Source organism: Eschrichtius robustus, chromosome 16 (assembly GCF_028021215.1).
Source record: "Eschrichtius robustus isolate mEscRob2 chromosome 16, mEscRob2.pri, whole genome shotgun sequence".
In the NCBI taxonomy this organism is placed as follows: Eukaryota; Metazoa; Chordata; class Mammalia; order Artiodactyla; family Eschrichtiidae; genus Eschrichtius; species Eschrichtius robustus.
Genome location: NC_090839.1, coordinates 11,062,359 through 11,176,676, shown reverse-complemented (window position 1 = coordinate 11,176,676; position 114,318 = coordinate 11,062,359). Strand labels below are relative to the sequence as shown.

Genomic DNA, 114,318 nt, shown 5'->3' with positions numbered 1-114,318 from the left:
GAAAAAGGTTTCTATAAATGATTTCGTTCTCTTCTCCTTAACGTTGAACTTAATAGGGCTAAGTCACTGGATCTCGTTAACAAGTTGGGTTGTTTGCTGGTTTATTTTCATTTTGGAAACTCCTCTCCATAGTGACCCACTCTCCCTCCCCCTGAAAAAAAATCCCACGAGGAATTCTGATCAGAGGCTGGGGCCGTGGGGCACACCCCCTGGAGACTGTCGTGTTTCTAGAAGGCTCCTAGAGGGCAGCAAGTCTTGCAACCTGACTCTTAGCCGACTTTTCACCTGTAGGATTGTCTCGGGGAAGGGGGAAAAGGACACAGGCAGGCTTTCTGCCTCCAAACAAAATGATGTATTTCATCAAGGAAGAAAGACTTTAAAATCCATCACCGACATTCACCTGACCCTGTAAAAGGCAAACTAGAAGACTCTGGAATCCAACAATTTGGATTTGAGTACCAGTTCTGCCACTGATCTGTGTGACCCCGGGAAAGTTACTTAACTTTTCTGTTCCTCAGTTTCCTCATCTGTAAAATAAAGGTGATAACAGTACCTAAATCCATATATGTTTGTGAAGATGAATTAGGGTTTGCCAGGGACTGAGGGGTTTCTGGGACTCTCAGGGTTAAAACTGGGAAAGCCCTGGGCCAACCGGGATGAGCTGGTCACCTGAGATGAGAAGAGAAGAGATGTGTACACACTTTAACACACCTGCACATTTCAACGCTCCGCGGTCTCAGCTGTCGTTATCGGTGGCCATCTCCGGCACCCATCTTATTCTGCGTCAAGTGTCGCCATGGTCCTCTTCTCCCCGTTATCCACCTGCAGGGGCCTCCAATGTGCCTTCTCCTGACACTGCATTCCCCAAAGTCTCCAACAAATGTTTCTACATTCCCAGGACCAGCATCGAGAGAATTTATGATGTGTCAGGTAGGCAGCTTTTCAACAAATCCTGTGGTCTTTTCCCTCTCTTCACCTTCCTCTATCAACGTTCAGGCAACACCTAACTTAAAGGTGAAAAGGAGGAAAATGCCACATGATGATGGAGGCAGAGACTGGGGTGACGGGCCTGCAAGCCCAGGAATGCCAGTGATCTCTGGCCACCACCAGAAGCCAGGAGAGGGGCCTGGAACAGATTTCCCCTCAGAGCCTCAGGAAGGAGCCCACTGTGCTGACATCTTGATTTTGGACTTCTAGCCTCCAGAACTGGGAGAGAACAAATTTCTGCTGTTTTAAGCCGCCCAGTTTGTGGTTCTTTGTTACAGTAGCCCTAGAAAACTACCACAGTTCCCTTACACAACCCAAGTCCAGACCTTCAAGTCCTGTGTCCTGACAAATGTTAAGGGCCTCTTCACCGGTCTTCCTGCCTGCAAACTCTTTCCTGAAATCCATCTGAAAATACCAGTTCCCGGTTCCCAGGTCAGAAACCTGCAGCGCCACCTGAGTGCCTGTTTCAATACTTCCCAAACTTACTGGAGGGGATGAATCCCCATAGTTAAAATTACTGGTTCCCTGGGCCCCACTTCAGGCCTCCAGAAATGGGATCACAGAAGGGGGCCTTGGAATCTGCATTTTTAATAATCACCCAAGAGAATGTTATCCTCATTCTCCCCCTCCTAGATCTAGATTCAGATGCCACGGAACTTAGAATGACTTCTAATGATTCAGAGATGGCTTTTCAATGAACCTGAAAGAAAATCCAAAGTCATCATGGTCTGGAAGACCCTGCACAACCCACCCTGCCCCCCTTTCACCCTCAGTCTCGTTTAGAGCCATTCTTCTCCTTCACTCCTCCAGCTCCAGCCATGGCTTCCGTTTAACTCCTCAAACACATCAAGCTTTTCCCTGCCTGGATCCTTCTAGCACATGCTCTTCCCTCTCGCCCCAGCCAGCACCTTATAATACTTCACTAGCCCCTCCTCAGAGCTTTTCCCACAACCCATCCTAAGCAGAATGTGCGAGCGTGAGCGCACACGCAAACACACGTACACGCTCCACTTATCCTCAGTCACTGCACTTTTTTTGATCACTTGCCAGCAGTTAAAAATCAGGAAGTTTCACATAAAAATGTCCAGCCTCTCTTAAAGAACCACGAGACCTGACACTATGAAGTCCACCGTCATACAGACCCACGGGCTGGGCTGGGCTGGGTGAGCTCTTGACTTTGCGGGAGCTCTCCCCTCTGCAGGCCCTGCCTGGCATCTGCACCCATCGCAGCTACCTGCCTGGGCGGTAAAGCAATCCCTTTTGTGTCCCCCACCCCAAAATTGGGTTTACTTGCTTATCATCCGTCTCCCTCGTGCAAAGAGATGGGCTTATTCCCCAGTTCGGCCCCCGCATCCAGCCGGTGCCTGGCTCGTAGCTGGGCCTCAAGAAAGATGTGCTGAATGAATCAATAACTGATGGCTGGATGGCCCGCCCCCTCCCTAAGTCCCACACGCTACACCGCTCATTTTGCCATTTAATGACACCCTTCCCTGCAAGACTCATTAAATTCGCTGCCCCAGTGCCTACGTCTTCCGGAGATCTTATGAAAACACAAATCTGTTTCTTTCATTGCCCAGTTTTAAAGATTTTAGGAGTATCCCAGCACCAGCTGGAGAAAGCAGAAACTCCCCACTGTGGCCTTTGAGGCCCATCTCATCGCTTCCCACCTCCTCCTCCAGCCCCCGTGGCCAGAGAGGGCCGCCACCTAGCACACACCCACGCCCCACGCAAGGGCGCAGGGAACACACCGCCTTCTCTCCCCCGGCCTCCACACCTCTGCTGCAAGGCTCCCTCTCCCTGGAACGCCTCCTCCCCCGCCCTATTCCCCCCACCACCCTGTGCCTCTAGCAAACTCCTACTCATTCTTCTGCCCTGGCTCTAACCAAAGTCACTTCACCCGTGAAACACTCCAGACTACCCCCCCAGGCCTGACTTAGTCATCCTCTCTTCTCCGCTCCCACCTCCTCTTTCCTTAGCCCTGAGTAATGGTTCAAAATAGCAGCTGGTGTCTTCTGAGTACTCGCTGTGTGCCAGGCACGGAGTGAGCTTTATCTCCTTTAATCATCACACCCAGGCTGAGCCTTGGCCTGGAAGGCGTCCCATGACCCTCAGCTCCCCCCGCCTCCACCAGCCAGAGAAACACAAGGATCACTTTTTCATCTCCAGTGTCCCTGAGAGGCCACCCCTGTCACCCTATTTGAAATTTTCCTTTTCCTTCTACACCTCCCCCCACCCCCAAGCTCCCTAGGCCTCCGCATCCCCCTTCCCGGCTTTATTTTTCTCCACAGCTCTTATCACTAACACGCTATATTTTGTAATTAATTAACTTGTGTATTCTGTCTCTCTCCTCCCCTGGAATGTCAGCTCCAGGAGGCCAGGGATTGTGTCATGTCTTTGCTACTACTGTATCTTTAACCATCTAGAATAGTATCTGGCACAAAATAGACACTCAATAAATATTTACTAATTCAAAACAGGTAGATATTCTCACTATCTTCATTTCACTCCTGAGGAAGGTGGTCTTCAGAGAGATGAAGACGTGTGCCCACAGTTCCACAGCTGGTTAGTGATGGAGCCAGATGTGAGCTCTAGGCTGGTCAACTCCGGCAAACCTCCCCCCTCACCTACTCCGCACATCACTTCCAGAAGACATCTCTCCAAGGGTCTGACTTCTCAGCTAGACGCTGGATTCTTAGAGGCAAGAACTTGATCATATTCATAGTATTGTCTCTGCCTGATCCTTAGTAGGCATTCAAGGATGCTTGCTGAGCAAATGTCTATGTGAAGTTCTAGATGGTAGAAATCAAACCTTCATTCTTTTTTTTTTTTTTGAATTACTCTTTAACTCCATGCCAAGGACCATATTGTATACACAGTTGAGGCTTAATAAATACTTATTACATTAATGAATTCTATTATGGCAGTAGGTAATAAAAATAATTAGACAGCAATTATGACAATAATAGGTAACATTTAAGGAGTCCTTACTCTGTGCTGGGTCCTATCCTAAGTGCTTTGTACATGAATGAAGACACATAATGCTCCTATTATCCTGATTTTACAGGCGAGGAAACCGAGGCTCAGAGAGCTTAAGAACTTGCCCAAGGTCACACAGGTAGGAAATGCCAGAGGCAGGAGTGAAGGTAGGCATCTGGGAATCACGTTCTTAAGGACTCCTCTAGGCTGCCTCTCGGCCTCTCTAAGAGGTGGCCACTAAAAGGTCACCCCGTGAGAAAACAAGAAGAATGGTTTATTACACATTTCTGTTTTATTTCAAAGAATTTCTTGAAATTCTACCAAAGGCTTTGGTAGGCAATACTATGTGCTAAATAATAACTGCCAATGTTCTCACCGAACCTGATGGTTTGCAGAGCAGTTTCATGTATAGTTTCTCATCTGAGGAGAGAATCTGAGGCTCTGAGTAGTTAAACGAACAGGGTCAAGGTCACCCAGCCAGCAAGGGGCAGAGCAAGGGCTCAAATTAACAGCTATCACTTAAAAAAAGTTAAGCTCTCAGGGCCTCCAAGTATAAAGCTCTTCCATGCTCCTTAAAAGCAAATAAGATAGTTCATGGGGAAGGCACTTAGCACAGTTCCCAGCACCAGGGTGGACCCTCATAAATGTTAGTTATCACCATCTTCATCAACACGTCCTAGGAAGTGGAATATTTTAGCTGATGACTGCTGCCTGCCTATTGACCCTGATGGAAAGGTTACGCTTTTCATTCTAGTTCATCCCTGGTATGAACTAATTGAAATAATGATCAATCTCCGTTATCCCCGGGGTACACAGAATGTTAAGAGCTGGAAGGGATTGTGAAGATGATCTCATCCGTCTGCATTTACAGATGGAGAAATTGAGTCCCAGAGAGAGAAGAGGTCAGAAAGCAAGCTCCTCAAGGGCAGGGCTCATGCACGGTGCCTGGCACATGCTGTCTCCCATGAAGATGGGTTTTTAAGTAAAATGGCATTTAGTTTCTTACAGGCTACAGGAGATAATTCATTCGTTTCCCGAGCTGTGAGTGTTATAAGCTATTAACCAGAAAACGGATCATGTGACTTAATTCCAACTCTGCAAAGGGCTTAAAATGCTTTGGTGAGTAGTCTGAGATTCATAAGTGTACACTTCACCTCTCTCTCAAAGAATTATTAACCAGCTCCATCAAAACTGGCACTTGAGCGATCAAGGAGAAAAAGAGCTGGCAAGAGAAACTTCTTGAAAGAATTCTCACCACCATTATACGTGACTTCTTGCCACCTCTTTTTTTCCCCCCTAAGAGGAGGAAGGAAAGAAATAAGTATTGTTATGCAAGATGTAAATCAGTAAAATGAATTGTGGAAAATTACAAGCTCTTTCCACCTCACAAGGTAAATTTCAAACAGACACAAGAGTTGTGTTAGGTTGTAGAAGAACTAAAGACAGAAAGTATTGGGAAGAGGGATAAAGCAGAAATGGAACCCTCACTAGCTTCTTTCAGTGGGTGGAGATGGGCTGGGGGGGGAGATATGACAGTGTGTGGGTGTGATAATCATTCCCAACTAATGATTTTGTGACCCTGTAATTTATAGAATCTGTGTCATCCACTCACTTTGCTTATCTCCCTAACTCACTGAGTATTAATTCTCCCAGGCCTGGGACTAGCTTTTCATCCCCCACGTAGGACTTGATCAGCTTTAGCTTGAGGATTTGGGGGTGGGGAGGGAGGATGGAGAGAAATGAGATTAGGGTTCAGTCTTCAAACCAAAGAAACAACAATATAAACCCTTCTCTGTTTCTGCTGTTTCCCTGGGCTTCATACTTCTTGAGAAAGGCTGAATTTCAGGCCCTGCGAACAAACGTGTGCCCGGAACAGCCGTCTCGGAATGAAAGGGCTCCCCTCCTCCACACCACCTTTATCAAATTCTGAGTATTTTCCACATTCCTTCCTTACACAGCCCAGGCGCACTTGTGACGCAGGCCTCAGAGCACATTCCACTTAGGAGATCCAGAAAGCTCGGGCCCAGGCCTACCCTTCTAGAAAGGAAAGTCCAAGAGGGATGCCACACCCCGGGGGAGGACAGAGAGGATGTGACGACACCTCCAGGAATGCAGGGCCCACGCAGGTGTGTTGGCACCCATTAACTTCCTTTTTAAAAAGGGGCTTGATAAATCAGTACCGATAACAGTAATAAAGCTCCACCACCCAGCAATAGCTCCCACAGAACTAGGGCCCATCATGTGTCCCTGGCAGCTGGGGGTTGGGAGGTGACAGCTGAGAACAGAGATCCCAGTGGTCCCTGGGAGTCCCTGAGACCTTTTCAGGTGAGTCTCAAAGCCCAAACTATTTTCACAATACTAAGATGTCACTTGCTCTTCTCACCTTCCTTGTCAGACAGGTATACAATGGAATTTCCCAGAAGGGACGGGACATGTGATGATATCATCACCCTGATGACTATTGGAATGTGTGCTTGTGTATTATTGTGTTTTAAACATTTCTCAATTTCAATTTTGATACAATGAAATATATGTTGAAAGACATATCACACATAAACACAATACCTGGAGGCACTCCATAATTTTTAAGAGTATTAAGGGGTCTTGAGACCAAACTGCCATGCCGCCCCATCACAGCACCACACTTCATTTCCAGTTTAGCTTGAGTCACATAGTAGGTGCTTTTGAACAGGGGGTAGAGAAGGCAGTTTTATTATTACTCAGCTTGAGATGGGATCCTTTCCATCTGGACTTCCACCCAAAATGGCCAGAAAAACTTTAAATTCCCCCACGAATATTTGGTTGACTGAACCCCTCAGGGGGAAAGATGGGTTTCTCGCCTTTGAACCCAGGTGGGGTAAAGTTAGTATGGAGAAATCACCCTGCTCAGCTCCAGCACCCAGCAGAGACGTATCTGAGCAGCTGCTAGGAGTCAGGTAGGTGACTGCTCCACAGTGAGCAAAGCGGACGGGTCCCTGCCTTTTCAGAGCCGTCATTCTCGGGCAGGAGCAGATTACTCCCAAAACACATGGGGAAACCGGAACTTGACACAAGTGCTGGGAAGGAGGGGTGCAAAGTGTGAGGAGGGATTGGAGGCATGAGATAAGGGGAGGAAGCCTCGGGGGGACTCAGGTGGAATGCAGCACCCTAACCAGATCTTCTTGGCCATTTCAGGTTAGAAACCCCCCCCCGCCCCCCCGCCCCCCCGCCGGCCCAGGTCCAGCTCACAGGAGGGTTCCACAGCTCTTTGATGAGCCGCAGTGCCATGAAGAGCCCCCTGCAGGTGGGGGGGAGCGTTGGGGGTCTCCTCCTCACCTCCCCAGCATGGCCAGTGCTGAAAAGGGCCCCTGGGAGAAGAAACCCAGCTCTGGGGCGTTTCGAGAGGAGTCAAGTCTTTTGTTATCAGGGACATAGCTCGGTCATTCCACTGGGGGGAGGGGGACAAAGACAATCTGGAGGCTGTCATTGGTGGACACAACGAATAGCCCAGAAACGGCTGGAGGGAGAGGAAGACTTCAGAGGTTAAAAATAAATTAAACAGAAAAGAAAAAAAGAAAGCCCTGGAGGGCCGGTCTAGAAGTACTCGGGGAAGCCGGACCTTCGAGGAGCCATCCCGAGCGTCTGCCCACTTTCCCTCCCTCCCAGCGGCCACTAGACCCCATGGGACTTGACGGGCTGCAGAAAGAGTCTCTACCAACAAAACTAAGCCAGTAGAGCCCTGAGATTCTTCCCCAGTGACTGTTGCAGAGGCGGGAAAACTTGAATTTTGTAATCAGAGTTGCAGCCAGACCCCTAAACGACGCAAATGGGTGGTGGAGGGGCATAGTTGCACGCTGCAGCATCCCAAAGTGGAAGGGAGATAAGGGGTGGCAGAAACCTAGCAGCCCCACCCTGCCTCCGCACCAGCCGGGCCTCGCCTCCCATTCCCCGGCGGCGCGCGAGCCGGGTCCGGGGCAACCAGGCGCGCGCCTGCGCGTGCGCAAAAGGCCCAGCCGCCCTCGTCTCCAGGTGCGCTCGCGCTTCCGGCCGGCCTCCCCGGGGCGGAAACTCCAGGGCCTGCGCATGCGCTTTCCAGCTCTCCTGCTAGGTCGGGAGAGGAGGTCCACGGCTTCAGGTGATCCCGCCCCTCCCTCGCAGCGCGGGACCAATTGTACGGCGGCGGGCGGGACTTTCGAGGAGGCGGCCCGCCCACGCGCTGCGCGAGGCGTGTATCGATTGGTTGGCGCTGGGGGCGCAGGTGCGCGCTTCCCATTGGGTGTGGGCGGAGCGCGAGCCGCCGAGGCGTCTACGGAGGCTGCAGGTGAGCGCGCGCACGTGCCGCGGCTCCCTCCCGGCTGGGGTGCGCGCGCGCGGGCTCGCGGGGGAAGCGGCTGAGAGCTAGGCTGCGGCGCCTGTCCCCTGTGCTCCGCCCCCTCCTCCTCCTTCGCCGTCGCGGCCGTCGCCGAGGCCCGGAGGGAGGGAGCCGCGTTCCCGCCCACCGCGCCGCCAGTCTCACCCTCGGTCCCACCGCGTGAGGAGCCAGCCAAGCGGAGCTCTGCGCGGAGACCCGAGCCGCGGTCGCCCCTCTGCAGGTGCCTGTGAGGAGGCGCCTGGGCCGCAGCCGAGTCCCGAGCCCGCCGGCCGCACACTCGCTCCCCGCGCTCCAAGAGGCGGCCCGGCTGGAGGAGGCCGTTGCGGGCCAGGCCTCAGGATGAACCGCAGCCACCGGCACGGAGCGGGCAGCGGCTGCCTGGGCACCATGGAGGTGAAGAGCAAGGTGCGCGGGGCCCGGGCTGGGCGGAGCGGCCGGCTAGATGGGGACCGGCAGCCAGGGCCTTGAGGGGGGGTGCTCCCGGGGGAGGCCAGGGGCTGGCCGGGGACGGCCTGAGGAGCTGCCCGCTGTCTGGGACCGTGGTGGGCGCGGTGGTGGGATTTGGAGGCAGGAGATGGTGGATAATACGCTTGCTGTGAAGAGGACGAGCGTGGCGGGTTGTGTCTGCTCCTGCCCCAGGTAGGGAGGAGACCAGCTGAGCGCTTAATCTACCTCTTTAAAAATCATTCCTGTTCAAGGATGAGGGTAAGGGCCGAGGTATAGCCGAGAAGGATGGGAGGCGTATTGAGCGCAGCGTGGTACGAAAGGTTTGGAGGAATTCTACCTCCTGGCCTCTGAGTAAAGAGTATTTGGAACACCCGTGGTCACAAAATGTTACCCCTTTCTGTGGCTTAAGGGCGCATCAAGTGGTGAAGGAGAGAGCCCAGGGAACTCAAGAGCCCTTGTAAAGTTAGCTTTGCTTCCTGCTTAAGAGATTTTTCTAGCACTAACTTTGGTATGCATTTAATCTATATTTTAACACTATCGCCTTCCGTTTGAGTAGCACTTCACAGTTTGAGTCTGGGTGCTCTCTTCATTCCATCCTGCTACCTTTTCACATCAAGTGTTTTCACTCTTGACCAATGGTATGCCAATCTGCTGATAATTACGTCGGTATCCGCTGAATTCCTGAATTGCAGGGCTCCCTGAGCGGGACGGTGTATAGGGATTAGTGAGGGAAGCTTTCCAACGGGGGTTTTGAGATGGAATTTGAAGATGATCGGCGGCCACGGGAACATTTTCAGCAAGCATTTCATGAATCGAAGAGCCAAAGGGGACTTAGATAATCTAGTCTGATTCTCTGAGAAGACGGGGGCTCAGAAAGCTTATGACTTCGACAAGCTGTGCTTTTTATGACAAAACCTTAAAACCCTTTTACAAAATAAGTTTTAGGCTTTATAGAATAGAAAAGAGAGGACACGGGCTGGGCCCTGAGAACATTGAAAATAAGAGTTGGGAAGATCAAAACACATGAAAGAATAGGAGAAAAGTAAAAGCATATCAACTTTAAAAATAATGAAACATCATTGAATGTAAGACTACGGGGTGGGGTAGGGGGGAGAATGCAAAATCCAGGAGTGATTTTCAGTGAAGTAGAGTAGGGAAGGCTCCCTGAAGCCTGTGGGTAGAATGGTTTTTATTATCTGGAGTTGATAAGCAAAGTTCTCTAAGTTGCTGTAACTGAGATGATCACATCAAGAGTATCTGCATTCATTTTTCACATTATTTTAAAATGTTGTTTTCGACTTGTGTATCAGGATAGGCGCTAGTTAAGAAACCCTTCTGCTTAATAAGAATAGAAATGTAGTTATAGCAGTTTCACGAATATGCTGTCTCCTGTGTCCTCCGTGGAACTGCCATAGCAAATTGAAGTGACACGCTTGAACTAAGGGTTAAGATAACTCGAAATATATAGAGCTTTTCCTCTAGCAGTATAGTGGTGGTAGTGGTTCCGTGCCCAGTGGTTGAACCTTCTCATGGCATTTCTGTTATAAATCTAGTTTGGGTTTGTGGGAGTTGAGGTTAAGAAAAGAAAGACATTTATGATGTTGCATAGTCTTAAAATTCAGTTTGTGGTCCTAATCTTGGTAGCAAGTATTTAATTTTTTTATCATAGGAAAAAATGAGTAGGGATTCTAGGTGTTCTGATAAATACAGTCAAATGGTAATCTATCTCTCAGACTAGGAAACCTCGAGCCCTTGGGGACTGGAATTTCAGGCTTTCTGCCCTTCTCTTCTGTCAACTGGTTTGTGAATCTTTCCCATACTACCCATTATATATTTGACCTGCCATACTGGACTTCTGGTGAACCGTGTCTCTTAAATAGAATCAAGGCATTCTGAGAACCTGCATCTCATAAAGTGTGGTCCCACTACTGTTCTAGCTGCTGATAAATAGGCACAGTAGAGGTGCTGTTTCTAGTGTGTCAGTGACACCTTATGTTTTAAATATATATTTATTTTTAATGGATTAGATAAAACACTTCGCATCTCTACCATTTAAAAAATATTTGGACAGATGTGTGAAACAATACTTCCTTTTTCACTGCTTTGGTGATATCACAGCTTTTTACAAAGCTGGTCGCTAAGAGGTTGTAACCACAACTTGGTGATGTACAGATCCACGTTTCAGGATTTCTTTTTCTTCTGCATAGAAAACAGTGTCAACGTCATATCTTTGCTCATGGAAGGGGAAAATGGTACAAATAAAGTAATGGATAATGCAAATATAACTATAGTTAAATTGTGATACCAGTTACCATGTGACTTTTCTTTGGTAACTGATTTACCTTCCTGTTTCTCCATAGTTGGAAAAGCTCTTAATAATCAAGGTCATGTCCTTTAATAACCTTAGGTTATTAAACATTTGGAATAGTCTTTGAGCTGTACATTTCCTAGTTATTATTCATGGGCAAACAATATTAAAATTAAGTTTTCATTTCTACAGTGTACCAAAAGATGCTGGGAGACAGGTGTCCATACACATTCTGGGTGACCAAGGCAAACTAGACCAGGCTAAAAAAAGTTATAATAGTTGTTGATTGGGTCTTAATGTTATCTCTATTTTAGTATTTTTCTTCATGTAGTAAAAAGTTCTCTTAATCCTATTGTTTTGCTGCAAGAAGCATAACAATTTCTCTTTTTTTTTTTTCCTGCTAACATTGCAAAAGGGCACATCTACTTGTGAAGCCATACAATTTTCCATTGTTTTTATCATAACATTTAAGCAAGAGAAAAAAATGTTGAGCAAAGAATTTTTATCCACAAGCTTTAGCAAAAACATTGCAGCCCTAAAATATTCAATTATTAGATGTTACTCCCATTCACCAGGGGAAGTAAAACCCTGAGATGAAGCAGAAAGCACTAGGATGTTGTGATACCAGAATAAAGAAAATGGAGAAGAAACTATGACTTTTTATAACATCATAAGACTAACTCTGATATGAAGGGTGTTCCCCAGTTATTATTTACTTTGAAACGTGAAGGTGTGACTACACTTTTTGAGCGCTTTAGGTATGAGTCACCTTATTTTCTTGACAGATGTTAGTGTTTATGTTTCAGGAATGTGTTTTGGAAACTTTTAATTTGTTAGAGGTAAGAAGTGGTTTTAGTAATTTTTTAATTTAAAACTAGTGAGTAGTGTGGGTATAAGCAAGGCAGATGAACTTCTCCGAGATAGCAAAAGCAGTGAGTTCAGAGAGACCATGGGATCCTTAGGGAAGTGAATTGACACATTTGTAACCTGCTCAAATTATTCTGATAGAGACTTTCTCTGCAAGATGCTTAAGGCTGTCTTAGTGGTACATTAGTGTTTCTTGCCAATAATAGATATTTAGAGGAAAAACGAGTTCAGTGGTCAAACACATTTGGCAAACATTTGTTTAAAAACTTTTTTTTTTTTTTTTTAAATCAACCACAGGACTTAACTGAGCCTTTACTATCTGGTCTCCACAGTGATTCCTAAGAGTGTAATTATAGTTATGTAACATTTCCCAAACTTGTGTGACTGGGGCACTTTTTGCGGAAGGCTGATGAATCTTTCTTACGTTTCCACATTTGAGGAAATGCCATGCTAGTCCCATGGTTAAGTCATGGATCCTGTTTATTATGGACTAGATGAAGCCAGTCCTTCGTGTTGAATAAGAACCACTTAAATAATTTGGCATTTGGAAGGCAGTGGTGTGAATCTAGAGTAGGGAAGCAGACCTGAGAACGAGAATTGTGGAGATAAATATTGGGCATGATGGAAGTGTCGTCCTCCCTGTTTGTGCGATCCCTTAATGCCTTTCAGATAGCTATTCTCTTTCCCCACTAATTGCTGAGCTCTGGTGCAGGCCTGAGCCTTTCATTCTATGGGGCCTAGCACTGTGCCAAGCATGTAAACACTTTTGCTTTAGTTGGAGAGTTGTAGGACATATATTTAATGTATTGGTAAAGCTGCGTGTTTTTTTTTAAGATTAACATAGGGAAGACACTTCTTATCTCTAGACCTGTTTCTTGTATGATATACCTCCATTTGTATCGTACCTTAGTGCCAAGAAGCTCAAAGTCCTTTTTGTATATGTTGCTGTTAATTCTTGCCACTTCCTGTGAAATTGTAATTCCTTTTATGGGGGAGGAAACTTAGATGCTTTTTGCTACCAGTCAAAATAAAGACTTAGGAACATCTTTGTTACCCCATGGCCTGAGTGAGGAGCAGATACTGCTGTCAGGATCTGGGCTCCAGACAGGGTTTGTTTGAGCTGAGTCACTCTGCAGGACAGTCCCCAGTGAGGCCTGGGTACCCCAGGGATTAAGTTGAGCCTGCATCTCTTGAAGGGAATGCCCTTCAGAGATGCAGCAGTGAGCAGACACATTCCTGTGCCTTCCTTATGTTGTTTTATCTCCTGATAATGAGGTTTCTGACAATATACTGTGTTATTGGAACTGTCTTCTTCGTTAAGGGAAAAAATACTGTGCCTGTGAATTTTTCTGTCATGCATTTTAAGATTGGATCCTGTTACCTTTTTTAAAATTAATATGTTTATTTATAGTTTGGAGCTGAATTTCGTCGGTTTTCACTGGAAAGATCAAAACCTGGAAAGTTTGAAGAGTTTTATGGATTATTGCAACATGTTCATAAGATACCCAATGTTGACGTTTTAGTAGGCTATGCAGACATTCACGGAGATTTACTACCTATAAATAACGATGATAATTATCACAAAGCTGTTTCAACGGCCAACCCACTGCTTAGGATTTTTATACAAAAAAAGGGTAAGTAACAATGTTTAGAAAAATTGTTTTAGAATTAGAAGTTGTTTATTTTCCTCATTGATAGGATACACAGAATTCACTAGAAATTTAATGAATAGACATTTTGTGTGAATCTTCTTACCATATTAAACTAACAAGTGAGTTAAGACATCTGTGATATTATTGGTTTAATTGACATCTTTACACTTCACTAAGTATACTTTGGAAAGATTGCGGGGTTTTTTTTAAATTTATTTTTATTTTATTTTTGGCTGCGCTGGGTCTTCATTGTTGCATGCAGGCTTTCTCTAGTTGCGGCGAGCGGGGGCTACTCTTCATTGTGGTGCACGGGCTTCTCATTGCGGTGGCTTCTCTTGTTGTGGAGCACGGGCTCTAGGGGCGCAGGCCTCAGTAGTTACAGCACGCGGGCTCAGTAGTTGTGGCTTGCGGGCTCTAGAGTGCAGGCTCAGTAGTTGTGGCGCACAGGCTTAGTTGCTCCTCGGCGTGCGGGATCTTCCCAGACCAGGGATCGAACCCGTGTCCCCTGCATTGGCAGGCGGATTCTTAACCACTGCACCACCAGGAAAGTCCAAAAGATTGTGGTTTTAATTACTTTATAACCTCTTAGATTTTTTAAAAATGGAAATTAGGAATTTATTGAATCTTCACTTTGTTGAATGGAATTTTGTCCATTCAGAAAGATGTGGTAGAAAGAGTATGACTTTGGAGTCAGGGAAACATTCTACTTTTTTGGTAGCAACTAACTTTGAAATACTGTATGCACCACTTAATAGGTACCTGAAGGAAAGCTGTTTATTCTTCCTGGGTCGCAGTGTCTTCATCTATAGAATGAACATACTATCTCATAGGATTACTAGGAAGTTTAAATGAGCTCAATGCAGTGCTCTGGCATGTAGTATGCCTCCGGTGAATATTTTCTTTCCTTTTAAGGCATTTTTCACAGAAATAAAACTAGTGAATTATCTGGAAAATCAGAGAGCAAGTCATTATTTTGGAAGAATGTAAACATTGATATTGGTCTTGCAAAAGAACATTTTAAAATAACCACTCTATATGGCACGAATTGAAATGTATTTTGAGCCCTAAAACTTTTAACTTTGTGGCCTCCTCCGTGTGCGTGTTTATCTGTGTCTGCCTGTAGATGGGCATGATGTGTGCCATTTATTCCTTTGTCTTTGGTAAATGAAGAGGTTTGGAAAGGCAACATGAGAGCCACAAGCCCAGTACTGGTGGGATAATCAAAGCCTTACTGTGTTTGTAAACCAACCCAGAAAGCAGTTTGAGAAGGTGGGTAGAAATTACCCTTGAAGGTGAAACTTTATTTCCAATCAGTTGATAAGCATTGGACCACTCCTAGGGCTTTGAAATTCCACTGATTGTGTATCTTTGCTTCTGGGTTTGGAGGAACTAAAGTCCGCCAACAAAATAAACCTCCAAGGGTAGGGTAACATATCTGTATCACTTGACTATTTACGAGATACTTTACAAACACACAAATTCATTTTCCCAAAGACCCCTAAGATGGATTTCCTAGGTATGTGACAGGGGTGTGGTACAATTAGAGCGTTACTTCAGGAAGACTCATTTGGCTGTTCAGGATGAATTGGAGTATGCAGCAGTCTTACAGGAGAGAGCAAGGAGCAGGGGGGTGAGAGATGCTGAGAAGCTGCCCCGGCAGGAGACCAGGTGAGGAAGATAAAGGGGAGGATCTGAGAGTCACTGCGCTCCCCCCTGGATGGCAGAGGGTTGAAGAGGAGTCCAGAGGAAAACAGCTTTCTGGATTTGAGCCCGATGGTGCCATAAAACAGGTACAGTCTGGAAGAGAGATTGACTTGGAAAGAAAATTGGTTTGGTTATAGGCCAAAAAAGCTTATCTGGCTGGCGAGTTTCAACCTTGTCCCGTAGGAAATCAGAAATGATGGGCTGGAGCTCAGGGTGGAAATCTAGAGGCTGATCAAAGAGCTGAAAGTCTGCAGAAAAGTGATAGTTGAAATTCTGGGGAGTGGACATTAGGGCTAGCTGAGATGAAGAGCAGGGATGGTTCTTAGAAAGCTATGTATAGAATGTTGGAGAAGGAAGAGGAGAAGACAAAACATTGGAGTGGAACTTGTCATTTTAAGCAGAATAATTTAAATCATTATTGTTGAATAGAAGGCCTGTCTTGTTAGCAGTTGTAATTTTCATTACAAATTTGCTGTTTGGAACGTGTATTTAAATATAGAATGACTATTTTTAAACTACTGCCATCTGACAAAACTTGTTGGATTATCCCCTTCCTTAGAAAGATTGTAGGTGTTGGATTATACTACCACATGTTTTTGTTACTGGAATTGTAACAATTACGTGATCACAGGATTAATCCTAACGTCTTTTAAGGGTGGTTATCTTCTGCTGTTTCCTTTTCAAATATGTTTAGATGTAAACAAAAGTTTTCTATGCTGTAGAGGTAAATAACCAATACAATTCATAGCCCTTAGAATTTGATTTAGAAATAGGCAGTGTGTTCAACAGAAAATTTTTGTTTTTAAAAATGTAACTTTGGGACATCCCTGGTGGTCCGGCAGTTAAGACTCCACGCTTCCACTGCAGGGGGGCGCAGGTTCAATCCCTGGTCGGGGAACTAAGATCCCGCATGCCACCCGGTGCGGCCAAAAAAAAAAAAAGTAACTGTAATACAAATATGACTTAAGCAAAACATGAAAAGTCAGTCAGTCGATTCATTCCTGCTGAAAACCCTCCAGTGGTTTCCGTGGCATCCAGAATAAAATCCGTCCTGATTTGTGCCCCACAGCGTCTCCTTCCTCCATTCTCCCACTCCCACCTCGCAGCAACCACACTGGCTTTCTTTCTGTCCCTAGGACTCAGCGGGCTTGTTGCCGTCTCTGTGCTTCTGCACTTGCTGTTCCTTCTGTAAGGAACGCTTTTCCTGCAGCTGGTCCCATGGCTGCCTCCTCAGTTCTCAGCTCAGATGACTTTCTCAGAGGGGCCTCTTCTGACCACCCTAGCTAGAGCCCCCCAACCTCCACCTTTACCAGATTACCCTCTGATTATTTAGGTAGAGTTAACATGTTTGTTGTCTGTCTTACAGAGTTACACAGTGCCCTGTAGTTCGTGATGATACTTTTTTTCCTTTTAAACAAAGCTCAGCAGATGCTTAAGCTGATTTTACTTAAACTTTAATGAACATTAAATTCAGGAAACTAATGTAAAACATGGCATTAAGTACAGTTACATTTTCTTGCTTAATTACAACACATTTTCTGTTTTACTGGCCTGTTGCTTCCAATTTAGGAACCAATAGGGCAGCAGTTGCACTTGATGTGGCACCAAGCGATATTTTTAAAAGACAGATATGAAAACGATTTTAAATTTTAAAACCATGTGACCTTTTAAAATCTGATACCCTCTACCAAATAAAGCTTCTTTGAAGTGAAAGCTCACAGTTGAAGGCATAAACCACTTCATAGCTTGAACTCGGGGGTAGCGTCGTTGCATATCTTGAAAAGTTTTATGTTTTACAATAATTTATTGTTAGAGGAAAAAACCCAGACTCTATTTCCAGGGCTGTTATTGTGGAAGCAAAAACAAAACAAAAAACCTGATACTTTAAAAGTTACTTTCGCAGAGGATCCTAGGGCTTTTGCCAGCTCCCTCCCCCTGTCAGAGTTTAGAATTTCCTCACTTATTTGAGGGAAAAAGAGAGTTTTTCTTCTCTTGTTGTTCAGGTGGTTATTGTATGGTAAACAATCTCAGAAAATATTTAAAGGTTGCCCCTTTAGAAAAAGTACTCAGGTCATTCCTGTAGGTTTGGAATGCAGCCAGGGAAATGTGTATTTTTTAAAAGCCCGTTGTGATGATCAGCCAAGTCTGAGGCCCATTGACCTGCACGGACTTCTCGCCGGATCTGATCAGAATACCTACACCACAGCTTCTTGCTGTGTCACAGTCTGTTTCTGTGTGCCATCAGACAGACGCATTTGCATCATGGGTTTATTCGAAGGAGTATGTTGGAAACACCAGAAGGGCCTTGCTTTAAGCCTCATCTGCCTTAGGACATGGCCTTGTGGCCCAGACACCTGGAACTGGGCAGCCACTTAAACTGTCTCTTAGAACTTTACTGTGCATTGGATGTTATTTGGGAGATGTATTTTAAGGTTATATTTTAGTGAGTCAGGGTTTAATTTAGAAATGGTTTAAGGAGTATACATTTTAATAGTAAATTGTAAAAAATAGTTTAACAGAAGGTACGGCCCCAGAAATAAAAAAATTAAATCAAATAAAAAGAAGAAATTGTGGAGTAACAGCTCAGAATGTGATTCCAGTTGCTTATGACAGAAACCTGGTTGTCGCCTTTGACACATACCTTTTTTTCAGTCACCAAGCCTATTAAAAATGTGTTCTAATTATTTTTCAAACTTATTTCCCCATTTCCTGACACACCTTTTTATTCAGTCACCTGGCCTATTAAAAATGTGTTCTAATTATTTTTCAAACTTATTTCCCCATTCCACTGCCTCTGCTTCAGGCCAGGTACCATCCTAAATTACCCGCAGTAACCTCCTGTCTTCCCCCGCAGGTCCCTTCTCCAGCTTGCAACCAGAGTGAGCTTTGTAGAAAAGCCAAAATCCTTGGTTTTCTTCCCTTTGCCCTCAGGCTGAAGCCCGTAATCCTCCCCGCTTCCCCGGAGGCCCGGTCTGTCTGCAGGGCCCTGGCTGCGTAGACTGGGCTCCTCCTCTTCTCTCCCCTCCCACCCTGCCTTCTCACTGTCTCCTCCCACGACCCCATCCTGCCCGGCTCTGTATTTGTTGTATCTGCACCTGGAAGTTCTTCCCTCCCTTCTACCTGATTACCTACTGGTTTGTTTTCCAGTCTCAGTATAAACCGCATTCCCCAGAGAAGCCTTGCCTTACCCTGCAGACCCGGCCGAGTTCCCACTGACAAACTTCACAGCTCTTGGCACCTTTGTAATAATATAATGGTTTCAGGTTCTTTGTTAATTGCCGTCGCTTTTAGTCTGTAAACACCATGAAAGCAAGCACCTTAGCTGTTTTGTGCAGTGGATCTGCAGCACATAGCACGATGTCTAGCCACATAGTAGCAGGTGCTTCTTAAGTATCTGGCAATTGATTTTTCTTACATTAGGAAGTGAAGGGATCTGCAGGCTTTGAATATTGCTTTAAGTGATGTTTAATCCTTTTAAAGTTGCCACATCTATTTCATTTAACCATTTTGGATTAGAACAAGTGTTGGCAAACTCAGGCTTGCTGGCTGTTTTTATAAATAAAGTTTTCATGGAACACAGCCATGATCACTCCTTTCTGTATTGCCTGTGGCTGCTTTTGCAACAGAGACCGTATGACCTGCAATACCTAAAATATTTACTGTACTACAACGCTACAGAAAAAGGTTGTCCACCCCTTGATTAGAACAGTTTCAAAAATTATTTCATTTTTCCCTGTCTTCCTACTGAACTTGAAATGGGTCATAATCTTGAACTTTCTTGATGACTCTACCATGAACTGTTAGAGTTTTGTTACTGTACACGGATGCTGCTGGGATTTATATAACGCTTTGTTTTGTTTGTTTGTTTTCAGGTTTGCTTTTTCTTCACTGTAGGCTTTTATTTTTTGTATCTGTGCCTGCCACTCACTAGTGGACCCTTACCCCTGACTGTGACTTAAGACTCTGAACTGAGGAATGAGATAACCAGGGTTTTTTGGAATTAATGTTTAAAAAGTAAGAGGCTCCGAGGGAGGCCCTTCAGGGCTCCCTTCCTCTATGAGTAAAGCACAGGGGCTTTTTGTGTGTAAGGAAGTGAGACATCCAGTTTGGCTGTTTGGTGGCATTCCACGGGTAGATCCTTGTCTGTTTCGGTGAGCTGAGATTGTCAGGCTCGGGATAGGTGAGGTTTCACTGAGCCTATATCACATACTGTTGCATAAGCCTGGGTTTATACAAGTGAAAGGTTGCCATGAGCCAGGATTCCAACGTTCCGTCTCTTTCTGAGTTTTGTACTTTGACAGACATGCTCAGGTGGAACGTCAGCCCTGTTCCCTGTAGATGTTCACCTTTACACTTTAAACTGACACCCTGCACCCTGGCTTTCTGCCAAAATATTTCTTTTCCCAGTGGCTGGAAACTGATTAGCTAGATGGGAGAACAAAGGTGCCTTTGTACTGGGGCATATTGCTTTTGAGAATTTAGCAGAGAGCATTCAAACAGAGTCTGGATGCGATGCCAAATTATGCAGATTTGGGGGGTTTTTTGGTCAGGTTTCCCATGAATAGGTATGTAGGCAGCTTAGTTTTGTTCTCCTTTTGTATGGTCTGGAATTTCCCATATAAAAATTGTGTGGGCTTTCTTAATTGATTGTAAAATGAAATATACAATTTTGAATAAACACATTCAGTAGAAGATCATTGTTGATAGATTTTTGGCTACATTTTGCCCAAAAGATTCTTTTGTCAGTCGATTTATTTCCCAAGCCAAATTATAAATAAATTTCTGTCTTTGTAAGAACACAGTGTAAGTACTTTCTCCATAAATGAAGCAAAATTATCCCCAGGGGGGGAAATGCCCCAAAATCAGGTACCACTAGGCTTTTTTTTTTTTTTCGGTTGTGCTGGGTCTTACTTGTGGCAGGTGGGCTCCTTAGTTGTGACATTCATGTGGGATCTAGTTCCCTGACCAGGAATCAAACCCGGGCCCCCTGCGCCAGAGTCCTAACCACTGCGCCACCAGGGGAGTCCCCAGGTACCCCTAGTCTTGTACATTTATCTGAAACTAGCTTTTGAAGAGTGTTCAAGCAGCACTGAGAAAAGAATACTGAGGTTCTCCAGGCTCTGACACACAGTGGACGTTTAACATTCACTGTGTGAATTGAACATGTACGGTATTGGCCTTAGTAAGAAAACCTGGGGCCATCTGTACCTTATTTTGTACCCTTAATTTCCTGGTCTGTAAAGTAAAGGCAATAATACTTACCGATAGGGGGGCCGAGAGTCGGGTGACAAGAGACTACAAATGGAAGCCCTGTGCAGACACAGTCTAGTGATGTTACTGGTCTGTAGCAGTGATTGAGACTAGGACTTTAAACTAGTTCTTGGGATGGTGGGGGCACTTTTGTCTTCTTTATTCTTACTAAATATTTTTTTCATCCTTGGAGATTGTGACTTTTTAGTTTATCCCCATTCCAGTTATTTTTGAAATCTGATTTCACCTTTTATGCCTGCTGTTAATTCCGTTTCCTCATCCTCTGATGAGATGTGTTGTTTGTAGACTGTTTACCTCCAGCTGTGGGATTTACGAAGATCTAGTTTTAGTGCCCTGTTTTCCCTAGTTTACATCAGAGATTATAAATTGCTGGCTTGAAGAATAAATTCAACCACCAGACGTTATTTGCTCAAACAGGTTTTTGTTGTTATTTAATTAGGTGTCGGCATTTTAAAATGGGAAGTTTTTGGTTTTTTTTTTTAACCTAAAAAAACAAGACTCTCTGACAAGTTGGACTGTCCACACAAATTCCTACAGTCCGTGAAGAAAAGCTGCCTGGAGCGAGAAAAGCCATGCCATTAAATGGGGCAGGAACTCTCAGCTTTGCCAGAATCCTCACCCCTCCCTCCCTGTTGTCTCTGTCTTATACCTCAGCCTCTTTCGAAAGTGGGAAAATGAAAGGTTAAGAACTCCTCCAGAAAACTGAGGGAGAGTGTATTTGCAGAAGACCAAAATTCCTGTGTTTGATATGTATTCATTTAATTACATTATCATTTTATGTGTATTATCCATTTCGTTTAATGACAGGCAGACCTCAGATATATTGTGGGTTCAATAAAGCAAATATCGCGATAAAGCAAGTCACATGAATTCTTGCACAAATTAAGCGTGTAATAGCATTATGTCTAAAAAAATACATAACTCAATTTTAAAATACTTTTTTGCTAAAAAAAATGTTAACCATCACCTGAACCTTCAGCAAGTCATAATCTTTTTGCAGTAGTGATGTCAAAGATCACTGATCAAAGCGCATCGTAACGAGTATAATAATTTAAAAGTTTGAAATATTGCAAGAATTAACAAAATGTGACCCAGAGACACGAAGTGAGCAAATGCCGTTGGAAAAATGGCATCGGTAGACTTGCTTGGTGCGGGCTTGCCACAAACCTTCAATTTGTAAAAAAACACAATTATCTGCGAAGCGCAGTAAAAAGAAGTCTGCCTGTACACTGTCTGCCCGGACTCTATCTAATACAGGTATTTGAGCTTCAAAAGTGTCCAATTTTGTGTCATTGAGTCAAATATGATAAGCATGCAAGCTGGAGGTGTTTAAACAAACATAGGGAAAATACAATGTAAATAACTTGTTTTAAATGGTGTTTAAGAATGTGTGTGCGAGGCTTATCAGAATTTCATCTGCCATATTTAATGTTGTTTAAGTCATTGAGCTTTATCAAATTTAACTTCAACTTTTGGTAACTTTATGGTGAATACTCTAGAGGGCCACCTATTGGGCTTTTCTAGTATAGCATGTCTTACTACTACACTACATTTTCAGCTGATCGGAACAGGCTGATCTGTAACGAGTTTGTTTATGTACCAAATATATTTGAGTTATCCTTTCTGTACAGATTCCACTATAGATAAATGGGCGTTTATACAGCATTTCTATAATTATTTTATTTTATTTTTAAACAGAAGAAGCAGACTACAGTGCCTTTGGTACAGACACACTAATAAAGAAGAAGAATGTTTTAACCAATGTGTTGCGTCCTGACAACCATAGAAAAAAGCCACACATAGTCATTAGTATGCCCCAGGACTTCAGACCTGTGTCTTCTATTATAGACGTGGATATTCTCCCAGAAACACATCGTAGGGTCCGTCTTTACAAATATGGCACTGAGAAACCCCTAGGATTCTACATCCGGGACGGCTCCAGTGTCCGGGTGACACCCCATGGCTTAGAGAAGGTCCCAGGGATCTTTATATCCAGACTTGTGCCAGGAGGTCTGGCTCAAAGCACAGGACTATTAGCCGTTAATGATGAAGTTTTAGAAGTTAATGGCATAGAAGTTTCTGGGAAGAGTCTAGATCAAGTAACTGACATGATGATTGCAAACAGCCGCAACCTCATCATCACAGTGAGACCAGCAAACCAGAGGAATAACGTCATTAGGAACAGTCGGACTTCCGGCAGCTCTGGCCACTCTACTGACAACAGCCTTCCTGGCTATCCACAGCAGATCGAACCGAGCTTTGAGCCAGAGGATGAAGACAGCGATGAAGATGACATTATTATTGAAGACAATGGTGTGCCACAGCAGATCCCTAAGGCTGTTCGTAACACCGAGAGCCTGGAATCATTAACACAAATAGAACTCAGTTTTGAATCTGGACAGAACGGTTTTATTCCTTCTAATGAAGTGAGCTTAGCACCCTTAGCAAGTGGCACAAATACAGAATTTGAAACGCATGCTCCAGATCAAAAACTCTTAGAAGAAGATGGAACAATCATAACACTATGAAACCATCGCGTTTGAATGTTTTTTGAGTGAGGACGCCATGGAGACTTGTAAATTTGGCTAGTTTAAAGCATATATACCTCTGAACCAGTGATCTGGGTTAGGCATGAAAAAAATATATTGCAAGTTTAAAATGTTATTAAAATAGTAGTTTGATAATTAATATAAACTTCGGTGGGTCAGAGGTGAATTTAAGTCTAAAACGAAGGGGCCTTTGCTAATGAAATGATGTGCTTTTGCTATTTTGTCTGTAGAGAACTGGATGTTAGAGCACATTCCCAGAACTACACATGAGGACTAGATCATTTCTGTTTGAAGTGGTTGCATATTTAACCTGCTGTGCAGAGCCTGGTTAATTTTTCCTTTAACTATGTATTTTCTAATTCTAACGTGAAGAAGTCTGAGTCTATCTTTCGGTACTTTGGGACCTTGGCTCCTATATTCCCCATGTTGTATTTTGATTTTTTAATATTGTTCCTCTGTTGCTAATTGTAGCGAGTAATTTTTTCAAATGCTTTTTTTTTTTTTTCCCTAATTTCTAAGAAATCAAATCAATGGACTGTTTTTAGGGGTTGCTTCCTAAGTTATAAAGCACTGAAGCTATGTTCCTGAATTAAGAAACTCTAACAGTTGTTCAGGTCCGTGTTTGCCCATCTTGTAGCTTTCATATTTACAAACTCATTGCATTTGGGCATCACTTACATTGTGAAAGGCAGTTCCATGGACTCTGGTGATATGGGAGACTCTCCTGTAACCTCTTCTTGTCCTCATTCCACATCTCATTAGAAATCATTCCTTTTGTTGTTTGTGTATATATTTTGTTTGTCTGCCTTTTTACTCTTTTAATGTATCTGAGTAGTGTGAATTATTTTCGTTAAAAAAAAAATGCACCCAAACTAAGAGATTTTTACACACAGGACAACCTTGTGCACTTTTTATATGAAAATTTTGGGTTTTCCTTAATGGGATTTCTAGGAACACTGCCTACACTTTATGAAAAGTATGTCGTATTCACCTTTGACAGGTAGAGTGTACCTCGATTAATTTTATGAGGCTATTTATTACTTTCCGATGCATCCACTTAGCAAGGTAAGAGTAAGGCTGCTAACTTTTGTTCCTTGCCTGGTTTCATTGTATGGAGGTGCACAGGCACTACAGTAGCTTGTATATAGAGACTAAGAATAGTATGAACTACATGAGTTCCCTGTGACTTATGGATATTTCTCTCAGAGTTATTTATTGATTAATTTTATGCTAGGGCTAGAATGGTTACCTTATAACAATTGTGTGCTATTAAAACAATGAAGAATCAAATGACTCCGTTTTGAAGGATATTTTCTCTATATGGTAAAAGTATATGAAGTAAAGTTGATTAAATGAAGCTCGCTTGACTCAGAATACTTCAATGTATTTTGTTCACATTTTACCACTAAACATATAATCACTAAACTGTTAACTGCACAACATTATGTATAATACAGTGTACTTTTTGTTGAATTCATTGAAGTTCTTCCAGTTATATAACCACTGTTTTTTAATGGCATTCCAGGTTTAACATTCTGTTGAGTTCTATAAATTTGACTCTTGAATGGCAAAATGTTAATAAGTAGAAGGTTGCATTTCATTTATATTATAAGCGGTGCAGGGCTTCAACATTTTAAGTAAAAATACTTTCACGTACTACCTCTCTCTCTCTCTCTCTCTTTTTTTTAACAAAGTTTTAACATCAGAACTTTTCTCTTAGGGGAAGAAATACTTCAGGGCTTGACTTTTTGTACAACTTTTAACTGTAAAATACAGATTTGTCTTGTATGTATTCATGAAAATGGAAATCAAAGCTGCTAGTGCTTTTTAATTATCCCGCTAAGGGTATATGTCAACGGTCTTTTCAACTGGATCTCTCATTTAAATTATTGGTGAAAGAATTGATTACTAGACGTATTGTAAAACCAATAGATCTTGGTTATACAATAAAATGTCGATTCATTGGTAGTCTGAATTATTTAAGTGTACCTTATTAACAAAAATATCAGTGGATTCAGCATAAAATTTTATAGTACTAAATGTCAAGCTAACTGTGAATTTTGTTCTGTATCTTAAGTAAATTTATGATAATGTTCTCAAGAGCTATCAACAAAATATATGTACTTTTGTGAACTATGGACTTTCTAATTAAATTTTACATGCAACATGATTTTTACATGAATGCTACTTTGTTTAAACTATCAAATGTCAGTATTTTACTACAATTTTATTATAAAATGTACATTATCACTAAATGAGCTTTGATTTTAAAAATCAAATTAGCTTTAGTTGTATATTATTTTTTACAAATAAAGATAGACTTGTATAAAGGCTACTTTCTTGTCTGCAAATATATGAAAAGTCACCCAACAAATGTTTACCAAGCACCCATTACAGAAAATGGGTAGGGAGAAAATTGCTAAGTTATAACAAGATCCTGGCTTCCTTAATTTTTAAAAGATCAACACCAGGAATTCCTGGCGGTCCGGTGGTTAGGACTCCACGCTTGCACTGCCGAGGGCCCGGGTTAGAGTTAGGGTTAGGGTTAGGGCATTTAAAACGTAGTTAAATTCTGATAATGTAAGAGGTTAGGCATGATATCCATCTAGAATTATCACTTACATTGTTTAAGATTATTTGAAATAAGACAAAAGTTGTTTGTAAAGTGACAGTTTCTCTTCTGAATTCAAATTCACTTAGTTATACTTTTTATTATCACCCCCAGGTACAGGTATTGCCTATATGGATTGAATTCACTTCATACTGAACACTGTAAAAGGCCTGAGATAAAACAGACCCTCTTCCTGAGCCAAGTCTAATCCCAAATGAGTCACCCGGTCATTGGCTAAGTCGATCTCTGCATTAACTCCTCTGCCATCCAGCATGCAGGATAATAACCAATTCCTTCCGCCAGTTTAAAAACTAATAGAAAGTCCTCTGAGTAAAAATTCAACACCGTGTACATAGAACCCTTCACATCATCCATTGGTGCGGACTGTGTTGCACTCAGTACCTGATGCACTTGGTTTCAGGGTCCATGAAACAGTGGTATGGAACTAAAAGATCCTTTTCATCCCCAGGTACGACCCCAGTGCTCTTTGAATCCTAAATCCCTGCTGCTTCCAAGTTTCCAGTCTGGGTAAAAAATTACATTTGAGGAAAAAAATCATCAAAGTCATAGAAATGTATAAGGAAAAGCTAGCCCTGTTCTGGTCGTTTGCCTTAAGGTGCTTGAATTAATGGTTAGCAGCAACTGGTTGTTTGCTCTGATTTTCCCATCTTTTAGACTAATGAAAGGTTTAATTGTGGGTGACGAAGCTTTAAGAGTTGTGTGTGTGTCAGTGACCTTGGCAGCTCAGCAGATTGCGGAGCACCTTACTTAGAAGACGTAGAAAGTCTTGACCTTGTTATTTGTGACATGACAGCATATCACTTGCTGATGGTGACTGTTACCTGTAAGGTAAAGCATACATAAGTTGTCTCTCTAGCTATATTACATGCTACTTAAGTGCTGTAATTGGGTGGGTGTCTGACTAGCTATTACAAGGTAAATAGAAAGGAAATTAGTCCGTTAGATTTAATTGAAAAGCCCTTAGTGTGTAGTAGTCTACCAAGTTCTTCCCTAAAAACAAGATTTACATAATATATTTTTAAAAGCTAATGTGTTTGTCCAGTTACTTTACAAAATTTGATGTGTATTTTATAAATTAATATTAAATAGAGTTCGTATTTTATTTGCAAGCTGTATTTAGGTGTTTTGCCATTTTAAAAAGCTTTCTTAGTTCTCCGTGTAATAGAAAATCTTTTTTTCTAGTTCATTATAGTTATCTAGTTCATTATAATCCCAAGGGATGGATAACAAAGTTATTTAATATAGTATTAGTAAAGATAACTTTAAAATTTTTTTCAATTATACACATAATACATAAATTAATTATTATTATTATTTTTTAAAAAGGCTAAAATTCTTTTTTGTCCACAAAGCATACTTATTCATACAGTACTTGGTTATAAAAAGAAATTAAAGTGGCTGAAAATGAGTGACTATATAATTATGCCAGGACGGCAGGCACAAACTAAGGTGTTTTAGGTAAATTGTGAGTCACTATCTTAAAGATACTGTAGTATAATGGCTTTCAAACATTGTTTAAAAACTGCACGCCACAGTAAGAAATGCATTGAATGTTGTGATCCAGTACACAGCTGTGTGTATGCATGTGTATGTATGGGTATAATACACACCTATATATAATTGAAAGTTTCACAAAGCGAAACCATTACATGAAAAATGCTGATTTTCTGTTCCATTTTTTAAATGTTTATTGGGCCATCCCCAAACAATTTCAGGATGCACTATTTGAAAAACACTTGTGAAGCACTTTGTTTTCCACTTGAGAAATTTGCCATGGAAAATACTAGTATATTTTTTTTCCTAAGGGGGGAAAAAAGCACTGCATTGCTTTCTTTTTTATTTTGAAATAATTTCAAACTTAGAAAAGAGCTGCATGAAAAGTACAGTTTATACCCTTCACCCCGATCATACCCACATTTGCTTTCTCTCTCCATTTTTCCTGAAACATCTGAGAATTGGTTGCATAGATCACAGCCCCTTAAGCCCCTAAAGACAGGCATATATTTTCCTGAGAACAAGGACATTCTCTCATACATTCCTGTATACGGCCACAGTTCAGTTATCAAATTCAAAAAATTTACCATTGATACAGTAATATTTATTACACAAAAGCCATACTAGAATCTCACCAGTTGCCCCCATAGTGTCCTCTACAGAAAAATCGTCCCTCCATCCAGGGTCTAATCCAGAATCATGCATCGCATTCAGGTGTCATGTCTCTGGTCTCCTTTAATCTGGAACAGTTCCTCAGCTTTCCTTTGTCTTGCATAATATTGACATTTTTAAAAAGTAAAGACACGTTGTTTTGTAGACTGTCCCTCAGTGTGGGTTTGTCTGTTTCCTCATAATTAGATTCAAGTTACGCATTTTTGGCAAGAATACTACAGATATGATGTTATATCCTCATTGTACCGTGTCAGGAGGCACACCATGTCATTTTATTTCAATATTGTTCATGTTAAAACGCTTTTCAGTGAGGGGAAAACGGTTCTTGTATTCTTATGTGTTGTCCATTATTCTAATTATTCTCAAGCTGATAAACATGAATAGGGACTTAGGAAGTGTATCTGTTTTCAGATCCATCCGTTCTATGTCTTAATTCTTTTCTGATTGGAGAAACAATAGAAGATGGTGAAATGGCATGAATATTCTTGAGTGTCATTTGCTTAAGTACTTTTTGTGGACCCAGTGATTATTTTTTCTGGCACTGACCTGAGTGGAAGAAAACCACCCCAATGAAACTTAAATCCTGCGGTCATGTTCTCTAGAGCGCTAACTGAAGGCTTCTGCCTTTGGATTCTTTGGATTATGAATATATCCAACTCGAATTGCTTCACTAAAAAGAGATTTATTGGCTCACGTAGCTGAAGTCAGGGCTAGCAGTTCAGCACAGATATCCTCTAACAGTGCGGCTGGTAGAACTTAATACAATGAGGGGAGTGGCCTGTTTGCTCATTTGCTCAGTCCAAACGGGAGTCACTAGGCCACACATGGATACTGCATGTTTGAGATGTGACTTGTGCAACTGAGAAGCTGAATTCTTAACTCTATGTAGTTTTAATTAATGAATTTAAATTTAAATAGCCACACGGAGCGAGTGGCTGGCTGTATTTTACAACACAGGCTAGAATCTCTGTTTCTTGCTTTGCTTTCCTGTTTGCTTTTTTCTCAGGCAAATTACCCCTTTGTGGTGACAAAAATGGCCTGCAGCAACTCTAGTGTACCTTCTGTCATTAACTACCCACCCGGAAGCGAGCCTCCGCTCCCCACTAATCACAGCCAAAGCCTCAGAGCCCACTCTCTTTGGCTCTGTCTGGGTCCTGAGCCCACATCTGGGCTGGGTTGGTGAGGGGTGGTTCCTCAAAGAAGATTCAGGGAATCAGGGTGCTGTCACCTCACAAAAGAAGGACCCTGTGAAAAGGAAGTGAACACAGTGGCATCAGTTGCAGCTTTTTTTAAGAGTGTTTGGGTGTACATTTCTCATAAAGGAGAGAGTTAAAAGCATAAGGTAAATGGGGACCGAGAGCAGTCCTCTGTCAAAGGAAAATGGTAAAAGTGGAAATGAAATTTGGGGTCTAATGGCCTGTTCTGAATTTGACGGAAAAGTTCAAATCTCATAATAATGGCAAGGTTTGCTTTTGTGTTTTCAGATATTATTGTTTTATTTTGATTGTATTTACCCTAACTAAATCTGATACAAATGTAATATATAAAGAGTACATAGAAACTTTAATCTGAAATGGCAGAAAGTTCAAAATTCATTACTTTTGAAATACAGAAACGAGAGAATCATGGTCTTAGAGTAATGGGTAAATGTGATGCCCAAGGGGTTGGAATGGGGTAGGGTGGGTGGGACTGGTAAGCCAGAGTCTCCCCTTACACACACACCCCACTGCATTGTTGCCACTTGGGTATGTATGGGCCCAGCGTTGCCAGCTCTTCGAAATTTTAAGAAGATACCAGAAATCCAGAATCTCCCATGAAACATCCTGATTTTTAAAACAACTCGTGAGACAGACCAAACAGACCGGCCAGCCCCAGCTGGCCTGCAGGCTACCAGTTTGCCAGCGCTGTCTCAGAAGCTCAGAACCATGGACCATCAAAGGCTCTCATTCCTTTACTGTGAAACCATCTCCTCATAGGTCACCGCGAGGATTGAGGACAGTGCCTGAGGATTAATAGGCGCTCTGAATGTCAGTTGTTCTGTCCACCTCTCAGGGAGATGGCTTAGGTCCAGAGGGATTCAGCGACCAGCGCAAAGCAGTCCTCCAACTGTGTGACTCCACAATGTGGTCCCCAGACAGCAGCTTTGGCATCACTTGTATGGAGGTTAGAGATGCAGATGCTCAGGCCCCACCTCAGTTCTGCTGAATAGACTCTGCTGGTGGGGCCCAGAGATCTGCATTTTAACAAGCTGAGAAGTTATTACAGTCTGAGAAGTTCTTAGATCCATCTGTATCTCTCCTTCACTCTTAGCAGAACTGCTTTAATGAGCATGGCTTATAAGTTCTTCTAAAATTCATAAAGATGTACGGAAAGCCTTCCTCTACTCATCTGGCATACACTGTACTGTTAACTTGGCAAAAGTAAGCTTCAGTCTCCAGCCCCCTGTGCAAGGGACTCCACTTCCTTAAATTAGTATAATCTAACTTTCCAGAATTGCAAGGTTGATTGAACACAGTAATTCCCCACACAAATCCTTAGAGGTGTGCAGAAAACAAGCCTCTGAAAACTCCAGGTTGGATTTTTGTTCTGGGCTATCCACCAAAAGAGAAGACAAAAAAAGGCTAGAATTTGACTAATAGTACAACTCACAGATTATATCAGTACAGCATTCCTTTTCCATCCCATCTCCCAGCAGGGCCTGAAGCAACAAGGAAATAGCTTTCATGGCATTGTTCCACTAAGACCTGGAACAGGTTCCACTCAAATGAAACAGGGCACTGTTCTTATAGAACATAAGAGTTCTGTTCCCAGGCTTTCTGTCCTGCCAGCGCGTGCTAGCTTTAAATCTACAGTAGGGTAGTCAGTGGCAAATCAGGTTTTCCCCAACATTCCCAGAGGCCTTCAGCTGCTGTCTCAGGTATGTACCCAGGGTGACTCCAGCAAAAATCTGTATGCTTAGTGACTCAGAAACTAAATCATTAACTTGGTAAATACCTGCCAAGCATGGGTAAAGGGAGCTTGAAGGAGAGAGCTTTAGAATGTGGGCCTCCAACAATGCCATGATGATGACAGCATGGGAACAGCAGTCCTGGTCAGTGTTGCTTCCCGGGTGGATCAGTGACTAACCCCAGAATCATCTGGAATCAGAATCCCCAATCAGCCACTCTCAGGAGCAACAATCCACACCAGGTAACTTAACAAGAAGGTAGATTTCATTTGTTTGAATCTCTGTCTGGTAAAGTAGAAAAATGTGGAAAAGGATTCTTGGTTTAAAAACACACATAAAGCAACTATACCCCAATAAAATAAATAAATAAATAAATAAATAAATAAATAAATAAATAAAATTAATAGACATTAAAAAAAGTAAAAACACATACAGACAACTTTTAACTAGTTGATGTTTAAATTGGGTATGTGCATTTACACACACACACACACACACACACACACACAAATCTGGTCTACCGGAATGTGGAATTAACATTAATGTAATGCAAGATAAAAAGGGACTTCCCTGGCGGCCCAGTGGTTAAGACTCTGTGCTTCCACTGCAGGGGGCACAGGTTCAATCCGTGGTCGGGGAGCTAAGATCCCACATACCACCCGGTGCAGCCCCACCCCCCCCCCCAAAAAAAAGGATAACAACGTAATGTACGCTTCTGGCACACACATATACAAAATGCCAGACGATACTTGAAAAATGATTCCAAACAAATCTCAACCCAAAATGGCCATCGTAATAATTTTTCATTCCCCTGTGGAAGGCAACAGTAAAACCTTTGCAATAAAGTCTTCGCAATTCAGTTGCAGGCCATGAGGGTTTTTCTAGCGAGCTGGCGTCCATGTCCTCCCTCCACCACCACGGGGCCTTGGCTGGTGCTCACAGGGCCCGTGCCCAGTGGGACTGGCATGGGCCTCCATCAGCCAAGCAGACAGCGGAGAGGGAGGAAATCAACAGTGAAGGGAGAGAGCCAGGAGAGGAGGCAGAGTGGCTGGGAATCTGGCCAAATGGCAAAGGGCTGAATGGGCTACATCAACTCCTGACAGCTCCTCAAATATCCTCGCTGTCCTTTCCCGCTCACTGCACGGATACCAGGGGAACACAAAACCCCTTTGCCTGGACGTCGCCAAGAATTCATAAACGTTCATTTTTAAAACAGCATGTTAAGCAGAGCGAAATGTTCATGATTTTGAGGGATGTGACAAACTGGATGCAGAAGGTGAGATCACCTTGACATCCCTTAATCAAGTCGTGAAGTTCAAGTTCAGACTGCCGATTGCTTATTTTGATCTTGGTTAGAGTTTTTCCTCTTTTGCAGGGTTTGTGCTTGAATGTTGATGGCTTCTAGGATGGAGGAAAGATGACAAGACTGATAATGCTTACGATCTGAGTATTTTCTTTGTCTTTCCTCTTTTAGCCTTGCGAAGACAAATAATGGTTAAGGACGGATAAAATATTTAACAGTGGCCATGCATAATTTATTCCTGAGTTGTTGCTCATTTCCAGCCCAATAGTTTGCTCTCAATTAGGACTTCTCAGAACCATGATGTCTCCTTGGCAAACTGACATTATGCTTATTTTTACTCTGTTCTTCCTAGGGCTAATTGTTTTTATAATTTGTTGTTGTTGTTGTTGAAGTACTAATTCCTAGATGTTCTCTTCATCAAAAACAAAAGTCAAAATTCGAGGCAAGGTTTTTTTTTAATATTCATTTCTGGTCCTTACAGTTAACTCAGAGCTTCAGAGACATAACCTGGGAAAGAGAAAAATATATTTGCATATATAACTGTCTCTTACGAAAACTAGACTGGCTAAGGAAGCTGTGTGTCCAGTGAAGTAATATATGATTTCAGAAGAAATTTTAGGAAAAAAAGTATATGAAAGAAAAGAGCCACCCCCCCTAAAAAAGCACTATTCAGAGATAACCACTCTTAAGTTTTTCAGTACATATGCACAACGATATATATTACCTAATATGGATTTTGACAGAAACAGGATCTTACGTACATATAAATTATTCTGTAATTTGCTTTCTTCAGAGGGCAATATATTGTGAATGTCTTTGCTCTGTCAATACAGCTCTACATCTTTTATAATGGCTTCATTGTATTTCACTGTATAGATGAACCCTCATTTTATAAAACCAATTCCCTTTCGTTTGCTATTTCCATTTTTTTTTTCACAATTATAACAGTGCTGTGGTGAGCAGCTTTGTAAATACATATTTTTATCCTTTGTTGAGTTAATTCCTTAGGATAAATTCCTAGAAATCATTAGGTCAACGCATGTGTTTTTTTTGTTTTTGTTTTTGTTTTTTTTGAGAAGGAGGGGGCATTGGTTCATGAATATATCCAGTTTCCTTCCGGAAAGGTTGTGCTAATTTACTTCCTCACCAGGGGTATGTGTGAGTCGTTTTCCCCTCCAAAACACCAGATTTATTATTTGTATGCTTTTCCTACTTAATAAGGGAAAAAAGCATCTCTTTATTTTGCTTTGCATATCTTTGATTATTAGTTTGAAGGGCTTTTAAAAAACTGTTTATTAGTATTTCTTCTTTTATTAGCTTCTCCGTTTGGGTCCTTTGCATAACATTTTAAAAATTGAGGTATCAGTCTTTTCTTAATATAGAAGTGCTTTATAGATTAAGGAAGTCAATCTTTTGGTCATCATTTTTTCCTAATTAGTCATTTGCTCCTTACTGTGTGTATCATTGGCTTTTGTATTTATTCTGTAGGAATTTCTTTTTGTCCATGGGAAAATTCTTTATTCTTTTCTCTAGTAGTTTCCCTCTCAAATTATATAAATGCTTACCCAGCTTTTATCCTAAGTTCCATACTTCTATGATTTTTTTTTACATTTAAGTATTTAATGCATCTAATAACTCTTTGGCCATCTAATCTTTGGCTAAACTAAGAGAGCTGAGATTTTTTTTTGTTTAAATTCTCCATTAATTGTTCTATCGTAATGTATTGAATAAGACACTACTTTCTCATTGAATTGTAATTCCACCTTTATCATTTGCTAGTTTCTTACATGTTCTTGGGTTTGTTTTGGCCAAATCACGATTTGTTAATCTATTTGTCTGCTTTGGAAGACAAATAGATTAACAGCATTTCATGCTGTTTTGATTACTGAAGCTTTAAAATACATTTTAGTATCTGTAGAGCAAACCCTCTTATTCCTCCCCAATTGTTTATTTTTTACAAATTTAGTTATCCGAATGGTAAATAAATTCACATGGTTCAAACAACCAAAAATTTTTTTAAAGTACATAGTGAAAACACTTTCACCTTTTTTGGTCCCCAGTTCACCCAACTGTCATTCCCTTTCCTCGGGTACCAATTGTGCTCTGTTTCTTGCTTATCTCTCCATAGATTTTTTTAATGTAAATCAGACAGTATGAAAATATACTATGTCCCCTCTTATTATTATATAAAAACAGCATATTCTACCCTTTACTTTTCTCATTTAATATATCTTTAGTAATTCTTTCCTTATCACTAGGTAAAATTCTTCCCCATTCATTTTATTTCCATTCCTTTTTCTAAATACAAGCTTTTAGTTTTGGAATTGTTTTAGATTTACAGGAAAGTCACACAGATAGTACAGCATCACCCAGGTTCCTCTGATGCTAACATCTTACATAACCATGGTACCTTTGTCAAAACTAGAAATTAACATTGGTACATGTCTTTGCCTTCTCCGGCTGCATAACAAAACACCACAAACTGGGTGGTTTAAGCAACAGAAAGTTATTTTCTCAAAGTTTTGGAGGCTGGAAGTCCAAGACCAAGGTGCTGCTGCTGTTTCCCTGTGTCCTCACATGGCCTCTCCTTTGTGCAAGAGAGAGAGGGAGGGAAAGAGAGCTCTCTGGCATCTCTTCTTTTTTTTTTTTTTTTTTAATTTTTTTAATTAATTAATTAATTTATTTATTTATTTTTGGCTGCATTGGGTCTTCATTGCTGCGCGCGGGCTTTCTCTAGTTGCAGCGAGCGGGTGCTACTCTTTGTTGCGGGGCGCGGGCTTCTCATTGCAGTGGCTTCTCTTGTTGTGGAGCACGGGCTCTAGGCGCGTTGGCTTCAGTAGTTGTGGCACGTGGGCTCAGTAGTTGTGGCTCACGGGCTCTAGAGCGCAGGCTCAGTAGTTGTGGTGCACGGGCTCAGTTGCTCCGCGGCATGTGGGATCTTCCCGGACCAGGGCTCGAACCCGTGTCCCCTGCATTGGCAGGCGGATTCTTAACCACTGCGCCACCAGGGAAGCCCTGGCATCTCTTCTTATAAGGACACTAAAGGCACGAATCTTATAGGATCAGGGCCACACCCTTATGGCCTTATTTAACCCCAGTTATTTCCTTAGAGACCCCATCTCCAAATACAGCCACACTAGGGGTTAGAGCTTCAACATATGAATTTGGGAAGGGGGAAAAAACAACTATTCAGTCTATAACAGTACATTACTATTGACTGAACTTTAGACTTTATTTGGATTTCACCAGTTTTCCGCTAATGTCTTCTTTCTGTTCCAGGATCTAGTCCAGGATACCACGTTGCATTTAATCCCCGTTCACTTTTGCAGCTCCATAACGTGCAACCAATTTAATATATTAAACAATCCCTTATTGCTGGACCTTTAGTTTGTATCAATTCTTTTGCCACAGCAGCTATGTGGTAATTAATAATTGTATTCATAAGTCATTTTGCACATGACGCAATATAGTTGTAAGGTAAATACCTAGAAGAAGAATTACTGAGCAAAATGCATATGCATTTGTAATTTCAATAGAGTCTGCTGGTTTCTGTGTCAATTTGTATAATCCAGCCAACAAAGAGTGGGATTGCCCATAACCTTGCCAAACCTGTGAATTTTCACCACTCTGATGGTTGAAGAATGTATCTTATAATAAGGGAGGTCAAACATCTTTTCATTGATGATAATCTACGTGAATTAGCTTTTCTTTCAGTTATCTTTGCATATACTTTGCTCATTTGGTGTTTTCCTTATCATTTTCCAGAAGTCCTTTATAGATGAAGGTTACACCTTGACTATGTATTGGCAAATATTTTTTTCCCCTCTTGTCATATTGTTTTTCCTAACAATCAACTTTATCGAGGTATAATTTATTCCAATACAATGTACTTTGAATGGACAGTTCAATGAATTTTGACAAATAGAATACCTCCATATAACTACCACCACAATCAAGATATCAAACATTTCTTATATTATTTTGGAATATGCTTAGAGTAGTATTTGCCATGCAGAAACTTTTCATCTTTCTATAGTTGAAATTTTCTTTTATGGCTTCTGAATTTTGTGTCAAAATAAGAGATGCTTTCACACTCTGAGGTTAAGTAATTATTCATTTTTTACTTCTAATATATTTGTGTCCATCAACTCAGGAATAAATAAACAAACTGTGGTACATCCATATAATGGAATATTTGGGGGCCACAAAAAGGAGTAAAGGCCTGATGTGTGCCACCACATGGATGGACCTTGAAGACTTCATGCTAAGTGAAAGAACTCAGACGCAAAAGGTCACACAACATATGATTGCATTTATATGAAATGTCCAGAATAGATAAATCCATAAAAACAGAAATTAGATTAGTGGTTGCCTGGGCCGGAAGTAGGTGGGAGGTTTGGGGAGCAATGGCTAAGGAGTGTAGGGTTTCTTTCTTTCTTTCTTTTTTTTTTTTTTAGGGTTTCTTTTTTGGGTGATAAAAATGTTCTAAAATGGACTGTGGTGATGGCTGCACCACTCTGTGTATGTACTTTAGTCTATACCATTGACTGTATACTTTCAATAGGGGGACTGTATGGTATGTGAATTATAGCTCAATAGAGCTGTTAAAAAATGATACACAAACCCCATTCATTCAAAATATATCAACTGTGCCACGTGGACTTTGTGGCAGTTGGGGAGTCACAGCAGCGAACAAGAGGGTGTAGTTCCTGACCTCATGGAGCTAACATCTAGTGGACCTGCTGTCACGCTGTATCCTTGGAAAGAAGATACTTGAAAAAAAAAATTTCTGAGACCATCAGAAATTCTTCTGACTTCTAATTCACATTTCTTGAAGAATAGCGGTTTCAAGTGACTGGACAGACCAGCTGAATCAGAATCTGCATTTTACCAAAATCCCCAGGTGATGCGTCATTCACCTGGTACATTCAAGTTTAGGAACCAGTGATCTAGAGGGGAATTTTCAACCAAAGCAGAAACCCTGTCTATACTGTCCCTGTCTAGGAGGAGACGGCCCGACTCTGCTTGAATTGCCCCCGCGGTGGAGCCTTACCCCTCGGAGACCCCATCTGTTTATTCACATACAACTCACCTTCAGAAACTTTCCCCTTCACTTTAAGGTGAAGTCCGCTTCCCTTTAGTAATACCTTTGTACTTGTTTTATTTTGTTGTGTTAACAAATCCCCCCAAACTCAGAGGCTTAAAACGACACACGTTTGTTATCTCAGTTTCTGTGGGTCAGGAGTCTCAGTACAGTTACCCAGGTCCATGGCTCAGGGTCTCACAAGGCTATAGTGAAGGTGCCGCTGGGGCTGTCTGAGGCTCGAGTCCACGTCCAATGTCAAGCACATTCAGGTCGATTTTAGTTCCTGCGTTTGTAGGTCTGAGGCCCTGGGCTCCTGGAGGCACCAGCTGTTCCCTGCTCCGCGGCCCCCAGAGGGGTGCAAAACAGCGTGGCTGCTCGCTTTCCTCCAGGCCAGCAGGGGGCGCGCCTCCCTGACTCCTTCCAGCTCTGACCTCTAAAGCCCCTTTAAGGGCTTGTCTGATTAGGTCGCACTCACCCAAGATAATCTCCCTTTTGATTAACTCCAAGTCAACTAATCAGTAACTTCATCATGGGAATGATAACCCATCATATCCTCTGGCTCCCCCCATACTTGGGGATTATGTGATGTACGCCAGTGGTCTGGAATCTTAGAATTCCACACAACTCCAGGGGGCGCCGTGCACGCCGTTTTCTATGTGAGTGGTGTTCTGCACAGCTAGGCAGGTGGGGTTTCTCTGTTTTCTCGTGTCCCTGGTTCAGTTGTCGTTCTTCTCTCAGCAGCCCCATAGAATTCATTGACCCCTTCCTTGCCATCTTCCTTTAGATAATCCAAGCTTTCTCCTGGCAAAACAGCTCCTGCTCCTTCAAACTGTCATCACATGTCATAAGGTCACATGAACATCACATGAACATAAAGTCAGTCATAAACTGACTTTATGTTCAGTTTGTCTCAACAGACATTTATCAAATGCATTCTTGGTGACCAAAACCTTGCCACCATCAGCTATATTATCTATCTGGCCATCTTCTTTGTCCTCCCTTGAAAACACTCTAGTTTGTCAATATTCCATTTATAATGTAGGATTTATTGAGCACTTACTCTATGCCAGCCAGTGTTTAAAGAAGTTTATGTAGATTGTCTCATTGAATCTTTTCAGCAACGCTGTGAAGTTGTATCATGCCATTTTACTGATGAGGAAACTCAGGCACAGAGAAGTTAAGTAACTCTGCCAAGGTCACACAGCTTTTAGGTGGATGGAACCCAGACAGTTTGACTCTAGAGCCTGTGCTGTTAGTCACTGTGCATTGTTCCCTCCCAGAGGTACACTCTGTACCCAGCAGGAGCCCTCCGGGGGCCAGAAGACAGTCCACTTCTAGCTCTTTGTACTGCATTCTGTATTTTTTAGTTAATGCATCCTCATCCTCATTTGCTTTTTAGCAGTTGTGTTATGTCAATATCTTAAACTCAAAATCAATTTAAAAATTCTCTGTGGTTGTCACATGAACTGCTGAAGACGAGGTTTCCCACATCCTCAATAATCCTCAAAAAAGTAAATACTTTTTTCTTTTTTTTCTGCTATATTTCATTGTGTTTGCTTATGGCCATTGTTACAACCAGGGGCCCCTCTCAGCTTATTGTCTGCTGCTGATATGCCTGCAGGTTTCGTATAGAGCAGGATCTCTTTTATGGAACACCTACTGTGTACACAATGCCGTACCCTGTACTCCAAGGACACTTAAGGGCCTTTGAATCCTAGTGAATAGAGATACAGGTTCCTGAAGCAAGAAACAAATATATTCCAATATCCCAAATAGTCTAATGAATACTGTTTTACCCGGGCACTTAACTATTTTCTAACATCTTCTGACGTATTCTGATCCATCTCAGTGTGGTATAAATGAAAGAGCCATGGGCTTGCAACCCAACTCCACATAGTTACATACGTGGGCCTGGGCCACAGTTTCCTGAGCCTCGGTTTCCCCAGCTGCGAAACAGTAAATCAAGTCCATAATTCCTTTTTTTGAAATTTTGAAATCCAGGAAACCAAAAACCATTTGCTCTTTTCCCCATCGGGCCAGCAGAAATGCATTGACCAGCAAAACCTGAGCCGGACTGGCATGAGATTTATTTAAGGCCCTTAATGAGCTCATGTAAGGTGACTATTCACACATTCTACTGAGAAATACGAAGTCTGATAACAGGGTGCTGCCCCACTTGTCCTGGAGTTGTCACCTCGGGTGTCCTATGTGCTCCGTATTAGCATTCTAAACCCAGGAGTTCTGATTCTGAAACATGTCTGGCCCCAAGGGTTTTGCGTTAGGGGTGGTGGGCCTGTAACGCCCAGGACTGCCTGAGCCTGCAGGAGAATTTACAGAAGGCGCTAAGCTCCCGCCTGGGTCACCGAAGCCGGGCCACTTCACACCTTGCTGGGCAGGGTCTTTTCCCTCCAGCGTCTGTTTAAACGGAGGCAGAACAAACAGCCTGGGACCCACATTTCAGTAGCTGGAGGGGGAAAGAAATGCCTCTTTCCTCTAAACCCAGGATTCTCCCCTCACTTCCCAGGACCGGGGCAGCTCTAGCTGGAAAGCCAAACGTCGACACATAGGGAGCACTTTGAGTCTTGACGCTTGGCCTCTTGCCTCCAAAGCTACGAGCCCCTTTGTGCAACTCTGTTGTGGAAAGAAAAGGCACTGAGAAAAACGGATCAAACGCCTGAGGAGAATCAGAAGCTTTTCTTTTCCAGGGAACGAATGGGATGTGCTGTCTCCTATTACCATAGAGAGATCATTTCAAAACTGTGATAGGAAAATGCTTTTAAAACCTGGGTTTTCACCATGCTTCTATTTAGAGGGGTGGTGTTCTAAATCATTTTGCTGGTGGCGAAACAGAGACACTAAGCAGGAAAGTGACTCCAAATTTTAGATGAATGTGTTTATTGAGGACTGACTTCCAGGTGCAAGGGCAGCCACTGGACTCCTCCAGCAATCCCCCCAAAACGCCCGAGACGTGTGTTCTGTCCTCCAGGAACTTCCTGTCTGATGGTGGCCTTACTTACAACTTAGCGGAAGGTGGAAGGTATCAGAAGGTAAGCTTAAAGGGCTCATCTCTTTGGGGGTCAGAAAAAGGGCCGTGGAAGAGAGACCTTGAAGGCTGGGTGGAGGGCAGGGAGGGCAGGGGGCCCAGGGGCAGACGGAAACGCTGGACGTCGATGGGGAGCCCGGCAGACTTGGGGCATATTCAGGGGACCCCGGAAGCAACACCCAGACACTTTCACGGACCAAGAGGTCAGAGAGAGACTGGGGCCGGGGTGGGGGTGGGGGTGGGGGGAGACTGCAAATGGGGGCAGCTCCTTAATTGCCGCAGTGCAGGCCCACGGTTTCCTGAGCTTCCCTTTCTTTTCGAGAGAAGCCACAGTTGAATGTCTGCGTGAACTGTAAAAGGTACCACATTGAAAGATGCAGGTATTTAAGCACGATGTTGTGCAAATCTAACACACCTACAGATGCCTTCGTTTGGGCCGCGCTGTAACAAAACACCGTAGCCTGCGTGGCTTATGAACAGCGGACATTTATTTCTCACAGATCGGGAGGTTGTAAGCCCAAGATCAGGGTGCCAGCAGGGTCAGGTTCTGGTGAAGGGCTGCTTCTGGATCGCAGGCGGCTGACTTCTCCGCGTGTCCTCACACGGTGGCAAGGGCAGGGGAGTTCTCTTGGGGTCTCTTAAATTTTTAAAAATTTTTCTTTTATATGTATATATATTTTTATATTTATATTTTTCTTGTATATAAATATATGTGTATATATGTATTTTTTTTTTCTGCAGAGCTCCTTTGTCTTCGAGTTAACCTTTGTGAAGGTGATGGGGAAACAGATCTTCCTGTGGTCTAGACACCCCAGCCTGGTCTTCTTGGGTCACCTCTGTAAGAGCACTAATTCCATTCACAAGGCCCCACCTTCGGAGACCATCACCTTGGGGTTAGGATTTCAATGTATGAACTTGGGGGAACACAAACATTTGGTCTGTAGCGGCAGGCTGTGTGGCAGGGCCAGGACTCAGGTGAGGCAGGCGAGATGCCCAGGGCACACAACGAAAGGAGACCCTCACTCCCTGGGGCCAATCCTGACCGGGAGACCCCCTTAACAGTTTGTACTCCAAGTGTCTCCCTTAACCTCCTCCTGGCCCTGGCTCTGCTCTGTGGGCTCCCATTTGCATCTTAGGGTTCAAAGAGAAAAGCAGTAGACAGATTGGCAAGGGAGGCTTGGCGGGTGGAGGTGTTTGAACTTCACTTGGTGAGTACCGGGGAATTAAGAGCAGGAAGAGAGGTGGCTACATGGTGCGTTGGGGGGGGCAGTGAAAAGGATGGGCTGGCAGAGGGGCAGGGCCGCCGCCAGCTTTCCCAGTGCCAGGCTTCCCAGCAACAGGCAGTGTAGCGTGAGTAGCAGGTAAGGACCTGGGTTCTTCCCTTGGCTGATTATAATCCCTGGCAAGTGACTTAACCTCTCCGTGTCTCAGTTTCCTCATCTCTAAAAGGGGCATTAGCAGAGCCTCCCTGCCTCACAGGGTGCGGAGGAGATTCGAGGCGGGCGTCTCTGAGAAGAGTTTTGAACAGAGCCTGGCCCTTAGTAAGCTTTCAGGACACGTTCCCAGTGAGACCAACGGGCCTTAGAAACGGCCCGCGGAGTTAAGCAGATTCGGAGCTGCACAGATCAGAATCACCTGGGGGATCCTTTCAACCTCCCCAACCGAGGCCACGCCCCCGACCAATTAAATCCCAATCACCGGGGAGTGGTCTCGGCGTCAGTATTTTCTGGAAGTTTCCAAGGCGCAGCCGAGCTTGGGAACGATGCTCATCCAGGAGCTTGTGTGCCTGAGGCCTGAGCTGGCAGAGGTGACCTTGAAAAGACACAGACAGACAAACATTTTGTAGCTGGAGGTGAAGCCAGATGGGACGGGGGGTGCGGGGGTGGAAGGCTGTGTAGCCTCGGGGCCCAGCCGGGGGCCACTGCTGCTCCCGGGGGGTCTTCGGGGCCAGGCGGCCACGGGCGCCCGGACCTCCGGCTGCGAGGGAGCCGGCTGCCTGGCCCCGCGGAGGACTCCCGAGCAGGAGGCCGCAGCAGCCGCTCTGAGCCCGTCTTGGGCGCCAGAGGGAGCTCGTGGGGACGCGCCACGGCTCCATCCCCACAGCTGGTTCAAACTGGTTTGGGCAGGGTGCGGCCCAGGCGGGCTGCATTCCAGGCCTCGGGCTTGCCGCCTGCCCCAGGGTCACCCCCAAGCGCCTGTGAGAGGCCGGGGAGGTTGTTTAAAAATTCATCTTCTTTGTTTAAAATCATTAATTCGGCCTCCCACGGGGGGCCCTGGCTACAGCCAGCCGGACTAACCGGAGAGGGGCTCTTCTCAGCCTGCGGTGTGCTGCGTGCACCACAGTCAACGGCACAGCTTTAAACGCTGCTCCCGCCCAGCTCCCCTTCGCCCCAAAGACTCCGATTCCGAAAGGTGGGGTGGCCTTCCGGGCATCTGTGTTCTAAGCAAAATGTTTCTAAGGCATCATTACATTTAGAAAAAAAGACTAGAAACAAAATGACTCTTGGCTAGCCAGGGTGGCCCAGGGCATGAATCGCGGAGAGGCTGGTGAAGAGCGAAGATCTCTTTCCCAGACACCCCATCTCCAGGGAAAGGGGGTCGGCGTAAGCAGCACTTTTAGCTAATATCCCAGGGATTTTTTTGTTTTTGTTTTTTTTCACAATGAGTCATACTGGGCATTTTAAAAGTTTAAATACTATAACAAACATCAACAGAAGAAATAAAACGTTACAAATATAATTGAAACCCCTCCCGTATCCCTCCCCAGTTTCCTCTTCCCCACCCCAAAGTAACCAGTTTCCTGAATGCGGTGTACATCACTCCCGTGCACGGCTTTACACTTTTGCTCCATATGTCTGTATCCATAAACAATATATAGTGCGGTTTCGCATGTGTTAAAACCTTTATGTTAATGGCAGCGTGCCCTACAGAGCCTTCACGATTTGCCTTTTTTTCTTTTCTTTTTTCTTAGCATTATGTTTCTGAGATTCGTCCATCAGGGGACGTTTGCTGTGCTCAGGGCTGTGGCTAATCTGACGCCGGTTCTGGGCTTTTCCGAGGGAGGGCCCCAGTCAGCCGGTAAGGGTGAGGGTCGGAGCTGGCTTTCTGGGTGTGTGTGTGATACGGAAGGGCTCTGAGCATCAGACGCCTCAGGATAGTAATGAATGGCCAAGTGCGGGTTCAGTGGGTTCCTATTAAATCCTTTTCCTTAGCACCTGAGGCCCAAGTCTTTGCCAAGAATTTTCCAGAAAATTACTCTGGCCTGAAGGCCTGAATGTTTGGGCGGCGATGTCGAGAAATTAGCAGTGGGAAGCTGTGGAAGTGGGAACTGTGTGTACAGTGATGGATTACCCGAAAGACGGATCAAGCATGTGCTCACGCCCCCTACCTAAGGTTGCCAGATAAAATATAAATTAAGATTTAACAGGACGAGGGTGAGGGGAGTCCTGTATATTTATTTGCAGCCCTAAGCGGAGCCCGATTTTTAAAACGAATTTAACATTTTAAAAGACATCATAGGAAAAATTAGACCGCTAGACTTCCCTATACCTCGTTACCTTTTTTAGAACTCTCCTCACTAGCATTGCTTTGGACCCCACCCTCTTCAGCCTCTAAGGGATCTAGACTAGCCTCCTAGGGGTGCGGGTGTGTGTCCAATTTAGTGCGCTGAAGAATTCCCTGGGGAGCTTATTTTAAAAGCTGCGGCTGGGAGGAAGAGGATCGCTACATCCGACTTCCCTAATTTTTAGGACTGTCCGCCTGGCGCAAACAAGATGCTGTCCTAGGAGAGGCCTTGTGGGCGGGGTGATGGCGGGGAGGGGGTGGTCTTTAAATGAAAGGATCCTCTAAGATAGCTGTTCTCTATCCTGAATGCACGCTGGAACCACCCGGGGAGCTTTACAAACTAGTGATGCCCAAGCCCCACCCCCAGGGATTCCGGCTGAATCGGCCTGGGGTGAGGCCTGGCTTCCGGGCTTTTAGAAACTCCCCGGGGCATTCTAAAGTGCTGTGGGAGCTGGGAACCGCTCCTCCACCGGATTCCAATGAAAAGGGGTGGTCTATACCGATGGTTCTCAAACTCGGCTCTATGTTAGAATCACCTGGCGAACATATAAAGTACTGATGCCCAGGTTCCAACCCTAAAGGTTGTGTGTGGCCGTCGGACTTCGGAAGTTTTGAAGGAGCCCCGGGTGATTGCAATCTGAAAGCGCGTTTGAGAATCTCTGGTTTACCAGGTGGTGCGGGGGCCGGGCGTAGTGAGCATCGCGCGCCACTGGGTGGCGCTGCCCGCTCGGCCCGGCGTTCCGGGAGGCGTGGGCCGCGGCCACTGGGTGCGCACCTGCCCCTCCTCCGCCAGGCGGGCCACGGGGCAAGCAGCCGGTTGGGGGCGGGGCTCCGAGGCCAGGACGCGGCGTCGGGTTCCCTGGCAGCCTCCGCCAACTGGACTCTGCCGCGCTCCTCATGCTGCTCGTGGACGCCGATCGGCCGGAGCCCGTGCGCAGCGGGGCGCGCGAGCTCGCGCTCTTCCTGACCCCCGAGCCCGGGGCCGAGGTAGGGGACGGGGTTGGAAGTGGGGGAGGCGGGTCTTGGGGTTGGGGGATCCAGGGCTCGCCCTCCCCCGGGGAGGAGTGGACGAATGGGGACCCCTTGCGCGCTGGACCCGGACCCTCTCGGCTTCCCCGCAGCATTCTCTCGTACCTGGCGCTGGGGCTTCGGACCCGCGCTGGGGGTCCGAGGGGCCCCTCCTTTGCGGAGCGGTGGCTGTCTGGCGTCGCGCAGAGATGCGCGTCAGGTCGCGCCCGCCCCCTCCTCCAGCCCCGGTTCTCGAGGGCCCAGACTCGCTTCCCATCCCTACCTGAGACCCCCCTCCAGCATCCTCCGGAATGCCAGACTGAGGCGCGCTCGGAGCTGCTGCCCTTTGCCAGCCTGGGCCCCGGGCGAGGCTGACCCCCGGTCCTGCCCCTGCCCGGGAGCTCGGCCTGCTCTGCTCCGAGCCGATGCTACATGCCGGGCGGAGGCGGGCAGGCTGCGTCTGTGCGAGGATGCTCCCGGCCTCGGTACGCTTCTGTTGCTAGGAGGGAAAATACCTCATCTCTGGCTGTACTTTCTATTTTAAAAGCACAGAATAAAAAGTAGATCTAAAACTAGCCACTTTATCTTCCAGCTGAAGCCAGTATGTTGACAGTGCCGTGAAAGTTATTTACCGAAGTTCACCAGGAGTTATGTAGGGCCAGAAAGTCAATCCATTCTCTTTTTAAATCTCAGAAGCGGTAGAGAAGTATGTAAAATAAAGGGTAAGCACCCTCTCCTTTTTCTCTCTCACCTCAACTCTAGTTCCCAGAGATAACCATCTTTCACAGTTTGGTGTACATCATTCCAAACATATTAAAAATGCATTTACAAATGTAGGTATGCATATATACTAATCATTATACATAATTAGTTTTTACCCAAAAAACCCACGTGATACTAGAATAATGTTCTGTAACTTGCTTTTCTTTATTCAAAATAGCATGGACAAATGGAGAGTGACTTAATGGTAAGGTATAGGGCTTCTTTTCAGAGTGATGAAATAGTTCTGGAATTATGCTGATGGTTGCAAAACTTTGTGAATTCACTGAAAACCACAGAATCGTACACTTTAAAAGAGTAAATTTTATGGTATGTGAGTTATATCTCAATTTAAAAAAATAGTATGGACATATTTCCATGTCAGAATGTATCTATAAGAGCTGTCCAATAGAAATATAATTTGAGCCAAAGATGTGAGCCGTCCATGTAATTTTCTTTTTATTTTTTTGGCCACGCCACGTGGCATCTGGGGTCTTAGTTCCCCGACCAGGGATTGAACCCATGCCCCCTGCATTGGGAGCTCGGAGTCTTAACCACTGGACCGCCAGAGAAGTCCCCCATCCATGTAATTTTAAATATTCTAGGAGCCATATAAAAAAGGAAAAGGAAACAGATGAAATTAGTTTCAATATATTTAATTTTTTCCAGTTTTATTGAGATTTAACTGACATTAAACACTATAAGATTTAGATCTGCAAGTTTCAATGTATTTAAAATAAGTGTCTCCAAAATATCCTTTCAACATGTCATCAACGTAAAAAAATTTAAGGAGATTTTTACATTCTTTTCTTTGAAGTAAGTTTTCTTTTTTTTTTATAGTGATTCCTTCTTTTTTATATATATAAATTTATTTTTGGCTGCATTGGGTCTTTGTTGCTGCGTGCGGGCTTTCTCTAGTTACGGCGAGCGGGGGCTACTCTTCGCTGCCGTGCGTGCGTAGGCTTCTCATTGCGGTGGCTTCTCCTGTTGCGGAGCATGGGCTCTAGGCACAGGGGCTTCAGTCGTTGTGGCATACAGGCTCAGTAGTTGTGGCTTGTGGGCTCTAGAGCGCAGGCTCAGTAGTTGTGGCGCACGGGCTGAGCTGTTCCGCAGCATGTGGGATCTTCCTGGACCAGGGCTCGAACCCGTGTCCCCTGTACTGGCAGGCGGATTCTTAACCACTGTGCCACCAGGGAAGTCCTGAAGTAAGTTTTCAAAATCAGGCTTGGACGATTGAACTTATAGCACATCTCAGTTTGGACCAGCCACGTTTTAAGCACTTAATGGTCATAAGACGCTGGCGGCTTCTGCGTCAGAGAGTGTAGGTCTTCATCATTCCTTGGCTTCTTCGTGTCCCACCATTACAGAATAATTCCTCCTATTTTCTGAGCACATACTATGTGCCAGCAGCGTGCTGCACTCTGTCCATGGATTATGTCATTGCATCCTGGCCGTGACCCAGTGGCTAGGATGTTATGTCAACTTCATAACTGAAAACTGGGGCCCTCACCGAATAAGCAACATCCTATGAATGTCCTGTAATTTCTGAACCACACCCCCAGGGATGGGCATTTAGGTTGGGTACCTGCTTAAGGGTTTAAGTAACCTAAGCGTCTTTCGTGTTCTTTCTCCCCCTTGCTCTCAGCAGCAAGATGTCACTGTGTCCAGCGGCTCAACCCAACCTCATCTTGTCTCGATTAGGGACAGCCTTCAGGAGAAGCTGCATGTATTAACTTCATTTGCTCACTCAGGGCTCTCTTTAACTCAGACGCAGGCTCGCTCATGCTCATTTGTAATGGCCGTAATGAAGAGCCGAACTCCCTGTAGCTCCACGCGGCAATAAAGCCACTTAGAGCTCTTGCTGAAGTTTATTTACCCAAAGAAGCAAAAACTGCCAGAGTGGAGTCACTTGCAGCCTCTACTTAAAGCTTAATTCATTAGCAGTTCCTCGCGCTGAAGCTGTTTGCAGATGGGCAAATGAACTGGAAAGGGAAAGTCTGGTTTGGGAACAGGTCTGGGCAGCCAGTGCCTCCTGTACCAGCCCCTGTCCTAGGGCCACTTTGGGCTTTTAAATGGAGCAGTAGGAGTCTCATAGAGAGCCAGCTCCAGTCCTAGGGGTGTCCTGGGGTTCTTAGGGAAGTGGGCCTTCGTCGTTCAACACCTTGAACCCCTGCTGCGTGCGGGGAGTGAAACAGACAAGGGCTCCCACTCTCATGGCCCGACTGTCAGACAGTAAACACGTAACATACAAAACCTCTAAATTGTGATGAATGCTGTGGAGAACGTGGGCATGGGTGATGTGATAGAGGGTGTCTTTGTGTCTGGGAGACATGGGGTGGGGAAGGCCTCTCCAAGAAAGCTTGAGACCCGAGTGGTAACCCCTCAGGAATGGGCAGGGAAGAGGGAGCACAGAGGTCCAGGAGGGCAATTAGCAGAGGGACCCCACTTTGTCTGGGAGTGTTCAGGGAGGGCTTCACTGAGGCAGCATCCTTTTAGGCTGAGCTCTGAAGCATGAATAGAAGTTGACCAGGCTGAGAGGTAGGAGGAAAACATCCCAGGCAGAGGAAATAACTGGCAAAGATCCTGGGGTGGGATGAAGCAGGGTGATCACCAGGATAGAAGAGCAAGCAGCAGGGAGAAGGGGGAGCTGTGGGAGGTGGGGCTAGTGAGGGGGCAGAAACATGTTGGGACTTTGCACTGTCTCCCCGGATCGAGGAGCTGCTGCAGGGCGGCATATTGAGATGAGTCAGCAGGTGAGCATTTTACTATTTCTGGTGCCTTTGGGTTTTTCTGTCCAACCAGCTTTTTGTGTTTTACTTTCTCTCTTTTTCTGGTTTGAACTTCCTCTTTTGGGGGAAGTTTCAGGCAGGATCTCCGGAAGCTGCTTCAAGATGGCAGGGAGAGAGAGAGAGAGAGAGAGAGAGAGAGATGTTTGCCTCTTGGGTGCCCTGTGATTTAGGAGGGAGGGGAGCTCAGGGCCCTCCCGAATGGCTGAGTCCTGATACCCACCCAAGGGTGAATTCCTGACCAGACTCTGAGAATTCCATTTGGTTCCTGTGCTGGAACGCAGGACAGATTTGGCCCACAGATGGGGTTAATGGCCTACATGGAAGGAAATAAAGGAAGCCAGCACTTTCTCACACCTACGGACTTTGCTTGAGTGGGCAGAGGATGATGGGGGAAAGCGCCTGTTAACCACACGTGGATTAGATCAGGGGTTGCAAACTGGTGGCCCAGAGGCTGAATCCAGCACTCTGATGTGATGGGTTCAATTCACATAGGGGTTTTTTTTGTTTTTTTGTTTTTTTAATTAATTTATTTATTTATTTATTTATTTATTTATGGCTGTGTTGGGTCTTCGTTTCTGTGCGAGGGCTTTCTCCAGTTGCGGCAAGTGGGGGCCACTCTTCATCGCGGTGCGCGGGCCTCTCACCATCGCGGCCTCTCTTGTTGCGGAGCTCAGGCTCCAGACGCGCAGGCTCAGTAATTGTGGCTCACGGGCCCAGTTGCTCCGCAGCATGTGGGATCTTCCCAGACCAGGGCTCGAACCCATGTCCCCTGCATTGGCAGGCAGATTCCCAACCACTGCGCCACCAGGGAAGCCCCACATAGGGGTTTTAAATGGAGAATTTTCATGAAGAAAATCTGAGTTTCTTGTTTATTTAAAATAATGGACAGTCTGGTAATCCTAGGTCCCTATTTCCTAGTGTCGTTTCCTGTTTGCCACAGTCCCCACTCCTCCTCATTGTCTCCCTCATACCGAAGTTGGTATCAGTTACCATTTACCCTTGTGCTTGAACCTTTGAATTTTCTGTAGTCATGATAAGAGGAAAGGGAACTATTTCTCCAAACCATGTGTCTGGACTGAAATAGGAAAACATGAATTAGCCAAAAATGCCCTTGAGTTTCAAGAAAAAAATGTAGAAGAGACTGTTTCTTTGTGGAAGCAAAGAATATTTTATTGTGTCCAACCTGCAAACACCCTGTGCCTATGGGAACCCTGGCGTGTGTCTTATTCTTGTGACCTACTGATCCCCTTTCGGCATTCAAATTCAGATGTTCAGATTAGAAGTCTGTGGGTGGGTGCCAGGGCACAGTCTACTCTGTCTCGAGATGTAGTTCTGTATTAATTTATTCCTCAGATCTTTATAGAAGACCTGCTGTGTGCCAGGCACTGTGCCGGGTACCGGGGAGAGGCCAGTGAGACGGATGGCGATGCCTGCCCTCAAGGAGTGGCACCGCGGTTAGGTGGATGATCCCACTAGGAGTCACCCAACAGAGTAACTAACGGTAATAAATGCCACGAGGGCGACACCTGAGGGGCTGTGATAGGGACCCACAGGAAGATTGGAAGGAACCGCCAGGCAAAGATCTGGCATCATGTGTGTCGCTGGAGACAGGGAAAAATGAGGCCTCCGGAGGTGCCTGAGTGGGTGGACCTCAGTGATAAAGGGGAGAGGGGGCAGGGCCAGACCAGGGCCTGGGGTCAAGGGGAGGAGTCTGGATTCGATTCTGGGGTGTCATGGATAGAAGCTGTGAGCAGGGCCAAGCTGGGTGTGAGCAGGGGAAAGACGGGATCAGATCTGTGGACTTAGGGCTGCAGTGCCGGAACACGTCGGAGGGGCTGGCGTGGCAGCAGGGGGACCGCAGATGTGGATGTCCCGGTGGACGTACACCGAGCTGGCCCGGCTCCCTGAATCAGAACCTTCGGGGGTGTGAGAGCCAAGGCCAAGGTGGGTGCTTAGAGAGGGGCAGCACTTCTCAGAAGAAAGTTCCTATATTTCTCCCCGCAGAACTGCCCAGCAGTGGAAGGACCTGTCCCTGGCTCTGAACAATCTCTTATCACAGGACAGCTGGGCTTTGGGGCGGGGGGTCACCTCGGAACCTTGGCTAAAAGTTCCCAGTCTGGCTGACTCTCAGCACGAACCGAGAAGCTTTGAAACAGGTTCCCAAAGACGGGAAGTGACCCTGGCGCCCACCAGCCCAGGCTGGTCGTGTAGCGATGTTCCTGCACAGCGGACAGTTCGCGGCTGCATTGAGTCCGCTCCGAACGTGCCATTCCGGCACCGGGGAGAAAAGCAAGATGCACAGAGGTGTGTGCGGTGCAAAGAAAAGCTTTAAAGGCAAAAAACACCTATTTCACGCATCTATAAATAGGAGATTCGGTTAAATCGATCGCTGGGGTGGGGTGGGGTAGGTGGGGCGTAGCCAAGGTGAGAGCACTGGTGCAGGGCATGGTCCCCAAGCTTTGCCAAACGTCTGCATCATCTGAGATCAGCAACAAAAAATGCTGATGCCCGGCTCCCACCCCCAGATACTCTGATTTCGTTGGTGTGGGCGCCATGTGGGCGTTGGAACGCTGGAGTGGCCAAGACTGATTAGTCTGTTGGACAATCACCATGACTGCTAACTGTTGGGGGCACCCCAGGCCTGGGGATCTGGACTTGTAAGCGCCCCTCCGGAGATTTTGATGGCCAGCCTGGTGGGGGACTCACAGCTTCCGTCAGTGCTAGCGGGGCTGGCCCCTTGCCCAGGAATGCCTGCTTCCAGCCGCCCCAGGAGGACAGAAAACCCGTCGGTCCTGCCTGCTGCTGTGTCTACCGCACCAGCTACTGATGCCTCACGTATCAGTTGAAGAAGCATCCTTTACAGGTGTGTGCCTCCCCCCAACCACCTTGCTCCTGGTCAGGCTGAGTGGTGGGAGGACCAGCTCTGGAGCCACACGGCCTGGGTTCAGATCTCGGCTTTGCGCTCCTGCTTCTCTCTGCCTTTTCTTCTCCAGTTGTGGGGTTGGATTAGATGATCCACGGGCAACACTTGGCTCAGGGTCAGGCCCATAGTAATCGATCTGGTGCATTAGCTACAATTATTCACTTATTCATTCTATAGTTGTTTATGGAGCAGGTACCAGGTGCAGACCCCATGTCAGGAGCTGGAAAGCAAGAGTGCAGGAGAGGCCCGCCCGCCCTCAGGGCTCTCAGAACAGGTGGGAGGGTGGGCGTGACACGCGTTAATATTTCCACACAGTGTTTGCAAGAGGGCGATTTCAGCCCTTCGCTTGTGCAGAAGATGGTGAATTTTCTCTCACTAGCACGACCTCGTGTAAGCCTGGAAGTCCAATGTTAACTTTCTATATTTGTGTACGTGAGACCAACCATAGATTCCAATTTTTGGTTTGCAAAACATAGTCGCTGCACCCACGGTCAGCATGAGCCCCCGGTTCTCTTAAGCTATCTCGGGATCTGAATTTATTCCTTGGTGCAGGTGTGATGGAAATTTGGCCTGTGGGTTCTTTTATGTGAATTGGAGTTGGTTTTAAAATAAGTTTGTTTTAGAAATAAAAAATATATGCACATGTTACAAAATCCAAAGGTCCCCGTGACCATGGAATGCTGAGTGAGGCCCTGCCCCACCCCCCCGCCCCCCACCCCCGGTTCTCAGCCCCTGCTGCTCTGCAGAGGCCGCTGCAGGCCATGCCTGTGTCCCCTGCCATCCCCGCCCTCCGCCTCCCCCTTCTGCATTGTGCGTTTTTCACTCACTGTGTCTTAGACAGCTTTCCATATGAGTGCACAGAGAGCTGGCCAATTATTTTTTAGCTGCTAAACGGAATCTCATTGTCTGTCTGAATTATAATTTAGGTAACCGTTCCTCTACTGATGGACATTTAGGTTACCTGGATTCTTTAGCTGTCACAAAGTCTGTTGTGGGCTTCCCTGGTGGCGCAGTGGTTAATAATCCACCTGCCAATGCAGGGGACATGGGTTTGAGCCCTGGTCTGGGAAGATCCCACATGCCACGGAGCAGCTGAACTCGTGCACCACAACTACTGAGCCTGCACTCTAAAGCCCACGTGCCGCAACTACTGAGCCCACGTGCCGCAACTACTGAGCCCATGTGCCGCAACTACTGAAGCCCTCACACCTAGAGCCTGTGCTCCTCAACAAGAGAAGCCACCGCAATGAGAAGCCTGTGCACCGCAACGAAGAGTAGCCCCTGCTCACCACAACTAGAGAAAGCCCACCCACAGCAATGAAGACCCACCACAGCCAAAGATAAATAAAAACCAAAAAAACCCCCCAAAACAAAGTCTGTTGCAATGAGTATCTCTGTACGGACATCATTTTGCATTTGTGCATATATGTCTGGAGGAGGATAAATGCCTAGCGGGGGAATTACTGGGTCCAAGGATACACGCATTTAAAATTTTGGTTGCTGTTGCCAAATTAACCTTCTTAGAAGTCAGGGTCAAGGCGAGAGTAGAGTAGAGTAGTCAGCCCTTCTAGACATTCACACCTCAAGGTCGAGGGTCCCTCTGGGGGATGGGAACTCTTATTTGAGCTGCTGTAGGGGCCTGGGAGGAAGGAGTTCCCGTGTCTCCGCTTTGGGAAGTGAATCATCATCTAAAGGGCAGGGGCCTCTCAGTTTGCGATTCCAGCGCAAGGCCATTTGGAGCATCCCTTCGTTTGCTCTTTCCAGCCCTTCATTCTTGGCTTGCCCCAGCCCCCAGGGTCTTTCTGCCATTGATCCAGCCCTTTCATCCTGTGCACAGAGATGAGGCTGCTTCCTCTAAAGACCTTTACTTTCCCTGTCATCTGAAGGGGCCACCATGAGCGCTTTTGGAGAAGAGGTGACATTACTAATTACATGGCCTGGATGTGGGCAGGCCTCACAGTCCTTGAGCCTGTTTCATTTTCGCCCCCGTCGTGTGCTCATGGACCCTGGCCCAGCCTGGATGGAGGAAGCAGGAGCAAGGTCAGGCCGTAGCGCCAGGTGTCAGGCAAAGCTACCACCACACCCTCCCCTGAACTTGATCTGGCTGCATGTGGGTGTCCTCTGGCTGGCATGGTGATCTGCTTTTTAAAATGCTAAGTAGATGCCAACTTTAAAAAAGTGGGAGTTTTCACATAAAAATCCAAATGTCTGGCTTCTTTAAAAAATGTTGCAGCAAAAGCTACAGGTCTTCAGTGGCCTTGTTCCTGGGCTGAGTGGACCTTGTGGTTTCTAGAAGGATTCTCCGGAGAGAGAGAGAGAGATAGAGAGAGTGAGAGAGACAGAGAGAGAGAGAGTGTGTGTGTGTGTGTGTGTGTGTGTGTGTGTGTGTGTGTCTATAAACAGCATTATTGTGATATAATTCACGTGACATACAGCCCGCCCATTTAAAATGTACAGTTTCATGGCTTTTGGTTTATTCACAGAGTTGCGCAACAATCAACCACAATCAATTTTAGAACATTTTCATTACCCCCCAAAGAAACCCTGTCCCCCTTAGCTCTCCCTCCACCAAGAACCCCTAATCCACTTTCTGTCTCTAAAGATTTACCTTTTCTGGACATTTCATAGATGTTTGGGTTTGTGTGGTTTTTTGTTTGTTTGTTTTTGTTTTTAATTTATTTTATTTATTTATGTTTGGCTGCGTTGGGTCTTTGTTGCTGCACGCGGGCTTTCTCTAGTTGCGGCGAGTGGGGCTACTCTTCGTTGTGGCGCGTGTGCTTCTCAATGCAGTGGCTTCTCTTGTTGCGGAGCACGGGCTCTAGGCGCGTGGGCTTCATTAGTTGTGGCATGCGGGCTCAGTAGTTGTGGCTCACGGGCTCTAGAGTGCAGGCTCAGTAGTTGTGGCACATGGGCTTAGTTGCTCCACGGCATATGGGATCTTCCAGGACCAGAGCTCTAATCCGTGTCCCCTGCATTGGCAGGCGGATTCCCAACCACTGCGCCACCAGGGAAGCCCGATGTTTGCGTTTTAAAGACACCAGTTGGTCAGAGGTTTGAAGTCCCTGTTCAGCCTACAGTCAGGTTTGTTTGGCCGTCATAGTGTTTTTTAACTTTTTAGGTTAGTTTTGAACATTTTCGAATTGGAAGAGCTTTCATAAATATGTAGATCACCTTTTTGTCTTTTTTCTTTTTTTTTAAGAGTTCTATTTTTTTAAAATATTTATTTATTTATTTATTTAGGCTGCACCAGGTCTTAGATGCGGCATGCGGGATCTTTTAGTTGCGGCATGCATGTGGGATCTAGTTCCCTGACCAGGGATCAAACCCGTGCCCCCTGCAGTGGAAGCGCAGAGTCCTAACCACTGGACCGCCAGGGAAGTCCCCAGGTGTCCTCTTTAGATGGGGCCTCCCGTTTGCCACAGTCCCCACCCCTCCCTCTTGTCTCCCTGCATGGCGTCAGCTGCCATTTATTTATTTATTTATTTATTTTATTTTTGGCTGCATTAGGTCTTCGTTACTGCACGCGGGCTTTCTCTAGTTCCGGCGAGCGGGGCTACTCTTCGTTGCGGTGCGTGAGCTTCTCGTTGTGGTGGCTTCTCTTGTTGCGAGCACAGGCTCTAGGTGTGTAGGCTTCATTAGTTGTGGCATGCGGGCTCAGTAGTTGTGGCTTGCGGGCTGTAGAGCACAGGCTCAGTAGTTGTGGAGCACAAGCTTAGCTGCTCCGCGGCATGTGGGATCTTCCTGGACCAGGGCTTGAACCCGTGTCCCCTGCATTGGCAGGTGGATTCTTAACCACTGTGTCACCAGGGAATCCCCAGCTGCCATTTATTATCCTGCTGGTGCTGCTGTGTTTCTCGGAGAAAAGTAAAACGTCTCTGTCAAAAGTGGGAAACTGAAATAAGCAACGTGAAGAAAACATTCTTAAGCATGGCCCACTTCCCTAGTATTCATTTCCTGCCTGGCTTCTGTGTCTTTTTGAGTTTGGAGACCCTGGTGGGGTCACTGTCATCTTCTGCATGGGTGGAGCATATCACCAAGAGTAACCTAGAGAAAGAACTCACTTGACCTTCCTCAGCTTCCACCTTGAAACAGAGAGAGTCGGAGGATTCCCACCCCCCTCCACTTTCAAGTGGGGAAACTGAGGCACAGAGATGGTCAGAGGTATAGTTAAGACCACACAGCATGAATGCAAATGGGGACTAAGACGCCATCGCGGCTGCTGTTCTCAGGCTGTAGCTCTTCCAGGAGAGCACTTTTCTTCCTCCTTCCCTTGGCCTTTTTCTTTTCTCCTCCCTCCCTCCTTCCTTCCTTTCTATTTTTTTTTTTTTTCTTCCTTCCTTTCTTGCAACAAATATTCATTGAGCACTGTATTGGTTACCAATTGCCAGGTAACAAACCACTCCCAACCTTAGTGTTTAAAAACGACCCCCATTTTATAGTGCCTGATTTTGTAGGTTGGTGGAGCTCCTCTGCGCCGTTCTGCTCCCGTGGTGTTGGCTGGGCTGCCTCATGAGGCTGCATTCAGCTGGAGGGTTGGTGGCAGTGGAAGGTCCAATATGGCCTCACTCATGTGTCGGGCAGGTGGTGCTCCAGCCGGGGCACCTCGGTTTTCCTGCACGACCTCTCATTCTCCAGGATCTTTTCCACCCTGTGGCCTTTTCAGCAAACTTGCCTGCTGTTGTCTTCCAGGAGGGTAAATCAGAAGCTGCAAGGTCTCTAGACTCAGAAGTCACAGAGCGTTGCTTCCACCACATTTTATTGGTCAAAGCAAGTCACAGACTAGATTCCGGTGGAAAGGAATGATCCTACCTCTTCATGGGCAGAGTGGCAAGGTCATATTGCAAAAAGATATGTGGGATGGGAGAGAGTTGGAAGGCCGTCTTAGGAAACACAGGTACCTACTATGTGCCAGGCATTATTCTAGGCCCTGGGAACACAAAGGTAAAGAAAAGAAAAGAAAACCCTTGTTCACCAGGAGCTTTCATTCTGTTGGGGGAAGATGACAGGAAACAAGTAAAATATATAGTAAGTTAGATGATAATAAAGGCTAAAGAGAGAACTAAATTAGAGCAGGATGTGGAGTGGTAGGGAAGCTACAGGGTCAGGGAAGGCCTCACTAAGGAGAGTCATATGAGCAAAGGCTAGAAGGAAGTATGAGATGAGCTTTACCAGTGAAGGGAACAGCAGGTGCAAAGGCCCTGGGGTGAGGGCATGGTTGGTGTGGTTGCTGGGGAGGCCTCCAGTAGGCATTTACTGATTAAGGTGGAAGATGGGGGAGAGCTTTTTTTTTAATTAACATAATCCATATAACATAAAATTTACCATTTTAAAGTATAAAGTTAAGTGGTTTTCAGTATATTCTTTATGTTGTTCAGACATCACCACAACCTAATTCCAGAACATTTCCATCACCCAAAAAAGAAATCCCATAACCATCAGCGGTTATTCCCTACTCCCCCTCCCCCCATTCCATGGGGGAGACAACTACTAATACACTTTCTGTCTCTGTGGATTTGCCTCTTCTGGACATTTCACATAAAAGGAATCATGTAACATGTGGCTTCTTTCACTTAGCATATATTTTCAAGGATTATCCATGGTGTAGCACGTATTAGGACTTCATTCTTTTTTATGGCCAAATAATATTCCATCACACGTACATGCCATATGTTGTTTGTCCATTCATCAGTTGATGGACATTGAGTTATTTCTACTTTTTTGGCTGTTATGAATAATGTACAAGTTTTTTGTACGAACCTCTGTTTTCAGTTCTTTTGGATACATTGCTGGGTCATAGGGTAACTCTATGTTTAACCTTTTGAGATTGGTTTCCAAACCAGGCTGGTTTCCAAAGCAGCCGCACAAGTTCACATTCCCACCCGCAGTGGATGAGGCTTCCAGTTGCTCCACGTCACCACCAACATTTGTCACTTGCCGTTTTTGTGATCGTAGCCATTCTAGTGGCTGTGACGTGGTACGGTGGAAGATTTTAGCTGAGCAGGGCTTTGGTTTTCACAGAATCTCTGAGGAGTAGATTGAAAGGGAGCAAAAGAGGAAGCAGGGGACCAGTGAGTAACAGGCTACTGCAGTGGCCCCAGCGAGGGAAGGCAGTGCCTTGCACCAGAGTGGTGGTGGAGAGAAGTGGTTGGATCTGGGATGTATTTTGAAGGCAGAACTGAGAGGGTTTGCATAAAGGTTGGATGGGGTTGGGGGTGGGAAAGAAAGACGAGTCAAGGATCCTCCCATGTGTTTGGCCTGAGTACCTGGCCGATGAAGTTTCCATTTGTGGAGATGGAGAAGACCACGGATGGTGGAGGATCATTTTGTGTTTCCTTGTGCCAGTTGCTGGTAGGCAGAGCCAGCCCCTTTTCGGCTTTTGACACGCCCAGCTGGGAAGCTGGGATTGGCACTTTGAGCAGGAGATGTGGAAGAAGGCGGTGAATACCATGATTCACGCGTGTTAAAAAAATGCCTACCTGCCATCGCCACTGACCCTGCCCTGAACGTCACTTAAAGCGAGCCATTTGCTTCCCTTCCCTCGGAGTGGGACAGTTTCTGCCCGGGGGGTTGCAAAGGATGGTGAGGGCATTCATTTTGCTTATGGGCTGGTTAAAAAGGCATGTGGGCTGCAGCCTGCAGGAGTCTTATTTCTGAGGCCACTTAGGGAATTACCGTGAGAGAAAATTGTCCCGTGAATGATTTGTGGGCACGGTGGGGTGGCTAATCCTTCCTGTTGGTTGGGAATGTCTTGGGACTTGTTTTTCCCTTAACTGACCAAGCAGTCAGCAAATGCTTTCTTTGCTCCCTCCCTGCTGCTTTGGGCCACCGCCCTAGGCACCAGGAGGAGGAGGTGGGGGGAGACCATAGTTGACAGGCAGCAGTAAAGCGGGCACACTTTCCCCCTCCCCAGAGAGCACCTTGGTGGTGACAAACTTCTGAAGTCAGAGAGGTGAAATTTTCGCTTCAGTATCTATTAGCCGTGTGACTTTGAACAAGTGACTTAAGCTCTCTGATCCTCTGTTTCTCAATCCATAGAAAGGGGGAAATTATGGCACCTACAGTATAGAGTTCTCCTGAGACGCAAATGAGATAATCCACATATGGTGATTAGCCCTTGTTTCTATTACCTAGTGAGAGAGATGCATAAAGCAACCATCTATATGTGCCTACTGTGTGCCTGCACCCTGTTAAATGGCTTAGCCATGTCTATTATGTGAGGTTAACCTAAAATCCTGCCAAATGGATGTGGCACTTCCTGTCACAGGTGAGCCAACCCAGATGCTCAAGTTAAGCCCCTGGGTTAAGGTCATACAGCTGGCAAAAGAGAACGATGGGGTTCGAACTCAGGACTGACTAACTTCCTTTGTGAACACGCTAGGAGAGGTCGAGAGGCTCTTCCTATGAGCGGAGAGCTGCACGTGTGTCTTGGGAAGGAGGCTGACCAGCCAGCTGGGGCGTGGTCCTTCATGTCCCTCTGGCAGGTTTAGTCTTCCCAGGCATCTTTGGACTGGGGCGTAGACCGTCTGCACTGTGCTCCATCATGCATCTGTGCCCCCTCCCGGCTCTCTCGCTTTCCTCTGGATCAGAAGGAACCACCAACCTTCCCGCTTCCACCTCAGCGGCCTCTCAGCTCCTTCTTTCTCACTTAGTGCATTAAGGACATTTTTTTTTTTTTTACCGCGCTTTTACTTTTTGGGGGGTGGGAGGGGGACTTCTTGCGTGTTTCCAGTCCTCCCTCCACTGCGGTCCCCTTCCCCTGTCAAGCCTCCCCCAGTCAGGCACAGAAATAGTCCCAGCTGTGAGATGAAGGTTGCAGAGTTTAAAATTGCAGCTCGGTACTATTTATACTCCAGCCGGAAAGATGTTTTTTTGTGCAGCCGTTTATTTGGTTGTGGTAGTGACAGCCCAGGCTGCAGGCGGCAGGCTCCTGCACTGTATAAACATTTCTCCGGGGACAAGTGGGCAGTCAGGGCAGCCTTCAGGTGAGGGGGGCAGGTGCCAGGCCTGCCCAGAAGTCTCTGGGAACACCTCCCTGGAGCAGAACAATTCGGCCTGGTAAGCTAGAGAAAGCGGTTCACGTTCCAGCTGAACTTTCTTCCTAGATGCCTGGTAATCAGAAAAAAAAAAAAAAAATACAGGTATTTTATAAATCGTGAAAATAGTACATGCTCGAGGAGAAAAAGGGTTCAAACTAATTTTTACACAAGTGATTAAAGCAGGCAGACCCTTCATGTTCTATTTTGGTTGGCCCATGGAGCATTAAAAATTTTTTTGAATTTGTGCCACTATTTAAAAATTGGGACATTTCCCATAAAGTTAGAATTTCTGGCTTCTCTTGAAAATGGAAGGTTCTGGCAGTGCTGGCCTTGTGTTTGCTGATGGCTGCTAGTGGCCGGCTGCTGCAGAAGTAGGCAAGTGATTTTCAGATCACCCCACGCCCCAGTGGCCTGCTTCGTGTTCATTTACCTTACTGCCTGGCCTTGATAACTTTTGAGGTTTGGACCTTTCACATAACATAAAACATTCAGGGCTCCTGTGTCAGAGTGTCAGGCCTCATTCCCCAGTTCCTACTCCCCAGGGCTAAGTAAGCACTATCGATAGGGTTTCCAGATAAACTACGGGACCCCCAGTCAAATATGAATTTCAGATAAACAACAAATACTTTTTTAGTGTAAATATGTCCCCTAACTATTACAGTTTGGTAGTATCATCCCAGGCCTTTCTCTGCTGAAGCACACACGTTTCGTGGTGTTGGCACAAGGGTAGTTTTATATTCTACCTCTCCTGCAGTTGACTTTGCTCTCTGTGGTTTGTCTAGAGAGGCATTTTTCAGTGTTGATAAGAGCAGGCTTTGAGGCTGGGGACTCAAACCTACAGGAGAATCTGGGCCCCAACGCTTGTTAGCTCTGTGACCTTGAGCAGGTTCCCTTATCTCTCTGAGCCTCAGTTTCCTCATCTAAACAATGGGGGTGATGAGGGTCGCTTTGTTATCTCCTGTTAGTATTTATTTATCTCGTCTCTTTTGAGAGCTGCATAGAGTGGATGGTCCACGGTGGCCTTAACCAGAGAGGTTGAACAGAGGTGCCCACGGGCATCAAGATTGCCACCGGCACATCCCGATTTCAAATGAGGCTACGGGAGGTTTTGAAAAGGGAAAGTAGGTCTGGAGGGAACTGGGCAGATAATCCTAAGACTTAGTTTACTTTAAAAAAAAGAAAGAAAATGAAGGGCATTTGTCTCCCTGGAAACCGTTTGCTGATCTCCAGGATATTGTCTCTTTCCAGGCGAAGGAGGTGGAGGAGACCGTCGAGGGCTTGCTCCTTAGGCTGGAAGAGTTCTGCAGCCTGGCTGACATGGTGAGTGCCTGCCTGGGAGGCGTGGGTGGAGGCCCAGGCCAGACCGCAGGGCCTTCCTGGGCTTCCCTGGGGAGCCACCTTGGTGGTGGCTTAGCGAGCAGGAGGCGTGGGCAGCGGCTGGCCGTGGGGGAAGCTCACACCCTCGCCCTCTCTCCACACAAGGCTCCCTGAGGCAGCCATCTTGATGACGCCTTTCCCCGGAGATGCCTTTATTCCACCGAGGAGGCGGGAGTGGGCCACCAGGTGGCACTCTCGGGCCCGATGCGGGGAGCCGTTCGGCGGGGATGCTAAGACTATATTTAACTTTCCTTGCTCTGCACAGTCCGCCAGGCAAACGTGGAGACAGCCAGGAAATGGCTTCAGGCCTGGGAGGCCTAGGAGGAGCCTCCTGGCAGGGCCCTCGCCCTGGCGGGGTGGGGCATCGAGCGCCCTCCTGAGCCCTTCGGTCCCTCCACTGTTGCCTCCTACCCTGTTTGGTGGGAGCGGCTCCTCCTGGCTGGGTGGGGAGGAGCGTGGGAGATGGTGCCCTAGGCCAGGAAGACAAGGTCTCCACTCCTCCTTGTGTCTCCAAGATTGTTGCCAGACAATTGTGGGGCCCTGAGGAGCACTGATAGAATGTTCTGGAAGTTCCCAAGCTTATTGAAGGCACACCAGCACCCAGGGTTCGTGGCTTCCGCCTGGAGGCTCAAAGGGTGGAGCCCCATTTTGGGACCAGGCCTGCCTCTCCCCCGGAGCACAGGAAGCCCAGCTGGGCCCAGCCATGCAGATGTGTACCAAGTGTCTGGAGAGACGCTGGTGAGAGCCCCAGGGAGTAACGTTTGTTGAACATCTACTTTGTGCCACACTCCGTACAGAGTGTGCTCCCTGTATCCTCCCATTCCACCGCAGAGCAACCTGCCACGATGGGTACGACTTTATCCCCATACGTTCAACAGACATCTGAGCGCCTGCCTGTGCCAGCCCCTGGGGACACTGCAGTGAACAAGACACAAACATTCCCACAAGGACCTATGTGTGTTTTTCTCTTGAGAGCCAATTTTTTAGTTCAGATGTGGGTCCAGGTGGGAGCTGGGTAACGAGACTGACTTTGAACGTCCTGAATGGTCCTTTCTTCATCACCGAACATTGGGCACCTTCTCTGACTGGTCCCTTGGTGAGCCTGAGGATGCGAAGAGAGACAGGTCTGTCTCCATCCACCCTCCCCTCCCGTCCGCAACAGCCCCCGATCCCCCAAGCCCGACCTGTGTACCAGCCGCTGTCCTCCAGGGTTGAAGCACTGGCCTGGAGGTGTGTTCCAGGTGCAAAGCGAGGCTGCAGAGGTTTTGAAAAGGAAAAGAGGTTCTAGAAGGAACTGGGCACGTAATCCCAAGACTCAGTTTGCTTTTTTTTAAAAAAAACAAAGAGGTGTTAAATTCTGCCGGGGAAATCAGGAAGGCTTTGCAGAACAAGTGGTGATTAATTTGGGGTTTGAAAGAGGAACAGGAAGAATTCAATTGCTGGGAGGGCGGGCATTCAGGCAGAGGGACCGGCCTTTGGGGGTGGCATGCTGGGCACATAGGGACAGTGTGGGCCCACACAGTGGGGCATTGGGAAGATGGTGGGGACGGGCGATCCTGGGACACTTTTGTTCTCAAATCCCAGTGCATCCTCCTGCCGTGAAGGGAGACCCACCATCCACCCTCAATGAGAGCTTTGGGCAGAAGTCAGCTTGGATAGACAGGGAGGGGCCAGGCCTTACTTGCCTTAAAAACTTCAAGGCTTCCTGTGGTGGGAAGTCTGCGTTTGTGTTGCCAGGAGGCCCAAGATTGTATGCAGCATCCAGAAGATCCTCTCCAAACTCAAAGCCTAGAGATGCATTTATGCAAAGATTTTAAATACAGAGGTCACAAGATGACCCGTGGGCCCAGTCCTGTCTGCAGACATGTTGGATGTCTCTGGAAGAAAAAAGAAAAAGGAATGAGCTGCTGACATTTATAGAATGTCATGCAAAAAAGTATGGATTCCCGGCTTCTCTTGGAAAAGCAGAGATCTGTCCTTCCCCCCACCCCCTGCCCCTTGCGTGCTTGTTCTCACCTGGCAAGCATCAGCCAGAGCTGGACAGTGGCCACCCCTGTGGAGAGCACACGTGCTCTCCAGCTTGTCACCGTCCCCACTGTTCCCCATGGGAGCCTCCTCGACTCCCCGGCCACCTGCCAGGTGCATCCGTCCTGTGCTGTGTGCGTGTGTTTTATGGCAGAGAACATTTCTCTGTACTTCGGGCCCTACTGAAAGCAGGCAAATATCCACCAGACCGAGAGAGTCCCATGTTTTAAGAAATGGAAGAGATTGCACTTCCCAGGAAGTGAAGACTATTTCAGTGTGTTTATATGCAAATGAGCATGTCTACATTAATAATAGAATGCGCCTTGTATGATGCTTTTGTGGCCCATGGAGGTGTTTCGTATTTGCAGTCCCTACAATGAGGCTCTGTGCTGATGCCGTTTAGATTATAGAAATCCTCTCGGCCCCAACAGCTGGTGCTTAGCTTACTTAGTGTGTCTGTGCCCAGGTGTCATGGGCTGCATGGCACAGAGAGAGAGCTGTCCAGCTATCAGCCCTGGCTTGGGACCTCCTTTTCTCTTTTGATCCAAGCCAGGGATGAGTGGGGACCTCTGGGAGGCAGGTGATGTCACACCATGGACCACTGTCCCCAGGGCCCTGCTTTGGCCTTTGGAAACACTGATCAAGTTAGAGGTCCCAGAACGGCCGGGCTCCCTGGTGCACAGTCCAGAGAGAAATGGTTTATTTCTGATAAAATCAGGCTATTAGGAATGAGAGTCCACCTTCCTGTCTGATGTATTAAGTCCCCTGCCAGTCTGTCCCGGCTCACTCTAAGTGACCAGCATTCACACCATGTGCTCGTGACCTGTTCTAACCTTAGATATAATACCTCTTGCCATCACTTCACGCTCTGACTCTTCCCAGTGGGGCCTTGGGCACAGCATGTCACCTTTCTGTACCTTTATATTCTCCTCTGTAAAATGGAGGTGGTGGCTCTGATTATCTACTGCGGCATCAAACTACCCCAACGCTTAGTGGGGTGAAACAACCACCAATTTATTATGTGGGCCAGGACAGGGCACAGAGGGTACCGCTCATCCAAGCCCTGTGGCACCTACTGGGATGGGGACATCCAGGGTGGCTGCTTCCCTCACTTGTCTGATGTCTGGGCTGGGAGGGCTGGCTGGCTGGGGGCCGGTTGGCATCACTCTCCTGCATGCGGCCTCTCCTCATGGCCGTCTGGCCTCCCAGAGCCAGCGCTCCAACAGATGGGAAGTAGAAGCCTCTGGAGACTTGGGTATGGCAATTAACACAGTGTCACTTCTGTCGTATCTTATTGGTCAAAGCAGCCACATAGCCCACCCGGACCCAAGGGGAAAGGACATAGACCCCTCTTCTTCATGGAAGGAAAGTACAGAACTTGTGACCATCAGTCATCCACTGCAAATGGCACCCATCTCCAAAGAGTGATCACGAGGAATAGACGAGGCAGGGATGTGCCCTTTACATCCAGTAGAATGGCCCAAATGAAAAAGACAGACATTAGCAAGTGTGGACGAGGATGCGGGACAACTGAACTCTCCTTCACTGGCTGGTGGAAATGCACGAAGGGACAGCCATGTGGAACAGAGACTCGCACACAAATGGTCATAGCAGCTTTGTTCATCATGCCCCAAACTGGAAGCAGCCCCAGTGTCTGTCAGCAGTAGAAATGGGTAAATAAGCTGTTGTTTATTCATACACTGGAATGCACAGCAGTGGAAAAGAACGACCTGCTGTACACAGCAACATGGGTGATTCTCACGAATGTGCTGTTGAGGGAAAGAAGCCAGACACACGAATACTTCCTGTGTGGAGCTCCATAATATGAAGTTCACACCTAGGCAAAACCAGTCCATGTGATGGAGGTCAGATAGAGGTTAGCTTTGGGAGGGTGGTCATGACCGGGAGGAGGCCAGAAGGAGCTTTATGGGGTGAGGGGATGTTCCGTGCATTGGTCTGGGTGGTGGTTCCACAGATGTAAACACACATACCAATTCATCGAGCTGTCCGCTAAGGCCTGGGCTCTTCACTGTATGTCATTTACACTCAATCAAAAATAATTGCTTAGCATGGTGCCTGCTATGTATTAAGTGACCCATAAATAGTAGCTACTGAGGTCATCATCATCATCAATATTAAAGCACCAGAGGGCTGCGACACAGATGAATTTATCCACAGAAACTGGATTTGTGAGGCCTTTCAGCTCAGTGCCCTTGGGGGTTTGGGCAGCTTGTCTGGGCCCTCGGAAACCCTAGTAGCCTTGGGCCCACCTTCTGGCAGGGAGCGGACTCTCCCATCTCTCACATAAATGGAGAAAATTTCCTGTTGGCCTCGGCCCAGCAGTTGCATTTGGCGTTGGTGTGTGTTCTTAGGTCAAGTGCATCTGGCTCTTCTTCCTGGGCCTTGCATCATCCTCGATAGCCATGTTTGCTCTGTGATAACCCCCTGCGTCCGCTACCCAGACTTCTGGGCTCCAGAGACCAGCTCCGGGGAGCTGGGAGGACAGGCTGGGGTAGGGTCTGCCAGGCCCCCCGGCCCATAGACCTGGCTGGAGTTTCATCCCATTAGAGTCTCAAAAAGCACTGATTCTTCCCTGACATCTTTGTTCTTCTGAGAAGTATGCATAAGCGTGAACTCACGTGCCTGTGATGTGATGATGTGAGGTGGGTTGGGTGTGAGAAGAGAAATGTGTCCCTTTCCTTCCACTCCCCTATAAGATGAACAGTGCATGAGGTGTCCACGGATGCCATGCTGGGGAGACTGTAGGTAGTGGTGGGGACTACGGTGAACCAAAGGGGGCTGTTGTCACCCAGCTCCAGCTGACTGCTGCCAGGTGGAACATGGGCTCAGTGTGGCCGGGTCTTCTGATTTTTCACAAGAAGCCAGAAATCTGGGTTTCTAAGGGAAATATCCTTAATTTTAGATCTTGGCACCTAGCTTGGTTGTACTTTCGCTTTTTCAGGCTGGCTCTGCGTGAGCCTGATAGAACGCGTCTGCAGACCTCTGGTGTTGGGAGGTGGCCTCAGACCCACCTGGTTTAGCATCCTGCATCTCCCACTTTGTAGGTCTGCAAGCTTGCCCAGCTCATTTAGTTGTTCTCGGTTTCATCACCTATAAAACAAGGTTGAAGAGAAAGCAATTCCTGTACCACCGGGTCTGTTCCCAGCACGTGATGAACGCTCCTGGGTGTTGGTATCCTGCCCCTCCTCACCCAGCCCATGTTAAATACCCTGGTTTTTGTCTCTCGGTTCCCGGCTCTTGGGGGAGCCAAGAGGAAGGTTTGGGGGTGTTTCAGACTCCAAGGACTACCCTCTACTTTCCCCCCAAGGACCTGCAAGCTGCCTTCTGGGCAGGCGTAGAGAGTTCCCTCTGCCCTCAGTCTCAGCCAGTGGAGAAGCCTCTGCAGAGAGGGGCCTTCCTGCTCGGCCCACAGACCCTCTGGCCCTCCAGTTCCTGAGGATCTGAAGGGAGGCGGGGAGAGTTCCAGAATCTCATCTCCGCCACGTTCCCTTCACCCCCGTGGGTTGCTAAGACCAGTCCCTCCTGATTCTCACTTGTTCTCCCCTGCTTGTTTCTTTAGAAATTAACAGAAAGAAAAGATCTGCCTTTGATTCCCTGTGCTCTGACCTTGTCATGAGTTTCTGTTCTTCGTCGCATCATGGCAATTTCTCCCGAGTTTAGCCTTGTTGAGGGATGGGCTTCTCTCTAGGAATTTGGCCTGGGGGAAACAAGGGAGGATATTGAGCCCTTTTCCCTATCCCAGCTAACAAATGCAGGCGCCTGCAGGAGCCAGGCAGGATGTGGAGGGAGTCAGGGGGTTGGGGTGAGGCGCTAGGGATGGGTGGCCGCTGCAGAAACCGGGAGCGCGCGTGCCACTGGGAGGGAGAATTTGCTGCTCAGCCCAGCCTGCGGTGCCTGGGAGACGTGGGCCCAGTGTTGCCAAAGCTGCTGACTTTTAAGAGGAGTTATAAATCCGCACTTAATCTGTTGAATATTTTAAAGTCATATCTATGTATTTTATTTTGGAATAGTTTTAGATTTACAGAAAAATTGCCAGGAGTGCAGAGAGTTCCCATGCACCCCTCGTCTAGTTTCTCCCACTGTTAACCTCACCTCGGTACCTTTGTCAAAACCAAGGAACCAGCACAGATCCTTGGCTACTCACTGAACCTCCACACTTGGTTCTGATTCCCCAGCTTCCCGTTAATGTCCTCCTTCTGTTCCAGGATCCCATCGAAGACACCACATTGCCTTAAATTGTCAGGTCTCCTAAGGGCCCCTTTAGTCCGTGACAATTTCATTCTTTCCTGACTTTCCATGACTTTGGCAGTTGTGAGGGGTATTTGGTATTTTGTTAGAAGGTCCCTCAATTTGGGTTTGTCTGATGTTTTTCTTGTGCTTAGACGGCGTTGTGAGTTTCTGGAGAGAATCCCCAGAGCTGAGGTGCCTTCTCATCACATCACATCAGGGGCACATGACACCCACACGGCATCACTGGGCTGGTGGCCTGGCCCCACAGTAACATCACCATTTCCCCCTTTCCACAACCCGTTCAGTGCCTTGTTCATATCACATTCGTGTGTATTTATCTTATAGTTGGGGATATAGTCCAATGTTACATTATTTTGTTGCTCAAATTGTCCCAGTTTGGGCCATTTGGCTCTTTCAGGCTGGCTCTTGTGTTCCTTTGACCTGCTCCATCCTTCACTTTTTTTTTTTTTTTTTTTTAACACTTTCTTACTTTCTGGCACTATGAGGTGCTCCAGGCTTTTATATGTCCCCTGCCCCAACCCTAGAATCAGCCATTTCTCCTCGGAGCCCCACTCGAGTTTTAAAGTTGGAAATTAAGTCAAATTTAAAAATGAAAAAACTTTGTGGGCCAAATGAGCCACATATGTGGGCCACATGCAGACATGGATGATCTTGTATAATCCCTAAAGCATTCTTTCGAGAGAAGCACTAGTCTGATCCCCATTTTACAGATGAGGAAACCGAGGCACAGAGAGGTCAGGGCAGAGACTGAGGCCAGGCAGCCTGATGCCAGATGCCACCCTCTCAGGGCTGCTCTTTGGCCCCAAGGGGTCAGGGCATAGGAAAGGAGTGTGCCTCAGGACAGTGGGCTTGGAGCCAGGTGCCCAGGGAGATGGCAGTGCCCTGACCAGAGGAGGGGGACCAGGAAGGAAGGGTTTGGTTTTAGACATGCAGGTGATGGAATGGCTTCCGGGAAACCCAGGGCAAGGAGGGAAGTGTCATCCTGAACAGTGATGGGAGCAGAATGGCAGGAGAACCACAGGTCTCATATACTTAGGCAGAAAGAGGAGGGAAAATGGGTACAGTTTTCACAAACATTTTTAAAATTAAAATTTTTTGCTGAGTTGTCACCTTGTATTAGTTAGCTATTGCTGCATAACAAATTACCTCCCCATACTTAATGATTTAAGCAATGATCTTTATTATGTGCTAGTGTCTGTGGGTCAGGACTCTGGTGCAGCCTAGCTGGGTCCTGTAGGTCAGGGTCTCTCACAGGCTGCCATCAAGATGTTGGCCAGGACTGTTGTCATCTCAGGGCTCGACTGCGGCAGGATTGCCTCCAGGCAAAGTCAGTGTTTCTGGGCAGGATCCAGTTCCTCATGATCATTGAACTGAGGCCCTCAGTTCCTCACTGGCCATTGGCCAGAGGCAGGCTTCTCCATCATGGCAACTTGCTTCATCACAGCTGGCAGGAGAGGGCAAGTGAGAAAGAAGAGGGGGTGGGGGGAAGCATGCATGAACCAGGCAGTGGGAGAGACCGCCAGCAAGATGGAGTGACAGTCTTCTAGTCTCAGGAGGGCCATGTCTCACTTTGGCTGACTCCTCTTCATTAGAAGCCAGTCTGTAGGTCCAGGCAATGGTCTCGGGGAGGGAATCACACAAGGACGTGAACACCAGGAGGTGGGGCTTGTTGAGGACCGTGTCAGAAGCTGCCCGCACACGCCATGCCAAACAGTCTGCTAAACGTTCTATCCTCACTGCATTCCAAGGAAGCAAGGACTGTCTTGATTGCTTCCCTGTCCAGACAAGCAAAGGAGGGCTCAGAGAGGTGCAGTGACTTGCCCGAGGTCACACAGCTCTTGGTGGGTAGAGCTAAATTCAAACTCCGGTCTGAGTCCTAGTAGCCCACTGGTGTTTCTCTGACTGTCCCCAGACCGCCACTCCAGCACAGCCTTGGAGTTTGGCTGAAAACAGATTGCCCACCAACCCCACGCAAGCTAGACCAGACTTGGAGGGGCCTGCAAATCAGCATTAACAGGCTTCCCTCCAGGGGATCCACATGCTCCCTAGAATCTTAGCGCGGTATGTATCCTGCCTCTCTGTGTGGTCAGGACACAGTAACGTGGAAATGGAATTTCTCTCTCTCATACACACACACACACACACACACACACACACACACACACACTTAAGGGTTAGGCTTGGTCCTTTTGGCTCTGAAGGAAAATGGAGGTTTAAGTGTTCGATCTCAGTGCTCAAGGGAAAGACGTGGCTTCCCAAAGTTCTCAGTCGCTTTTGGGGTCCTTCCAAGCAGAAGAAGCTTGAAATTAAATGAGATGCATGAGGCGCAGGAAATGCTTAGCACAGTGGCTACGTGTAGGAAGCACCATGATGATGAGACTCATTATTAATGTTAATGATTATTATTAACTCTTCTCATTGATATTATTAGTTCCAGTGTAACAAAAACTTGATTTACCTCGACTTCATTTTAGAGAAGAGATTTTGATTCTTTCCATTTGGTCCAGTTCACTGGTTTACAATATAAAGGTATTTAGTTTGGAGCTGGTGGTGTTGGGTGTTTGGTCGGGGGGAACAATTAATTTGCAGTTCAGTAAATAATACCTGGTCGGGTCTGGGGTGCCGAGAGGCAGTGAGGTTGGTCCCCACCTGGGACTATGGGTCGTTCCTGGGCCTGTCCCTGGGCAGGATGGCATCAGCGAGGTCTCTGAAGAGCCCGGCCGCCCCCAGGGCAGGCAGGAGCACGCGGGGCTGAGGCAGAGAGCCTGATGATCTGTCTTGTTCCCTGCAGATCAGGAGCGATACCTCACAGATCCTGGAGGAAAACATCCCCCTCCTTAAGGCCAAGGTGATGGAAATGCGTGGCATCTATGCCAAAGTGGACCAGCTGGAGGTGAGTCCAGGATAATGAGCTTTCTTTGTGAGCCCCACGGACGTGTTCTGGCTCTTTCGTCGTCTCTTCCAAGGTGCTGATCTGGCCTTGATAGTGTCAGGCCTTAGACCCAGTGGAGTGGGGTGGTGGCCAAAAAGGGGCCTACACAGTATTTCTAAAATATGACAAACATGAATTTATATAAAGGATCCCATTTAAAAATTAGGGTACTTTATATAAAAATCTGAATTTTCAGCTGCTTTTGGAAATTCAGAAGCTTTCATAACCCTAGACCCACCTTTCTTTAAATACTTTATTCTGTTTATTTTTTAAGGTATAAATACTTAAAGTGCACACATAGTAAGTGTACAATTCAGTGAATTTTTACACATATAAACTCCCATGTGAAGATGACCCAAACTGAGAAATAGAACATTTCCAACCCCTAGGCTATATTCCGGTAGAGCTGGTGGCAGCCGCCCCTCAGACGAGACATGTGTTCTGCATTTCACCACAATCCGCACCATGCCCTATTGCCTCACTGCTGAATTATTTCACCTGCCTTTTACCTGTGTGGGCACCAGGCTAAGGTGCATGGTATCTCATTTCCTCTTGGCTGCACTGCAACATCAGTATCCTCACCATCCCATCTCCCAGAGGAGGAGCACGAGCTCTGAGAGGGTAAGCCACTTCTCCGGGGTCACACAGCTAATTCTGTGAAGCTGGGACTTCAGTTCACATCCTCTGGAGCCCAAGCTCTTACTCAAACTGGGGCCCTTGGCTTGGGCTCCTGGCTTCTTGCACAGTGAAGGACCGGGAGGCCGGAGGAGCTGTCACCTAGACCAAGGGGATGTGTGCCCCTCTGAGCTGCGGAGGAAAGGAGCCCGGCAGTGGGCCCTGGAGTTAACAGAGAATTAACATTCTTGTCAGCAGAGAATGAGGCAGGAATATAATTAAAACTTTGCCCTTGGAATAGCTGATTCATTTGAATTTTATTCCACATGTTTGAAAGAGGAAAGAAAATGTGAAGATTTGTAACCCTGGTTCTTGCCTTGCTTGGGCTGGCCCAACTCCCAAGCCCAATTTTTTCCTTAGTATTCAGTCCGCTAGCATTTATTGAGGACCTACTATGCGCCGCTGCAGGGCTCTCACAGTGAGAAAGGCAGAGTGCAAGGGCATGTTCCAGCCAGGAGAAACACAGCAACAAAGCATGACCATAGCATTTCCCGGGGTTGCTGTAACAAGTTATCACAAACATAGTGGCTTAAAACAACATGAATTTAGCATCTTACAGCTCTTGAGGTCAGAAGTCCAAAATGTGTCAGCAGGAGTCAGCAGGGCTGGTCCCTTCTGGAGGCTCTGGGGGAGAGTTCACATCCTGGCCTCTTCCAGTGTCTGGAGGCCGCCTGCATCTCTCAGCTCATGGCGCTGTCCTCCACCTTCAAAGCCCACAGCGTAGCACCTTCCAGGCTCTGTCCTCCTCTGACTCTCCTGCCTCCATCTTATAAGGATGCCTGTGATTACCCGGATAATCCAGGACTGTCTCCCCAGCTCAAGATCCTTATTCATACCTGCCAAGTCCCTTTAGCCATAGGAGGTGATATATTCACAGGTTCTGGGAATGAGGATGGGATATTTTGGGGGGCCCATGATTCTGCTGACCACATTCACCAAGGGTGACCTAGAGGGAGTCGAGTGCTCTGGAGGGAAGTAGCGAGCAAGGAATGGAAACTTCTGGCCCCCGGAGGGTGAGTGGAAGCTGTGCTGGGTGGGTGAGGGCACAGCTCGGGCAGAGGCTCAGAGGTGGGGGGCATCTGCGCTCTGGGGCAGGAAGGAGATGGGGACACTGGAAGGATCCTGGGGGGGCCAGATTACAGGGATGAGGGAGGTCATGACCTGAGCGGGGCTGGAGAAATTGGGCAGCAGGAGGCCCGTTGTCTAGGCCTTCCACTCCAAGGTCAGCATGTTGGCCTTTTTCCTGAGGAATAGGAAGCCACTGAAGAGACAGGATGGCTCAGTGGTTAGCAATCATTCCCCACTCCTGGCCCCTGGCAACCACTAATCTACTCTGAGTCTATGGATTTGCCTCTGGACATTTCATATAATATGTGGCCTGTAGTGTCTGGCTTATTTTACTTTGCATAATGCTTTCAAGGTTCATGCAGGTTGGAACATGTGTCAGAACTTCATTCCTTTTTATGAATGAATAGTATTCCATTGTAGGGATGGCTATACCACATTTTGTTTATCCACTCATCAGTTGATGGGTCCTTGGGTTGTTTCTACTTTGGGGCTATTATGAATAATGCTGCTATGAACATTCATGTTCAGGTTTTTGCGTGGCTATACATTTTCATTTCTCTTGGGTAAATACCTAGGACTGGAATTGCTGGGTCATGTGGTAACTCTTTTTAGGAACTGCCAAGACCAGTTTCCAAAGTGTTGACACCCTTTTACTCTCCCACCAGCAGTTACTGTAAGCTTTAGATGGAGATTGCAAACTCAGATGCCAACAGGATCCGGGACTGTACTGGGCAGTAAGGTATTAGAAGACCAACCCCAAGCCACGCCCCCTTACTTTCTGGGAAGAGCTGGAGCTGAGAAGCAACTCTCCCCTTCAGTGGGGTGTGAATCTCTCGGCTGCCACAGTCCCCACTCTGCCCTAGAGTCTCCCCAACATTGAGGCTAAGTGGCATTTGCCTCTTGTCAGCCCCCGGGACTGCTGCTTTCCTTAGACTAGAGATATTTCTCTGTAACTGGGTCTCAATTAAAGGGAAGGAAAAGTTAGTCCAAGAGGGTCATGGATTTCAAGGCAAATGGGAGAATATGTATTTCCCACTAAGCTGCATGTGACATGAGAACAATAAAACTTAGGACCCGATCAGACCCCAATCTGAGGCCGATGGATTCCAGAGCCAGACCACCTGGGCCTCAGATCTGCCCCTTGGGTAACTTACTCACCCTCCCAGCATCAGTTTCCTCCTCTGCAGATTGTGACTCTGTCATCGTGAAGGTGTTAGTCCAGCACCTGGCATCTTGTAGATGCTCGCTGAGGACAGGCTATCACTGTGGTGGTGGCCGTTGCCCACAGGCTGAGAGCCAGAACCTGGGATGCCTGCTCATCACTCGGCCCAGCCGACTGGGGGCTCCAGGGCCTAACATGTCAGGGGGTTCCAGGGAGCCCAAGACCACTCAGCTCTCAAATCAGTGTGACCCACGGGAGGCGGAGGCTTGGGAACCATGGGGGTGACCTTTCAGGCCAGAAAAAACTAACATTTACTGAGCACCTGCTATGAGCCAGGGACTCTTAAGTGCTTTAGTTGAAAGAACTTGCTTCACCCTCACAGCAGCCCCAGGAGGAAGGGCCCATTATTAGTCCTATTTTGTAGAGAAAGCGGCTGAGGCACAGAAAGGCAAAGTTATTTACCCAAGGTCACACAGCTAGGAAGAGGTGGAGCTGGGACTGCAAAAGTCAGTGCTGCCGTTGGCACCCTTTCTGGACTGGGCCCTGCTCTGAAGCTGGGGGCCTTTGCCACAAGGATTCAGATACATCATTCAGGACTCACAAATAAATTTTAAAACAATGTGACTTTCCCTTCTCTCTCATCCCTCCCCCCCTTTCCTTCTTTCCTTCCCTCCTTCCCTCCTTCCTTCCCTCCCTTCTGATAATAAAAGTGGTTCATTTTCAGTGTAGAGAAAATTATATAGAAGTCACCTATAGTCCCAAGGGTGGTCCCGATTAGCGGTCACCCTCCTTCTGTCCCCTCTCCTCCCCTCTCTGTGTGGATGCGTGTCCGCGTCTTTCCAGTTTCCCCGGATCAGCTTTCCTGGCCAGGTTTCGGCCTCTCCCTGGCTGCGGCCTGGCCGGGCTGCCCTCTCTGGCAGGCACTTTGGAGGCGGTTCCGACCTCGTGAACGCACATTCCTCAGCAACCCTCATACTCCCCACCACATCGGTATTAACGCAGGGAGCGTAAAATTGGAATCGGCTGGAGGAGGGACTGTAGAACTTTCTTTTGTGTCTTACAACCAGATGTGCGGGCCCAGCAAGGCCAGGGGAAGCTGCCCAGCCCGTGGCTCCTTGTCTCCCCGCCCCCCAACACACACACACACACACACACACACACACACACACACACACACACACACACTTGATGTGGCTTATTCAGAGCCTTTCAGCTCTGCCCCTGCCAGAACTGCAGGGCGGCGGCAGCACAACAGTGCCGCCATCTTGTGTTCATCCAATGTCTTTTTGCTAAGGATGCAGTCATTCATGCATGCATGCATGCATGCATGTATTGATTCCTGTGTGTGCATTGATTCATCCATGCATGTGTGCATTCGTGCGTGCATGCATTCATCCATGCATACATTCATGCGTGTGTGCATTCATTCATTCATTCATGCTTGCATGTATTCATTCCTGTGTGTGCATTCATTCATACATGCATGCGTGCATTCATTCATGTGTGCATGCATTCATCCATGCATACATTCATTCTTGTGTGTGCACTCATTCATTCATTCATTCATGCTTGCGTGCATTCATGCCTCCACCATCCAGCTGAGCCCCTTCCAGCTGACCAGGCCCTGGTTGTGGCCTTGTGAACAACACTGACTCAGCACCTGCTCTTCCAGAACTCACATCTAGAGGGAGCTGGACCGTGAACAAGCAGACAGGAAGTTCAGAGGGAGAGGAAAGCTAGGAAGACAGGGAAACGGGGTGGCTCTGCAGTGACGTGGGGCATGTTAGATTAGGTGGTTGGGGAAGACCTCTCTGTCGGGGGGACAGTGGATCCAGGGCCTGAGAGACAAGCAGGGTTCACCCCATCGAGAACAGAGAAGTGCTGCCGGTCTGGAGAGAGCTGGTGCAAAGGCCCTGTGGAGGGTGAGGCCTGGTGTTTTCAAGGAACAAAAGGGCAGCCTGTGTTGCTGGTGTGTGGGACATGGGGAGAGGCAGGGCTGGGTGGTGGTGGGCCTTGCTGGATGAGGCTGACCAGGGCTTTCCATCCAGTGAAGGGAGGCTCCCTTGTGGGGCCCAGCACTGAGAGGGTCTCCTGCCTCTTCCTGGTGCAAGAAAATCTCTTGCATTTTACTATTGGAACAGGGAAGTCCGCAGAGAGGGGCTTGTCTGAAATGGCACTGGAGCCGCCACCTTTGGCGGCCTTCCCAGGTGTACGTGCAGTGCACGCACACAGGCAAACACATGCACATGTACACACCACACACACAGACACATGCACACAACACACAACATATGTGCACACACGCAAACATACACCACACACAAACACATGCACACAACACACAAACATAAGTACACACGGAAACACACATGCACACAACACACAGGGACACCAGAAGTCACAAATGAGTTTCACCGGGCCTGCACAGTACTTTTTTAAATTGTGAATTTATTGCTAACGTTTTGAAAAACTGGACACTTTTCATAAAATCTGAATGTCCTTTTTTTTTCTTTTTAAATGATGTTATCTGATATTAATTGAGCTCTTAGTATACCCTAAGCGCTTAACTGCAGAGCAAGGTTGGTATTGTTATTATTCCCATTTTACAGATACGAAAATTGAGGATAATAGAAATGAAGTAACTTGCCGAAAGGCACACAACTAGTAAGTGATAGAACCTGGATTCTAGTCCAGAGAATCTGACCCCAGCATTCTCTTTTCTCTTCTTTTTTCTTTTGAAATTGGAGGTTCTGCACTAGAGACCCAGAGCTGAGTGACCCTTGGGGGCCGGGACCCGGCATTCCAGTTCACCCTGTTCGCACTCATCCTACTTCACCCGTTTGTCACCTGCCTGCCCCTTGGCAGCTTCTGAGTTTGAGACTCCCCCAATATCCATCAAATATTAAAGTGAGCGATTTCTTAAAAATCCATTTTTCATAAAGAAGGCTGTGCATCCTGAGTCGCCTCTCTGCCACTTCCTGGCTGTGTGACTTTGGGCAGGTGGTCCAACCTCTCTGAGCATCAGTTTCCCTCCTCTGTAAAATAGAGGCTAAACAGAGGGTCACTAGGGGGAGAAGGTGAGAGGACACGAGTGGAGGCTCGACCAGGCCAGGCCTCCGAGGGGGAGGTATCACTGTTACTGTCAGGGTTTCTGAAGGTGCCCCCAGCTGGGCAGGCGCTGCCTGAACTCTCCCGGAGCCCATGGGGCCAGGTGAGAGGGAGGCAGCCAGGAACACACCCCGGTCTGCGCAGATGTGGCATCACTGCTTTCCCCTCTCCCACCAGGCCTTTGTCAAGATGGTCGGGCACCACGTCTCCTTCCTGGAAGCCCACGTGCTTCAGGCCGAGCGGGACCACGGGGCCCTCTCACAGGCCCTGCGGAAGTGGCTGGGCTCCTCGGGGCTCCCTGCCTTCGGGAACGTGAGTATCCTCTACCTCCCTGCCCCCTCCCAGACCCTGGAGCAGGGAGAGGGGCTCAGGAAACAGGAGTTCAAAGGACATGGCTGGCTTCTGCAGACAGGAAACAGCGTCTGGCTGGCCGGTGGGGGGCTGGCCAGGTGGCTGGAGTGTTGCAGTGCCTCCCTCGTGCGCCCCTGCTTGCCCTGAGCCGCGTGCTTCGGTGCTGTGACTGCCCGCCTCCTCACCCACCAGTTAGTAAGTGCTGCTGTTTGCCAAGCACTGTGGTCCATCTGGGGTTACCATGGTGAACAGAAGCAGCCCCTGCCCTCCTGTCCCTTCCTTCCACACCTAAGGACGTGCTCAGAGTGACTTCCAGAATTCAGGTGGGGTCCCCCTTCCCAAGGCACAAGTCAGCCTCTAGCAGACCAGAAAGCAGGGGACGGTGAGGGGGGCAGCCAGCCCGCAGCTTGCAAAGGCCTCTCTCTCCCACATCGCTGCTTTCCTGGGATCCTCCCTAGAAGAAAGGAAGGATCATCGTGTCCCTTTTACTGATGGAAAAACTGAGGCCAGACTGATCCTGCCTTGCAGAGACCTTCAGTGTTTAAGCACCTCTGTCTTTCCGGCTTACTGATTCCCTAGTCTAGGGGACACTGGGCGGTGTCTGGAGATGTTGCGATTGTCACAACTGGAGGCAAGTGGGTAGAAACCAGAGATGCTTTTAAACACCCTAGAGTGTACAGGACAGCCCCCCACACCAGAGAATTATCTAGCCCTGAACATCAGTAGTGCTGAGTTTGAGAAACCCCACTCTAAGCTGGATTTGATAATTTTATGTCAGGTCTGCTTTAAGCACTTTGTGTGCTGTTGTATATGGCATCTGGTTCTCATGCCAGTCTTTGGAGGAAGGCACTTTTATCATTTCCCCGTTTTACGGATGAGGAGACCGAGGCTCAGGGTGGTGAAGGGACTTGTCCGAAGCCACACTGCCTCAAGCGGCAAGGCCAGATTGGAGCCCTGGTTGACCTGTCTCCAGGGTCTTGCCCTTTCCAGGAAAGGGGTCTTGCTCAGTCAGCTGCTCTGTCCTGCCCCCCAGTGGGGTCTCTCACTGTTCCTTGGGCCCTGCCTCTGCTCTGTGGGTCCCCCTCTGCTCCTCTGTTCTCTCTGTCCCTCCTGCATGTCCCCCTTCCCTGTCTCCACTTAGTGTTCTCACAAAGGCTCATATATCGAGTGTTTACAATGTTCCAGGCACTGCTGAGGTATTTCATGTGCGTTAATTCATTTACTTTTCCCAACCATCGTGTACGCTGGGAATGAACGTTATCCCCATTTGACTGATGAGGAAACGGAAGTAGTTGCAGTGTTGCCACTCTGGCCCCGTGTGAACTCATTCTGTTTGGCTCGGGATGCCTGCCTGGGTGTCACTCTCCAGTCCCTGCCAGGACTCCACTGCTCTGTCTTGTCTTACACCTGCCTGAGGCATGTGCTGCTTACCTGCCTGCCTCCAGGTGAGGGACTTGCCCAAGGCCAGTAGCAGCTAGACAGTGGCCTTACAGATCTCATGATCTCGGAACTCCTATTGATCTTTTAGAGCCAAGTTAATACCACCTCCTCTGAGAAGCCCTCTGGGATTGCCCCCTCTCCAGCCAAATGCGGTCTCTCCTGCCTTCCAGTGAAGTCAGGAGCTGCCTCCTTGGTCCCTTGAGTTATGGTGACTGTTCTGGGGTGACCAGGAGCCCCCCAGTCACACAGTGCTCTGCCCGCTGATGGCTTAGAAGCACCATGGGGGAGGAAGGACAGAGGACCTTGGCTGCCCGTGGTCTGCAGCAGTTATCCTAACAGTGGGGCCTGCTGGGTCCTTGGTCTCTGTACTTTACAGTCTTTTTCTATAACCTGCACAATTGTCCCTTTGTGGTTGGCACTAGTGTCCTCATTTAGTGGCAGAGGCCAAGGCTTGGAGGGGGAGAGTCGCGCATCCAAGGTCAGCACCGGGGTTGGAACTCAGGCCCGTGGGGCTGTGAAATGGGGTCTGCCGCCCACTCCTGTTGCAGGATCCCATCGGGGTGTGGCTGGGCGTGCGAGGACCTGCATCCTCTCATCTCTACCAGACTCGGGGCCCCCCAGCCCTACCTGCAGTGACTTGTTCCAGGAAATGCGTCCCAGCCAGGGGTGGTGAGTCATTCAGCAGCCCCGGCGTGTTGATCTTGGCCCTGGGAGGGCTTTGTGTGGAGCAGGCAATGCAGGCAAGTGTGCACACACGCGTGTGCAGACCTGAGGGTTTCCAGGGCTGCACCTGCACCCGGCGGTGCAAGCTGGAGGGGCCCTTCTAGAATAATGGTTGTCACGGCTTGTACTGGGGCCCTGACCCGGCAGGCACCTCGCATTCCACCCTGTGACGTAGGTCTAGTCACCGTCCCCATTTTACAGATGAGGAAACTGAGGCAGTAAAGGGTCAAAGTGCTTGCCCACCCAGAACGTGGTGGAGCTGGGATTTGAACCTGTGAGACCTGGGCCTGGAGCTAGCACTGTGCACCACTTGGCCCTGCTGCGTCTTTCTGGGCCTGGTTCCGACCACTGGAGCTGCAGTCTGGGGGGTGGGGTCCTTGAAGAGCACCCGGACGGGTCTCCGTTTCTTCCACCTGGAAAAACCCACCAAGCCAGGATTTCACACTGTCTCCAGTTGGTTGCCCTCAGTGCCCACCCGAGGTGGACGCTTCACTGACCACTGCCCTCACCTCGGCGTCCACACCAGGCCCCCCAGCAGTGGGAAGCCCCTCCGCACAAGCCCAGATTCTGCCTTCTTGCCTCCACCCGCCCTCCTCCGTCTCCGGGAGCTGGCGTGGGGCAGAGGCTCTTGCGCGGAGGGGTCCTGTCCCCACTCCTGTGGAAGCCCATCCCCCCAAAGGAAATAGGCCACTCGCTGCTGCCCCCAGGCCCTCCCAGAGTCAGGGGGATCAGTGGGGACTCCCTCACAGGGCCCAGGCAGGAGGCCCTCAGCCCTCACCCCTGGCGCCGGGCAGGGACCTTTGGGGGTGTGTTTTCCACCCTCCCTGCTCTTCCATCAGCTGGAACAGGAGTTCCCGGGGAGGGAGAGAGATGGGGAGAAGATTGGTCCGTGTGTTTTCTAACTCTGCCAGCCCCACCTGCCCTGCTGGCCTCCTTTCTCCCTCCTTCCTCTTCCTCACTTTGCAGCTGTAGTGGGGAGGCCCAGGGAGGGTGAGCAGCGCCTGGGCTAGGGTCTCCCAACACACCAGGAGTGCGGCTGGGAAGCAGTCCGCCAGCCCCCCACCCCTGCCCAGGACCAGAGGCCCAGAGCCGCCCCTGCCCACGTGGCTTGGTGCTGGCCGAGGCCTGGGCCGGCCCGGGGATGCCAGCCTGAGTGTACCTCCTCGTCACGAGCTCCCCCGCAAAGGCCAGGCCTTTGGCCTCTATGACTTGAGCTGCCGAAGAAGCGCGCAGTCAGTGCCCAGACTTTGGTGAGAGCTGGCCTGGCACCCTGGACCCTCTGCGCCCAGACGTAAAAATGACATGCTTCCATGCTTCAGTTTTTTCCTTTTGTTTTTTGGTTTTTTTTAAAATTATTTATTTATTTATTTTTGGCTGCTTTGGGTCTTCATTGCTGCGCGCAGGCTTTCTCTAGTTGCGGCGAGCGGGGGCTGCTCTTCGTTGCGGTGCGTGGGCTTCTCATTGCGGTGGCTTCTCTTGTTGCAGAGCACGGGCTCTAGGCGCATGGGCTTCAGTAGTTGTGGCTCTCAGGCTCAGTAGTTGCAGCACGCAGGCTCTAGAGCACAGGCTCAGTAGTTGTGGCGCACGGGCTTAGTTGCTCCGCGGCATGTGGGATCTTCCTGGACCAGGGCTCGAACCGTGTCCCCTGCATTGGCAGGCGGATTCTTAACCACTGCGCCACCAGGGAAGTCCCGATGCTTCAGTTTTAATGCTAACATACATATTTTCATGGTACAAAGGTCCATATTTCCATGCTGTACTGCAAAGAAATTTTCAACTATACTTTTACATTGATTCTTAAAATGTTCCAAGATTTTAACTCAGAACTGTACCTCTCTTTCACTGTGGCATTTTTTTAGCTGTGTGACTGTGGGTAAGCCTCTTAGCCTCTGCAGGCCTCAGACAGCTTAACTGTCAGTTGGCTGACACAGGCTTGACCAAGAAAGGCTCTGCTTGCTAGAAAACTGGTTTCAATTTGATGTGAGATGAAGAAGGCCTCCTCCACTAAAGCAGTGGGGAGAAAAAGAAGAAAAAGACTCCAGAACTCTCAGACGGAGGGTTCTGAGCATGGGTGAGTCTGAAAAGCCAGCTTTGCCTTTAAATAACGGTTCAAGACAGACTGCCTAATCCCTCAGCGGTGAGCAGGTATCGATAGTGGTGACAGAGCCAGCCCTGCAGCGCCAGGCACTGTTCTCAACCCTCATTACCCCACGGGGGAGGTGCTATTTTTATCCCTATTTTACAGGTGAGGGAACTGAGGCACAGAGAGGTTTAGTAACTTGCCCAAGGCCACACAGCTGGGCATCAGGATATGAACCCACATTCCTAACTCTGTTGCCTTGGGAGAGAGATGTGATCTCTTACTTCAGGAAGCATGCATCCAGTGGAAGAATAGAGGCAATGACCAAATCCTAAGAAAATTCAGTAGCTAGTCATTTCTAAAGAGGGCCCTGGCTTGCTCTGAGGGAACCAGGCATGGCCTCCAAGGAAGGGCCGTGTAGGCTGAGACCTGGATGGTGAGTGAGAACAGCCTGAAGTCAGAAGAAAGGGTGCACCCTGCAGCGGGGATGCAGGCACCGAGGCTCTGGGGTGGGACTGAGCTTGGTGCCTGAGGAACAGTGGGAAGTCCAGCGTGGGGACTGAGCTGGGGGGGTGGAGTGTGGGAGATGAGGTCAGGGCCAGATTGGGTGGGCGGGGTCTCTAAGGCCAATGGAAAGCCATGGAAGGGTTCGTAGCCGGGGAGGGACTTGGTAAATTTGCTTTGCTTGGGGAATTTCCAGGGCTCATTCTCTACCCTGAGCTAAGGCTGGCATTTGGGGTCAGCGATGTCTTGTTTAGACTTGACCATGAGAGCTGAGCAGGGTGCGTGGGTGCCCTTCAAGCCTCAGAGTTCAACGGTTAGGAGTGCGTTTCCTCGGCCTGGAAACATCTCATGCTGTGCCTTGAGTTCACCGGAATCCTCGCCTTGCTGGGTCTCGGGGCCTTTGTCCAACTGGAAGAGAGAAAAGGTGCTCCAGTCAGGGCGCCCAGGTCTCCTGGCCGTGTGTCTGGGTCCCAGAGACCCTGCCTGAGGAGGCAGCCCTGTCTCTGCACAGAGAGGGCCCCTCACATCTGGAGACGGTTTCAGACATATGTGGAAGCGAAAGTGAAATGGAGGTGGAGCTGTATGGGCCGCAGGCCTTGGAGGGGCGTGGGGACCATGTCAGGTGTCCCCATGTCCCCTTGGTCCAGGCCCGGTCATGGCCAAGTGGCTTCTACAGGTGTTCTGACCACGCCAGGCCCTCCACTCGGGGCCCGCACCCAGGGGCACAGAAGAGCCGCGCTAAGTTGTTGTAGACCGCTGTTAGTTTTCCGCCGAGCCAAAACATCTTGTTCACGAGGTGTCATTTTGATTAATTTTCCAATGGATAACAGTCTGGTGCTTTCCAAGGAAGGCTCTCTGGCTAATAGCAAAACCACTTGGGGCCAAGTCCTGACACTGCACAGAGCCAGGCTGCCCGGGTGGACTGTGGCCTTGGGCCTGCCCGGCTCACCTGTTCACCCCGCACATGCCCAGGGGTCGATCTGGTAACATAAATGAGTGTGTCTGCCAGGTGTGAGACAGTAAGGAGTGGTGGGGACTGTGGCGAATTGCAGAGCCCCTGCCTTACCTATAAGGGTGGAGATTTCCAGAAGCAACCTTGCAGAAATGGGGTCAAGAATGTAGATTTTTCTATTTTGGGGAGAAAGCTGGGCATGTGGAGTTTTACATGAATCTTCTAATGTCTAAAAGTCAGCAACTAATTTTTCTAAATGTTAAACATCTTGGGGAAAAAAAATCTGTTGCGCCTGTGGGTCACACCCAGCACACTCCCCAGCTCTGGATTTTAGGCTGATGGCCTGTATCCCACAGGCCCCACCCCTTCAGAGGCATTTGGGACCAGGGAAGAGTGGAAAGCCCATGGCGTCTTCCTTCACTTTGCACCAGCCCCAGCAGGAGCCCTCAGCTTTTGGGAGCAGCATGACGAACACATCTACTAGTGCTCCAACTATGGTAGTTGTATTGAGAGCATTCATGAAGGACTTTCGGTGCCTCGTCTCGACGACTTCCCGTAACAACCCCAGAGGTAAATGATATCATTTGAGAAAGGGACCTGAGGCTCGGAGAGGGCCGTTCACTTGCCCAGGGTCACACAGCATAGGCAACAGAGCCAGAATCTGATCCAGCTTAGACCTCGTTCAGTGTCTCTCCCCCTCTCTGTGATCTTCCCGGGTGCAGGAACCACAACCTAGAATGTGGAGGTTGCAGCTGGAGGTCCGTGGACCCAGTCTGCCCCACCCACCTACGTTCTTTGGCCAGCTTGGCATACGCATGTGTTTAATTTGAATTAGTTGCCAGCATTTAGAAAAGCAAATTTCACAGAAGAATGTACACCTCTGGCTTCGCTTGAAAAAGCAGAGGTCTCGGCCCCTGAGCAGTGTCCCCGCTGAGCCGCCATCTGGCCCAAGACACCCATTGTCATTACCTGCCTGTGGGCATTTGAGTTTCCTACCCGGGCTGAGCATGCAGTAGGTGTTCAATAAATACTAGTCGATGGATGCTCTGAAGGCTTCCATGGCCCTTGGAAGCCCGCCTCCCCCAGATTTCTCTGGAGGTGGCCTCCAGGCCGTGGAGAGCTGGGATGAGTGTCAATGCCTGCCTCCCTCCGCAGCGGCTTGGGGCTGCGTCCTGGGCTTTCCTGGAGGTAGCGGAGGCTGTGGGCGGAGCTGTCCTGCCCAGGCTTGGCCTGTAGGAGTCGTCAGTGCCAGGCTCGGCGCCTCCTCCCCTCCCCGCTCCGTACCCGACCCCCCCTCCCCTCCCCTCCCCGCCCCTCCCCTCCCCGCCCAGCCCAGGGAAGGGGGAGGCTCTGTCTGGCTGGGGCCGCCTCCCCCCCCCCCCCCTCTGCCCAATCCCCCTGGAGGGGTGACTCCCGGAAGGAGGCACAGCCTGGCCGGGGCTTTATCTCAGTGGCGGAGGCCTAGCGAGGCAGCAACACAAAGAAGGCAGAGGAGATCCCATGGCGCCTTCTCCCGGCCCTGCAGCGGCCTCTCCTTCTCCTTCTGCCCCCATCATCCCTTGCGGTAAAAATGCAACATGAGCAGATGGCAAATATTAACGCAACAATGGAGGCCGAGTGGTGCTTGGTCCCCAGCCCCCCTGCCAATCCCCCACCAGACTGGCTTTCAGGGAGTTACTCAGCACTCACACGTTAACAGATTTGTTTGACTCCAGATATTTGGTGGCACACGTGCAGGGGAGGGACAGAGGGCCCCTGGCAGGCTGGTTTGGGGGTCAGATTTTTTTTTTTAAGTGTTGCATTTTTGTTAAGATTTTGAGTGGGGAGGAAGTTCCTTACCACAAGGAGGAGTTTTTATTTTGGGGGGCACTGTTGAGGCCTACGTGGGAGCACCCCAACTTCTCTGTGGTTGGAGGGACACAATGCACCATCTCCGAGCACCGCCGCTGTCAGGGACGTCCCCTGTGAGCATCCTCAAGCCCAGTCCTGCCATCCCTGGATCTGGTGGACACTGCCTATGGCCTTTGCATGTGCTGGTCCCCAGCCTAGAAGACTGTTCCTGCCCCCTGCCTGGCAATGTTTATTCATTGTTCAAGGCTAAATTGAATGTCACCACCACTGGGAAGCCACCTGGATTCCCCCAGGCAACATTTCTCCGGACTCCCTGACCCCCTGTTCATTCCACTGTTGGCACAGCACCTCGGAGAGTCATCTGTGTTTTCACCTGTTGTTCCCCAAGACTAAGAGTTTCTCAAGGGTAAGGACTGTATTATCTTTGACTTACTAATAGTAGTTACGACAATGTTGGTGCCAGCAGCCAGTTTTCTGGGCTCTTCTTTGGGTTGACACAAGCTAGCACTTTACCTGCCCTAGCTTGATTCATCTTCATGCCCACCTGTTACATAGGTACTGTCAACATTCCCACTTTACAGATGAAGAAACTGAGGCTCAAAGAAGTTAGAACATTTTATCTGAGCCAGGCATTGGCCCCATTTGATTTCAGAGCCTGGGATCAGGTAGGGCCCTGAGTGAGGCCCAGGGGCTGGGTGGGGACTGTGGCCAATGGGAGAGGCAGGTGCCCTCCCCTCCAGCTGGGAACAAAGGCTCAGAGTGGCCTGACCTTGCCCTTTCTTAAGGAAGGGAGGTTGGGGATGCAGGTTTTTATGTGAAATCAATTGATTTTGAAAACTTGCCTGAGAGCCTCAAAGAAGTCTCCTCAGGGGGCCTGTTGCCTCACAGGCCTCCATCTATGTCTTAGCAAAGACCTACGGTAAATTGGTGTCTACTACAGAAGTCTGGAGGGTCAGTGCCCCTTTACCAAGGGAGGGAGAGAGGGGGCCGATATCCCAGCAGCGGGGATTGGCCTGGAGAGCTACAGGCTGTGCTGAGCAGGCAGATGTGAGGGCTACAAGGGCCCAGGGCTGGCCACGAGCTGTCTTCTCGAAAGGGGCTGGTTCTCCCCAGAGGCAGTGCCGGCAGAGGCGCTCGGTGGGGCCCTCTCCAAGTACTCTCTATAGGGCATCCTTATTTTCTGAGGATTTGAAATTTCCTCAGTCTTATGTGAAGTGTTGACAAATGCAGCTCCCAATACCCACTTTTCTAACCAGAGCATCACTCTCAAGGTCACCCTTCCTAGAGCGATTCTGCCCTCCCAGGTCCCCATATCATGGCACAGGCCTCTCCCCTTTCTCACAGGGTGTAGAGCATGGACTGGACTCAAACCAGGGTTTCGCACCGTCGGCGCCGTTGACATTTGGGGTCAGACCGTTCTCTGGGGTGGGGTCTGTCCTGTGCATCGTAGGGTGCTTAGCACTATCCCTGGTCTCCACCCACTGGATGCCGGTAGCACCCTCCCCCTGGCTGCGACAATCAAAAAGGTGTCCAGAAATTGCCAAATGTCCCCTGGAGGCCAGGTTGCCCCAGGTTCGGCATCACTGGCCCAGATGAATGACCACTGTCAAAACTAGGCGACAGCACGTGGGGCTCATCACGGCCCCCTCTTGGCTTTTGCTTGTGTTCTATGACTTTGGAAAATTTCTGGAATAAAACATTTAAAAATAAATGAAACCATGGGTTCTGGAGCCCAGCAGCCCTGGGTTTGTACCTTGGCGGTGTTGCTTGCTAGCTCCGTGGCCTGGAACAGGGTCTCCGCTTCCCCTCCGTGAGATGGGGCTCACAGGGGTTCAGGTTGAGGCTTTGGACGTGCGTGATTCCCTTTCTATTCGGTGAACTTCTGTCAGGCACCTACCGGGCCGTGGGCCCTGTTCCAGGTGCCGAGGCTTGTGGATCACAGAAGGAGGAGCCGGGTGTACGGAGAATGTCTACACAGCAATCGCCGTGCTGAGGGCCCTGGGCTGACCTCGGTGTGCATTACTCAGTCTCTGCTGGCTGCAGAGAGGTGGGCTGCCATCACTGGCCTCATTTTATAAAAGACAACTGAGGCGGACTTCCCTGGTGGCACAGTGGTTAAGAATCCGCCTGTCAATGCAGGAGATGCGGGTTCGAGCCCTGGTCCAGGAAGATCCCACATGCCGCGGAGCAACTAAGCCCGTGTGCCACAACTACTGAGCCTGCGCTCTAAAGCCCAGGAGCCACAACTATGGAAGCCCTCGAGCCACAACTATGGAAGCCCGCGCGCCTAGAGCCCGTGCTCTGCAACAAGAGAAGCCACTGCAATGAGAAGCCGGCACACCGCAACGAAGAGTAGCCCCCGCTCGCCGCAACTAGAGGAAGCCCGCACGCAGCAATGAAGACCCAACGCAGCCAAAAATAAATAAATAAAATCTACATTTAAAAAAAAAAAAAAAAAAAGACAACTGAGGCAGGAAGAGGCGGAGTCACTTGCCCTCAGGGGGCTGGAGGAGGGAAGGGGTGCGGCCGAGGTGCCCCCCAGCTAACTGGCTCAGTGCCTGCACCTCCGAACATCCCTCCTCGCTGCCCCTGGAATCCGGTGCGCGCACAGCTGGCGCTCAATGCCTACGGCCGCTGGCGTTCGTTTGGTAGAAAGCGCCCTTTGGAAGGGTTGACTGTCCCAGCCCCGTATGTTTGTGCAGAGTCACTGCAGATCCCACCAGAGGGGGTTGGACTGGGACAGTTCACTCTCCCTGAGCCACCGTCCCCCCTGGGCCGGCCTCCCCCGCTGCTCCCACCGGGACCACGGCTGCTCTGGCCGAGGCGGAGGCTTAGGAGAGGGGCTCCCCAGCAGAGGCCCAGCCCGAGGACATCCCAGGTGATGCTGGGTCTTGAGGGGACAGGCACCCACAGGGTCCCCTCCGAGCCCCACCTCTTCTACTTCCTCCCTACCATGGGCCACGCGTTAATTTAACACCCTGCAGAGCGGCCCGGGCTGTGGTTCCTGCCGCGTGGAGACCTCAGCCCCGTCAGCCTCTGTGTCTCGTCTGGTCCCGTCTTCGACTCGTTCACCTGCCTGTCTCTGCCTCTCTCCCTGTGTCTCTGGGTCTCCATCTCCTTGTCTCTCTGCCTGTGTCTCTCCTTGTGTCACACACGCAATCACAAGCCCTGACTGTGCCGCCTGCCCCCAGTCCCTCCCCAGTCCTGCATCTCTCCAGCTCCCCTCAGGGCTCTCACTGGGAACCCCCTCCTCAGATGGAAAGAGAACGGCTATGGGCCCGAGTGGGCCACCTCCCTCTGGGGAGTGGAGGGGCAGGCCAGGTCTGAGTCCGGTCTGTGTCCGCTGGCTGGCTGCGCCGAGGACCCTCACTGCCCCTCTCGGAGCCCTGGTGTCCTCACTGGACATAAGTGGGTCCACAGTTGCGGGGGCGGGGGGGTCCAGCATGGACGTGCTTAGTGTGCCGTAGTCTCAGTGTGTGGGAACTGTTAGTAATAATGGCTGTGAACTGGGTACCAGCGGATGCAGAAGTGATGAGACTGGTCCCTGCCTGAGCTCTAGGTCACCCCAGAAAGTAAACACCCAGAGGCGGGCGTTGCAGCAGATAATTATGAGGTGGGCTGCGTGCTTCTGACTCCTGTGCATGACAGAAAAGGGGATAAGAGTGGGACTTCCCCAGTGGTCCAATGGTTAAGACTCCACGCTTCCACTGCAGGGGACGCAGGTTCGATCCCTGGTTGGGGAACTAGGATCTTGCATGCCGCGCCGTGCACAAAAAAAAAAAGTAAAAAGGGAGAAGAGAGGCCAGGAAAGGGCTGTGGCAGGGGACAGCATGGCCCAGTGTGTGGCACCAGCTTGGCACTGGGTCGCATGGCATTCCTGAGCGAGGCAGGGCCGCGCAGAGGACCGGCAGCTCCCGTCAGCAATTGCAGGTTCCTGGTGACATGATGAGTGGAGGGAGGTGAGTCCCTCCTTAGTGCAGAAACCTGTGTGATGCCTGCAGCTGGAGTTGGGGCATCTGGAGAAAGTGTGATCCCTTTAATGCCTAAGGGGCCTGGGAAGTTCTTGAACTTGGCTCCATTCATGGTCAGCTTTCTGCCGGGAAAATAAACCACGTCTCATTAAGCAGTAAATTCATCCAGGTGCCTGTTCCAGCTGCTACCATCACACCTTGTCACGTTGCCAGACGTAATGTCAAGGCCAAAGTTCCCATTACTTGGAGGGTCCTAGTAATTAACCTGGGAAATTTAGAGAGCGGGGAATCCTGGCTTTTACGTGGAGTAAGAAGCCAGAGCAGGAAGGTGGCTGCTTCAGGGACGGGCATCACTGAGCACCGCTTGGGAGGTGCCCGAGGTTACCTGGATTGGGGATCTCAGCGTCGTGGCCCTGGCACTGCCTCTTCCCCTCCCATGGCTGGCAGCTCTTTGCTGGCCTGGACCTGGCTCCAGAGGCCACGGACAGTGCCCCCAGGAGTGTGTGTGTGGGGGGTGTGGGCAGGAGGGGCTCAGATGGCGGCAGTCATTGCTGGGAGAGAACTCAGAGGCCACAGGCCGGGGGGCCGCTCGCAGGGCTGGTCTCCAGCATATTTGTGCCCGGTGTGGCCCCCCGTAATCTGTCACTGGCCAGCAGGCGTTACTGAGCATCTGCTGTGAGCCTGGCCACCTGACTCATGATGAGCCATGCCTCTTAGGGGTTGAGAGGTGTTCTGGATAATTTTTGAGGCTCCTTGGACTGGCTTCCACAATTGTGATTCAGTTTAAATGTTCATGTTTTGAAGCTGAATGCATTCAATACTAAAAATGCAGTGTTACGAAATTGTACACTTGGGCTGTTCACAAGCTAATGACATCATTTAGAAGAATTCTGGGGGCCGTAATAATAATGAAATTACCCAGCATTCATTGAGCGCTTACTGTTTTCTAAGCACTTTGGGTTATTTGGGCAAAACACCCTATGAGGTAGAAACTAGTATTAGCCCTGTTTCCAGATGAGAAAAATGAGGCACAGAGAGGTTAAGTGACCTGGCCAAGGTTACACAGCTAGACAGAGGGACCACTGCCATTTGAGGAATTTGGAAATGGAGCATTGTTTACTGTGCTGGAGGAAGGGGTCCTCCTCTCAGCACTGGCAGCCCCACGTAGGGCTTCGGGGGGGATGTTAAGAGTGCAAATCCTCTGTGACGCCTGCCCCCATGCCCACCCTCATTCCCACAAGCGGCTTGAGCCACTTCGGCGGGAATGGCCAGGCGGTGGGAAGCCGCTGAGGCTTGGCCCCTCGGCCCCCGGAGGCCCCAGAAAGTGAGCTCGGCCTCCACCCCAACCCCTGTTTCTGGTTCTCTTGAGAGCCTGCGGGGCGGTTGCGGGGGGGTGGGTTGACAGCGTGGCCTGGCCTGCAGGGTATTGCCCTGGCTTCTCTCCCTCCGTACCTTGGGCTTTTGCTCCTGGAGACCTAGAGAGAGCTTGTGCTTGGAGGACAGCCCCGCCCATCCCCCTCTGTACTGCGCACATACCGGCCTCTTCCTCCCCCTACGGTCCCCTTAAGTCCTTCTTGGCTGCTCCAGGAGCTGCCACGTGTGCAATCCCAGCCCTTCACCCTTTCCTTCCCCAGCCCTTGGGCGGGGCTTAACTCCTTTGATGCCAAATCTCCACCCACCACCCCTCTTTTCATTCATTTACTCATTCATTCATTCACTCAACAAATACTTATCATCTACCATCTACCATACGAGCCAGGTGCTGTTTCAGAGCCTCGGAACCCAGGGAGGACAGAGAATGTTCCCTCCCTCCAGCAGCCGATAGTCTAGTGTAATATATAAAGGGGAGAAAGAAAGGTGAAGGAGGGCAGGGAGAGGTGGGTCTGGGGGCAGGAGGTGGTCGGGGAAGGCTTCACTGAGAAGGTAACATGTAGCACGACGACGACGAGGTGGCTGGCGCCCTGGGGGAGGTGGGGGGGGAGTGTACAGGTGTCTTGGGCTGGAAGGGGAGTGGTGAGGCCTGGCGGGCGGCGTGTTGGAGCTGCAGGTGCCGGTCGTGGGGCCTGTGCAAGGACTGGGCCCTGGAGGGTTTTGAAATGTGGCGGTTGGGAGGTCGCAGCTGCTGGGATGGTCCAGAGGGAGATGCTGGTGGCCTGGACTAGGGACCAGGGTGGAGGTGGGGAAACGCGTGTGTGTCTTTCATTGAAATTCTTTACTGAGGCAATTATAGATTCACAAGCAGCTATAAGAAATAATACAGAGACAGTGCCCTCGTACGCTTTGCCCAGTTTTCCCCAATGGTAACATTTTGCAAAACCGTGGTACAACGTCACAACCCTGATAGCAACCTGGATACGATGTGTTGCTCATACTGGGATGTCCCCAGTTTTACCTGGACTCACTTGTGTGCGTTTTAAGTTCTATACAGTTGTATCCATTCTGTACAGTTTTATTTTATTTAGGCTCCTGTCTCCTGACTCTGGACTGTCCCAACCCCACAGGGATTTCTCATGTCCTCTTATGACTACCTTCACCCTTCTTCCCTCAGCCCTCGCCCAACCCCTGGCAGCCACGAATCTGTCCTCCATTTCTAAAAATTCGCTATTTCCAAAATGTTCTATAAATGGAATCATACAGCATGTAACCTTTTGGGATTGGCGTTTCTCACTCAGCGTAATTCCCTGGAGATTCATCCAAGTTGCATTGTGAATCGAGTCCATCTGGATGCCTTTGCAGGTGGAGCCAGGGTTGGAGTGTGGGGTTCAGGGCTGGAGTTATCCAGCATGGAGCCCGAGGCCTTAGTTCTGAGGCTGAATGGGATCACCCAGGGAGGCGGAGCGAGCACTTACCGATTAAGCGTCTGCTGTGTACCAGGTGCTGTTCTAGGCGCGGGGGATGCAGCCATGACGGAGAGATGGGAAGAGGTTCCTGCGAGGGGCCGCCAGGCTGATGCGGGGCTGGAGGCCTGGGCCGGATGGGATGGGTGGGGAGTAGCTCAGGATTTCTCTCCCTCCTTTCTCGCTTTGCAGCCAGGGAAGGTGGGGACCCCGATGAGGCCAAGAGCCCCTCCCTGGGGTGGAGGGTGCAGACGAGAGGTTTCCAGGAGTCCCGAGTAAAGTGAGAAAAGAGCAAAGTGTTGCCCCTCAGGCCAGATGGAGTCCATTCAACAGAGACTGACCTGTCTTCTGAGACGGCCTTTGTCCTTTCAGAATATCATTATTTCTTTGACAAAGGGATGGGGTTTAAGGCGGGGTGAGGGTGGGGAGTCTTTCTGTGTCCCTGCGTGCACACTGACAGGGTTTGGGGTTGGAGAGGCCCTGAACCCGCGGACCGACTCCCCAGCTCCCGGCACAGTCCGCTCCCCGCGCCCTGGTCCCCATCGCTGCCGCCGCCACCTCCTGGCTGCCTCACTTTCCTGTCAGGGCTACTCATCGCTTCCCTCTCTTTTCCTCTCTTATTTCCCCATTTTTCCCTCTCTCCTCCATATTTTTCCTCCTCCTTTTCATCTATTTCCCCTCTTTCTGAATCCCCCCCCCCTTATCTGGTTTCCACATCTCTCTCGATTTCAGTTCTCTCTCTTTTATATTTTCCTCTCTTGGGTTTTGTCTGTTGTTCGTTTGTTTCTGCCTCTACCTCCCTTTGTCTGTGTCTCCTTCTCCCCCTCTAATTACCTTCATCTCTGTTTCCACCGAGCTCTCTCTGTCTCTCCCTCTTTTCCTTTCTCTTGCTCTCAAACATTATTTCCCAGACTTTGGAAACCATCCCTTTCCACACTCAGGGGGCCCAATGGATGAAATGTCCTAGTCCGACCAGGACAGCGCATGAGGTGAGTTTCTGTGAAGGGGCTTCGTGAGATCAGTGCCCGGGCCCCTGGGGCTGCAGAGATGGGATTGGTGCAGTGACAGTAACCGTCCGAGGCTCGCAGGCCACCCGGTGGCAAAGGACAGGCTGGGGCTGAGACCAGGCTGGAGCTCTGAGGGCACCGGTGTCTGAGTCAAGGGTGGATTGGGAAGAGGCTCCTGAGGCCGCCCAGATGCCTGGAGTGGGAGAGAAGGGGCCCAGGTGACAGTCCGGGCGTTGCCCCAGAAGCAGGTTCCTGCAGTCCTGGGCGAAGCGTCTTTCTGGGCAGGGGCGAGAGGTGGGCCCGTGGGTGGCTTCTGAACGCCTGCTGGTCCTGGTGGATGCCTCTGTTTTTGCCCTGTTGGCTTGTTTATTTAATGGAGAACAGCTGCCCACGTTTGGGATCCCGACAGAACGGTCGGTTGTGTCTGTGTTTGCTTTCTGCTTCCCCGAGCTGATTGGTACTATTTCTAACGTTCTTTTGTGGAGTCAGCCACCTTCGAGGTCAGCCAACAAAACCTTGAGGATTCTATTGATGATCGGCATCAGAGTGAGAAATGTACGGCTCTGGTGTGACAGTCGCCAGCTGCTAGGCCCTGGCCAGATGTTGGTGTGGGCTCGCGGACGTGAACGTGGAGAATCTCCGTCTGACAGGGAGGCCGCTCGGCTGAGCATGCCGCTGGGCATGGGCAGCTGGTTTGTTGCCCTGGCCTGGAAAAGGATCTTCCTTTCCCTGTTCTAAGCCAAGAGTATGACAGTCCCAGCCAAATCCATCCACTGATGTCCCCCAAACTCTGCCATTGATCCTGCGGCCACCCTTTGCCCCATGATGTTTTCTTAGCCAGGGGCGCTGGCTCCACGCTGTGCACAGAGCTGATCCTGAGTGACCTTTCTGAGGATGGAGAACACAGTTCCCAGTGTGGAATCCGCCTCTGTCACCACGACCCACTATAGAATTGGCCGGTGCAGTGCAAAATGAAAATCTGGGGCCCCTTTGTCAGAACTTACTAAGAATTTCAAGACGGTGACAGCAGAGCATCAGACCAAGCCATGAGGCCGGCCCTGCCCGTCACTTGCAAGTGTCATGCTTTGAGTGGATCTTAAGCTTGCTGCGTCTTAGTCTCCACATCTGTAAAATGGGATTTACAGTCCTATCCTCTGCATAGGATTGTCATGAACAGTGATTGAGATAATGTAAGGTTTAGCTGCCATTATTATTATTATTATCAGCGACATTAGTATTATTATTATTTAATAGCTCATTATCTGTGTTGTTCCCTTTAGTGCTTCACATATGTTGCCGGGGATGAGCTTTATTTTCTTATTTATTTATTATTATTATTTTAAAAATATTTATTTATTTCGTCGCATGGGGTCTTAGTGTCATTTCGCGTCACCTCAGAGAGCTGTCAAGACCAAGACCCCGCATTGGTCCAGTACCGTTCACTGAACACCAGGCTTTGGATGTTACCAGATTTTTCTTCCTCGTCTGTTGTCTGTTCCAGGCTCCCCTCCAGGGCAGTGCATTGCCTTTACTGTGTGCTTTATTGATTTATTTAGGCCATGCCACACGGCATGTGGGATCTTAGCTCCCTGACCAGGGATCGAACCTGTGCCCCTGCAGTGGAAGCGCAGAGTTTTAACCACTGGACCGCCAGGGAAGTCCCCTGTGTGCTTTTTATTTATTTATATATTTTTAATGATTATTTATTTAGGCTGCGTCGGGTCTCTGTCGCAGCACACGGGATCTTCGTTGCGGCGTGCATGCGGGATCCCGTTCCCTGACCAGGGATCGAACCCGGGCCCCCTGCATTGGGAGCGCAGAGTCTCACCCACTGGACCACCAGGGAAGCCCCTACGTGTGCTCTATTTTTAATGTGGGTCACAGACCTGGCCAGGGTGGGGTCACCAGCCTTGAGCCACCCCGAGACTCCAGAATGGGGCCGACCAGGCGTCCTCATCCAGAGACGTGATTGTCATTGTTGTTCTCAGGCTCCGGGGCCCTGACTTGGCGAAAGGCCAACCCCCAGGCCCTTCCTGCTCTGCCTGGGGTGGTGAGAAGATTCATCCGTTTCCCGTTGCCTGAGTGTCTCCTGTGCGCCAGGCTCCAGCTGCTGCTGGGGCCGTGGCCCTAACGACTGGCTCGGTGCCCGTCCCGATGGAGCTCGGCCTGGTGGGGAGCCGGGTGGTAACCGAGGAGAGAGGTAAACAGGCTAGGCTCCACAGTGCTGCCGTGAAGGAGGGAAGGTGACACAGATGAAACTGGGCATCCCTTAGGAGAGTCTGAAGGAAGGAAGGAACCAGCAGAGGAAGACCTTGTGGAAAGGCCTTGGGGGGACAGCAGGTGCAAAGGTCTCCCGTCAAGCAGACCCTGGTGAGATCCAGGAGCAGAAAGAAGGCCCCAGGCTGGAGGGTTGTGAGTGATGGGAGGTGACAGACGGAGTTTAGAGAGTCAGGCTGGATCATGTGGATCTGGGGTCAAACCCCCCCCCCAGCTCCAAGGTGGCAGACAGCTGGCAGACAGGTGGCCACAGCGATGTGGCCGGCGGACCACGCGGGCGAGAGCACGCATCTCCTGGAAAGGAGGGGCCACTGCTCAGCGCCGGCTGCCCATCACGGTCCAGTGGCCCAGAGCTTGGGATTTTTTTTAAAGGGAAGCTTGAAATCCTTTTTTGAAAGAGAAATGGCATTTCATTCAAAAATATGAGGACACCAGCAACCAAACAGACAACAGTACTAGGAAACTTAGCCCAGTGGAAGCCAAGCAGGACACGCCTGAGGACTGCTCACGCGTTGGGGACCACGGTGGCAGGGCCTGAAGGCCTCGTTGAGGAGCTGGATTTTATTCTAACTACAGTGCGGGACTTGCTGGAGGATCAGACTTGTTTTTTAAGACGGCCCCTCAGGCTGCCATGTGGAGAATGAGTTGAGGGCAAGAGCAGAGGCTGGGAGACGGGATGGCAGTGGCAATGGGGAGAGGGACTGGGGAAGAATTAGCAGAGGGGATTGAGGATGGGCTGGATGTGTCGTGGGAAGTTGGGTGGCCCCCAGCTTTCCGGTTTGGGCAGCCTGGGTTGATTGAGGTTCCGGTTAGTGGGTGGACCCACGGTGAGTCACCTGACCACTGAAAGCCTCAGTTTCCTCATCTGTAAAGAGCCTTTGTGATCTTCAGATTTGAGTCTCTGGAATGTAGCAGGTGCCCGATATACATATAAGTGCATGGCAATTAGACAGTTACACTCAGTGGCCGGGTGATGAGAAGCAAAGCCCAGGTCAGACACCTCCCTCCTCCAGGAGATGGTGCTGGGAGGGCAGAGGGCCCGGGGTGGTGGGCAGAGGGGCCAAGGTTGGAGAGATCAGACTCTGGGTCAGAGACCTAGCTCTGGAGGGGGCTGTGCCATGACTCCACCTACCTGGTGTCCTGTCTTTCCTCCTAGACCCCATATGAGTTTGAATTTAGTAGCCAGTATCTTGGCAGAACTTCTGGGGCTCCTTCTCTGCTGGTTTCCGTGTTAAAGCTTTTCCTCCAGCTGAAAGCCAAATCCACGGGGACCTGGAAGCCGTCTAGGGCTGCTGCCGGGGTCAGCACCGCCTCTAACAAGATTACACTAGCTTGTCCCTGCTGCTGGGGTCCCCCTGGGTAGGGGCCGCCCCATCTGGGAGCCCCCAGCCCTGTTCCTGTCGCCAGGGCTGCAGCAGCCTCCCGCTGCCACCGGCAGCCGAGGTGACTGGGTGGGCGGAGGCAGGGGCAGGAGGGCAGCTCCCGTGCAGCCACTGAGGCCGGCCAGCCCAGCCCTACGGGCGGGAGCGGGCACGCAGGGCTGCTTAAGAGAAGTGGGAGGGGCTCTGCTCCCAGCTGTCAGGGTGGAAGCCTGGGGGCCCTGGAGCAGACACAGACATTGCAGGCAGGGCAGGCAGGCGTGGTCTGAGGCGCAGAGAGCCTGTGAGGGGGACCGAGGAGGGAGGCCGGGACCCGCGGTGAAGGCCGTGCTGGCTGGCTTAGGTGGGGGCCAGTGCCAGGAGCTCAGAGGAGCCCGCTTGACTCCGTGTGACCCTGGGCACACGGCCTACGCTGTCCCCTCCGAGCCAGCTTTCCCCTCCACAAAACGGCCCCATTGCCATACCTGCCTCCCGGGCCCTGGAGTGCACTGGAGGGGACCTCGGGTATAGGGCAGCAGCCGCTGGTCTCGGCAGCGGCCCAGGCTGGCCGTCCCCACCCCAGGGGGCCTGGGCCTCGGATGGGGAGCATCCAGCTCCTCGACAGCCCCACGGTGACGTGAGCCTGGAGCCGCTGCCAGCTCAGATGCCCGTGGGGCTCGGCAGGTCCTGCGGACAAGTGAGTCAGGCCTGGCGGGGACAGTGGCAAGCCTGACAGCACGTGCCCTGTGGAGAGGGGCCAGCTGGACGCACCCCGCAGGAATATGGGCCCAGTGCGGCCAGGTAGCTACATTGTTCAAGAGAAACAGGAACTTGATGTTTATTTGAACCATCCTGGTTCTTCCATGTTGGCAGGTAACTCGTTTTTAAATTTGCATAAGCCCATCCAGTCATGCCCGCGGGCCAGACGCTACCCAAAGGCTGCCCGTTTGTGATCTCTGAATAGGCTAAAGGGGGCGCTCCCGAGGGTCCCAAGGTTGGCAAGCAGACGCTGGAGGGACATCCCAGGTCCTGGGCGAGAGCTCAGCCCCCAGCCCCACTCAGCCCCAGGGCCACCTGTGTCCTGGCTCAGTGCTGGGGCAGGGCGGGCCTGGGTTTGAATTCAGCTCTGCCAGTTCCCAGTTGGGTGATCTTGGGCAAGTGTCTCTCTGAGCCTCAGTTTCCCCTTCTGGAAAATGGGAGTAGGGACACCTGCCTCTCTCAGCGGCTGTGGGCATGAATGGGCCGTGAGCCTGCAGGGCCCACCAACGGGCTGGGCACTCAAGAAGTGCTCACTACTCAGTCACTGTGGTTGAAGTGAGAGAGGCCGGGGGCTTGGTCTGTGCTGATGGACGGAGATGTTTCTTCTCTGTCTGCTTCCCCCCACCCCTCTGCCACCCAATAGAATTTTTTATTTTATAATTAGAGACAAGTTGCTATGATAATACAGAGAGTTCCCATATATCCCTCACCCAGTTTTCTGTATTGTTAACATCTTGTTTTACTGTGGTACATTGTCACAGCTAAAGGACCCACTTTGGTACACGGCTATTAACTAACCTCCACAGTTTATTCGGATTTCACTAGTTTTCCCCTAATGTCCTTTTCTGTTCCCTATTATATTTAGTCGTCAGGTCTCCTTAGCCACCTCTGGTTTATGACGGCTTCTCAAACTCTCCTTGTTTTTGATGACTTTGACAGTTTTGAGGAATGTTGGTTAGGTATTTTGTACACTGTCCCTCAATTAGGGCTGATCTGATGTTTTTCTCGTGGTTAGACTGGGGTTATGGGTTTGGGGGAGGAAGACCACAGAGGTGAAGTGCCCGTCTCATCACATCAGATCCAGGGGACATGCTGTCAACATGACGTAGCACTGATGATGTTGACCATGACCCTCTGGCCGAGGCAGTGTTTGCCAGGTGTCTCCACCAGGCTGTTACTCCCGCCTCCACCCCCGCCTCCCTACTCTACTTTGTGGAAGCAAGTCACCACGCGCAGCGCCCACTCAAGGGGAGTGGAGCTCCTGGAGGGGGCGATGCATACGTCAATTATTTGGAATTCCATTTTACCTTTTGGAACTATTTTGATATCTACAAGTTTTCACTTTTTTGGTGATCATTCCATTTCATCATACAGACAACCTGGGCTGAGTCCTGGCTCCACCCATTTACTACCTGTGCCACCTTGGGCAACTTGCTGTTAACTGGAGTGATGGTGAGAGTAATAGCATGTGTCCATCAGGCTGTGTTCGGTGGCATAACAGAAACCTGACTAAAGTGGTTTAACCAAATAGGGCTTGTGTTTTTCCCTCATGTGACAAGAAGTCCTGAGTGGCCAGTTGATTCTCCTGGCTACTGCCCTACCATCCTTAGCTGGTGGCTTTTGTCCTCATGGTCCCAAGGTGGATGCAGCACCTCCAGCATCACTGCTGTGCTCCAGGCAGGACTCCATGAAGTCGACGGTATTATCCTCATTTTACAGAGAGGAAAGTGAGGCTCAAGAGGATGAGAAACCTCTGCCTTGAAGGAGTGCTGTGAGGGTTAGAGATAATGTGTGTAACCTGGGCCACAGGAAGTGTAGTTGTTGTTTTCCCAGTAGGATGAGCCTCTCCCAAGTGCCCTGGGGCTGGAGGTGCCTGGTAACCTGGGGGATGAGGGTGAGTCTCTGGCTACCTGAGCTTCCACCCATGGTCAGCCTGAGGCCTCAGCCTCCCAGAGGATGACCCACACTTTGGAACCTCAGAACCTGGGCCACACGTGGGACAGCGGTGTGGCCTTTCTTTTGAGGTGGAGGATGCTTAGTGAGCCAGGACAGGCTGGAGTTGCAGTGATGACCCAAGAGCAGCCAACCAAGTAACACTCCGGCCTGGGGACAGTCAGCAAGGTGGGCCTGGTCCTAAATCCTGCAGCCTATGTCTGGTGACCTATCACTTAGTGCCCACTTGCATGGGAGATACAGAGATGGGTTTGTCATTCCTGTTCTATTTAGGAAGTAGATTTAATTCTGGGGCAAACTGAAAAAACCAAGTCTGGCCTGCCCCCGTCTTTGTAAATAAAGTTTTATTGGCACGCAGCCATACCATTACTTTACACGTTGCCTATGGCTGCTTTGGTGCTGGGAGGGCAGAGCTGAGTAGCTGTGACAGAGACTGTGGGGCTTGCAAATATTTACCATCTGGCCCTTTGCAGAACAAGTGTGCTGACCCTGGCCTGAACAGAAAGCAGTTCAGGGAGATTGGGATTGACATATATACACTAATATGTATAAAATAGATAACTAATAAGAACCTGCTGTATAAAAATAAATAAGTAAAATTAAAAAAAAAAAAAGAGAGAGAAAGCAGTCCAGGATCTGGAATATGCAGCTGGGGCTTCCAAGAGGGAGATACGAGGGGGGCTAGGACTCACGAGGGGCCGTGGGGGATTTCTGGGAGCAGGAGAGGGCAGATGGCACAGGCCCTGAGGTGGGTGGGCTGGGCTTCAGCAGACAGTGATCCGACTGGGGGGCTTCAGAGGAGAGGCCCTGAAGCCGGGCTGGCCCGAGGCTCCCCCTTGCCACGTGCTTCAGCAGCCATCTGGGGGCTTTGTCAGGAAAGGAGCTGCTTGGTGGTGCAGACAGCCCAGAGGGCCAACCCCGAGGCATCCACCACCAGAAGCAGCAGGTTCCAGAAAGGTGACGTGGCCCCGTGGGCCCTGGGGCCCACAGGGGAGCACCCGCGGCTCCTCTGCCCAGCCACTGGGAGCTTCCAGATCATCTGATTTTCCAAGAGTAGCTAGCTGGCAGTCCGGTTTTCCTGAGAAATCTCCTGACTTTTTACATGTTTGCAGTTAATTCCAGTTTTTAAAAATCATGCAGCCGACCAAGCACACACATGCATCTGGTGTGTGGGCTGCAGGTTTGGGAACTCGGGGGTCCGGGGTGGAAGCGAGGAAGATGTGGGAGGCTGTGTAGACCCAGGAGAGCACGCCAGGCCCTGCACCCCAGCTCCAGAGGCCCTCCTCCAGCTGGGAGCTCGGGCTGGTGGGGGAGGGGGTGGGGGACTGGGAGGGAGGGCGGCAGAGCCCTGGACCTGTGGTGTCAGGTTTCTGTGCCTCCCATCCTGTCCCCGCTGGTGGAACCTTCCCGCCTGCAAGCGAGGGTGGGAGCCTGGAGCAAGCGCCGCCAGGGAGTTGGACGGTCCTCCTGGCTTACCTGGCCGCCCCTGGAGAAGAATCTCAGTACCAGCTGCAGGTGAGGGGTGGAAGGGGGAGCTCTCTGAAGTCCCTTCTGAGATTCTCCAGGATTTGGGTTCGAGGCAGGGGCCCAGCAGGGCGATGGGCAGGGGCTGGACCTGGAGCCAGAGAGGCCTGAGTGGACCCCGGCTCTGTGGTTCCCTGACCCCTGTGACCTCTGAGATGGGGACCACTCCTCCTGTTGCAGGTCATCTTCAGAATCCAAGAGAAAATGGGTGTGAAAGGGCTGGGTTTCCTTGGCGTCCTGGGGTGCCTGCGACTGGGGCCTGCTCACCCTGACGACATCTGGAACCTCTGGCTGTATTTAACCTCACACGCCAGCCCTCACCTGCTGATTCCGCCACTGGTTTCCAAGCGCTTGTCCGCACTACTGTGGATTTATTCTTTGCTTTAAGCAGGAGGCTTGGTTGCAAGTGACAACAGCCCAGGTCACCTTGGCTTAAGCAAAGAAGAGAATCCCGTGGTCTCATGAACAGGAAAGGTCCCAAGGTGACACTAACCTCAGGCAAAATTTGATTCAGGTGCTCAAATGATACTGTCAGGACTCTGTGTTGCTTCACCCCCAACTCGGCTTCCTTGTGTTGGCTTCAGTCTCAGGCAGGCCCCTCAGTGTAACAGAAGTGACTGTCAGGCTCATGGCGCGTCCTCACTGGTACCTGGGAAGGGGGGACGGGGGCAGGAAGCAGCCCTGTCCCAAGAGCCAGAGTCCCAAGGCTGCTTCTCATTGGGTGAGCTGGGGTCACCTGCTCACTCCTGGACCAATCACGGCCCAGGTGGGTCAGGCCTCCTTTCACTCATCCTTCAGCTGTGGAGGTGGGCAGAGCAGCTCCGCTGGGGAGCTGGCAGCAGTGATCCCACAAGACGGTCAAGATGCTGATACCAGAATGGGACGTGGAGGCTGCACAGGCCGAAATAACATCCCACGCCCTTCCCATGCCCACCCGCTCTCCAAGAGCAGCATTTGGGGCTGAAGTGGCCACATTCGGAGCCCCCTGGCTCAGCTCAGGGCCCCCCTGCCTGGCTGACTGCAGGCCCAGATCTCCAATGAGCTGTGTCACTTTCCCACAAATTTTCCACGTGCCCCAAGATGTTGGCAGGGGCTTGGTCCAGGGCCAGCATAGAGCTGCACCAGCCTCCACGGCCTTCCTCGCCACCTTCCCGGCTGGGGGCCCCTTTGAAAAGGGAAGCAAGCTTGTTTGGAATGGCTCATTCTCGTGAGCCCCTGTGGGGTCCTGGTGAGCACGCGCAGCCGCTGTCTAATAATCCACGGTGCCGCCTGGCTGGGCGCGGGCAGAAGGCTCACCCCTCCCTGCGTCCCCCTTCTGCTTGCTTTCTGAGTGCAGGAAGGACGTTTCCACTCCATCACCAGCAAAGATGCCACCACTGCTTGCATTAGATCTCGCTGGAACTCAAGATACGATTATATCTAAAGCTGCTAAGGAGTCTCTTAGGATTACTTCTCCTTGGTTCCTTCATAATTATATTGATTTTCTCCTTTTTTGGAAGCCTGTCTCCTTCAGGGAGGAGGCAGAAGCCCCATCCCTGTTGGCAGAACCATTTGAGAAAGAACAGGGAGTCCAGAGGCCCAGGATCTCCAGGAGAGGGACACCAGCTCTGACCCGGCCTGGCCACTCACCCTTGGGGCCCATGAGGCCTTGCCTGGGTCCTGAGATCAGGAGAGAAAGGAACCTGTCTTTTCAGGATCACCAAGTGCACTTTGGCCCCCAGGCCATGTGTCAGGACAAGTGAGCTGGTCTTTGAACTGTCATTACTTGAATGTTGCATTTTCTAGATACTACAATGGCCAGTTCTCAGGAGGAATGGGGTGAGGATATTCTAAAACGATGGCTTATCCACAGACTGCATCCCTCAGGCTGTGAAATGCATCTTGGGGCTCATTTCCCCGTTGTGTTTGGGTCACGGCGCTGTCAGAGGACTCAAGTCCAGCCCACAGGGGTGGGTGGCAGCCCCAGGAAGGTGCAGGGAGAAGGGGGGACAAACACGTCCCAAGTATCCCCCAAGCGGGCTGAGCCAAGAGTGGCTGACCCGGGGTTGACTGGTTGAATGTTCCCTGTGCCCTTTTGTGAGGCAGACCCTTGGCCAAGGTGAATTGTTTGTCCTGGCTTTCCAGATGTGGGTGGAGACTCAGGGAGGTAAGCGGTCCCCAGACACCCGAGTGCGGTCCACCTTATCTGAAGCCCTTTGGTGGTTTCCTTCTGCAGCAGAGGGTGGGCCGGGGGGTGGGGTAGTTCAGGGCTTCGGGGCTCAGACATTAGAATCTGTTCACTCTCACCCCAAATCCAGCCACTCTCACCTTTAAGGAATGCCTACCTGCAACAGCTTCCACTCTGGTCCCCTGTTTCCCCTACAGTCTAGTCTCTGCTCTTTCTAAAACACTTATCTCACACACACACACACATATACACACTTTCTCTCTCTCTCTCCCTCTCTCTCTGTCCCTGGTCTCTTAGGATAAAGTTCTTAGCTCAGCCTCCAGGAGCCCACATCATCTGGCCCTGCTTTGCTGCGTCATCCCTGTCTACACTCTGACCCGGCCCGACTCCAGACTGAGCTGCCTCAGTGCCCGCGGCCTAGCACACCACTCAGCACTGCGCACAGGGCGTCCGCAGCCTGGACCACTGCACCTCCCGCTACCCCTCCACGCAGCCCCTCCGGCCGGGGGGCTGGGGTCCTAGGTGCTTAGCCTCTGGGTACCTCCTGATCCCTCCAGGATGAGATGGGCCTCTTCTGGGTTCCAAGGGCCTTGGTGCCTCATTGCACGTTGGTGGTGTTTTCCTATTGGTTCCTTTGTCTCCAGATAGACAGGGAGCCCCGTGATGGCTGGGGATGCGTCTAGTTCACAGCTGTGCCCTCGGCCGGCCCTGGGCACTCAATGAGGTAGTGGTTGAGTGGACAGATGCTCGGACAGGTGGGAGGTGGGTAAGCCACCTCCCGGAGCGTGGTCTCCCCCAACCACCCACGAAGTGGGGGATGGTCACGGTGTCACTGTGGGGAACAAGCATGGGGGTGGGTAAGTACACACCCAGTGCAGCGCAGAGCTCGTGGATGGGCTGGGCTTTGGGGGAGGTGTTATTAACTACGGGCTAGAGCCACAAACCTGTGCGCTGGCACCTGTGACTGCAGCTGAAGGCTGGGGCAGAGCTAGCTCTGGGCTGAGTGGGCAGAGGTGGCCTGGAGATCAAACAGTAGACGGAGCTGTGGGGGGAGGGCAGGAAGGGTGGTGAGAGGGACCCCAGGTGGAGACGTGCAGAGCCCTCCTCCCTCTGCACCCCTGGAGCCCCACACCCCTGCCCATCTCCCTGCTGGTCCGCCCCGGAGCCTAGCAGACCCTCCCTCCTCCGAGCAGGTCACAGTTATTGGGATCGGCCCTGGCTCTACGTGAGAATCACCTGAGAGCTTTGAAATACCCCGATGCCCAGGCCTCACCCCAGACCAACGACATCAGACTCTGGGGGCGGAGCCTGGGCATAAGCATTCTATAACTCTCCCAGGAGGTTCCCTGTGCAGTCACATTTGAGAAGCACTGTTTGAGGCGGTCCTCTGTAAAACTGGTTTGACCTCGAGATGCCTGTGTAACCCTGGGTTACTAGAGCTTGGGGAGGGTTGCTTGATGTAAAATCTCCCCTCCCGAACCTCCCTGCAACAAAAATCCACACCAGAAATAAGTAAGCACTTCTTAAAATGGTTCAATTAAAAAAGAAGAAGTAACACATGCATATGGCCCAGCCTTCAGGCAGCACAGATGCGTGCACCTTCAAAGAAGCAGCGGCCCAACCCCAGCTTTCCCAGGGCCTGGCCCGCGGCGCTCTCTCGGCTCGCGGACCTTCCTGGCACACGGTGGCGTGAGGTACACCTGGCTTTCTCAGTCATCCCCCCTCAGAGCCCGGTTCTCTCTAATGCTGCGGAGGGCTCCGTGGACGCGGACCAGCCCTGCCGACCTAGCTCCCCATCAGGTTTCAAATGGGCCGGCTTTGGCTGTCACAGGCAGTGTCACCAAAGAATCATGGAGTCTTTGGTCACCTGGACTATTCTCCCTGCAGGATGAACTCCTGCAACTGGAGTTCTTGGGTCTCAGAACAAGTGGCTTCACGAGGCTGATGGGGCACCTGGTTTTCTGTCATTCCAGAAGCTGTGGACGCCGGCGGCCCCGACCTTCGAGCTGCCCGCGTTGTACAGAACCGAGGACTATTTTCCTGTGGACGCCGGGGAGGCAACGCGCCGAGCCCCCAGCTGCCAAAGGCTGTGAGCCCCGCGGTCCTGCCATCAGGGACGTCAGGAAGTGACATCTGTGTGCCGAGCAGATTGTTTTGTTTTGTTTTGTTTTGTTTTATTGTTGTGGATGCGTTTTCTGAATTTCCCCCCTTGCTTCACGTGGGCCCACAGGGTTTGGAGAAGCATTTAGAACCCATAGGTGGGCAGTGCCTCAGAGATGAGCTGGAGAAGGCCTTCTCCACCGGCGTTTGTCCTGCCTGGTGTTCTGGACGAGGTGGTCACCCTGGGGGACGGGCTGTGGGGCCTTGGATTTCCCTTTGCCTTGGAAGGGCTTTGCGCGGGAGTTGTGAGGGGCTCACGCGGTGCCCCCAGGGTGCGTGGCTCCAGGTCCATGCGTGTCGGCCGGTTTGTGTGAACCCCAGTGCCCACTGGCCCTGTGAACCGTCTCAATAAAGGTGTCCAGGTTGCCCGGGTGTAAATGTTTCCTTGATGGGTGCTCCTGCCACTGGCTCAGGCCTGATCCTCAGAATCTGCTTATTATGAAGCCCCTCGCCTGAGGGGAGGGTGCAGCTTTGGCCTTCAGATTCCCAGCAGAATGCAGAGATCATTCAGATTACCTGGAGTCTTCCAAGGTGTGTTTGCTTTAATTTCTTCTCATGTAGATGAGTTTCCTGCTATTGTTCTGAAATGCTGGATTCGTCACTTCGTGATGGATATTTCTAGTTTGTGGAATCCTTCCCAGAGCCAAGAACACACACACAAACACACACACACACACACACACACACACACACACACACACACACCCCTGTATTGCAGACCAGCATTTGAATTTCAAGGAAATCTGACATCATGAATCAAGTGAGATAGTGGTAGCAAAGCAAAAAAAGCGTTGAGTCTTGACAATTTTGGAACAATTTTTTAAAAATTTTATTTATTTTTGGCTGCTTTGGGTATTTGTTGCTGTGCGTGGGCTTTCTCTAGTTGCGGCGAGCGGGGGCTCCTCTTCCATGCGGTGCGCGGGCTTCTCACTGCGGTGGCTTCTCTTGTTGCAGAGCACGGGCTCTAGGCGCGTGGGCTCAGTAGTTGCAGCACGCGGGCTCAGTAGTTGTGGCTCGCGGGCTCTAGAGCACAAGCTCAATAGTTGTGGCGCACGGGCTTAGGTGCTCCGCGGCATGTGGGATCTTCCCGGACCAGGGCTCAAACCCGTGTCCCCTGCATTGGCAGGCGGATTCTTAACCACTGCGCCACCAGGGCAGTCCCTTAGGACAATTTTTTGAACTAAAAGATACAAGTGAACCCCTTGTTTCAAGTACAGCCGGCGTTTTGTGGAGATAATTGTTGTAAACATAGTTTTTTATTTAAAAATGTCAGGACGTTATTTTAAATTATTGAAGTAAAATTTACTTCATATGGAAAGGTGCACCTAAGTGTACGGGTCGCTGAATTTTCACACACTGAACACATCTGCTTAACCCTCACCCTGATCTAGAAACACACAAGCATCCTCAGCACCCAGAAGCCCCCTCGTGCTCCCTTCCAGCCAGTGCCCCACCCCCATCCAAGCTAACACTACCCTGACATCTCACAGCGCGGACGGTGCTGGTGTCGCCGGCTTCTGTATCTTGTAACTGGAGGCGGAGTGGCGTGTGTACACTCAGCGTGTCGGCTTTGTGCCTGGCTCCCCCGGCGGACACTGAGCCTGTGGCGGCATCCCAGTGGCTGCTGACCGTTCATTGTCATGGCTGTGTTGTATTGATAGGGACTGTTTTTAACGAAGGAAGCTTAGATCTTCCCCGTGCCCTGGTCTGCTCAGGGAGAGCAGAGATTCAATGGAATGTTCCTTTTTCAGACAAGTGGTGAGGACACCAATTTCTGGAAAACCGGGTATATGTTGATTGCTGAAGACGTCCAGGCTTCTTTCTCCTTCCAGAGGCCGAACCAAAGGTCCGGGAGAGGTGAACGGGGTGTCACAGGATTAAGCCACAGCAACGGAGGTGTCCTAAAATAGAGACCACAGGACCGTGACTAAGAGCATATAGGCTGTGAGGTCAGCCTGCCTGGGTGGCGCCATCATCTCCTGCACATCTCAGCTGTGTGGCCCTGGGTTAGTTGCTTACCTTCTCTGAGACCAGCCTCAGTAAGATCTTCCACAGTAAGATACAGAGAGTAATGGCACCTGCCTGTTGGGGTGTACTGAGGAGGAAATGAGATGACCTGTGTCAGGGCCTGGCGATGGGCACTGGGTAACAGGTGGCTGTGATGGCGACCGGGCTGGGTGGGGGAAAGGCCCACTGTCCTGCGTTTCTCAGTTGGCTCGTGGCATCCAAGAGCCTCAGCAGTGAGTGGCTTAGGAACTGCCTTACATTTCAGCGTAAGAACGAGTCACGGGAGAGTGAGAGCTGCCAGAGTCCAGCTCGCATTCTCTGGTTTTGCTGTCCTGGGACTCTTTTGGGGACACCCCGCCACAAGGCAGCGAGGAGGGGTAAGGTTGTATGACTACATCTATGGGGAAAAGGTGACTAATGAGCTAGAATTGGCCTTTCCAAGTTTCCTGGAGTTGCAGTGCCAAACAATGAACTTTTAGGGACACTTGGAGACACTTAAGGGGAGGGAAAGCCAGGACACAGAGCCTGCCAGGAATTCCTGGCCTCAGTCCTCTGAGCTGCTGGTGCTCTGTTCTGGTGCCCGGTGACCTGACGGGCGTCCCCCTTCAGAGCAAGTGTCGGATGTGTCTCCTAGCAAGTCAGCGAAAGCCTTGGTGCTGACTTGAGAGGGTCAGACCCAAAGCCCACGGCAAGGGTCACTTTGCAGCCTATGAAAGGGTGATCATTTTCTTTCTCTTTTTCTTTCATTGGTGGCTGTTTCTGGACAGGGCTGCCAGGGTATAGGCCATTGCAAGTCTTCATAAGAGCAAGGCCCTTTGGTCGATCATTCCCACTTTCCCCGTGGATGTGAACTTCACGTCTGTTCAAAGCAAGAGGTTTCAAGACAGTGGCCCACAGGTTGGCAGAACTGTATGGTTTGCCCTGAACTGTTTTAAAATTGTTTTCATGTTGAGACAACTGGGTAACCATCTGGAAAAAATAAAGTGAGTTCCATACCTCATTCTGTACACCAGGAACGGTTCCAAAATTCCAAATGGGTTAAGGAGGAGTTAAATGTGTAAAATGAATTTATAGAATAAGGAGGCAGAAACATTGGAGAGTCATAAAAAAAATCCAGAAGCCATAAAAGATGAAGAATTGGATTATATTAAAAAATTTAAAATCCTCTGCATGGCAAAAACAAACAAAATTCAACTGAAAAAAAAAAAAATCTTAAAACAGAACGACAAAATCCTAAGCAAATTCAAAAGACAAATGACCAAAAAAGACAAATGACAAACTGGGAAAATATATTTGCAGCTTGTATTCCAAAGGGATAATCTCCCTAATATATAAACATCTCCTACAAATAAATAAGAGGAAAACCCCCAGAAAAATGGCAAAGGTTATGAATAGGTATTTCACAGAAAAGAGAATGCAAAAGGCATTTTAAAGATATGAAAATATACTCAACCTCAATCTGTAAGTATAAAGAATATTGAAATTAGTTTTCACTTATGCAGGCAAAAATAAAACGTTTTTGATGACACTGTTGGTGAAATTTTGAAGAAATGTGCATTCTCATACATTGGTGGTGGGACATGATTCTCATGGAGGTCCATGGGCAGTACCTATCAAAATTAGAAATGTATATACCCTTAGACCCCTAGGGCCCAATTCTGCCCCTAGGGATCTAGCCTCCCAATATACACACACAAGAGAAACAATAAATGCAAAAGTTTATTCACTGCTCATTGAAATAGCAAAAGATTGGAAAGAACCTAAGTATCCATCAATTAGGGATTGGTTCAGTTACAGTACCTCCATACATGCATGAATGGGTGGAATCCTATGAAGATGTAAAAATGGATTCAGGGTTCTTTATGACTTGGTATGGAGATATCACAAAAGCCAAAGTGGAGGAAAAGGTACCTGATATGCTACCATCTGTGTGAGAAAGAAAAGCATTCAAGTTCTCTGGGAGGATAAACAAATATTTGAGAATGGTGAATATCTGTTGTGGGTGAGAAGTGGACTTTCCATTTTATTTTAAACTTTTGATATTTTGGTGTTTCCCTATTCAAAAAGTTCAGTTAAAATCAGTTGCCAGCAATTAAAAATCAGGACAGTTCACATTAAGAACTGGATTTCCAGCTTCTCTTCAAAAACTAAAATAAGGCAATATGGGGCTCATATTCTTGCAAGACAACAACGAGCCAAAGCTGAGTCCCTTTAGCAGGGCCGCGCTCTCCGGGTCTCTCCTGTATCTAAGTTATCTCACTGATTTCGTTACTGCCTGGCCCCACAGGTGTTTGCATTTGCAGAAGTCCTCAACAAAATAGCAGCAGACTGAATCCAGAAATATATAAAAAGGATTACACACCATGACCAAGTGGGCTCTCTCCTAGGAATGCAAGGTTGGTTTAACACCTTAAAATCAATCAGTGCAACACACTTGGATTAATAAAAGTAAAAAACCCCACATGGTCATCTCAAGAGATGCAGAAAAAAGCACTTGACAAAATCCAACGTCCATTCATGATAAAAGCTCTCCTTCTCGGGGTGGAGAGAGGAGTTCTCAGAGAAGAGGTTAGAAGCTAGGCAGACACCCCCAAAGGGGTCTTGTTCCAGGATTGCCAGTTCTCTCGAGATGACCTGTTGACCCAGGCACCTGGAGGCATCAAGGCATTTCCTTCCCATCTTAAAGCAAAATCCTGCTTTGTCTTTTTTTTTTTTTAATAAATTTATTTATTTTATTTATTTTTATTTTTGGCTGTGTTGGGTCTCCGTCACTGTGCGTGGGCTTTCTCTGGTGGCGAGCGGGGGCTCCTCTTCCATGCGGTGCGCGGGCTTCTCATTGCAGTGGCTTCTCTTGTTGTGGAGCATGGGCTCTAGGTGCGCGGGCTTCAGTAGTTGCAGCATGCAGGCTCAGTAGTTGTGGCTCGCGGGCTCTAGAGCGCAGGCTCAGTAGTTGTGGCGCACGGGCTTAGTTGCTCCGTGGCATGTGAGATCTTCCCGGACCAGGGCTCGAACCCGTGTCCCCTGCATTGGCAGGCGGATTCTTAACCACTGCGCCACCAGGGAAGCCCCCCGCTTTGTCTTATGGTCAAGAGCACAACCATCTTTGGGTTTGAAAGAATTCAAAGCAATTCGGACTCGGAGCAGCTGTCACAGAATTTCCTCTGTGAGGCCTGTGTGCTCGCTGTAGATTTAAAAGCATCAAAATTCTTATCGGTAAGCACCAGCTGGATGCATTTTAGGCTCGCAAGCAGCTGGGGAAGGGCAGTGGTCTGAGGCTTATTTCTGCCTTCTTTGCGGGGACTTCTGGCGAGTGTGCTTTGCTGGCTGCCTGGGCTGCTGAGGTGGAGGAAGGAGTACGGAGCCGACTGCAGTGGGCAGGTGTACTTGGTCTGCATAATCACATGATTCCCTCAGAGAACCAAACCAGGCAAGCCTGACTCTGCTGGAGGTCGGCCCCTCAACCGGAAGGACTTTCTCATTGGGTCTTCCAGGGAGCAGTTCCGTCATAAATGTAGCATTCAGCGTTTCGCCAGCAAGGCTCTTCTGGGAGAGCCACGCCCGAGGCGCAGGAGAGGGAGGAGACCTGGGGGAGCGCCCTGGACAATGAGGTTTGTGCTTTTCTTTTGTTGGCACCAGGACTGGGAGTGTTTGCAGCGGTGACCCCGCCAGGGTGACCCGTGTAGGCCCGCCGTCTCATCATTGCTCCTGGGGAACCGGCGAGACATCAGGGCATTAGCTTACACGTGTAACATTGTTTTCTACACACAAGTTGCGTCTCTGGGTGTAGAGATGGGGGTTCTTAGGCTGTCCGGCAAGTGCGTGTTTGTTGAATGGAGAGAAATAGAATAAATGGTCTTAAACAGGAGACCACTGGTAGCAAATACATGAATGCAGGGGAAGGCTCACGCTGTAGCCTTGGTCCCTTGCGTCTTTAGAACGGTGGTTCTCAGGTTTGCCTGGGAACCACATTGGAGTCAGCTGGGCCACAGCTCAGACCAATTGCATCAGAATCTCTGGGGGAGGGTCCCCAGCATCTCTAAGTGTTAAAAATCCGCAGGTGATTTCAAGATGCAGCCAGGTCTGGGAATCCGTGCTTTGGAAGTATAGCAGTTAAGAGATTTTTCAAGGAGGTTTCCTTTGAAGAGTGTGGAGGCCCCAGTATCCGTCTCACACCCTCCTGAGTGTAGTGGGTAGAATCGGGCTTGAGTTGGTTTCTGGTTTGGGTTGAATTGATTCCACCCTAGCTCCAGAGATTGGTATTGCCTGATCTAAGCCCATCGAGGTAATCCTAGCTCACAGTGACTCACCGAGGCTTAGGTCTGGCCTAAGCCTACCAGCCACAGAAACTGGTTGTGGAGTGGTCCAATTAGCTCCAAGTTCAGGACTCTCCCTCTGTGGTAAGGGAGGGGAAACCCTCTCTCAGGGCAGGTGAATGGGAAGCAACACGAACACCAGGGTCCCTGCTTAGGATGAAGGTGACCGTGTGGGTGGCAGGACGGAAGCACAGAGGACCTGACACCCTGCTGACATCACTGAGCAGCCCGCCCTCCTCGGCCACAGCTGTTACCTGTGTGTCCCCTTTATTAAGCCCAATCTGAGTTGGAGTTCCCGCTACTGCCAGTGAGAGCCCTATTTCATAAAAAGGAGTCTAAAGCCAGGTAAGAAGAGCTGGGTAATGACTGGGCAAAGGCTTCCCTGGGAAGCACTCTGAACCAGAGCCATGTCCTGACAAATGGTTTTGGTGCCACCTGGCATGCATCAGGTAACACGAGTCCATGGAGACACATCCAATTCTTCCAGTCTCGTCTGGGCCAAGGAAAAAGTCTCATCTTGGTGCTAGTGTGCCCTGGACCCCTCTGATTTTCCTTTTTATCAAACAGAGCAAGTCTCAGGCTCACAGCCATCAGCAAGCAATGACAGGTGGCACATTTTTAGTCTAACGTTTTGTCTTGTATGTGTTTTCAGGGATGCCTTCATTAATGGCAAATTATGCTGGTTGTCCTTTTTGTGTAGAGATACAGTTTTCCCTTTCAAAAAGGGGAGTTGAAACATACTAAGTATGTAAAGCAGCTGTTAGGCAGATGTGGCAAAAGTGACAAAGATGGCAGTGTGAACGAGTATAGTTTGGGAAACGCTGTGCCAGGGAAACTGTGATGTGTTGGTTTAGAAACCGGGGCTCACACGTCTTTGCATTCATAGCAGGGAAAGCCTTTCCTAAGAGGGTAGTCTTCAGCCAAGATCAAGGCTGGATGGTGTGGCTGGTAGGGAATTCCAGGGGCTGTGGACTCAGATATCCTGGGTCCAAGTCAGCATCTCCCCTCTGCCAGCTGGAATCTTGGGACAAGTTGGCTTCTCTGAAACTTCATGTCCTGAAACCCGAAACCTAGTACTAATACTCCCTTTAGAGGACTTTTTTTTTTGGGTGGGGGGGTGGTTTAGGGAATTGGGGCAGGACCGTTTTGAGGACTCAAATTATCTTGGAATCTAATGCCCTACAACTAGTCCCAGAACACTTCTGTGATGTTTGGAAAGTTCTTGAGTAAATATGTACTTAGGATGTGTGCTGAGCTCCAGGCATTTTCAGGAACAGTGTTGAACTCCTAGGGAAGGTGTAATCTCACCCCTGGCCTGGAGGTCCCCTCCTTGGAGGGCTCTGTGTTTAAGCCTCTCTCGGAGTCCTCTTCCCGGGGAAGCCCGTAGAGCTGTGCCAGCAGTTGCAGCCACCAGCAAGTCGTGCAGTGATCTTTTCGCCAATGGTCCCCAAGGCAAGGTCTTTTAATTTTTAGATTCCCAGATGGCTGCCCCACGTACACAGCTGTCACATTCTGCTCCAATCTAGATGGCAGCCAATACGGCGCTGACATCAAATGCATTGGAAAAGCCCTTTTCTTTCTAGCCTCTTGCTCCATCAGTTTCCACAAATTGAACAATTTGCTTATTAGGCTATCCATTTTGCTTCACTTGGTAATAAGACATTCATAAAGGTACAGCAAGATTTTTATTGCAAAAACCAGTTGAGGTGTAAATGGCCTTGCACCTTTCTAAGGTATACTGATAACATTGTACATATGCTGGAAAAAACCACAGAGAATGTGTCCTGGAAATGACTATGGACCGTCCCTCCTGTGTCCTCTTAGCTGGAGCACTTTGAAATCATGACTTAAGGATTTTCAGGATATATGCAGTTTTTGCCTCATATGCCAATTTTTGAACACAACTCCATTAAGCGGTAATTCCACTAGGATTTAAGTTATAGTGAATGTTAAAGTTAGTTTTTTAAAGTGGAGTAAGTTGATGGGAAGTAGCAGGATGCAAAGAATTACCAAATGGTGACCCTCCTTCGGTGCAAGTTTGGATCCGTTTTTGAGCTAGCCTTCTAGTAGTAGTTGGCAGAAAACACCTTTTTTTTCTAACTTGCCTGTCTAGTTTCTCTCAGCCGAGTCTTTCCCTAGACCACGTACGTCATGGCGGCCAGTTAATAACTGGTATGTGGGAACGCATTTCAGAATAGTGAGAGCAGCCTCTTCCTTTTGTTTCCAGTCCTCTGGGGGTTTAGGAGTTTGAAATGTTCCTACATGACACTTCGGTGAAACATGCCTGCAACTGGTGCCAGGCCAGTGAGCTACAGGGTGGGTTGGCAGTTAAGAGTCACGATGGGTTGAAAAGATCATTGCCTAAGGGAGGGGTAGAAGGCTGAGCGGCTGCTCTGTGGAATCCAGACTCGGTATGCTCTACCTAACCTCGCTGGTGAAAAGTAGATTTTTCCATCACTCAAGCTAAGTGGTTCTCAAGCTCGCGTGGCACAGAATCACCTAGAGATGATTTGGGAGCCCCATCTCAAGGTTTGGGTGCTGGTGGTCCACAACGTGGGGAACCACCCCTCTATATGGCAGTACTCACTTGGCAAAAGCAAGTTGAATGGCTCCCAGGGAAGTGTTTCGGGCGGGGCATTCCCAGCCTTTTGATAGATCGTTTTCAAATCTGGCACTTTGTTCCCTCCTGAAGTACTGTGCGTCTTCACAAGTGGGTAGGCATTTCGAGTAGACAGAAACACAGCCACAGGGGAGAAAAGGAGGCAGATCCTTTTTTACTTGGAATTTAAGAGGGGACAAAGAGCTATTTGCTGAAGACCCTGCACTGCTCAATGACAAGGGACCAAAGATGGGACAAGAAAATGCTTCAACGTGCTGAAAAGGGAGAGAAACCATAGTGCTACTCAGTCTGAGTCTGGAACTCATGGCCACAGTAAATTTAAAGGGCAAAAAGTTCTCTGGAATTCTGTTTTTCCTTGTTAAAAAGCAAATCTACAGGATTATTCAATCTACAGTTATAGACCTTCTCTAATTAGAAGATGGCAGAATGCCAGTTTTTATTTCCAGATTATTCCAAAAGCAAACAGTAGCAACAGCATTTTTTAAAAATGGCTTTTATTGAGACACTTTTAGGGCTTCTGCAACATTTCTACTTGGAAATCTTTATTTCCAGTTCTTAGGTGGCTAAACTCTTTTCCACATGCCAACAAGGCCCACTCACACCACCTCAGCAAGGAGGCATACTCGTCTTTGTTCAAATGTCCAACCTGGAACGTCCCCCCACCCCGCCCCACTATTTTGCACAAGTCTCACTAGTACTCCATGTAGGACTCTAAGCCCAGGCTAAAGTCTTCCTACCTTTTAATTAATTAGGCAGACTAATTCCAAAACAAATGTGAGATGGCTTAAATGCAGCTGGTATTACTGTCCTCAAGGGAAAGAGACCTTCTCAATCTGTAGCATCTTAACTTGGGGACATCCTGTCCTAAATGGTGCCCACAGAATTTATAAGCTGTATAATGGATTTAGAGTAGCTCCACGCCAGCCCCGAACACCCTAAAGGGTCTAGTCTATTTTTGTGCTTTCTCCTGTATTGTTTTTGAGAGGCACGACTTTACATCTTACGGGAACGTTGGTCAAAAACCTTTACTCCTGGGTAGCAAAAGCATTAACAAGATGAACCCCCTGGGAAGAGTCCCAGAAATCATGGAAACTAGCCACTTCAGAACTCTTTAGGCCAATGTCCCTGGGAGGTGGCTGACCAGCCTCTGCATGGACTGGAGCATCCATCCCATCACTGTCGTTAACTGCCAAAAACATCGGCCTAATTCTGCCTCTTTGTAACTTTCTGTTCTTTAGTACGGGGTTGCTCTTGGAAATCCATGCACAGTAAACGCACCATACCAGCTCCTTGCATCTTGACAGCCCTCCAAACGTGTCATCTCCGAAGCCTTTTTCTTAACGGCAAGATGGTCCAGAGAGTTATAACAAAGGCAGAGAGAAGTTGACTATTTAGTACAATTGTTCCCATTATAAGGTGAAAACTAACATTTACTTCATTTAGACAAAAGAACACCAGGGCATTAAGATTCTGCTTG

The 114,318-nt window shown here is 49.0% G+C and overlaps 2 protein-coding genes across 4 annotated transcripts; both read left to right on the top strand.

The window, feature by feature from the left end:
• Positions 1 to 8,623: 8,623 nt before the first annotated feature.
• PARD6B (par-6 family cell polarity regulator beta) lies at positions 8,624 to 25,318 on the top strand. Its single transcript, XM_068524679.1, has 3 exons — positions 8,624 to 8,719; positions 13,348 to 13,570; positions 22,262 to 25,318. The coding sequence occupies exons 1-3, from the start codon at positions 8,654 to 8,656 to the stop codon at positions 23,089 to 23,091; spliced, it is 1,119 nt and encodes a 372-aa protein (XP_068380780.1). The 5' UTR covers positions 8,624 to 8,653; the 3' UTR covers positions 23,092 to 25,318.
• Positions 25,319 to 44,593: 19,275 nt separating this feature from the next.
• On the top strand, positions 44,594 to 104,267 carry BCAS4 (breast carcinoma amplified sequence 4). Of its 3 annotated transcripts, none has more exons than XM_068566000.1 (5): positions 44,661 to 44,840; positions 60,617 to 60,688; positions 69,834 to 69,935; positions 76,165 to 76,299; positions 103,718 to 104,267. In XM_068566000.1, the coding sequence occupies exons 1-5, from the start codon at positions 44,751 to 44,753 to the stop codon at positions 103,832 to 103,834; spliced, it is 516 nt and encodes a 171-aa protein (XP_068422101.1). In that variant the 5' UTR covers positions 44,661 to 44,750; the 3' UTR covers positions 103,835 to 104,267. The 3 variants fall into 3 exon arrangements, with proteins under 3 accessions (XP_068422102.1, XP_068422101.1, XP_068422100.1); XM_068565999.1 differs by having other exon boundaries at positions 103,715 to 104,267; XM_068566001.1 differs by lacking the exon at positions 76,165 to 76,299 and having other exon boundaries at positions 44,594 to 44,840; positions 103,715 to 104,267.
• Positions 104,268 to 114,318: the final 10,051 nt, after the last annotated feature.

Coding starts and splice junctions, on each gene's coding strand:
- BCAS4 (XM_068565999.1), top strand. CDS start 44,751: ATGCTGCTCGTGGACGCCGATCGGCCGGAGCCCGTGCGCAGCGGGGCG. Junction 60,689..69,833: donor TCTGCAGCCTGGCTGACATG/GTGAGTGCCTGC, acceptor TGTTCCCTGCAG/ATCAGGAGCGATACCTCACA. Junction 69,936..76,164: donor CCAAAGTGGACCAGCTGGAG/GTGAGTCCAGGA, acceptor CTCTCCCACCAG/GCCTTTGTCAAGATGGTCGG.
- PARD6B (XM_068524679.1), top strand. CDS start 8,654: ATGAACCGCAGCCACCGGCACGGAGCGGGCAGCGGCTGCCTGGGCACC. Junction 8,720..13,347: donor CCATGGAGGTGAAGAGCAAG/GTGCGCGGGGCC, acceptor GTTTATTTATAG/TTTGGAGCTGAATTTCGTCG. Junction 13,571..22,261: donor GATTTTTATACAAAAAAAGG/GTAAGTAACAAT, acceptor ATTTTTAAACAG/AAGAAGCAGACTACAGTGCC.